Source organism: Pholis gunnellus (assembly GCF_910591455.1).
Source record: "Pholis gunnellus genome assembly, chromosome: 17".
In the NCBI taxonomy this organism is placed as follows: Eukaryota; Metazoa; Chordata; class Actinopteri; order Perciformes; family Pholidae; genus Pholis; species Pholis gunnellus.
In genome coordinates, this window is record NC_136544.1 from 15164944 (window position 1) to 15305581 (window position 140638).

General features: G+C 42.0%; 4 protein-coding genes and 2 gene segments (V, D, J or C); 1 reads left to right on the forward strand and 5 right to left on the reverse strand.

Moving 5' to 3' along the window:
• Window positions 1-6368: 6368 nt before the first annotated feature.
• On the forward strand, window positions 6369-75553 carry cacna1aa (calcium channel, voltage-dependent, P/Q type, alpha 1A subunit, a; the record flags this gene model as incomplete). The annotated part of the gene is made up of 50 exons (XM_079176766.1): window positions 6369-6713; window positions 22621-22716; window positions 23169-23308; window positions 29901-29992; window positions 30656-30808; window positions 31340-31527; window positions 32998-33101; window positions 33256-33371; window positions 34001-34045; window positions 34170-34253; window positions 34936-35142; window positions 35672-35784; window positions 35945-36057; window positions 36153-36284; window positions 36566-36638; window positions 37065-37182; window positions 37469-37536; window positions 37699-37805; window positions 40354-40404; window positions 41249-41414; window positions 41604-42229; window positions 42373-42716; window positions 42828-42963; window positions 43280-43409; window positions 43697-43756; window positions 43914-44020; window positions 47975-47986; window positions 49718-49817; window positions 50001-50161; window positions 50382-50522; window positions 50611-50812; window positions 50964-51128; window positions 51323-51433; window positions 53076-53159; window positions 55851-55967; window positions 56160-56225; window positions 56424-56521; window positions 56714-56864; window positions 57345-57472; window positions 59019-59115; window positions 63531-63645; window positions 64182-64289; window positions 65302-65405; window positions 67171-67286; window positions 67394-67514; window positions 69345-69458; window positions 71076-71114; window positions 72706-72919; window positions 73010-73377; window positions 74720-75553. 50 exons carry the CDS (start codon window positions 6369-6371, stop codon window positions 75551-75553), a joined length of 7680 nt encoding a protein of 2559 aa, XP_079032892.1.
• Window positions 75554-81046: 5493 nt separating this feature from the next.
• On the reverse strand, window positions 81047-82136 carry ier2a (immediate early response 2a). The gene has a single exon (XM_079177853.1). It carries the CDS (start codon window positions 82058-82060, stop codon window positions 81491-81493), a length of 570 nt encoding a protein of 189 aa, XP_079033979.1. The 5' UTR covers window positions 82061-82136; the 3' UTR covers window positions 81047-81490.
• Window positions 82137-85935: 3799 nt separating this feature from the next.
• On the reverse strand, window positions 85936-99063 carry nacc1a (nucleus accumbens associated 1, BEN and BTB (POZ) domain containing a). Of its 3 annotated transcripts, none has more exons than XM_079177081.1 (8): window positions 98908-99063; window positions 95054-95207; window positions 93903-94172; window positions 92274-92904; window positions 91879-92049; window positions 91016-91121; window positions 90749-90846; window positions 85936-90023 (listed from the first exon to the last, which is right to left on the reverse strand). In XM_079177081.1, exons 2-8 carry the CDS (start codon window positions 95177-95179, stop codon window positions 89713-89715), a joined length of 1713 nt encoding a protein of 570 aa, XP_079033207.1. In that variant the 5' UTR covers window positions 95180-95207; window positions 98908-99063; the 3' UTR covers window positions 85936-89712. The 3 variants fall into 3 exon arrangements, with proteins under 3 accessions (XP_079033207.1, XP_079033206.1, XP_079033205.1); XM_079177080.1 differs by having other exon boundaries at window positions 91879-92046; window positions 98908-99024; XM_079177079.1 differs by lacking the exon at window positions 98908-99063 and adding an exon at window positions 98269-98372.
• Window positions 99064-104729: 5666 nt separating this feature from the next.
• LOC306709533 (uncharacterized protein) lies at window positions 104730-110514 on the reverse strand. Its single transcript, XM_079177717.1, has 12 exons — window positions 109663-110514; window positions 109241-109525; window positions 108834-109145; window positions 108429-108713; window positions 107987-108280; window positions 107580-107891; window positions 107178-107459; window positions 106718-107044; window positions 106165-106482; window positions 105491-105778; window positions 105185-105333; window positions 104730-104995 (listed from the first exon to the last, which is right to left on the reverse strand). The coding sequence occupies exons 1-12, from the start codon at window positions 109748-109750 to the stop codon at window positions 104987-104989; spliced, it is 2949 nt and encodes a 982-aa protein (XP_079033843.1). The 5' UTR covers window positions 109751-110514; the 3' UTR covers window positions 104730-104986.
• Window positions 110515-112818: 2304 nt separating this feature from the next.
• LOC306709534 (Ig mu chain C region membrane-bound form-like) lies at window positions 112819-117250 on the reverse strand. The segment is given in 5 exons: window positions 117199-117250; window positions 115680-115988; window positions 113923-114252; window positions 113500-113820; window positions 112819-113337 (listed from the first exon to the last, which is right to left on the reverse strand).
• Window positions 117251-128700: 11450 nt separating this feature from the next.
• LOC306709535 (immunoglobulin heavy constant gamma 3-like) lies at window positions 128701-133451 on the reverse strand. The segment is given in 6 exons: window positions 133407-133451; window positions 131922-132215; window positions 131391-131735; window positions 130923-131264; window positions 130296-130438; window positions 128701-129488 (listed from the first exon to the last, which is right to left on the reverse strand).
• Window positions 133452-140638: the final 7187 nt, after the last annotated feature.

A 140638-nucleotide genomic window follows, 5' to 3' on the forward strand; every position in this document is an offset into this window, starting at 1 on the left:
AAGTGAAAGAAATACACAAATGAATGATAGTGGAATTTAATAACACAATGACATGGAGAAATGATTAAAGAATTAAAAAAATTAAGGGTTCCAGCTCACTAGGAGGAAGGCTGAGTCCTTACCTCAGGGGCCAGGCTTTGAATCCAACCCATGTCCATTTACTGCGTGTGGTCCCCTCCCCCTTTCCTGATCATCTGTATTTTCCAACAGCAAAAAGCTCCGACAAAAAATAATCTTATAAAAAGGGGGAAATAGAAACCATGAATTACAGAATGAAATAAAAACAATCTTCTTTCTGTCCCTTGGCCCACAAACTCAAGGATGGGGAACCTATTTGAAACATTAGAATGGTTGAAAAAGAAATGGAGTATGAAAAGAAGCGCAAGAGAAGAGAGCTCCGAGAGTAGATAAAGTGGTGACTTCATCCTCACAAGAGAGTCCCTCTAAAAAAAAAACACTGGCCTATTTACCACTAAGGACAGGTTACCTCTCTCTCGCTCTCTCTCTCTCTCTCTCTCTCTTTGTTTGTTTGTTAGTTAAATATCAGCATACAAGGAAAGTGGGACATCTCCTTTTACCCTCACAGGAGATCTGTGGACATTAAAGCTGATGCTTACATTCTGTATCGGCTCAGATGAGCCCGGAGGAGACGGAGAAACAGATGGAGGAAAAAGCTGCGTTAACCACTTATGAGTATAGGTGAATCATTCTAGATGGTTAAAAATGAAACCAGTTTGGTCACCATATTAACACACACACACATGGATACATGTTGTTTTGATACATGTGAGCATGAGCCTACATGTCGCATGCACATCCACTCCATATACACAAGGATTATTAGTGCTCCTTCTGTGAGCCTGCTGTTGGTCTCGGTCAGTGAGCATCCACAATAAAACTAACTCCCCCCCCCCCCCCCTCATCCTTCTACACACACACACACACACATACAAATGATGTGATGCCCATTTCATTGTTGGATGCCATGTTGCTGCCCCCAGCATCACATTCATCCAGCCATGATGAGTGTTTTGGGTTCACGTTCTCATTCCCAGTTGGTGCACTCGTTTAAAGCTCCTACGACTCGCTGCATTAGTGTCGGTCAGCTTGCCCACAGAGGCATCATTATGTGCATTCTGTTGACTCACGCAATTAAACAGAAAAATACATTGCAATGGTCAGTTTGGAAGGTGCGTGTGTGGAAACCGTCTGCAGTTACTGCGCAGTGATAAGCGCCAAGAGGTCAGAATGTCACCGGATAATCTAAAGATCTGCATGCGTCATAAAATCATGAAAAGTGAATGAAGCAGGGCAGAGTGGTTGTTATTGCAGCACTTTGGTAGGAAGGTGCAGATACCGCAACACCCGCTGTAGACAATATTCAACATAAAGAATGACAATTTATTAGTAAGGGAAACGGTGTGAGATTAAAGGAACTTAAAGGGGAACCCCCTACATTGTACCCATCAATGTTTGCCTGTTTATAGGTTTAGGGGGAGTAGTGCTGCAAAGAAGTTGCCTTTTGTGGCTCCAGAAGGAACTGCGTGAAATCTGGTATATTGCCTCGACTTCTGTTAACTGTCCAACAGTCGATCAATGGTATAGGAGTGAAATGCTAAGTCAGGAGAGAACTCTCTGAGGTGAAGTGAGGTGGACCTTAAAGCAGTGAGAGGGGGAGGGCAGAGAAACTCTCCTCTCCGATGCTGGCTAGTTGTGAGTCTGACCAGTGTGTCCTCCTTGTCTGTCTCCATCCATGGACCCCCTTATCCTATAAGGCTTGTATCATTTTTTCTAGTGTCGTGCCAGAACCCATCTGTTACACGGCCTCTTTACCAGTTCGATTAAGCTTCAGTTAAGTTAAACTAAATACAGCATGTGACCTAATTTAGTTTGAACACTTGAATCTTCCCCCATACCTTACTTTTCCCTCTGGTTATGTAAAGATGTGTTATGGCAATGGCAAAATAGCATTTTTGACCCACTGTAATATACCATTGACCGATGTTGACCTCAATATGTTGTGTATGATGAAGACAACTCTTGCAGAGGTTTTCGTGTAAGTCGGCATCGGGTCTGTGGAGGACCAGGTTCAGCAGGGGCGGAGTGCTCTACATGCATCCAACCATTGAATTATTCAGCCTTATGAATCATTGAGTCACGACACTCCTTTTTAGGCCCTCGCCTCAGAGCGCCAGCTCCCAGCTACCCACCATTTGAACATCTGACAGAGAACGAAACACAACAGAGAACATTCATCCGAAGTTGAATGACTTTCTTATTACCGTTATTTTAGGAGAGGCCATTGTTGCCGCAACTCCTCACAGATTTCAGCTTTCAAACTGAATGTGAAACAATACCTGAAGTTAATCACGTGCATGCTAAATGTGATAACCGTCTACATACTGTGAGCTCTATTGCAAAGCACGAGCATTGTCATATTTTCTTTACTTTCATTGTATTACAAAGAGGATTTGTATACCCCTTTCTTTCAGAAAGTGTGTGGTTTCAGTGCTTTTTTTAAAAAGCAGGCTCACAAAAGCACCGCCGTAGAACAAAGACGATCATGTTGCATTATTTTCCTCAGTCATATGCTATAAATACACCGAGATTACCACGTATCTCTATCTTTCCTATAGAGACAGTGTATGTGCTCTTGTGAGGCAACAATGTTTTATGCAGGGGTGGCCTGGGAGCTGTTGCTCTTCAGTGCTTCTCGTGCTGGCTGTGTGGAGTAACAGGGTTGGACAGAAGGCTGCTGCTCCTCAAAGGCTCCGGCTCTGAAGGGCAATAGATCATTTCACAGATCATCACACCCAAGTGTAAACACACACATTTGTGAACACACACACATACACAAGATATAGCTGACTGTAAAATTGGAGGACATTTTCTGTTATGAAATACATCTCAAACTTAGCATTTTGACACACCCATTGTGTGCAACATCATTAAAATTGGAAGCAGTCATAGAGATGAAAATGTAAGACATCCCATACATACACAGACAACGCCTTGCACATTTCTATGCAAACTTCTCTTAATTATGTTCTAGATGTGTCAATGTTTTTTGGGGTTTGTTTAACTTTCATAGTGATGCAATAAAGGGCTTTAGGATGGATCCCACATCCGTCACGTGGGTGTGTGTGTGTGTGTGGACGGTAGGGCCGTCACTGCAATTACTGACGACAAGCATGTGCCAGACGCTTTCAAGAGGCAAAGAGACCACGAGAGTCCAGGTTGGGCATCTCTAATCCAGCAACTGTGTGCAAGTGACAAGTCGCCGCATGAGAGTCACACCCCTCCCCAACCCACAATCCTTTACACTGAGCGGCGGTGATGATGTGGTCATTATTTTGGCACCGGCTATGTTAATGGTGTTATCCTCGTTTTTTTCTTCTTGTATGTTATTCAAGATGCTGATATGACTTGTGGAGGCGCTCTCCGTGGTCCTGACACGTCCACCGCATGAGAGCGTTATTAAGTGCTGATTTTGTGACGCTGTCCATGGTAGCACTCTTCCATGCTGTCAGAAGCAAGTTTCTCTGGTGTCAAATCTGTGTATCTATGCTATTACAATGTCTGTCTGTCTACATCTCTCTCTCTCTCTCTCTCTTTCTCTCTCTCTCTCTGCGCCCCTGTGGTGGGGTCAGTCTGGCTCTCACGGCTGGAAGTGGACACAAAGCAGAACGATCCCTTCGGATGGAAGTTTAAGGTCGCGCTGTTATCGATTGGCGCACGCACCTGCAATGTTTCTCTCCTGATTCAACATCTTGGGGGAGGAGTATTCATTCTCCCGGTCACCCTTAAATCTGTATGTGATCATTTCTCATTCGCGGAGGCGGCTATTTCTGGAGTTAATCAATTAGGTCACACGATAGATTAAAAGCATGTTGTTCTGCTCCTCTCTCGGGCTTGACGTAACGTGGCGCCAGTGGCTCACGGTGTATTTGTGAGTGATTCGTGACATTCATTAAATAGCCACTCTGCCATCACTCTCCGTGACCAGAAAATCCAATAACAAAAATCATCCTTTAGATGGAAATACAATCAGTATTCAGACTGAAACGGCATCCTTGGAGATTTTAATTTGAAACTGAAGATGTTTAGAATGACAGATCTGAGCACACATTGTGTAGAAATGTTAACACAAGAAGAAGAAAATACTGCGGTTCTTGTTACCTCTCGGCATTCCATTCACGTTGACTTTGTTTTTGCTCTGTGTTATCATTGAACATCTTTGTTGTGCCTGGGCTTTAGTGCAAAGCATATATGGTCGCACCTTGAACAGGCACCAGTGTTTTGGTGGAGCTTGTGGAAAAGCCTCGAGGAGAGGAGAGGTAACCAGGGAAGAAGATCCTCGACTCTGTTTCGGGAAGGGAGGGGGGGTGGGGGGGGGGGGGGGGGGGGGGGAGAGCTCTCTTCGTCCATTAATTTCCAAATGTGTGTTGCTAAGAATAGCCTCCCCCCTCCACCTTCCCTAACAAACACAGGCAGACTCGCGCGTGCACTTTGACGCGCATGTACTCTACTTACTCACGCGCCCGTGTGCGCGCCGTCATTGTCAGTTGGGGTTGCAGCTGTATCTTTGCTCAAGCTGCATGATGCCGACACCCCGCCTCACCGCCAAACACACGCGCGCCATCTGTCTATAATAAGCATAGTTATTAGGTCTTTATGAAACATGCAAATGTCGAAGGAAATGAGAAACACAGTCACACAGTTGCCGATGCCACCTCATCCTCCACGCCAATAGGCTCTTTTACGCATTATTTGAAATTGATTTGGAGTTGGGCGTCTTGAGAGGTCCAGTCCAACTGGGCAGGGCTATTGCCCGAAGCACCTTCAAATAAACAGGCTATGTCGATGCCTCCGTCCGTGCCACACGCCTGGAAGTTGGACAAGCTGCGTGCGTCATGCGCTGCGGCTGCAGAACCGATCAGGCGCTCATGATGGTTCACACAAACTGAAAGACAGCGATTTTGCGCGCGGCGCGAGTTATTTAATTTGTAGGAAGACTCCGGCCTGAATTCCAAAGAAACAGCCGGTCCCCTCCCTTTCGGTTGTGTCTTCATCCATTCACGGATCCATACAGCCGTCCGTCCGTCTGTCCCGCTCCTCCTCCCCTTGGGGCCGCTGGACGAAGAGAGAGGAGGCCGTGAGGAGCGCTCTACCCTTCTCCAATGAGAGAGAGAGAAAGGACGCTCTGCCAGGACATTTGGGCTTAGCAGTGCGGACGGAGGTAGACTTTTCGGGGCGGGGATGGTAAGGGGCTTTCTCGGCACTGCTGCATCTCGAACAGCTAAACCAAGAACATGAGAGGGTGTAAGACGGCGGAGAAGCGGCCGTCATACCCTTGTCTTTGACGACGCCGTCCGTGTGTCCCTTTCTCAGCTTCTGGATGGCCGCGCAGGTGACTGAGAGAAGATGATGGTTGCAACGAAGGAGGATGTTATTGAATTCGTTTGAGATAATTATTTAATCACCGGCGCTCGACAACAATGAGAACGACATTTCAAAAGAAAACGGTATTTCTTCTTCTTTTCCCTAATCGAGATTGTGCACTCTGAAAAAAAAAAAGACGCATTAATAACAGATGTCACAATTTTCCTGGTCTCAAGGCTTGACGGAGCGCACTGGTAAAACAGATATAAGGTGGCGGGAGCCACATTATTGCCACACACTGTGCCAAACATTGCGGATGTTTAAAAAATAAATAAATGATAAAAGCTTTTCCCTTTTCAATGCCTTTTAAAAGTCAAGTTGAACGTCACTGACGGGCATTGCTAAAGGCTGATAATTATTGGCAGATTTATTTTCGACTGTCTGATTTATTGAGGCCTGTGTGATTATTCGAGGCGTTTAGATAGTCAATATATGCTGTCATAAGAGTAAAGAAGAATTATTGCTCCTGAGAGGTGCAGGAGGCTGCGGTGCGCTCTGATACAGGCATGAACCATGGAGAATATGAAACATTCATGTTAACGCGCTGCAGTCTCCCCATGATTTCATGTTGAGGGCGAATTCTGCTTTATGCTGACATAAGAACCGACTAAGACGGAGACACCCCACAGTACTACCCTACAGTGCAACCAGCCAGCCAGCCGACCACACATTTTATTTCCTCACACCCACAGTTGGCTGTTGGCAGAGACGTACAGAGAAGGAGACAGTACATGGGCGTCCTCGTCTGCTAAAACCAGCATATAACTGCTCGCCGGGTGCAGGTGTTCAGCTTAAGCTCACAAGACAACCCGTTTGGCATATGAGACGTTCTGATCCAGATGGGATGTAATGTTGTGTGGCTGCACAGCTGAGCATTGGTCTCCTTCTCCGCTGCTTCGTGAAGATTGGCTTTCGGTGTCCAGAGAATGGCGCGGTTCGGAGATGAGGTACCGGCCAGGTATGGCGGTGGGCCCGGCGGAGGGGGCCCGGGCGGCCGAGGTGGGAGCAGACAAGGAGGACCCCACGGACACGGTCACGGACACGGGCATGGCCACGGCCATGGACACGGTCCACCCGGAGGGCCCGGTACCCAGAGAGTGTACAAGCAGTCTATGGCGCAGAGAGCCCGGACCATGGCCCTCTATAACCCCATTCCCGTGCGCCAGAACTGTTTCACTGTCAACCGCTCGCTGTTCATTTTCAGTGAGGATAACTTCGTCAGAAAATACGCCAAAAAGATCACCGAATGGCCATATCCTTTACCTGCCATTGTGTAGTGAGTATAAGCTGCTACTGTAGGCTTTGCCCGAGGATCAGGTAACGTGCAGATGTGTGTGGTTGAATGGTTCACATGTTTTCTCAGGCTTTACGTTATAATAACAAAGGTGTAACAAGCAGATGCATCTGTGTAAGTCCACGTGCGGTATATATGCTTCTGGAGGTGACGGAAGAAAAGCCGGACATGCAATTTATAGTTAATTAAGAGGAGGAGGAATGGACCAGCCACCCTTTTTATGAGGCTGTTCATCACCATCAATCACATTTGTTAGTAATTCCATGTCACTGTCGCGAGGGACCTGCTTGATATACGTCTCCTGTGTGTGATGTGTGTTTGAGTGTGTGTTGGTGGTGGTAGTGGTTTGGGGGGGGAGAAGGGGGGTAGCATGTGCAGTAAAGGCCCAGCGCCTCGCGCGGCTGTAGAGAAACAGGAGAGAGAGTAGGGGGAGGGGAGGAAAGGTGGGAGAGACCTGGAGCGGGGGAGAGATGAAAATAAGCTATAGTTTGTGTGTTTGTGTGTATCCTTGCAGTGATGCACACACAAGCTCCCATATCAGCATGATGCAGGTGTCTTTCTAGATATGGAGGGAGAGAGAGAGTGAGAGAGAGAGAGAATGTAAGTGTGAATATAGGCTTTTAACTTGTGCATTGACACATTATTTAATTTCTTCCCCCCCATGTTAATCAGACAAGCTGCAGGTGTCACGGAATGATTGTGCCACCATCAAAAACGGTGTGTGTTTGTGTGTGTGCGCCTGTAAAACAACCACTAAGTCTGCGAGGGTTAAATTTCCAGCAATTCCCTGCATTTTCATCTTTCATGAAACCAGCACGTATTGCACCATTCAGGGGAGCAATAGCAAGTGATTTGAGCATTTTCATTTGCAGGATTGGTGTATGTGTGTGTGTGTGTGAACGCAGGCACATGTGGAAGTAAGTTTCTGCGTGAGTGTTAATGACAAGAGGGGAAATTGGAGTAATGATTGTATTGATCCATGCTGATGCTTGAGCCGTGACATAACTACACACACTAATTGGGCTGCTCTAGTGAAATGCAGGAGCTACTTGTAGTGCCTCTGAATCATGTCTATTCACCATCTAAATAACAGTCGTGTGTGTTGGTGAGAGAAGGAGCGCGAGTGTGTGCAGGAAATGTGATGTTGTATGTTCGATTTCCTTTCCAAAATACCGTACGGCGATGCAATGACTCTAAAACTCTAAGATTGCCACGCAGTCTTGAAGCAGTACATTTATTTTAAATGAAACTAGTCATTGGAACACTGTTTTCAAATGGTGGATTTCCTACTTTTGAACAATGCGTTTTGGAGTTGGGGTGACATTTTGGTTATTAGTCATGTATGGATCAGTCCAGTTAGTAAAAATGCAGCTTGTGTTCACATGCTGTTCTGAGAGATTAGAAAAATAAAATGAATGTAAAACTAACTAATGACTAAGAGAAAAAATAGTTGTTGCACTGATTTCAACTTTGGCGGTGCTAATAACAACATGGAGAAAGAATAACAATACTGGCAAGAAAAAAGGGGCCAATGGCAGGGGCCTCCTGGACGATCTCATCCGGGGAATCCAACCTGTAAGGCAGTTGGAAACGCACCGGAATCTATAGCTTTACTTTGTACTGGCATTTGAAATAAAAGCTTTTTAAAGTGGCTAAAGCGGGACCTGGTTAGATTAAAGTTCAAACAACTTTCCTGTAAGTGGTAAGTTGCGATAGATCTTTTTTAAAGAGGACATTTTGACTTGTCACAGTAGGAAAAGCAAATGTGTAAATAATCCGATTAAAGATGGCTGAATTCCATTCTGCTGCTTCAGTTTCAGGGTCTTGTTAATGTGCAGGCTGACTCGCTGTCACATTGTCGTGGCTTACCGTGACTCATGAATAAAACGGAGCTGTTGTTAATGTTATTAGTAACACCTGTGGTTTTCCCACAAGTACTCTGTGCAGTGGGACGTGAGCGGTTTTTTTTTCACAGCAAACTGTCATACAGCTGATCCCAGATGGCTTTAAAAGTCTTTAAGTACACAACATTTTTTTCTCATTACATAAAACATTTTTCCTTCTCTTCCTAACAGCATATTTGGCAGCATTTACTGACGTATATGGAAATGAAGTGTCTTCTTTGTGTGACGAATAGTTGTAAACATTTACAGAAGTAGTACAATGTGTGTTGTATGAATGAGTTAAGAGGCGTTGTTCTGGATAACATTATCAGGTTAATCTAATCTTTGATAGTAGAACTTGTAGCCCACACAAGTAGAACCTCATGACTGGTCTCTGATGGCCTAGAAAGCAGCTGTTGAGGAGGGTTTTAATATCATCTATATCTATCTATTTGGGATATTTCAGGTCTTTCAGGTACACAGTCCAACACCATCAGAGTTTGATACAATAACATGAACACTAGTACGATCTAATGTAATCCAGCACAACCGCTCTGCAATAACTCTTTGTGAAATGTTCAATATTTGCTGAGACTATCTCAGGGTATTGATTCAATTTATCAGTAATTTCTGAAGTTGTGCTTTGTGGCGTCGTTGTTTATTGAATTGTAATACATGCGAGGTGTAGCTAGTACAGCATTTCATCCACTTTCACGTTATACGGTCCAATCTTGAGTACGTTTGAGATACAGATGATGTCATTGTGTGGCTCAATGTGGGAGAACTAACCAAGCTGAGGCTTAATGGAACAAAATGGGTTTCATAATGAAATGCTATTTTTGAGGTTTTTATAACCACCTTCAGTCGATATTTCTAAAATCCGCAGAATCTTTTGAAAGCCTTTCCAGTAAAAGTCTCATTCATAGGGTATGATGTCACCCGTTTTTTGTTTTTGTTTTCTTTGTTTTTGTCAATTGTCCTTTGAATGGATTAGGTCCTGCTGAATGACTTAATGTGCTAAAGCTTGAGACAGCTGAGGTAGTCCTCACTCTGCAGGAAGTGGTGGTGACAATGCCCATATATCAGCCATCAGGTCATCTCAGGTAACTCCAGACTGAGGAAACTGTGGTGTCAACGTGTTCAAGTGTCTCATCGGTTTATGTGCTCTCACGCAACTGGTTCTAACATTTCTAGAACTTTGGGATCCAAATAATTGACAGAAAATTGATATTTGATCGAGTGAAGGTCGACTTTAATTGATTATCATTGGCAATGGTAATTCCAAACATAATCTAAATATTGTATCTATTTGAACACAATTGTGCTCTAAATGTATCATGTGTGATGTAGCTGTGTAACTGTACCATAATAATAATAATAATAATAGAGTAGCACCACATTTCAGGATATCCTTTCTGACAGACAGAAAACTGCATTTGAATCTCCATCCTTTTTTCATGCTGAGAGTGAAACCGCTTTTTTGATTCACCAGATGTATGCGTCTACACTATTCAGCAGAATTATGACCTGCAGCTTTATTTAGTTGTGAACTGACTGGACCCATGGGAGTACCATATAAATAACTGTTCTCTCACATCCACATTTAGATACAGTAGACGGATATTTGGTTGTTTAATTAGAATTAGCATTGCAGAGTTCAGAGTGTTACTGTGCCATTCTCTTATTTGGAACAAGTGGTAGGCAAACAGTGCCTTGTTAAATACAATATGTACCAGCATTCATCTTTCACACTGAGTTTAATTAACTTACTGAACCTTAGACACACAGAGCATAGTGTTCAGGCCTATCTCAGAATTTCATTTTTGTATCATGCATTAGCCTACTGAACAGGCAGGCCTACTTCAACATTATTCACATTACAACTCTATTGTCCAACACTGCCTGAAAACTAATTGTGAACTAATTTAGCAAAAACGAGCAGTCAAGCGCCAACGTTAGCATCCAGAGCTATCGTTGCTCCCAAAGTACACTAGAGTCTAACGTCTAACTGGGGCCTTGTGGTTTTAATCCGCTACAAGGACAAGTGCCCACTGCTGAAAAAACAGTCAAACTTCAGAAGCACGACACTGACGAGGTCCTGTTAAATCAGCAACGCTTGACAAATACAATCCACCTAAAGAACATAGGAGAACATAAAGAAGAAGACATAGGCCAACATGCCCCATAAGTACTGCACAGGGCATATACTGTATAGAACTTATTAAGAAATAACATATCATGTAACATGTTGGGGGAAAGTTGAAACTAAATGGGTCATCCTTTAGGACCCACCGACCTTTGACCCTAGATGCCCATTTGACCTTGTCGCATCCATATCAGGAGTTCATGTAAACCATGCAACCCTGAAAATGGATTTTCATGTGTTCAGTTGTAGATATGGTGCCCGGCAATGTGCACATCTGCAGGACACTCATTTTAGCACCCGCAAGCATGAACACACAAACAAACACACATGTATTCACCCCCCATATACACACACACACACTACACACACAGCATACACTTTAAGTGTGTATTTCTGTACTGTAAATGGAGAGGAAGTCAATATATGTCCCAGCTATCTATAGTGACCAGCTCAATAGGAAATATAATACAAGTAATGTGTTTTGTAAACTAACCTCGCTTTCATAATCATAAGATAGGAAGTTAGAAAATTCTTCAGAGTAATTCTGTGGACTAAAGAAACGATGTTAATTCAGCAAAATATAACGCATGCTGTCAGTTTGTGCTTCACTGTAGATGCCATGCGCTTTGTGCTGTGTGTGCTTGTGAGTGAGCAGTAGTGCCTGAATCTCCTCGTTCCATATCTGATCCTGTAAGACCTCGAATCAATGACCGATCAAATGACCATTGGAGACCAGGTTTAATCTCTTGGCCCAGCTGTTTCACTGAGCCTATACCTCCATTTTTTGTTTCCAATATACTGTAAAAGAAGATGTGTCACTCATTTTCTTTCTAAAAATGCAGGTTGATGGAAAGTGTGTTGTATGTGTTACTTCCTGATTGTGTCAGCAAATTGCCGAGGGAAGCACTCTAATATTTTCTGGTGCGTGAGTGTGTCTGAGTCTGTAGCAGTTTTTTCTTTTTTGTTCCCCAATGGTGTACCTGATCAGGCCACCACCAAGAAAAGTCTCTCACTTCCTTTGCAATAATGTGAGTCGAGACCAGAGACACGCATAGCGAAGGTACATATAAGTGATTAAGAGAGACAGACGAGGAGAAAGTGAGACGTAACCAGGAACAGAGAGAGAGAGAGAGAGAGAGAGAGAGAGAGAGAGAGAGAGAGAGAGAGAGAGAGAGAGAGAGAGAGGGAGAGAGAGAGAGGGACCTGGGTGTTTTTGGGTGGATGTGGAGAGTCAGTGATCTACGTTCACTGCAGAATCTAAATTATTTATTGGCCTTTCTCCAGCTTGCAACTGTCAGCTGCTAACTACACAGACTTAACATCAGCTTAGTTTTTTATTGTTTGTGCGTGGAGAGATTTGTTTTTGTTTCGAATGCACATGTTCTTACGGATTTGTCGATGAAAGTCTGTGGTCCAGTCGTTCTTATGCTTTTTTCATTAAAAACACAACACACATGCACTCTTTCAGTACACGCTGCTGATCTCCTCAATCGGGTCATATCCATGAGTAACTGTGCAGTAACTGAGCAGTTTTCAGTAGCGTTATGATTCCCCCCCTTCCCTCCACCCTCTTTCCTCTTGTGTTCTAGTTGACATAAAGAAAGTTTACAGCATTATCATGGCGTGTATATGTGTTTGTGATTCTATAGCGTTGCCACATTATTAACACAAGTTAATAGTAAGTATTGGGGTAGTTCTCTGTGGGATAAAATGAGCTTTTCTAAAGCAGAGGAGGGAAGGAGAGAGTGGAGGAGACGAGGTACAAAGCTGTTCCTGCTCTGCTTCTAATATGCAGCTGGAGTCGAGAGACAGAACAGTGAGATGGACTATGGAGTGACGAAGTCAGGAAGACAGAGACATTATAGAGAGGGGTAGACTAATGCGAAACAATGGAGAGAGAGAGAGAGAATCAAACTGCCTGTCTGCATATAAATCATTTAACACAAAGCGGTGAAGAGTCAAACACTCAGCTACACTGCAGCCAGAGCACACACACACACACACACACACACACACACACACACACACACACACACACACACACAACCTTGTTTTTGTCACTGAGACAGACTTTGCTTTGGCTTACATTCATTTGGTAGAGACTTCCCTACATGCCTAGCCTCGATCATAACCCAAAACCTAAGCAAAAAAACACGACATTACATGGTTTTACCAGATTGGAGGTGAGTTCCCATAAAAACCTAAGCAAAAAAACACGACATTACATGGTTTTACCAGATTGGAGGTGAGTTCCCATAATGTGACTGAACAGATTTGTCTCTCTCTCTCTCTCTCTCTCTTTCTCTCTCTCTCTCTCTCTCTCTCTCTCTCTCTCTCTCTCTCTCTCTCTCTCTCTCTCTCTCTCTCTCTCTCTCTCTCTCTCTTTGACTGATAGGAAGTGAAGATTTGGCATCTCCTCTCACGTTTCACGACCTGTACTTTTTATCTTTCACTCAAAGCCAGTCCATCATTCTTTTCTCTCTCTCTCCTCCCCTCCACTGCAGCTTGGCCTCGCTCTAATTGGCTGCTTCCGCCTTTTTGCGATGCTAATTTAAAGCATTTCTAGTTTAGTTTGCTCATAATTGTTGGCAATAAGAAGTGCGTCTGTTTGTATGTGTGTTGTGATTCCTGTGTGTGTGTGTGTGTGTGTGTGTGTGTGTGTGTGTGTGTGTGTGTGTGTGTGTGTGTGTGTGTGTGTGTGTGTGTGTGTGTGTGTGTGTGTGTGTGTGTGTGTGTGTGTGTGTGTGTGTTTGCCCTCCGGGCTCAATCTGCCTACCTCATACCTTTGACTGTCTGGTAATAAATGTGTGAATTGATCTGTATCCTGAGTCCTTATGGGCACTGGGGTTTGCATGAGCATACACACACTCACACACACAAACACACACACACACACACACACGCGCACATATACACGCTCACAAGAACTAGAAACAAAATTGAACTTATAGACTAATCTATTTAGATTGTTTATCTGTGTTTTTTTTCACACTTGGACATTACATTTTATTTTTCTCATTATGTGTCGTATGTATTTTTCATCTGTAGCGTTGTCTTCCGAAAAAAAAGTAACCTGATGAATCAGTCTCATGAAAAAAAATAAAATCAGGTCATTTAAAAGACTTACCCACTTCCAGCAACATCTTTATAGCTTCACTTGATGTGATATTGCTCATTGGCAGAGCACTGGTTTACTTTTGCCTTGTCTGTGTGTGTGTGTGTGTGTGTGTGTGTGTGTGTGTGTGTGTGTGTGTGTGTGTGTGTGTATGTGTGTGCTTGTGCATGTGTGTGTTTTACTGAAATATATCTGTGTCCTCCCACAGTACTCTTAGAGGTGGAGTAACACGGAGGTCATTCTAGGTAGTAAGGAATCTACATTTCCCCAGTTCTCTTCCTGTTGACTCGTGAAGTGAATTGATCTTTTATTCACATTTTTCAAAATTGCACAGAATGTATTTTTTTACCACAGGCAAGCAGAAAGTCTGTGAGATAATCTTACATCCACATATACTTGTATTATTCCACTGGCTCCTCATGTGTATTAGCTAACATCCTACCAAATGAATACATGTAAATATGTAGTGCCATGAAGTGCTGAGGAGGAACGGTTCACCAACAGAAACTAAAGAAATTACGACCAACAATGTTCTCAGATTGTAAATTGATCCTCGAAACTCTGACGAATGCATCGTGTCAGCTGCTTCTTTGATGTACTGCAGATAGCTGCCCTTGTAACATGTATGGCAATTGAGAAATGGAAGCAAAATCAATATGGAAACACGCTGCCGTGCAACCAGGACATAAATCACAATAGAAATGTTGGTTTCAATAGCTGAATCAACTTTGTTAGTCTTTAATGGTCAAATGACATTTAGGATTTATTAGAAAATCTGATAGATAAGTATCAGAGACTTGAGGGGTTTTATATTTTTTATGATGTACAATCATGTGTAGATATATTTCTGTTTTTATTGTTAGTGTAAATTCGGATGCTGTTAAACTCAAAGTCCTTTAGTTCTTGAATTGTTGGCAGCAGACTAGTGTGCGTCTGTCCGTCCATGTTACACATGTCTGCGTTGCACATTGAATAGAAGATCTTTCCTTCTTTTCTTTGTTTCTCTCTCTCTCTCTCTCTCTCTCTCCTCCCTCTCTGCGTTTTTCTCCTTCCCCTTCCTCTTAGCTGTGCATTCTGGCTCTGTTGAATAATTCAGTTGAGTTGCTGGCTAGTTCGGACGTGTGTGTCTGTGTTTGTGTTAGGTGTGTGTCTTTGAGAATGCATATGTCTGCGTGTGTGTGTGTGTGTGTGTGTGTGTGTGTGAGGGGTGCAGTGACGTGGGGCATGGCTATTTTGGGGATTCTGATACGTGGAGAGAGAGAAAAATAGAGTCTGTGATGGATTGATTTTTTTTGGATTTCTCTTTTTTTTGTATGCCTGTGTTCTTTAGTCACGTGCTGCGGCTTTTTCAAGACAAACCCTGCTGGAAACCTGCACTCTACCTGCAGGGCGTGCTGGCACACACACACACACACACACACACACACACACACACACACACACACACACACACACACACACACACACACACACACACACACACACACACACACACACACACACACACACACTCTTTGGCTGCTAAGTTCACACTGTTGACTCAGCAGGTACTGTCAGGTCTACAGACGCACGTTCATACTAACACACCTGCACCGCCACCTGAACATACAGCTCATGTAAAATAAATGTCATATGCTACACTGATATTCTACACACAGCCCACAGTGCACACACACACACACACACACACACACACGCACATAAACCACCGTCAGCATCTTGTACAAAGTGACAACTCGGCTGTATGTGGGAGAGGCGGTGGCAGGGGTGAGATAGAGACACAGCATATGGTGTGTGGATAAACAGGCAGCAGTAGTGGGCGACTGTAAAGACTCTACACACTGATTGATGCTAAATCCGACTGAGAGAGGCCAAGCAGGGCTAAACTGGCCTTCGAGCACTCCTATTTGTTTGGCAACGCAGTGAAACGTGGTGCCCAAGTGGGATATGTAGAATCGTTCTTTATTTTATTTTTTTTACCACTGAGGCATGGGTTTGGTTTGGGTTTCATGTCAGACAGTCTTTGTTACCTGTTCTTTTTATGCTTTTGGTCACAGTATTGAATGCAAAAGTAAAAAATCCTGTTTGGTTTTTGGATCAATATTGTCCCGCGTGACAACGCCTCTCTGCGGAGGCCATTTTATTGCGGTGGATGTCCTCCACTGCCGAGTGGGTATACTGTAGGGCGACACAAGCAAAGTGGATCACTGCATTATCCTCATTGTGGAACGAATATATGTGAACTCATATAGTCAGAATGTCGACTCCATATTAAGTATTGTGGACTTTAATAATCCTGGCTAAAGCTTGGAAAACAATTAATTATATCCATTCATTTTACAAAAAAAACGCGTTGCTGGATGTGAAAATGCAATATTTGAAATATGTAGAGGAACTTTTCGGCGAGTCTATTAAAAATGTATGACGCGGGAATAAAATGAGGCGCTTCGACCGTGTCTCTTATCTTTTTATGGTTTGCTGATTATCAAAATAATTTGGCTAGATAGGTCTCAAACACAGTGCTTAATCCTATTCATTTTTTATCAAATCAGTGCTTCTGAGGGGAAAATGACAAGGAAATGAAGAAATCATTTGAGCTGTCCTGCCAGTGCTGCACTGCATAATGCAACAGGACAGAGAGGGAGAGGGGGGTGAGGAAGGGAGAGAGGGCGAGGGAGGGAGGGGAAAGTATCGAGGGCCATATAGAAACTGACAGTTTGCAAAATGTTGACTTCTTTTTTTTCTTCTTCTTCAAAACATTCACATGCAACACGACCAAAGTGCATTCATAAATGATATTGGATGTTTGTGGACAATCATTTTTTTAAGTACGTCCTTCATACCACACACAAACACATAGAGACAGATGTATATAGAGAGAAAGATAGAATACTAGTAGCCAAGGTGATTATTTGGCTCCATTAGTTTTCATATTTGCAAAGCCAGACTAAAAGATTAGGATAATGAAATTAGCCTTTTCTTTTCAGGATAAACATTTCAAGTGAATGTATTACAGTTAACAAACTATCGCGTGTACTATTACGCTTGGTTTTATTAATCGGGGAGGCTGGCACCTTCCTAAAGGGGAGCAGCTGGTCTGGACTCTACTGGCAGACCAGTGGAGTGAAGGGAAGTCCAGTGTGGGTCTGTGTGTGCGTATACAGCACATGTATGAAAATGTGTGCTTGAACGACAACATGACACACGCATGGATGGGGTGGAGAGCGGCGGGGCCGTGTGGAGGCCTGTGTGAGGGGTGGACATTTTGACAAGAGTGTTCTGCGACAGTTGTGTGTCTGATTATGTGTGTGTGTAAGCGTTTGTGTGTCTTCATACATGCATACTTGCCACGTTGCAGATTTAGTGGATCTCCAATTGTGAGACATGTGAGATATATGAAAGAAAAAGGAGCACGTAGGCTTATGTGGTGGTGCAGAAATGTGTGTTTCAAGATATGGAAGCATGCTGCAGTGGTTTTATACAGTGCTGTGTGTCGTATGTGAAAGTATGATGTATAGTCTTCCACCCACTCTTCCTCTCCCTCTCTCTCTCTCTATACACATGTATTTATATGTATACATATATGTGTGTGTGTGTTGCCACTAACCTACTTTCGACAGCATACACACCGCTCAAAAGAGGAAAATGCCGCAATACTCTCACCCCTCTGTCATTCTCTCGCTTTATCCCTCATTCAGCACTCCTATGCTCTTCGTCTCTGTCCTCCTCTCCTCCTCACTGTTGTTTTCCTCCCTCTGCTCGGTCCTCCGCCCTTCTCTTGCTTTTATTCCTCACCACTCACTCTTTTCAGTCATGTCTGTGCCCACAGGACAGTTTCTCTCTCTCTCTCTCTCTCTCTCTCTCTCTCCCTTTCCTGCTGTCCTATCTCTTTCATCTAGCCCTCTATATATTTCCCTCCTATCCAACCTTTTTTGTTATTTTCTTCATCCCCCTCTCACACTCCATCTCTTGCCGTCGGTGTCCTCGTGCGTTTGCTGACGCGCCATCCCACTCGATATACTGAACGGAGACGGCGTGATAGAAGTAGGGAGGATTGATGGGAGGACTCGGTGAGAGATGCAAGAAAGTGGGAGAGAGACAGAGCAGCAATGGGGAGAAGAGCAGAGAGGAAGAGATCGAGGAATGTAAGAGGAGAGAGGTACTGTATGGGAGAAAGAGAGAGGAGGCTTAACAGGCAGGTGGAGAGAGAAAGATATCAGCGAGAAACAGGCAGGAGCTTTGCTGAGGAGAGAAGTTAGGAGAGAGAGTGACCATGAAGACTGTACGGAGCGGTGATGGACAAGGTGAAGGAAAGGCCAGCAGACGTGTGCGTGCTTCATTTGGCTCCATTACAGCGTTTACACACATAGAGACGCACACCTGATAAAGAAAAGAAAATAAATGTAGAAACGCACGGGAGGAAAAAGAGAGAGAGAGAGAGAGAGCGAGACTGAGGACAAAGAAAATATTAGAAAGATGAAGGGTGGGAGAGCAACACAACTCTCTCTCTCTCTCTCCCAGTTCTTCCCTCTAACTCCGTCACATTGCTATATATATATATAGTCATTGAGGAACATAAATGAAATGTAATGCAGGGACAAAATGTGCCAAATGATCATCTCACACACACACACACACACACACACACACACATTTCTAATACACGACGTCCACACCTTTGTCCCTTTGTCCCTGTGTTTCTATATCAGTCTCTCTCCTCCTCTCTGTGTCTCCTTGCTCCTCTCTTTGTCTCTCTTTCCCTTTTTTCAGGCAACTACACCCTGCCTTCTCACAGCCCAACACACACACACACACACACACACATGCATATGCATATATACATGTACACACACATTCATACACACTCATTGCTGGGGGGCAGGGAGGCTAATTGAGTGGTGCCCTGGGTGTTCTGGTAAATGCGTGCATGAGTGAAAAGCGGTCACACACACACACACACACACACACGCAAATACACATTGTGTGTGTGGACCAGGCTAGAGACGCTTTTTAGACACAGAGGCATGTAACAGACGTGTTTCACACATGATGTATGTTTCCATAAATAGCCTCCGTTTAGTTTCTCCCTTCCTCCCTACTACCTTGGGACAGACGGCTCCCAAAGGAAGCAATCAAGTAGGAAAAAGGTGAAGAAGAGGAGAACGACGAGGATACAGAGTAGAGTACAGTAGAATAGAAAAGGGAAAGAGTGGATTTGTTTGTCCAGTCAAAATGTGTATTTCTACCTTATATGTTGGTGATATGTACACATAATAACCTTATTATTAATGAATGGAAGTCAAACTCATGTTTTTTCTCCTTGCCTTTTTTTCTTCCTCTCTACGTTCCTCCTCCCTTTCTCTTGCTCACTCATTCGTCTCCTTCACATACTTGCTCTGACACTCTCTCTCTCGGCCACTCTCACTGTCTCCACTCGCTCTCTCTTCTCTTTTAAATGTAACTATTCATCTTGTGACCTTAACGAGACATGGAGATTGATTTAAGAAGACCACCAGTGTGTGTGTGTGTGTGTGTGTGTGTGTGTTAGAGAAAGAGAGAGAGAGAAACACAATTAGATTTACAATGACAGATGCCCTCTGTTCTTTTTTTGTCTCTCTCTTTCTCCCTCCCTCCCTCCCTGAACTAGCCCTTAGATGTTGTGTACATAGAGATAAACGGTGATGTCACAATAAATCTCGCCCAGCGTCCAGGCAAGCTATTACACACACAGTAAAATCGACAGTGTCAATGCAACACTTAAAGAGTAAATTTTAACACTGATTCAGTGAACATATGGTCCCTATCTACAGAGTGTTAAAGTAACACTGGACATAGTGTTACATTTTTAGAGTCAATTTAACACTGGTTAGAGTTAATATTTTACACTACACTACACTGAGAAGTGTTACTCAAATTTGACACTATGATGTAAATAACACTCTTAGTGTTATTGCAATTTGACACTAGGTCTTTTTGAGTGTTAATCAAAATTAACTCTAAATAAGTTACTCTTCATGAGTGTTAAACCTACTTGACACTAAGTGTTGATTAAGAAATTACTCCAAATACAGTGTTGATTTATAACTGACTCCTGCCAGTGTTAAAACATATTTCCTCTTGTATTTACTCCCTTAGCGTAATTCTTACCCAACACCTTATTTTCAATTTACTCTGTTTTAACTCTTCAACAGAACACTTTTAAGAGTTTTACATTTTCTACTTGACCATGTCCAGCTAACACTTCAAACAATAAAACAAAAAATGTTTGCAGCAGAAAAAACAACAAACACCATTATATCATATCTTAATAACAATTTATTAAAAATAAAAACATTTAGATTGCATACAATTTTTCATTAACAGTTTAGAGATGCAAGTGTAACTCCCATTTGTGCTACATTGTGCAACAATTAATTAAACCTCACTTTCAGTTTCAAAGATGGAAAAAAAACATTGTTCTTAAAAGACACGGTATATTTAGAATAGTACAATCTTAACAATGTCTGTAAACATTGAAATATGTGTGTTTACAGTGCATTTAGAGGATATACACAGAGAACAATTCAAGCCATTTTCACCCTATAGAACAAACTTCGCTATCATCTGCAATCTACCAGCAGGTGTTCGAATTACATTTTTAAAGGAAAGATTCACAGATTTCTACCTTTTATTTCAATTTCTCTGCTCATGGTGTGAAAAACAGTGTGTAAATCTAACTGCACTCAAATTTGGTATTAAAACATATAGTTACAGATACAATATTTTAAAGTGACAGCCCTCATGGCTCTATTGTAAAGGTCTTGGTTGGAATCTATTGGTATCTTGGCAGATGATAGAAAGATGTCTATAAGTTGAATAACAATAACTATTTTAACCACAGTAAATGCAGACAAATCATCCTTCGGAAAATACAAATGACTCAAGTCTTGCTGGCAAAAATTGTACAAACAAACAATTCTTTGTATTGAACAGCCAAATCCAATTTGACAGACAACGTTCTGAGTTGAGTACAGCCCTAAAATAAATATGTATATATTTTTCCCACAAGCATAGAAGAACAGATGTGCATGAAGAAGAGACATCTAAATTACCTCAGAGTTTCAGTCACCTTTCGTCCGTCCGGTTGTGTTCCTTGACAATATCGTCTCCACCAGGTTTCTTGGCCAACGCAGATTTTTCCAACTGTGAAACGATGATTTTTGTTTTAATCACATGGCATCTGTAAAAACAGAAAAAGTGAAATGGCATTATGACCCACATCACAATTCATTCTGAGACAACACTGAAGTTAAATTTAACACTAATTAGCTTTTGTCAAACACATTAAAAACGACTGAATGTAATTAGACAGCAATAGACAGAAAATAAACTATTAATTTAATCTAATTGGCTTTAAAGTGAATCCTTGTAGGAGTGCCCATGCACTCAAAAGGGAAGGTTTGTCACGGATAATATCACAACTCCCCACACACGCAGTATTTGCTATTTACTGTCATCTATGGACATTGAAAACAATACAACACTGTCAATCCTTCACATTGACCTCTCTTGCCCACATTGTGGAGTTTGATGTTAGCTAGTTAGCCTAGCTAACTTAATGTGCGAGCACATTTGAGCTAACGTTAGCTTTCAACTCGGTCAGGTTAGCCCTCTGCTATTCGATATTTCAAGACACAAAAACAACTGGAGTCTATGTTGAACAACAATATTAAGTTATTCTAATTATTCTTTTTTGCTGAAATGCCAAAATTTGGTTTCTTAAGTGATTTAGAGAAACTTACCACAGTCTGTCGAGAAGTGCAAAATGGCGGGGCGAAGCTCATGATCCGTTTGAAAGGAGAAGGAGGTGGGAGGAGCTTTCCAGAGTTCAGAGTTCTTTCCAGAGTACACTACAGCAGTGAACAATGACATCAACACTGGGGAGCGATTTACTCTTGCTGTTGTTGTAATAACTCTGAAATAGTCAATGTACATTGACACTGTATATTTGACACTGAAAAGTTTAACTCTGATTATTTTCACCAACACTGGCCGATAAATTGGTAGTAATTACTCTTGCCATTGTTGTAATAACTCTGAAAGAGTCAATGTACTATGACACTGCATATTTGACACTGGGGAATTTGCTGTGCACCAACACTTTAATGTAGCCTGTGTGAGTGTGTGTGTGTGTGTGTGTGTGTGTGTGTGTGTGTGTGTATTTGTTTGTCTGTGTGGGTGGTGTCTTACCAAAACATACACTTAGCATATTTAACTGACTCACAATGATGACATACATGTGTGTGTGTGTGTGTGTGTGTGTGTGTGTAAATATAAACAGGCGGCAATAGCACTGAGAGGCCATTGGTCCATTTGAGCTCCAGGCCTGCTGTCTGAATCGCTTACCTTCTTTGTATTCACATGGCATACATTTGACCTTACATCCTTTGCCACCATGGCACATGTTATGCGGGATTTATGTTTCCATCATTGTAAAAACATATTTCAATTAGATTTTTGTGGTATTTTAACGTTTTTTTAATCAATGAAATTCTTTCTCAGATTGACAAAACTGAAGTGACTCGATGTTTTGTTGGAAAGTTATGAGGATGAGGCACTTTATGCCTTGACAATATACAAAAAAATCACCGATCATGTCAAGCTGTATTTTTTAAAACTAGTAATATTGGCATAGAAACTGTTTGGATTCATATTTTCAAAAGTGTTTGTTCCTTGACTGACCTCCCTCACTCCATTTGAGTGGATGATTCTAGCCACCATCATTGCCAACTGCATCGTCTTGGCTCTGGAACAACATTTGCCTGATGGGGACAAGACGCCGCTGTCCGAGCGCCTGGTGAGTTAAACGGGCATGACGCAGCATGTTAGCCACATGTAAGCACGATTAAATCCAGGTGACAGTTCTGACTCCTCATTGATTTTACTTCAGTGGAGATGCATGCGCCTACTCTACTGAAAGCAGTGGCAGTTAAAGCGAGATGTTTTGATCCAGATGCTCTGTGCTCTACCGCAACACATTATTAAAATACTAAAATAAGTAAGACAAAGATTCACAAGGGTATATGCTGATGTTATGTCAAATGTAAAGTTTTTACTATCTCTACATAGCCACACTGAAGATGACACATATTTATGAAAATGCTTCTTTTGAACACAATCCCTTCTAGCTACAGATAGGTGTTTCACTTTCTCTCTCTCTCTCTCTCTCTCTCTCTCTCTCTCTCTCTCTCTCTCTCTCTCTCTCTCTCTCTCTCTCTCTCTCTCTCTCTCTCTCTCTCTCTCCCTCAGGATGATACAGAGCCGTACTTCATCGGGATCTTCTGTTTTGAGTCTGGAATAAAGATCCTGGCACTTGGCTTCGCCTTCCACAAGAACTCCTACCTGAGGAACGGATGGAACGTCATGGACTTTGTGGTGGTGCTCACAGGGTGAGTGGCAAGCAATTGACGGGCAGAACACACACCTATTTCAACAGTGTACCACGCGCATAGAAAACCTTGGAAAACACTGGGCCAATTTTCCAGTCATTGAAAAAAAAAGTCAAATGTCCTGGAAAATCATTTTCCTTAAGCTAACAATGAACGATAGGCTATCTATCAGAGCTCCCCAACACATGCATGGCTAATTAGCATGTTGCTAAAGTAGACGTGTCATTTCTAAGCACGCAAGAGGTGATTTCATCGATAAGTTACAGCCGTTGACTGCGTCTCTTCTTAAATCAAACTCGCACAGACAGGAACATATTAGCTTATGGCTCAATCACTGTCTGTTGTACCTGCTGGATCATCGCTGCAAATGTCTTGGAAACGTTCTGCAAAAATATCGCTAGAAAAGAGTGTGAACCCTGTGCAAATCACATGCTGTAGTGTGTGTGGTGTACATGTTTGTGTTTGTGTGTGTACATGTGTGTATTTGTGTGCGTGTGTACATGTGTGTGTGTGTGTGTTTGTGAGTGTTCTGTCCCTGCTCCTTTGCCCTAATGAATGGCCCCATTCTGGGCAAGGCAGCAGTCAGATCACAGAGCGGAACTGCAGGCAGCCAGCAGCCTGGGTAGAGAACAAATGTCACCACAATACACACGGAGACACAGGAGGGGGAGGGGAGGGGAGGGGAGGGGGGGCGCAGAGGGAAGAGGCATTGGACAGAAGGTATGAAGGGAGGATGTACAAAAATTCACAAGGTGTCGGCAGCTAAGGGAGAGAAGACAGAGAAGCAATGAAAAAACGATTGGAAACAGACAAATGAAGAGTGCAGGAAGTGATGGAGAACCAGCAAGGGAGGGAAAACTCTCCTCTCCAAAGAAAGCAGTAAAATAACTCCAACATAAAAGAGGACTCCAGTTGTGATCTGGACACCTCAACATGCAGCAGTGGGACCATGTATAAGGACCAACACTGAAAATGTGTGTGCTTTAGATGCCGAGAAAAAATGTTTTTAAAGAGCTAAATAGTTATCTCAATGAGCAAAGTTTTGCATAGGCCAATCCTGATATTTGATACAAACACTCAATAAGTAATAATAACCGAAATAAAGCAGTTGCGTGCACATGCATACAAACAGCTTTATGTTTCAGTTACACAAGGTACACTGATCCATCTATCCGTGTGACCAAATGACAGTACATCTACACAACAAAGACACTTTCCTTCTCATTTAAGTATTGCAGGCCGTGTCACATACTGGTGGATGGGTGCAGTGTTTGTAACTCAGCCACAAAACTTAGCTTTTAATCTATTCATCTAAAGATTTTCACAAAGCTTCAGAATTGTTTTTTGATGCCAGTTTCAGATTTGAACAACATACCTGAAGCCTGGTTCTCTTGTTTCATGTGTTTTTCCTCCCAACTTTGCACGTTTGACATTAGACTGTTTCTGTCCATTAAAACAGCAAAGCATAGAGTAAATCACTACATTTTAACAGTAATAATACTGTTATTCCTGTGCCATTCACTCATTAGCCAAGTCGTGGGGTGTCACTACCGGCTACTGTGTCCAATGAAGTGATTGTGTGGGAGTGCTGGCACAGATTAATATGTTGAGGTCATCGCATGTTTGTGTGTGCATGCATGTGGTGATTTGGAGAGCTTCTTGGGTTACATAAACCTTGTCAGCATCTTTGCTGACAATGCACCCGGGAAACTGGAGATTGCAACCCCCCCCCCCCCCCCCCCCCCCCCCCCCCCCGCCCCCCCTCTCCCCACCTCTCCCTCACACACACACACACACACACACTGAGTGAGTGAGTGAGTGAGCAGTATCTGTCCGGCAGTGTGTCCTCGTGCTTTAATAAGAGCAATCGTGAAGCCAAGCTCGTCTCAGCGTGGCACAACAGAGTGACTGTAAGAGAGAAGAGGAGTGTGAAGAGGAGTGGCAGTGAGACAGCAGGAAGTAGCGAGAGGCAGAGAGGAAAGAGAGGTAGAGCAGTGAGGCAGTCCTTAAAACTTCCAGTAAATGGCCGGTCTCACATAATCCCAGTGAAACCATCTGAGCAAGCATGACACAGCAGTTAAATAGTCAGTATCTCCAGCACAGGCATTGCTGGTGTCGTGGTGGAGAAGTTGATCCAACATGCAAGCGACACATTTTCTCATATTTAATGTCCAGATGAGAGTAAAGCATGCGTCTGTAATGACGTTCTAACATTCCTCTGAATAATAGATGAGATGTTCCGAGAAGTGACAAATCACTCTGGGCACCCATGAAAAGTCAATGGAAATGACACTCTTGTCTTAATTTGTGAAAATATATCATGAGACACTATTTTACAAGTTAAGATTTAGAGTAAAGAAAGTGAAGCAAGCTGTAAAAAAAAAAAAGAGCGACAAATAAAGAAAAAGCAAACAATGTAGGCGACAGTCATACAACACAACCAGTGGCCTTCATCTGTGTGTCCACCAGCTGTGCTGTTAACATTTCGCAGCAAAGCAGGAAGCTGCAGCAAGCTGTACAGAGAATATGCTGCAGCACTTACAGCTCACATACTGTACATTCCCATGATGCATTATGTACACTGACTGAAGTCAATACGTTTTACACACACACACACACACCTACACACACACACACACACACACACACACACACACACACACACACACACACACACACACACACATGCTTTGTTGTGCTCTCTCTTTATGAATGGGGGTTGTGTTTTTAGCAGTGCTGCTCTTTGAAGATGAAAGGCTACTTGGCCTTTCCATCCACCCCTGGACAAAACCTTTGATAACACACTGACCAATGCACACACACACACACACACACACACACACACACACACACACACACACACACACATGCATTTCCACTTCAAACATTCTTTTCCATTTCCTACTCAATCCTAGTGCGCTTGCTTGCATGACACATACGAAGACAAACACACAAATGGCACTTAGCATGTCTGAATAGATTAGCTATTCAATCCCCAACCTGGTTGGGTGTCAGCGGATTTGTGTGCACCCTTGTTTCTGTGCCCAAGTGTGTGTGTGTGTGTATGTGTGTGTGTGTATTGTTACCCTATCTGTTGTAGTAAATTGCCTGAGTGATTTGGCCCTGGGAATAAGCTAGTTGTTTTTATGCCCACTATTGATTATTAGTCCAATTAACCGTAGTTTACAGCCAGCCTCGCCTTGCATCCTTCCCTCTGTTCCTCCTTCTTATGCCCTGGTTCAGGTTCTTTTCATTAGACGCCACTGGTATGAGGGGGAGAAAGAACGGAAGCCAGGAGGATCATTTCAGTGACTTTGTAATCAACTGAAATTTGATAAATCTATGTTTGATAAATCTATGTAAGAATAATGACTTATTTTTTACCTAAAATACGTCTCCGTCACCCTCCTTTGTCATTTTAGATGGATTGTGAAATCATGCTCTCTTGAAGTTTAAAATGTGTTTTGAGGAGATTGTGAAGAACAGCAGTCACATTCAGATCATTTAACACCGTATATGACAGTATTGAGGCTCTACCTTGAAGCTGAGTGTGTGACATTTTCTTCACCTTACATTTTCTTCGATGTTTCGTGATATTAAATGGAATGTGATTAGAATTAATCGTGGGATATTGATACTCTGAATATGTACAAAATAGTTGCATCGCGGCAATATAGGAAAAGCAGGGAGACAAGAAAATTGAGAGATGGAGAATAGATGAAGCAACTTGGTCACTGATGTGGACAGATATAATTGGCCACATTTTAGCTGAAGTCAGCAGGAAAGCAGGGCGGAGAGAGCGGGGCAAAAAAAGATGGTGTTTGTATAATGTGTCGGTGTCCCATGAGAACGGATCAGTGGGGAGATTGTGTAATAGCAATATGGCTTAATGTGACTGTGTTCCTCTGCGTACAGTGCAGGTGTGTTTACCTGTGTGTGTGTGTATTTAGTTGAAGTTTATAATATGCATATAATATATATGTGTCTAGGTATAGCGTCCATGTCCCTGTTAAGAAATAAATATTTTCCCACTGGTTATTCCCAATGACCTACTTTCTAGTGTGCATATGTGAATAACATTATGCTCACTCAATACGTTTGATCTCCAACCAGCGCCTGTGTGTCGTGCAGATGTGTGTGTGTGCTTTTGTCATCGATGTGTCTATTTCTGCATGCGTGTGTGTGTGTGTGTGTTTGTTTGTTTGTGTGAGTTGCATTTACATTATAGAGAGAAGAGAGGCAGGGGGGGAAAAAAAATAAAAAATCAATCAGGCTCCTCCCTTGGCCCTGTTACCAAGGTGATACAGAGATTCTATCAATGAGCCGAGGTCCCTGTTGCCATGGAAACACTTATGAATGAGAAAGGGCCCAGTAACCGTGGAGACGGTGTGAATGAGGAACTGCCTCATCGGCCTGACACCGTTTTGTGACGGCGTAAACTGAACTCCGTATTATTATCGTCATTGTCCTCCTCGTCATTATCAGTGCTTTTGATATCACCACCGTGATGGAGATTACAAGAAAATGTGTAATTGCGTCGAAATCATGTTTCTCAGATGGCTTCTGTCTTGCATTCCCAATAATGCAGATGTACACGACACGAAACGTGTGTGTGTGTGTGTGTGTGTGTGTGTGTGTGTGTGTGTGTGTGTGTGTGTGTGTGTGTGTGTGTGTGTGTGTGTGTGTGTGTGTGTGTGTGTGTGTGTGTGTGTGTCTGCACACAGTGAGATGCTTCCCCTCTGTCAGCAGCATTAAAGTCTTCCTCCACACATACACCTCCATACAGAGTGTAACATGACGCTTTAGGCTTAATACTGTCGCCACATTTTGAACATCAAGGCTTACTCGCCATCATATTAATTATCATTCCCCACGGATCTCCCTGTCTAAACAGATTGTTACTCTATCATTACTCCTTTCTATTTGTTGCATCTTCTCTCCCCTTGTGCAATACTCGGCGTGTCTCTCCTGCCTCTCCCCCTTCTATTGCCATGCTCTATTGCATTGGTGCAGTGTTCCGTGTTGCAAGCGTCTTCGAGGCTAATATGTCCTCTTGAGCAAAACACTAAATCCTTACCTGCTTTGTGGGTGATGTTGTGTAGCTGAGCCCGCACTCTGACCCCCCCTCCCTAAAAAAATACAACAATGTGTAACTCAAAGAACCTCAAAATGGCAGTACAGGCAAAGTATTTTGCATAGCATTATGTGAATCACTTAAACAATTGATTGTGTATATATACTACACTATATTTAACTTTTTTGTAATGGAGACACTGTTCCTAGATTATCTCAAACATATATTTGCCATATTTTAATAACTCATTGGCTCCTATATACCTTACACATGTACATGTGAGTTGCCAAAGGCCAGGTTTGCCATCACTTATTGACCACACACACACACACACACACACACACACACACACACACACACACACACACACACACACACACACACACACACACAGCTGAAGCACAGTTTAGCCTCGTGACCAAACCAGGGACCTCTCAGTTACAAGTCAGCCTCTGATGAGGCATTTGATACCACACAATGTCATTACAAGGACCCCAGCCTACAGGGCTGGGGGTTGGGGGGGGGCTTCCTGGTAATTCAATACAGCATTCACCCATAGATCCTGGGTCGGTGATACTTTCCCCTTCTTGCCATTTTTATAGGTTTCCAAGCAAAGCAGGCTGTGATTAAGGCTCTGCTGTGTCACTGGGCCTCTTAGTGAAACAGAGGGAAGTGGAAATGTGTCAGAGAGACCGAAAGAGAGAGAGAGAGAGAGAAGTAGGAAGAAGGATGATTCACAGTGTGCGTCAGACGAGGGAACTGACTGGAAGTCTGGCGGCACAAAGGAACATCTTAACCATTTGAAGAACACACACACACACACACACACACATGCTGTTTACAAGTCTGTATCCAGACGATGAGCGGTGATACAGGAGCTGTAACACACATCGCATCACGTTGACTCTGTAGTCTGGCGACGGCTCGGAGAGAGACATTTTAAACGCACCAAGAATAAAAAGAGGTCGAAATGAGCGAGTCAGCATCTCTGCTTTTCACCATCTGCCAGTGCTCCCGCTCCCTCTTTGCCTCCCTCTCTCTCTCTCTCTCTCTCTCTCTCTCTCTCTCTCTCTCTCTCTCTCTCTCTCTCTCTCTCTCTCTCTCTCGCTCGCTCGCTCGCTCGCTCTGTCTCCCCATGTCTCTGACTTTCTCTCTCTTCTAACCTCCCTCTTTGTCCCCCCCACCTTCCCTCTCCTCCCCCATCACTTCATCTCTCCTTTTTTCATTTTATATTTGCCGTCCCGTCCGGTTACAAAACACTGTCCCTTCAGCCCATCCCTCGTCCTGATACACTTCTCTGTCCGACTTCACTTGTCAGCTCTATTGATCAGCTCAGCTCTTAGAGGATTTAACTACAGTGCTCACCCAGTAGCTTGTAATGACCTGGCATGGGGGCTGTTGAAGTGTGTGTGTGTGTTTCTAAAAGCGTATGTGGCTGACTGACAGTGACAAGCTTGACTCGCTTAAATATTGATTGCCCTTTGCAGACTTTTGTGCTTTTATTCTCTCTCCCTTTAGGATCCTGTCCACTGTGGGTTCAGATTTCGACTTGCGGACCCTCAGGGCTGTGCGAGTATTGAGGCCCCTCAAACTGGTGTCCGGTATTCCCAGTAAGTCAAAACGTAGTTTATTAAATTACATTTCTTTCTATGCAGACACCTTTCAGATTTGATTGGAGGATGAAAATAGCACGGAGAAGCGTCTTGTGTCAAGGTGTTATGCAGCTTCTGTGTTGTTGCTGCATAATGCACCCAAAGTGTTCCAACAAAAGTGGTTCTTCTCCGCTCCTTTTTTAAACGTTATAGCGGCAGTCGTGTTCCAGCACCACTGCAGTGTTATTAATAGCCTGGACTCCACTACAAGGCTGAACAGGCAAACCCAGGCTTACTCATCATAAGAGTCGCCGAGCTTCCTGTGAAAACCAAATTAGAGTTCCATTCCAACATGTGATGTGATATATATATATATATACCTTTTACAAAGTGTGATGGGTTTCCACACAACTACAGTTCACATGAAACTAAACGTGTTGCATTTGAGACCCTTTGTTTGTTGGAAAACTCAGGTGTAGTGTTGATTTTACCTCAACTCAATTTGTAGCATATGCTAACTATATTGTGTGATCACAGGTTTAACTGCTAAATACAAAGATGGAGGAAGGAGCAAGTGGCACTTCTCTGCCTTTCAGATCTCTGCAAATGATTCTAATTGTTCAAAAAAAAAGCATTGAAATTGATGATGGATAATAATGTTCTGAACACGGTGTCCTCCAGGCTTACAGGTGGTGCTCAAATCCATCATGAAGGCCATGATTCCTCTGCTGCAGATTGGCCTGCTGCTTTTCTTTGCCATCCTCATGTTCGCCATCATCGGCCTGGAGTTCTACATGGGCAAATTCCACACAACCTGCTTTGACAATCACACAGGTAAACGAGTGTGTTTGTGTGTGTGTGTGTGTAGTGCTAGCTGTACTTCTCCAGCTGTTTGCCACAATGAAGACCTGCTCCAGTTGAGGCAGACTTTGAATACTCACTGTGCAAAAGTTAGAAGAAATTTACCTCAACAAAACAGTCTTTGGCGTTAAATTGTGACGGAAAAGGCACTTTCAAGAGATGTAGTCTAATTCATTGGTCATTTCTGCAAGCTTTGCTCCTTTACCCTGTATGGAGTTTAGATAATAAACGGTTGAAAACGTGTTGTTTGTTGGTCTATGGAGCAATAATGATGAATCTCAAATGTGATTCTAGCAGGTTAGCCTATTTTATTGTGTCATGACTATTTTAGGTCCCCTCTAACTTTTTTTGTTGCCCGTTCCTTCACATATTCCAGAAAGTAAGGGGCAAAATCCTATTTTGAGCCCGATGGAGAGTACTCACTATTCTCGCAAAACTACCGGTATATTTGCATACGCCCCGCCCATTGTTCTGAAACACCTCCCCACTTTCATCCGTGTTCAGGTGAGATCCGAGAAGAGTTTCCATGCGGGACGGAGCCTCCGTCCCGGCTGTGTCCAGAGGGCACCATGTGCAGACAGTACTGGCTGGGACCAAACTACGGCATCACACAGTTTGACAACATCCTGTTTGCTATCCTCACCGTCTTCCAGTGTATCACCATGGAGGGCTGGACCGACCTGCTCTACTATGTATGTACTGCTGACACGATATCTGAAAAACATGGATATCAAAAACACTAAATTCAAGTGTTAAAACGTCCTGTGATTTCCACCCGTACGCACTGAGTCTGCCCGTACAATGGGTACCAGGTCTTGAACAGTGTCATCACTCATACCCACAACTGAATAGTTTCCCGCTGTCAGTGGCAACGGTTGCTAGGAGACCAGAGGGAGATTAGGGTCTTTGAGTGTACTGTAGTCGTCTCTCTCCCCATCTCCTCTACCTATCTTATTCTTCCCGCTTCGTTTCTCTTTCTCTCAGCTCTATTTCCTCCCTCCGTTCCCTTCCTTCCTCTCTTCCCCTCTCACTCTGTGGTCTCTCTCCCTGTGTCCCTCCTTCCCGTTGCTGCTCTATATTTAAAAAGGCCTGTTCAGCCCAAGTTATTCTTGCAGCTGCTGGGGAGGGGAGCGATAAAAGTTTAATGGTAGAAAAAAGGGTCGGCGGTTCATCGGGTACACAGCAGCAATGCCGGCTTACACGCAGGAAGAAGGAAAGATGGGGGGGGGGGAGACAGGGGGACGTTAGACAGGGGAGGCTTTGAGAAGTAGAGCGCAAAGTGGGAAAGAGAAGAGGGGGTCTGGAGGGGGGAAAGGTTCAAATAAAAAAAAACAGTGTAAGGTGAGAAAGGATGGAAATATTGCACCAAAAATGGAAGGAATCAAGGTAAAGAGGAATGAAGGAAATAATGAACGAACATCAAAATGTATGAAAGAAGGAGGGGAAAGCAGGAGAAATGGCTCCCAAAGAAGGACGCAAAAAGGAGAAAACAATAAAGAGTGAATAAAGAAAATGGAGTCTGGACAGCGGGATGGAAGAGACGGAGAGGGAGGGACCAAAGCGTTTGGTATACATTATTTACTCTGCACTGAGCAGCTAAATAGAGTGGCAGATATGCATTTACTTATTGAGATGACTTAAAGCAAAATCATGTCAGCCCTGCTGTTGTTTATATTTCCAACAGCGGTGGACAGCACTTTTGAGTGCACTGACCTCCATTTATTTTAATAGCTGCGCTGTCTGGACATTTAATGATGACTTTGAGGCAATTTTCTAACCTGTTCACTCAGATGTTTTTTTTATTATTACAGTATTGCTTTGAAAGTAAGATGCATACCATGTGTGCAGTACCCTGATGCTAATAAATGCACTTTAATTTGACCAGCAGGCATAATAAATGGCACTTGTAATTTATTTTGTGCACGGCTGCCGAGACGGCTAACAAACCTTTAACTTTCAGCACAAAACGGACCGAAATATAAATATATATATATATATATTGATGCAGCTGTACCCGTTCTACCTGCGCCAAAGAATGTCTAATGTCCCGGTCGATCAAATGTTGGGTCATTATGAGTTGTGAATAATTTCCCAGAGCAAAACATTTATTGCTTTGTCTGATTATCGTGCATGTGTGTGTGTGTGTGTGTGTGTGTTTCCAGAGCAACGATGCCTCAGGGAGTGCATGGAACTGGATGTACTTCATCCCCCTCATCATCATTGGCTCCTTCTTCATGCTCAACCTGGTGCTGGGTGTATTGTCAGGGTAAGTGTGTGTGTGTGTGTGTGTGTTGTGTGTGTGTGTGAGAGAGAGGGTGTTTGTACTTGATTGCATATATGTCACACTAAAAATGCAAGGTAGCTACATGTATCTAAATGTGTGTGTGTGTGTGTGTGTGTGTGTGTGTGTGTCCCTGCAGGGAGTTTGCCAAAGAGAGAGAGCGTGTGGAGAACAGAAGTGAGTTCCTGAAGCTCAGAAGACAGCAGCAGATTGAGAGGGAACTCAATGGTTATTTGGAGTGGATCTGCAAAGCTGGTATGTACAATATACTGCATGTGTGGTTCACTTTTCACACAGACATATACAACAATAACATGTGAGCTTTGTAGTGCAGTACTGCAGTTTGAACACATTGGCGCCTTATATCACGATCAAACAATTAAATAATGAAGCAGGCAAGTTTATAATATAGGTTTAGCTCTCTTCACAATGTAATATAAACTTGAATTACAGCCAATACCTTAGTTGAATATAAGACTTTATTTGAGTTACATTGCTGTGGCAAGGATTAAAGACACTTGTTTGACGCTCGCATAGAGAAGGCTCACTGTTGTCCGTAGTTCTCTTTATCTCTCTTTTCTTTTTATTCTGACTCATCTGCTGAGGGCAGCTAAGATGTAGAGACGATAATGTTGGAAGGAGCAGACAAAGGGGCAGATAAAAAGCACAGACCTTTGATCTTCTTAAAAAAAGACAATCTACATAAAAACCAGGAAGCTGAAATACAAAAGAGGGAGGGATGAGTAGCAAGCACAGGTGCAGGCCAGACACTTTGTTTCCAGTTCAAAATAAAACGAGAAATGGTAATTGAAGATAAGTAAAGATTGATAGATAGTTATTAAATGTGGCATATTAACATTTCCTTTTTCATATGTGTTTTGTAGAAGAGGTCATCTTGGCGGATGATGACAATGAAAATGAATATGATGGTATGAATCTTTTGTTTGTGAATACGTGATGGTGATTTCTAAAAATGATATTAATACATTTAACATATCAGCACTGTGTTCTCGATTAAACGCATGTTTGTTTTTTGTTTTTTCCTATTAACAGGCTCCCGTAGAAGAGCCACAAAGAACCATAAGAGTAAAGCTGAGCTTCTAAACCCAGAGGAAGGGGAGGGAGATCTGGCAGTAGGTAAGATACATACCCTCTGTCTCTCTCTCACACACACGCACACACACACACACACACTCAAAGGCAAACCACAGGTACGTACAGATGCTATCTTATCTTGCATATCAGCATTACCTGACCCTCCTCTCCTCTCCTCTCCTCTCCTCTCCTCTGCTGCTCTGCATTTCTCTTCTCGTGTTATCCTTTCCCCCTTTACGCAACCTCCCCCCTCATCCCTCCATCTCGATAATAACTGTACTCAACCGTATATACAGTATATAAAGGGGGATATTCCAACAAGCAAAAAGGTTATTATTTTGGGAGAGATTTCTTCAATAGCTGCGAGGAGTTTATTGGAAGTGATGTTATACTCACCTGCTCTTCTCATGAGCAGACTGATCAGGTGAATCCAGGTTGAAGCTGTTATTCCTAAATTACATTCACCCTGTTTATTCCCCATACTCTTCTACTTATTACGAAACCACCGGGTCGTAATTACTGAATGTGCTCAAGTAGAGTCTGTTGTGTAATTCATTGTACCTCTTACTGTGTCTAAGTCACAAATCAGGGAAGCAGATTGATTTGTACACTGTGTACATTTTTGATTTTCCAAGAGGCTAATGCTACATAATTATGCCACCACACCAGTAATCACTTCACTGTTCAGCTAGCATTGAACCATTTGCCTTGTTTATCCTTTCAGGGTCACCGTTTGCCCGTGCCAGCTTGAAGAGCTCCAAGCTCGAAGGATCAGATTTCAAGCGGCGGGAGCGACGGCTACGCTTCCTTATCCGACACGTTGTTAAGTCCCAGGCCTTCTACTGGACCGTGCTGTGTTTGGTGGGCCTGAACACCATGTGTGTGGCTGTGGTGCACTACGACCAGCCAGACCCGCTGTCCGATTTTCTATGTGAGTAGGAGGGAGGGGGATACATGCAGCGATTATCTGCACAAATACTCTCATCACAGATTACTGGAAGGGAGTGGGTGAGCAAATTCTGAAGTAAATGTGACTAAATCCGTGAAAGAGCTGACCCAAGCAGTTAACGCAAGCACATCCAAACACACACTGTCTTCCCCAAGCACATATTCTGGCTGTTTCTCTCTCGTTTATTTTTTTTAAATACAAAGGCCTACATTATATGTACACAAACAGACACACGCAAATGGGAATAACATAATTGAAATTTCAAAAAATGCAAATAAGCCAATTAAAAAAACGTGGAAACAAGAAGATGCATTGAAATAAATAAATAAATATATTTTATACAAGCATCATATACCCATAGTTACTTCACCTAAATGGTGTAGCGTAGGCAACAAAACAAAAACTGTTTTATATTTGAAATGTATGCTTAAACAAAACACTGCCCTTCTTCCTCTTCCTCCTCTTCTTTCTCCTCCTCCTCCTCTTTTCTTGGCTTCTTCCCTTCATGTAGATTTTGCTGAATTAATCTTCCTGGGGATATTCTTGACAGAGATGATGGTGAAGATGTACGGCCTGGGCAAACAGGCCTACCTCACCTCCTCCTTCAACTGCTTCGACTGCATCGTGAGTCCCACACAAATATGCACATAAAGCACACATAAGCACAAACTCGTGAGCAGGTGCACACATGTGCACACACTAAACACCGTGTTGATCTGCTGATGTTTGCACGGCTCATTGTGATGAATAAGCACATTGTTGCATATGCTTGTATTTGTGTTAGGTGATATGTGGTAGCATATTTGAAGTGCTGTGGTCCATCATCCAGCCGGGCACGTCGTTTGGCATCAGTGTGCTACGAGCTCTCAGGTTATTGAGGATTTTCAAAGTCACCAAGTGAGTCAACTGTATTATAGTTTATATAGTATTTCATATAATGGACATAAGGTTTCTCTCAATTAAGCACACACTTTCTGTCTATTTTCTTCCAGGTACTGGGCATCTTTGCGTAACCTCGTCGTCTCTCTGCTCAACTCCATGAAGTCCATCATCAGCTTGCTCTTCCTGCTCTTCCTCTTCATAGTTGTCTTTGCCCTGCTGGGCATGCAGCTCTTCGGAGGACAGTCAGTGCTGTTTTCCTTTCACCTTGCCTTCTCTCTCTCTCTCTCTCTCTCTCTCTCTCTCTCTCTCTCTCTACTCCTCTCCTTCCTTTTTGATAGTTTACGTTTGATATTTAATATAAGACATTGGTGTCTGTTATTTGCTAGTTTGGTTAATTCATTTTTGGAGTACTTTTTAAGTAAAAAACATTTGTTCTGCTCGTACGATGCTTCTGTTTTTCTTTGCCCTCACACTGTTGTTTTTCATCTCTCTCACCCATTTGATTTTTTTTCCCCCCTGCTAGGTTTAATTTTGAAACTGGCACTCCTCCAACCAACTTCGATACCTTCCCCGCAGCAATAATGACAGTGTTCCAGGTGAGCAGAGGAGACGATGTAAAGGGGGGGAAGGGAGGGAGATGCTGGTGGAGGGAGGGAGGGGGAGCGCAGTGGTAGGAGAAGACGGGGGTTGGATTAGGACCAAACGGTTTAATGACTAAAGAGGATTTACACACGAGGAAGTGAGATAAAATTATAGCATGCTACTTTAGAATTCTTAAATGTGATTAGTCAAAAACCTAATTGTGCTAAAGCTTGCCTACGTGGTAAAGGTGTGTATGTGTCTGAGGGTGACTGTGTGTTTTGACTGCAGCATTTTAGATGAATGAATATTGTGTGTGTGTTCTAACCCTAATCATAAAATGAAGTAACTACATGTCCTTGGAGTGAATATGGCCTCGTCTGACTACTCATATGTGTGTGTTTTTGTGCCTGTGTGTGTGTGTGTGTGTGTGTGTGTGCTAGATCCTGACTGGCGAGGACTGGAACATGGTGATGTACGATGGCATCAAGTCTCAGGGCGGAGTCAACAAGGGCATGGCCTTCAGTGTCTTCTTCATTGTCCTCACACTTTTTGGCAACTGTATCCCTTAACCGTGAAAATGCAAAAAAAAAGCATTCAACGCATTCACACATATATATGTATGAAGACAATTGCAGTTATGCTTTACATTATTGTTCAGTCACTGACTTTAGACTGAATACACATCAATGCAAATTCAGGTGCATATGTATTTACACAGATATTGATACTTTTCTGTACTTTTTCTTTAAAAAAAAGCTCATTCTGTAATCCAAATAATTGCATGATGCATAAACATGCACGAGCAAACTCCTACATGCTGGATTCCCTTTAACTCTGTGATCAGACACTCTGCTGAATGTGTTCTTGGCCATCGCTGTGGATAATTTAGCCAACGCACAGGAACTGACCAAGGTACACTCCAGTCCAATTGTATTTAAAATCTCTGTACCATGTATTTTCTGAAGGCTAAGAATCAATGGAGTTATGCTCCTCTCCTCCACAAATTATTTCTGCGTCCTTCACACCCACCTCATTCATCTCTTGCTTTTGATTTTCTTCCTAATCTGTCTGCAGGATGAACAGGAGGAAGAGGAGGCTGCCAGTAAGAAGGTCGCCCTGCAGAAAGCCAAGGAGGTGGCTGAAGTCAGCCCGCTGTCTGCTGCCAACCTTTCCATTGCAGCGTGAGTTGCTGTCTCTATTACTGTCACACTCTCCTTTTTTGTGTCCATTTTAAGACACTTTCACGTCAGGCAGGAAATTTAGGGCGTAACATTTGCACATCTTTAAAGCAACTCATTCAGCAACTACAAGTCAAGCACGTATGCAAGATTCAGCATTTTTTTTGGAGAAAGGCACAGTGTACTGCGCTAACGCAAAGACCTTTTGGAATGAGGAGAAGGATTATAAACCTCAGTCTCAAAGTGTATGTACAGTAAGCCACATAGAATTTGGCCCACTTCAAATACCGACCAAAAGCACACTTCTTGATGTCGCTTACAAGGATTGTGTTGTCACTGCTGCAAATAGTTGACTAAATTACCCTCATCCAAAAAGATTCTTTTTTTTCTATTTTTGTTTAAAATGGAACAAACATTTTTCATCAGAACAGGAACAATTATTTTATTTAAAATGTGTTAAAATGCTTTCAATCGAGGATCTTTCAGTTTCTTCCATCCGTAGTTAAACATGAACAGTTGGAGCAATGTTTTGAATCTGACAACAGCACATTTTGTGATAAACTAAAACATGCATGCCCCCTTCTTACGCCCTCTTTCTGTCAAGTTCTCCCTATCTTTTCTTCTTTTTTTTTCTTTTACTCTGTCTCACTCTTTTGTGCATACTAAAACACAAACACACACACACACACACACACACACACACCCCACACACACTAGCCAGTGTTGGATTGATCCGGGCCAGCCCTCCTCTGGTCAGGAGAGTCAGAGTCTTTGATCTCTTTTCTCTGTATACACAGGGGTCTTTCCTTTCTCTACTGGTAAAGTTCACACACTCACACTCACAGAGACACACACACACTCACACACACACACACACCACTCTGTGGTCTGTCCTGAAAAAAGCACAACAGGGGAGCCCACGTCTGCTTAGAAATACCACACGCACAACACGTACGCACGGTTCTGACCTTTACAGCTTTGATACAGCAGCCTTTGCCCACTTCATATCACACACATATTATTACACCCAGATGCAATAAGCAGACATGCCCAGGAGTTAAACATAGTCATAACGTGTTCATCATTGCGTTAATCACACTGTTTCTTGTTCCTGTATGTATTGTACGTCACTGTGCTGTGAGCATTTGTGTCTGTGTAGCAGTAAACGTTACCTGGGAGTCCTACTGAGGTTAAATATCTACCTGTCAATACAATGCACATGTATATGCGTGTGTGTGTGTGTCTGTGTGTAAGAGCGAGAAAGTGTGTGTGTGGGATTAGTTTGAAAACCAACTGAATCAGAATCCAGCAGCTTACTAAGGTTGTTTCAATCATTTTGTTCTTTAAAAGCTAAGATGCTAGAATAGAGTCGATAGAGTCTTAAATTAGATTTTGGCTAACTGTTCAAATGTGTGTGTTATCACAGTCCTAGCGATGTAGGGATGCAGAGTGCATTCCATTTTCCTGTATCAGTGTGAATCCAATTCCCTCATTCATGAAATATAAAAAAGGAAAGACATTCCAGTGGAGAAAGTCCTTGTTTTTCCAAGCAGGATTTTGAACATGGGGACATCAGTGGGGCATGAATAATCTCTTAAGAAGATATTCTATGGTAGATGCAGGAGGAGGCTGCCACACAAGCTACTTAAAACCCTCGGAAAACAGTTGTAAGGCAACATAAGTCGAACAAGTACTCTCAGAATGACAGCACAGTGCACCATTAAACATCCATACAATCTAAACAGATTGCAGGAATACAGTAACAGTTACTTTTTATCACGTTACTGATTTGAGTCTAAAAGGCTGGAAGGAGTTTATGCACTGCAGCTTGAGATAACAGTCTTAAAATTATGCTAAACTAGCTTTTCCATTTAGAATAGTTTTTTGATTTAGCAAAGCATAACAATGTTCTCGTTAGTTAACTTTGTGTAACCCTTTGAAGGGTTTATTATCATCAGCAAAGGCTACCGGTATGAGTACATTGCACCACAGTGACTGGACATGAACTGGAAAAACAAAGAAACATTCAGATATAGATTTCAACATTAAAGGTATTGTGCAGACAAATAGGAACATCAGAGATAATGCTAGGAGTTCAGATAGATATGGTAAAAGACGGAAAGACTGATCAGGACAGAGCGGCAGTTGGCATGCAGGATAAGTGAATGATGCAAGAGAAATGCAATTTTGAAGATTGAAGAAAGGAAGACAGCGAACAAAAACAAATGGGATTGTTCTAGATTCACAGTTGAAACAAACTGCAGAGGTGAGTGTGTGTGTGTGTGTGTGTGTGTGTGTGTGAATGTCTGTGTGCATGTGTTTTGCCTGTGTATGTTTGTGTGTGAAGGGTTGCATTCCAAAATGCTCAATATCTCAGAAATATAGCGAACTTATTTTAGTTGTAATTCAGTTTTTAAAGCACATTTTATTAGAATAGCACGCTGGGGTGAGCCGGCTGTTTTATAAATGATAGATGGATAGCCCATTTTGGAATGAAATCCTCCTTCTGTTCTTTCGTGTCATCTCACTCACCAGCTGTTTCCCTCCTCAGCAACAAAGTACACAGTGAGTGTCACAACGCTACCGACCCCTTTCTGGACTGGTATTTATTTATTTGTTTATTCATTTCTGAATCCTTTCTGTTTATTGACTTTAAAACCATCCCCTGCTTTCTTTTGTGTTTTAGAAAAAAAGCCTCCTTTCCTTGTCCCCTTTGTCCCCCAACTTTTCTATGAAGTACATACCTGACTTTCTTTAGTTGTTATTTGTGTTGGCTTATTTTTAAAAGTACATTTTCTGTTGCCTTCACCTCGCAGTGCGCCTGTTGCTTTACTGTGGTTGACTTTGGGTCTTGACAGAAAAGGAAGTTATTTACTGGCAGACGTTTTGGAGGGTAAGGAACGTGGTCACTGACAGTTTTCTGGTGTTTCTCTATCAAGTAGATCTAAACACGACGTAGTCCCTGGAACCAATAACAGGTTCTCGTGATCATTGTGACTTTGCCATCTATTCAATTTAGCTTGGTGGGGATTTTGGGGTGCATAAAACCGGTTGATTAAACTGTTTCTACTTTAGTTTGTGTAGGTTAGTTGTAGATTATTACAACATATTCTGACCTTGCCTCAGTGTTATCTTCTATTGTGTGTCCATACATGGTTTACCAAAGTAGGGCTGCCCTGCCCGGTGCTTTGGCAAACTGTGTAGACACCCAACACTTAGTTTTGTTGAGCTGCCTCGTTCTATCCAGCCAAATGACCCTTTAAATGTCTGTGGCCCCCCCAGTGTGTTTTCATGTCCTGGCTATTTTATGTACTTATATTTTGGTGTTAGTTTTCACATCACTCTCATGTCTTTGTGTGTGTATTCTCAGTGCAGTACATGTCTTTAAACAGGCCTTTGATTCTGTCAATCACTTCCTCCCCGTCCACCCTGCTTCATTTTTGCAGCAAGGAGCAGCAGAAGAACAACAAGGGGATCAACAAGTCGGTGTGGGAACAACGCACCAAGGAGCTGAGGAGGCAGACGCTGGTGTCCAGCCGCGAGGCCCTCTATAACGAGCTGGACGCTGACGAACGCTGGAAGGCAAGGACAGGGAGGGAGGAGCAAAACAATGTAAAGGACAAGGCCAACAAAGCCCCCTAGACTTGTGCTATCAGTGTACACAAGTGACGGGAATGATGATGATGATGACTTCTGTTAACATGTTGCTTGCCTGGTGGTCTCTAGGACATTATTTGTTGATGGTAGATTAAAATGACTTGTCTTTAATCTCCGCCTCTCTACCCTTCCCTCTCCTTGCAGGTGAACTACTCGCGTCAGATCCGTCCAGACATGAAGACCCACCTCGATCGACCGTTGGTGGTTGACCCCCACGAGAACCGCAACAACAACACCAACAAGACCACCGCAAACAACTCGGACCTCTGCTTCAGCCAGCACCATCCCGCCGATGAGCTCCACAGACAGACGCGCCTCCACGAGCACAGCGGCCAAGGTGGTGGCGGAGGAGGCTCGGCTCCGGCCCGGCCTCCCTTGGACCGGGGCGAGTCCACAGAGAGCAGGCGGAGTCGCAAAGGCGAGCACCACCACCACAGCTCTCACGTCCGATTGGACGCCACGGTGATTCCCGGGCCCGGCTCGGAGGAGAGGCCCTCCAGGCGGCATCACCACACCTGCAGTGGCAGTCGAGGGGGCGGGCAGTCGGAGCACAGGAAGCCCAGATCGCACCGAAAAAGTGCCGAAGACGGCGAGGATGGCGGGGGAGGAGCCGGAAAAACAGGGAGACACAAGAACAAAGGAGTTGACGGAGGGGGAGAAGGAGGAGAGCAGGAGGGCGCTGGGGATGGCAGTGAGAGGAGGCCGAGAAGAAATCGCCATGGCAACCAAACTGAGGGCGAGGGGAGGAGGATGTGCCAGCACAGAAGGAAGTATGTCCACTGCACACGTCTGTAGATAATTGTAACAATGTCACACCTTTCTCTGGATATAATCTCTACCTTTCCCTTCTTTTTTCTCCTTGCTCCATCTTAACTTTCTTTTTGTTGGCTTTCTCTTTGCTCCCTATTTCTAGGGATTGCAGTGCCCCGAATCTCTCTACTACACGGCCCATTCAAAAGAGCCTCTCCAGGCAGGACAGCCAGTACAGTGAGGATATGGACAACCTCATGAATACCAAACTGGTCTCTGGCTCACCCGGCGACGGTCCCCCTAATCCAGTTGCCCACCACATTGTGGCCCCGGGCTTCGGGTCTGCCCTCCATCTCGCCAACAGTGGCACTCATGGGAGTTTGGTCACATTAGATAGCTACGGGAGCATTGCCCATCACCGTACCAACAGCGTCATCAGGCTGCCCCACCCTGACTACACAGCTTTAGACATGCCAATCTTTCCATCCACCAATGCCATACTGCAGAGTAAGTGCAACGTTAATGTGTAGTTTTCCTTCTATTATCTTGTATTCCCCTCTTTCACAATTTACTCATCTCATCTTCGCTCCTTTTTTTCTCTCTCCCTCTTTGATCCAGTCAATAAGAATGCCAACACAGAGCCTTTGCCAGCAAAGGAGGATAAGGACGACGACGATGACGAGAAGGGAGGTGAAGGCGGACCCAGGCCCATGCCTCCCTTCAGCTCCATGTTCATCCTGTCCACAACCAACCCGTAAGTTGGATTGTTACGAATAGCTTGCACCCACACTCACCTACACTATATTAATCAACACAGGCTGACACACAGGAATGAATTCTTGAGGTATTCACCCAACATTTTTTTGTTTTTTTTGTGGATGAAAAATCAATCTACTATTGAGTCACAGCTGCAGCACAGCTTGCATGTGCACACACCCAAACACCAGCATACATATGCAGAGTACTCTTACAGTTAAAAAGCAAATACATGATACTCACAAAGATATAATGGTCTGCACAGCACTGATGCAAGAGAAGAAGAAACAATCTGTCTTTGTGTTCTCCTATAGGTTTCGGCGGGCGTGTCACTACATCTGCACCCTGCGATATTTTGAGATGTGTATCCTGTTGGTCATTGCCATGAGCAGTATTGCCCTGGCAGCTGAAGACCCGGTCTGGCCCGAATCCCCTCGCAACAACGTAAGAACGTGAACACACGTTTACGTACCGATGACTTTGTTCAACATGCTGCTATTATTTTTATTTAACATGCTGTTTGTCTTTGTAGTGTCACTCCAGCCATGTGTGAAGCTGGATCAAAAGTGTCACATAAGACTAAAATACCATCAACACTTAAAATATATCACACTTTAATGTCACATTTTTGGTCAGCAACTGAAATCATCATGTTGTTGCATATCCACCCTGTCAATCTTTTCCACTAGCTGGGTGCAGCAGCAAATCATTCCTTCTGTCTCTTTGTCCAGGTTCTACGTTATTTCGACTATGTCTTCACGGGAGTATTCACGTTTGAGATGCTGATAAAGGTAAGGCAATGTGCACGATCAACGACTTCCTCCAGAGGTATTGAGAAGCCCAGCCCGAATGATGATTGGACGCTTTTCATTGCTCTTCGAGGCGCAATTGCACATCCACACCCAGGGGTTCACATCTCATAATCAGGTTCTCTTCTTGCTCCTTTAGATGGTGGATCTGGGGCTCGTCTTGCACCAGGGCTCTTATTTCCGGGACTTATGGAACATCCTTGACTTTATAGTGGTTAGTGGTGCTCTGGTGGCCTTCGCCTTCACGTAAGTCTCCCTCCTGCTGTCCTCCTCTCTTCCCTCCTTGCTCCACCTTCCCTTCTGCCTATCTACTGCCTCACTGGCACCTTGGAGTACAGCCTCACCTCTTATTCTTTATTCATCCATCATTTCTGTTCTTTCTTTCATACTCTCTCGCACGTTTTCTCTCTTTCTCTCAGTATTTCTATATTCTCTTGTCTCCTGTCCCCTCCTCTACTAGACTTTTTCTTACCTATGCTTACAAATGGCCAATCCTCTATAGTTGGCCATTTTATTCTGCTTTTTATCTCTCATTCAACTCTACAGTCATGCCATTTCTAAGCCCCTCCACCAACCCCATACGCCCCAAACATGTTAAAAAAAAAAATAGTATCCCAGCATCCCCTTCCTATCCGCCTCTTCTACCCCCGTGAGAGGTGAGGACCACCCTTTGCACCTGTAACCCTTTAGTGCCCAGGGAGTTCTTGAGTTAAAAGCCCTATGTGAAGGCTGGCCAGGTCATGCTGAGCTGGCTCTCAAAAATCTCCGCACCTTTCTCCACGGCCAAGCAGGTACTTTAAACCCTAATTAATCTGCATGACTGTGAGGATAACAATGCAGTTCAATTTGCATATCTGGGGTACGTTAGGGCTTACTTCATGAGCACGATACTGGGTACAAAGCATGAATTGTGGGTTCTAGAATTTGCTGTCATGCATCGGTGGGGAGAATATGAAGGGGGAGCAGACCTTTAGGACTGCAGTCAACGTTAAATGTAATGTGATATTGCTGTAGTTTGAAGACATTTGGTGTGATAAGTTGACAATGATAATGCTGACCTCCGACACAAATACTCACAGGTCATCTGCAGAAATATAAGGTTGTGATTCTTTTTCTTTCTGAAAAGAGAAAAAGGAGAAAAAGATTTGCTAGTTGCGTTGATCCTTCCACATGTTCGATGTGCAAGTAAGTGACCATGTGTACTTCCCTCTTATGGATGCATTGGTGATGCGGAGCTGAAAATAGTAAATGTTAAAGTTACCCCAAGGAGTTTTTGACTGGTCATGAAACAGTCTCAATGTTATACCGATACCTCTATATGATCTACATACTTGTGTGTATTTTATTTATGAAATACATTGCGAGACATGGTATTACATCAATATATGAATTTATGTTGGTGGCTAAAACAAAGCTAGCTAACTCTTTGGCTAACATTAGTTGAACGTAGCTACGGTTAGCTGCGTTTGTCGAGCAAAGCAAAAGCCTTCTGTGACTATGAGCATGATACCCAACATGCACCAGGCAGACGACAGTAGTTTGTCGTTGAGCTGTGTTTGAAAATGAAAAAAATAGTGTTAGAATGAAGTTGCTTCTTTATTCAAGATCAAGACTTAAGGCGGTGGCGCTCATGGGAAATGCAGTTTTAATTTTGTGAAAACACTACTGCTTTTATCCACAGAGGCCACCAAAATCAACACAAAATGAATGTTTCTTGTAGTTGAATGTTAATGGCTACAGTAAATTATCATGACTGTGAATCCAGTTAGACCGGTTGCTCTGTCGGCATTCATATCATATGGCATCAAACCTCCTCTTGTGTTGGGTGACTGAAGTTAATGGATTTGGATGGGGGGACAGAAATGTCATCATCGGGATGATGCATTTGCTAAATTTGAGATACTTGAGGCCATATGACTGTTTTCATTAATCCAACTATATATTGTCAAATTTTAGTGGAAGTGAATTGAAATGATGATGATCTGCATCCATAAAAACGCAAGGTCTCCATATCCATGTGTATCAAAATGAACTGATGAATGATTTTTCTCGGCATGATATGCTCCAACATTGTCCCCTCAGTGCTCCTGTTTTTCCATCGGTCTGGAGTTTGGTCCAGATCACTCAGCTTTCAAATCACCTTAAATATGTGGACGCCGAACTGCAGTAAAGCCTTAAGTTCTTCCTCACAGCCAAAGAAGACTTGAGCAGAATACCTGGCCGTCCCTGTTTATAATTATCTCCCCGTCCTCCTTTGCTCTTTGTCCATCCTTTCACCTCTTTCACGATTCATACCAACATCCAACATACTTTCAGGTCAACAAGGAATATTAGGAAGGAAAGATCCCACAGACTTATGAAGTTGGGAAAATGTATCTTTTGATCTCATTTTTATCAGGCAAAATTCAGTGTTACAGCTCCCCACTGGGTATTCAGGGAAACAAACAATGGCTCTCTGCACTGTAGCTTGCGGCAAGCAGTATCCATTACATAATTATACATTAAGTCCTATAATATTCTGCTTTGTCATTGGATTTTATTTGTATGTATTCCATGTCCTATGGAATCCATGCACAATGGTTTTGCAGCTAATTGTGGGGATACGGAGTAGCCTACACACTTTGAAGATTTTAATGTGTCTTCAGCTGAAGAAACGAACATTTGAACAAATACTTTGCCTTTGCGCAGTAGTACTATGGTAGTGATTGCAGGCCAGCATGGACATGACAACTTGTTTGTCCTTTTTAGAGAAATATGAACTTGGCAGGTGCTCCAGGGTTCTAATGGTGGTGCCCCATCTGTAAGACTGGCTTTTGCTCCAGCCTTTCTCTCTGAATCACTTTTGTGTGTTTGTTAACTCTCTTCCCCCTAATTTCTAGTTGTGTATGTGTTTCTGTTTTTTCTATATATATGTATATATATCTGTGTGCTTCTGTCCTTAACTCCGTGTTGTCTAACCTCTGTCTGCTACATATTTATGTGTGGGTCTATATTTCCTCTCTCTCTCTGACTAAGTCTATACTTCCTAGGGAAATGTTAACTATGGACTAATAAATAGATGTATGCAGTGATACAATGAAATGTGTTTCGAATCAACAGAAAAATTCAGCATGTTCAAATAGCACAGCAGCTAAACATATATATTTAAAGTGATTATAACATGAATTTAAAAAACAGAAAATTGTAAATATAGAGGGAAAGGGGTACATACTGTATATTAAAATAAAGACAAACTCACAAAACAATCAATTAAGCCAGTTGAGCCAATGAAGTCTGATTTAACTACGATAGGGGTTTACGACACTGATGGCTGATGGGGAGATCCGAACCAGTCAGAACGGACTCATACACATCCAGATAGTGCCTTAATTCAATCGCTGGAAATCAAACAGCACTCCAGAAAGGCTCAGCAGTCTCAATGGAGATGATTATCGCTCCTTTAATCCAATTAGTCTGGTCTGAGGGCTGCTGGTGTTTTGCACCGCTTGTGCTGATGTCCTGCACATTTCTGCAGCAGGACCAGAGCTTAATGTCCAGACCGGCTCCCGATGCAGAGGCACCGGCCTGATAACTGACCAAGTTTGGTTTGCTTAAAGGGATGCCTTGACATTTTGCGGTATTGTTTTTCACCAGGCAATGTTTGTTCGAGTAGGCAGAATGTGCTTAAAATTAGTTTATTTGCGGGCATGTTGATGCATTTCTAACAGTCATTTGAAAGGAACCGCTAATTTACAGATGTTAAAAGTTTAAATGAAATCAAAAGAAATACCAATGAAATACGCTAGACTTGGAAGATTACCAGTAATGAAGCAGCATCTGGCCTGTAAACTCCTCACTAATGAAATGTCAGAGACGAAGGCAGTAGTTTGGTGCTGTGTTCTAGTCACACCTTTTCTCTACTTTTTGAGTGTACATGTTCATGTGCATGTGTGTTAGATTTGGTAGTCTAAGGCTGGGAGGGTTGATGTAAAAAGAAGGCCCTGTGTTCTCTTTTTCTCTCTCTCTGTCTCTCATATTGATGTTTTCCCTCGAAATCCCTCCTTTCTCTGTGTCCCATTCTGTTCTTTTCTCCCACCCTTTGTCTTTTTATCTCTCTCTCTCTCTCTCTCTCTCTCTCTCTCTCTCTCTCTCTCTCTCTCTCTCTCTCTCTCTCTTATTCTCACTGTCTCTCACCCCTCATCTCTCCGTTTGGACCAGCAGCAGCGGCGGCGGGTAAAGTTCTCTGTCTTTTTCCTCCTCATTTTCTCCCTCTGCACTCTCAGCGCCTGATCTTCTGATCACACATCTCTTTCCTATTCATCCATCACGGTTGACTTCTGTACTAGTCTGTTCTTCCCCTTTGTCCATTGTTCACCATGGAACAGCTCTGACTCAAACACAACTAAACCTCAAGTTAACCTGCATCAGGTCCTCAACTCAATCACACAGATACCATTTGAACAATAGCATTAGTACAATAAAAGCAAAGGGACCAAAGACAGGTGAACATGTGACCAAACAAATGCACACAGACACAACTAACTGCACCAAAGAAAAGCCCAGAAAAAACAATACAAAACCTAGGAAGGGTTCACATACATGCACACACCCATACACATGTGTGCTTGCTTGCACGCACAAAGTCTAAACACACACAACTACCAGCAGTCTACCATCTCCCCTAAGGACAACTGTCAGTGACTTTTGACCTTAAACTTGTCACCCTGATATGTGAGAAATTTAGAATAATCTGGGAAAGGAGTAAAAACTGCCATTAAGTTTTCCATGATGCTAGTGAGCCATTTATCTTAGTAAACAGCTTGTGATCTTTACATTTAAGCCCTTTGTTAGCATCAGCTAACTGTATTGTTTCTTGTACTTAAGTGCATTGTCAGTTAACTGGCAGGCTCACTTATAGTACTTACATTTTTACAACAAAAGTTGTTTTCTTTTTTCTTTACACATGTACCTAGAAAAGCCCAAGTTACAAAGTGCTTAAAAGGAAGAGGTTTGGCTCAGCATTTCTATCAAGAAATGCTTGCTAAAATATCTTTGTCTTTGCCAAAAACGGCCTACAAGACAAGATTCCATGCTGTTTGAACAATGCTGTGAAACCTGCTTATCCTAGTTGTAGTTTAATGTGGATAGAAATGAACTGGATGAGCATCAAAAGAGAGAGTTTGGCTGTTCGTTCAGGTTTATAACACTTTGTTGACATTTTGACTTTAAAGTTGAAAGAGTTGGTTTTTATCTTGTTTAAATATACAATGGGGAGCATTTGTAAGCTGTCATTATGTTAACAGGAGGGCATTTTACTGTAAGTCACCACTCTAACACGGCTCCCGGTAGTCAGCCGCTAACAAGGCTCTCAAACTCTCTCTGTAAATGTCTCTGTGTAGAATAGAGTTCACCATCACTCAACCTGCTGCTTAAAAGAAGAACTATTGCAGCATGGAAAGCAAGGTTTCAATGCAGCATGAATATATTTCACCGTTAGCTGGGCATGTGCAAGGCGAGGCTTTAGCCGTCTTTGTAAAGCATTGAAATACCTTGCAAAGTATTAAGCAAGTGTAGCTACTAGTTAGCATTCAGACAGGAATGACACCAGTTGTTCCCGGAGCATGATGTACTGTAGTCGTAAATTACCACCTTACTCTAGCATGTAGCTACAACGCTAACCTCACACTTAGAAGTAAGCGTAATATGATAGCAATGCTGCATGTGTTGCTATGTATTTAACCCAGACGCAGTTACTCATGTTGAGTTAACTCGGACACAAATACCATCAAGGAATGGCTGCCCACTGCCATTTTGGAATTGAGAAGACTGAGCCTGTGATATCCGCCTGAACCTGCTGACTCTATTTTTCTGTTTGTGTGCGTGTGCGTGTGTGTGTGTGTGTGTGTGTGTGCGTACGTACGTATCTGTTTCTGTGTGGTGGTGTGCGTGTGTGCACACATATAGGGGGAGCAGTAAGGGAAAAGACATCAGCACTATCAAGTCTCTGAGGGTACTGAGAGTGTTGCGACCTCTGAAGACCATTAAACGTCTTCCTAAACTCAAGGTACGCTTACATAGAAAATATTTGACCTCAGATCAGAGTTACAGTATAAATTGGGCCATAATGTACCATCTTAACTTTTTAATGGCACCCAATCCCACAATTTAAGACCAAAAACACAAATAATTGTAATCCAATGTGTTTCTTTCATACAAGAACCAACATGCCTCCTTCTGTCTTCCTCAGGCTGTGTTTGACTGTGTGGTGAACTCTCTGAAGAATGTGCTCAACATCCTGATTGTCTACTTACTCTTCATGTTCATCTTTGCTGTGGTGGCTGTGCAGCTATTCAAGGGACGCTTCTTTTACTGCACGGATGAATCCAAAGAATTTGAGCGCGACTGCAGGTCAGGAAATACGCACCTGTGTTTATCCTGAGAGGTTTCAAATGTTCCGGTCACCTTCTTAACATTGAGTTGAGCCCCTTCGTGCATCGTGCTTGCCTCATGTGATTTTACATGAGTCTCTTCCCTTTTCACGATGCATCTTCAGTATCTACTCAGAAACCAAAATATAGAAATGTGGACGCAAACTCCTTCCGCTGATGATGTGGTTTGTGTATTTCAGGGGCGAGTATCTGGTGTATGAACGTGATAACGAAGTGAAGGCGCAGAAGCGGGAGTGGAAGAAGTACGATTTCCACTACGACAACGTGGCTTGGGCCCTCCTCACCCTCTTCACCGTTTCTACCGGAGAGGGGTGGCCGCAGTGAGTGCACTGGAACATGCGCATGTCACATGCAGCACACATGCTTTCCAATTCTAACCCTCCACTGTTCCCTTCTCTTTCTCTGCAGGGTACTGAAGCATTCAGTGGATGCGACTTATGAGAACCAGGGCCCGAGCCCGGGGTACCGGATGGAAATGTCCATCTTTTACGTGGTGTACTTCGTGGTCTTCCCCTTCTTCTTCGTCAACATCTTCGTGGCTCTCATCATCATCACCTTCCAAGAGCAAGGAGACAAGATGATGGAGGACTATAGTTTAGAAAAGAATGAGGTGAGGAAGGACCAAGAGAGTGAAATAAGGTAGAGATACGAGTTTTGGGAAGGTGACCCTAAGGCAGGGAGAAGGGTTGGATAGAGGAAAAGAGGCAACACACAGAACCAAACGGGATAAGGACAATGACTTTTTGGTTTGTGTTTTGCAGAGAGCCTGTATAGACTTTGCCATCAACGCCAGGCCCCTGACTCGCCACATGCCTAAGAACAAGCTGAGCTTCCAATACCGAATGTGGGAGTTTGTGGTTTCGCCGCCATTTGAGTATACTATCATGGCAATGATCGCGCTCAACACAGTCGTGCTGATGATGAAGGTAAACGTTTGTATATTAAAAACATTAAAGCAATTATGCACACTTAACATAGACACAGAACATTTGAATGAATATGTCTGACTCTCCGTTGGGATTGCTGAACTGTGTGTCTCTTTATACTCGCCCTCCTTTCTGTCCCTGGCGGGGTGTGTGTGTGTGTCTGTGTGTGTTTGTGTGTGTGTGTTTGTTTGTAGTATGACGGAGCTTCTGATACCTATGAAGCTGTGTTAGCCAAGCTGAACATAGTGTTTACCTCCCTCTTCTCAATGGAGTGTGTTCTGAAGATCATCGCCTTTGGAGTTCTGGTGAGTGGATGTGTGTGTGGTGAGGATGTACTGCTCTACTCTGTCTTTGTAGAAAGTGCTGAAAATCAGTTTTTATTACATGGTGTCACAAAAAATTAAATCAGTGCTTGACCAACAACTGATGACAGCAACACCTAAAAATCCATTGTACTCTGCCTGAAATCCTCTCGTGCCTCATAGCACAGGAAAAATGTTCTATGTTGTGTTTTTGAGTAATTATAATTAATAATCTTAAGAGAGAGTACTTAAAACTAGTCCAAGCAATTATTGGTGAGAACAGTAAGGCTCAATATGCCTGCATGCCTGATAACCAAAACAATGGCCTTAAGATGTAGAAAACAATGGCCTCAGCAAATTCAATGACGCTCTGTTTCATGTCGTGGAGGCAGCCCCATCCATTATGTAGTTAAATTGGGACACATTTTCTGGCGTGCTTTATTTCTAACATTTCTAAGGAGAAACTGTGGGGAAATAATGAGCTATTAAAGGCCAAAAAAAAAAAGCAAATATGCAATGAAATAGCAAACTACCAGAAGTCAGCAGTAAAGTGTGCAGTCATCGGAGCCGCAGAGGAAAGGGAGGGAGGCGGACGGGGGTGAAATGGATAGAAGAGATACTTTAGGGACGAATGTTGGGAGGAGATACAGGACAGGGGGGGAAACTGTCATATAGTAATCAGAGGAATGAGAGTGAATGACAGATAGGCAGTAAAAAGTGAAGCAAAGATTACAGAGAGGGTGGAGATTAAGAAGGGTAGGATTTGAATCTGGGAGAGTGCGCTCAAACACACACACAAAAAGAGACGTCCGTGTGTGTTTGTCAAGGTGGTTTACTTTAATAGCCGCCTTCTCCATGTCCCTCCACTTGTCTAATGCACAGTTTGGCTGCAGGCAATATTGTAGGAGAGCAAAAGAAGCAGACCTCGCTGGTCAGTGTTGGCCATCCCTCTTTCTCTCCGAGTCGCTGTACTTTTAAAGCGAAAATCTCAAAATCCATCGTCGCGTATATCTGTGGATAAATGGGTTTTGTATGAATTATTGCATGCAGGAGAGGGATGTGACATTTTTTTATGAATGTTCTAAAACTGGAAGGAATTCAGCACGACTCTGTGTTGTTATTTGTTTATGAGGTAGAGGGATATTACAGTACGTGATGTTTGATGGCCGGTGTCGTGTTCTGATGCAGCACAAGTTGTCCCAGGCTTGTCTGCTGGCATCCGTCCAACATGCCGTCACTGATGGTCCATTTGTCTTATCTGATTTCTTTCCTGTTCCTGTCGGACACTGACCTGACTTTTTATTTTCCTTCACTTTCTTGTTCTCTTTCTGTTTGACTTTTATTCCCTCTCCGTGTCACTCTTTATTTCTCTCATTGTCTCACTCTTTCTACATCTTGCTTTTCATTTTAATATTGCTGCATTCCTGCCATATCATTTCCCTTGTTATTTCAATGTGATCTGTCTATTGCTTCCTCGCCTTGCATCGCCCATTTCTCTGTCAATAATCTTTTCGTTTTCCCATCTATCCCTGCCATATCCGTGTTTTCCTACATTTTACTGTCTCACTTCGTCACGTCACCCTCTCACCTTCCCTCTTCCTTCTCTTTTGTCTCTCTCTCTCTCTCTCTCTTGTCCTGTTCACAGAATTATTTCAAAGATGCCTGGAATATTTTTGACTGTGTGACAGTTCTGGGCAGCATTACTGACATCCTGGTTACGGAGCTTGGGGTAAGTAGCAGGATCCGATACATCTTCTGTGTAGACGTGAGATATGTGTACTGAGGAGTCAACACTGTAAACAGACAGACATGCTATTGTATTAGAAATGTTTAAGTGTGTGTGACTATTTGTTAGGTGAGCTTTAGCATGTGTCTTATGGAATTGTACATCTGTCACATTGTCTACAACACATACAGTAGAAGAGACAAGACAAGTTAGGGAAGAGCAGGAGTTAGAGGCCACTGTTGAGTCTTGCATTGCTCAGCCATGGATGAACATCTCCTGAAAGCCTTATATAATTGTCCCAGTTGGTGGGGTGAGAAGAGACCAGACTCCAGCTAGCCAGCACTGAGCCTCTGACAGCAAGGCAGGAAGCATGCCGGTGCTCTGTAGCGAGTCAGTGCACAGCTCCTGCAAGCAAACTAATAGCCAATCTAATTATCAGATTGCATCTCAGGTTGTCCAATAGAGGCTTTACAGTTGCATCAGACATCTTGTTAGTAACTACAGCTGAGGAAAAAAACCTGAACATCATAGCTTAAAGTAAGTGGTCTGATTAACTAGAATAGTGTTAGTTACATTATTGCTGCAGAGCGCACTAATTTGCTTTGAGTCAGTGATGCCATGATGGCTAGGCAGTTCAGTTAAGCAACAACACATTCTGTCTACACATTATTCGACCACATTATCCGGCTTTGTTAGATATATAGGGAAAATTAACACACAAACAAGGTAGCACATGGCCACGGAACTGTTTAGTTCCGTGGCCATGTGCTACAGGAAGATGCATCCATGCGAGTTGAAAATATTTAAACTTGAACAAAACGATTCAGACTTATTCTGTGACTTTATGAGTCTACTTCATAACCTGCTTCTGTGTTAACTTGTGTCTGTAATGACTGTTCATTTCTTTCTTGTTTTTATCTTTTTACATGCTTTCTTTAAATCGTCCACAAACTTAACGACGATCTACTGTAAACTACTTCGCCCCACCCCCCTTCTCCCCCAACACCTACTACTTCCTGCGATTCCATCCAATCAAAATGCACTATGAATCCTCTGTGTCCACCCATGACTACCGGCTTGGTCAATCTCTCTGGTTGTTCTTCGAACCAACCAAAAATCCAAAAATTTGCTGCTATAAACCATATGTCTGCAACATCCACATGTAGATGGTTTGTAATTTTTTTGGAGATCTTATTTTACTGCATCTGTTTGAACTGCATCCCAGCAAATGTTATAGCTGTGAAATGTGCATGTTTTGCTTGACCCCCCCCCCCCCAGCACACAGAACCCCTCAACCTCGAGTGAGCTCTAAATTTGTACAATTTTCATTTGTAACCCCTCTACCAGTCACTGTATCAATTCATATATTTTATACAGCTGTAAATCCTACCCACACCGTACATCCTTTACTGAGAACTCCTGTTCAGTTTGTAAAGGATTGGATTGTATAAATTGGAATTGATTGCAACACATATCCGTTGAGATTATCCATTCATTGTATGTGCATACATAGACACGTACACACCCACACATATGACAGTGACTGGGAGAGTGTTTCCTGTAGCGACGGAGTGAATCCAAAGCTTTGCCCGTGGCAGAGAGAACAAGTGATGCATGCTGCCCTTTGCATATCTCTGGAAGGAACCTTTTATTTTCACAACACACACACACACACACACACACACACACACTCCGAGCAATGTAATACACGCTGTATTGTAGATGGAACCTGCATGTGCCTGCTGCCAGTCCCTTCTGAGCACTTCATGTCTCACTTAAACTCACATCAATTGCATATATTTTGTTCTTTACTGTGATACATGGTTGGAGAACTCTGTATTACAAGTTTCACATGAATTGATAATAATGTGTGATTGATTTTTTTTAAATAAAATGGATAAAAATATCAAGTTTATTGCCACATAGAAACATGGTATAATGATATAATGACCTTGGTGCTTCAACCACCCTGGTGCTCTTATTCGTCTGTGGCATCACATCAGAATGTCACAGGACTCTGGCAGCCAATCCTATTGGACGGTGCGTCGGCTGCCATTAGCTTTACCAGGTCGCCTTGTGTTCGTGTACTCCTGCATGCTGTGGGCTTGCTTCATTTTTTTAATATTGCATATTTTGCCTTGAGAGAATTAGTGCATTTGGTTGTCTTTCCAAGGAAATGCCCTGACGTCCCTGCACTGTTAACTAATCACCATTCCTACCACAATTATTATTATGTAACCCAATTGGATGAAACTAGTTAGATTTGGATGATTTCCCTTCCCCCTGTGTTGTTTGGTTTGGTTTTGTCTAACTTAATGGATATGAAAAGCTTGTTGGAGCCTTGCTGATTTGAGTTTGGTTTGCTTTGACTTGTTTGGCTCCTGATCCTTTTTTTTTTGGATTGAGTTTGAATCTCCCTCAGTTTGAGTTTGACTGTCCTTTTTTTACATTTTTTATGTTTGGGTTGTCTAAGTAAAATTGTTTGCACACTGTGCATTACAACTAACTACTCTTTCCCTGTATTCCAACCCCAAATCCCTCTGTCCTCTTTCGCCTTTCTCTATTGTATTCTTTCCCATTTTCATTACTTTCCTATCTTCAACTTTCAATCTCAATCCTCTTTACACCCCTCCTCTCTCTGTCGCTCTCTCTCTCTCTCTCTCTCTCTGTGGTTATGTCGTGGCGGTAATGTAGAATAATTTCATCAACCTAAGTTTCCTGAGGCTGTTCAGGGCAGCTCGTCTCATCAAGCTGCTAAGGCAGGGAGAAACCATCCGTATCTTGCTCTGGACCTTCGTTCAGTCCTTCAAGGTTTCCACCCAATTATACAGTATAACACACACACACACATGTGCATTCACATTTGTAGATTTTAATGAAATACCCATATCCAATATTGTGTCTATATTCATAGACAATGCCCGGGTGCAGTCTTGTACACCGTGCACAGTGCACTCGTATGTATCAAACCTAATACCAAGCGATTAATCTGTCTCTCCTCAGGCGCTGCCGTATGTCTGCCTCCTCATTGCCATGCTGTTCTTCATTTACGCCATCATTGGCATGCAGGTGGGTGAAAGCCTCAACCTAAAAATTGCTCGAGTGCTTTAAGGATACATTACATATATATTTTTGGGATAATGACGTTTGGTGCATAATGGGAGGGGGGATTCTGGAAGTGGCACGTGTGCAGTAAAGGATTCAGTGTTCAGGTTTTAGGCCCTGCTTCTCAAATAAACAGGTATTGATTGTGATTGCATTCAACAGCTGTTTGGGAATATCGCTATTGAAGAAGACGGAGAGAGTGCCATCAACCACCACAACAACTTCAGGACCTTCGTAATGGCTCTCATGCTGCTCTTCAGGTGCTTGTGTGTGTGTGTGTGTTCGTGAATGCGTGTGAATCTATATATATATCTACAGTGTTTATTTGCTTTGTTTGCAATTCATTGTTATCGTCTAAACAAATGATGGGATTCTTGAATAAACATCCGAAACCTGACAGACTTAATACTCCAAATGTGTCAAAAAATCAAGTCCGTTTTTGTGTGTCGTAGGAGTGCAACAGGAGAGGCGTGGCATGACATAATGCTTTCGTGTCTGGGGAGCAAGGGGTGTGACCCTCTGTCATTGAATCCGGAGCCAGAGTGTGGCAGCCAGTTTGCATACCTCTACTTTGTCTCCTTCATCTTCTTCTGTTCATTCTTGGTGAGTCTGCATATTACGTGATGCAACACCCTCGGCTGCACCCTAACCCTATTTTTATGATCCAGTAGCTTGAACTATGGAGTAAGATGCCCGTGGATCAGTTTCTATAGAAAGATATATATACAGTAAAAAAATGTGTTTTATGAGAACACCTTGTTATGTCAGTGCAACTTCATCTGGCAGCGTATTAGAGTCCAGATGGGAAAGACTCATTCAGTCTTTAATCTAAACAAAGAAATAACCAGAGATGCCGTTCCTCAGTGTCTCAAGTTGTTCTACAGCTGTTATTTACGCCTCGGAAAGGAAGTCAGTAATTCACCAATTGACTGGCAACTCCACATGTTTCTGGTGCTATTCCATAAAAAAACACGACTTACTATTAATTATTACACTGATGATTTTATGAAATCAGTTTTGAGTGGCTCCGTTTGTCAGATCGGATGTTGACCGTTTCTACTTTTTGTGTGTTTTCATGCGTAGATGCTGAATCTGTTCGTAGCCGTCATCATGGATAACTTTGAGTACCTGACCAGAGATTCGTCCATACTGGGACCTCACCACCTGGATGAGTATGTCAGGATATGGGCCGAGTATGATCCTGCTGCCTGGTGAGTGGTCATGTGCATGCACTCATGGTGCACATGCACATACACATACACATACGTACACCCAGCAGTAATTTAACAGGCCTTAACACTGACATGATGCACCCTTTATAATTACTTAATAACCCGGTGAAAGCAAAAGGGTATCACATTTCTGGTTGTGTTTGCACCAGTAGTCCACATACAACAACACACACAACATTCCTTAAGACCTGTCTATTGCTTGTGCTAGTTTTAATATGCTTGCTACTACAGAGCAAGGCCCAAGCTATGGAATCTGTAACTTCTCAACAATACTGTAAATGTGTGTGAGTTTTAAACTGTGCACAACATCAGCACAAGTTTTTTAGGATGGTCCGGAAATAGACATAAGACCAACAAAGCACCGGTGTCAACTGGTTAAAAGAACAGACTTTTCTAGTGAAAGAGCTGCAAGGGGGCTGTAACGGATCGGAGCATAACCTCATCAGGCATCTGGTTATCTCTCTTACACCGTACAACCCCTCCCTCCTCCTGCTCCTCCTCCTCCTCCTCCTCTTCTCTGTAAAGTGTCCTGGAATACCCCTCACTCCTTCCCCAAACCTTTTCACTCCTCTGGAATCTGCATACTGTTAAAAAAAAACAACTTAAAGTGGCAACGTCTACACGCTCCCTTGTTCAACTCTGTAGTCTAAATGTCTAGTGTAGACATGCTATGTTTCTTGGTATCTGTATTCCAGTGCCTGTGTGTTGCCCTCATGCTGTCCTGTAGACTGCACATAGACTGCTCTAAACAGGGAAAGTGTGAAAGGAAGAAGAAATAAGAATGAAGGAAAAAAATGAAGGAGAGGTTCAAATAGTTGATTGCAGGTTGTCAAAGGCTAAACTACATGGTTTATATGGCTTAGCAATCAATAGACATTATTTAAAAATGTATAAAATGTGAGAATGTTCCCTTCCTTGAAAACTAACATGCTATTTTCAACCCGACCGTACTATGAAATGGACACCACTGCACAGGAGCCAGAAGACAGGGAGCAGAGACACTTGGCTGACATTGAACACATATTTAAGAGGGAGGGGATCTGCACATCACAAGCGGCTATTATTAAAGCATTTAGCTGTTTACCAAGCACATGCTTTTCTACTCAGTTTGCAATTCCTTAATCACATTGTGCACACATCCAGTTAGGGGTTGGACTGGAGAGTGGAAGGAAAGGCCTGAGGACGAAGAGTAGGAGAAGGAAAAAACAACAGAAAAAAAGAGGAAGATTTTGGATAAATGCCGTGTATTGGCAGTGCTAAGGACCACATGTACTCATGTGTGGCATGCAGTGTAGTGCGTAGAGTGCGTGTAGAGTAGAGTTTGCAGGTTCATTCAGGTGCAGATGTGTCGACAGAGTGCTATTTACAGCAAACATGTTGGAAAGTATTTTTTCAGATACTGTGTTCTTGTCAATCTTGTGCTCTTCCTCCCAATGTTCTCTCTTCTCTCTGGATGTGTGTGTGTGTTTTTTTCCTGTGTGTCTGTGTGTGTGTGTTTCTTAACTCCCCTGTATTCTTCTTGCAGCGGGCGCATTCATTATAAGGACATGTACAGTTTATTACGAGTTATCGACCCGCCTCTCGGCTTAGGCAAGAAATGCCCACATAGGGTGGCCTGCAAGGTTTGACTTCCATTCAAACAAAATCTCTCAACCACACTTGCTAGCCACAGCATCCAGGAATGGAGTGAATGCCGCTTTATTTGATTTGTTTTTCATTTCAATTTTACAACTTCTTTTCCACCATTTTCGACTTGCATTCTAAACTGCTGTGAGAATGTGCGGGACAATGCAGACACCCAGGGGAAGCATGTGAAATGCACTAAGTGAACTGTGGGGGGGGGGGGGAACAAATCCACATTAAGAAGTTTTTCCACTTTGTAAATTTTGTTTTTAAGATATGGAATTTTTTTTTCTCTCTTGAATATTCTTTTCTTTTGCTTGGAGCTATGGCTATAATGAAGCAAGCTACGGTTGCTCACTGTAGTGTTGCATTGTTCTTGGTTTTTTGGGGGTTGGGGGAAAGACAGAAACTGCATTGACACCCCTTCCTCCTCCTCCTCCTCCTCCTCCTCCTCCCCTCTCCTCGTCCGAGCAGCAGCAGCTTGGTGCTTGCTGTCAAGCTCTGCCTTGCTCTTCTGTGCAAACACACACACACACCTACACACACACACACACACACGCACACACACACATAAGAGAACATTTAATTCTCAAATTCCAATCCACGTGTTGTCTCCCCTCCCTCTGTCATTTACTCCCTCTCTTTTTTGACTTGACAAACTGTTAGAGTACTGTAGCTCATAGAGAAGCCACACGGCCAAATCAGCCCAATAACCTTGTCTTTCTGTTGTTTTGTTCTTCTACTTTGTTTTGGTCTTTTTCGCTCTTTTTCTCTCTCAATCTCTGACACTGTGATCCTCTTCTCTCTTTTCAATTCTACCCTCGAATCAATCGTCTCCTCAATCTCTCTCTCACTGCATCTTTTTTTTCTCCCAATTCCTCCCCTCTTGTCTCTCTCCCTCTCTCTCAATATCTCCATCTCTCCCTTTTTTTTGTGCTGTTGTTAACGGGGTGATGGCACTGGCTGATGATGCAGTGGCAGGATCAGTTGCAGGGAAATGTATGACATGCTGAGGCACATGTGTCCTCCACTAGGCCTCGGGAAGAGGTGTCCAGCACGGGTGGCCTACAAGGTCAGAAAGGACCTCATCTTCACCCGAGTCTCCTATGGGTGTCGGGGAAGGGGGGGGGGGTTTGGGGGGCCAGGAGGGAGGGGCCAGGGATTTAAGCGCTCAACGTGGTGTAAAATTTAGTGTCGTTGTTTCTTTAGTTCTGTTTCTGTTTCTTTTCGTGGAAAGTGGGGGTGGTCTGGTCGGTGTTGTGGCGTTGTGTGGTGGTGTGGGACTGGTGGGGTGGGGGGTAGCAAGACAATTAGGGTGAAGGGTTAGGCGGGGTAGCGTATCCACAGGAGGGGACGAAAAGAGGGACCTTCTCAGCTCGTTTGCGCCGTGTACGACGGACACACAAGCTCACTTACACAAACATGACGAAAGCCAATGCACATTCCAATCCACAGTGTCATTTTTAAGAGTGTACACCAACGCAGTTATTCAAACACCTATAGGTACAACAAGCATTAGATATATGAATTAATGAGGCAAACATTTCACTCATGTAGACACACGTACTCCTACACAGAAACATGCGTGTGCAGCAGGGCTTGGAAGGTCCGCTAGACTTACGTCCTCTGACTCGTTCCGTCCTGTGGATGGGGGCAGACACACACACACACACACACACACACACACACACACACACACATACAGACACAGAATTAAGTCTACCTACACATAGATATTTTCTGTTATTTCTAATGGTAGAGAGAGCAGAGGGGCTTGTCTCAGTGCTGTGTTTTCCTCAGAGAGCCTTTGGTTGCCATACAGAAGCAGTTCTTTTTCTGTCACCCTTCATGTAGCAGCTCCAAGCCCCCAAGCAGCCTTTTTCTATCTGCAAGTCCAATCTTCTCTTTGTCCTTTGGTTCTGTCGTCAATGCAGTTCTATTCTGTTTCCAGCCCCCCCCCCCCCCTCATCTCTGCATATTGCTCCCCTCCCCACACATATACACCCCCTCACCTGCCTTCTGCATGGCCGATAACCACCACCACCACCAACCCCATGCACAGAGCCCTGTCTGTCAAATAGTCTGCACAGACACAATAATCTCAGACATATTGTTATCCGAATAGAAACATACAGAATGATAACAACTTAACCTCTATGTTGCCACATGTTCCCGTAACTCCTCTTGTGAACGACGTGACAGTCTCATGAAACATCATTGGCAGATCACTGTGAGCCTCAGGGGGCAGCCGGCCAAACAGCCTGTAGGCGCAGGAGATCACTCCCATCGCTACCCATTGCTTTATTCCAACTCCCCTCTTCTCCTCCAGCAGACCTGGGGCAAATAGTGCCGACATTTTATGCTATTTATGGTTCCATATGGATCAGGCTTAAATACAAGTGCAATTCAAGGAAGGTATACCACCTTCTAAGGTTATTTTCTTCTAAAAACAAGTTTCCATTTATGATGTCCACTTAGTTACACTAATAGAAAAAGTAGTTGTTTCCTGTGAGCACTAGAATGTATTATTTGACCCAGGTCACCTTTTTTCTCCCAGCCTTACATTTGATGCTTTCCTTTTCTCCTCATCCTTTGGTTTTACCCTCAAACATCTTTCCTAAAAGCTTCCTCCCTGAAAAGCTAGACACTCTATCCCCCTGCCCAACAACCTAACATGCTTTACATGCATGGTTTTGGCTTCCCTAACACCTCAATCGGAACCCTTTTTATAATTACCACTGGAAGAATTTTCCAGAAGGCCGCCATCTCTGTGTTTATGCCTTACCCTCCCGTACCACTTCCCCTCAGCCCCTTGCCAATGAGAGGAATCCAAACGTTACCTTTGACCTCCCAACCAGTCCACAGAACAATGACCCATCTAGCTCCACTGCTTTTAACCTTCCGTCTTCTCTGTCCTGAAGAGAGACAGCAGAGCCTTCAGGCAGGACCGCTTTCTTACAGACACCGACAACTAAGTCTGGTGATGTTCCTTTCTTTTTTTTCTTAACTTTTTCTTTTGTTTGTCTATTTTTGGTCACATTTTCTCTTTACACGCTCCAGCTCATAACCTATTAACCTATAGATTTGTATTTCTCTATCATCTCTGTCCCTTAGGCTTTCCCTATCAGCTCTTATTATATATATATTTTTCTGGCAGAACAGATATTTCTTTTCACCTCATACTTTCCACATAGCCCTGGATTATTTTCGCCCGAACAATCATTTTGCATCGTAGCACCAAAACAGTACTTCCATGGTGGCCATTTTTTTGTTTCCTCTTCTTTCTTTTTCCACAGAATGCTGCTCTCTCTCACCTATTAACCCTCCAAGTCTGTGCCCATTTTTCACAAATTAGACATCAGAAAATTAGCGATTGAGCTAGATGCTCTATTTATTTCCGCCAAGCCCCATCTTCTACAAATTTTCTTATTCCCTTTCGATAACAGCCACGTTTATAACAACTCACAAACTCATTTTAATGTCGCCAACAGAGGATGCTTTCTGTGTACGGCTGTGCAGCTGCTTGTCCTGAGAGGCATATTGCGTGTGCATCGCATGCTGCATGAGGGTGGGAGGTGCAAGAATGGTTTGGGGGAATAGAGATTTCAAGAAGGTTTTGATGGATGGATTAAAGGAGAGGCATTTAATCGGGATATGGGGGGGGAGGCATGATATGCTGCATGTTTGGGTTGTCGCCGTCTTCTGTCACCAAACACACACGAATGTCACTCTGTCATCTGTGAGTTGGTGTGTGTCTTAGTACTGTCTGTTTCAATTATAAACCAACAAGACCTATAAAGGATCAAACCAATAAACAAAAAGCACAGTGTTCCCCTTCCTTATGTCGGTCCCTTGGTTGTTTTTTGATTATTGGTTTATCGTCTGGTCTCTGTTGTGTTCACTGTGAACCTCCAAACCCCCAGGGGGAGCTCTGGATCGTAGTAGCGGCCACTCGGCCTGTTTCTTTGTTGAAGGCTCAAGATCGCACGTTTAACCAACCTGTGAGGTCTTTTGGATTTCAACAAACATGCATAGATAACATTACGGCTTTAAGATCAATTAATGTATAAGTTGAGGGAAGAATCTGAAAAGTCTTAATTTAATACCGTAGCACTCACAGGTTCTTTCATATGACAAAACAGATTCAAATCTGGGAATCCCTGAAAATTGTTGTCACCGCGGCGCTTTATATAAAATGTGCCTAATTTAACAGGGGCTGAGTCTGAGCCATTTGTTAAAGGTAGACAGACAGAGTGAGAGCCTGCTACAGATTCTATGCAAAGCTCCTTTAACCTCCTTTACCCAAACCCCTCCCTTCTCCCAACTCCCCTCTGTCACCTGGAGGTTCCACATACATACCACTCCACTTGCTTCCCCATTTTCTCACCACTCACCCTGATTGGCTCTCCCACAGAGACTGCTCCGTATGGATCTGCCTGTGGCCGATGACAACACGGTCCACTTCAACTCCACCCTCATGGCCTTGATCCGCACAGCACTGGACATCAAGATCGCCAAGGGTGCGGAAGGTTTGGAATCCCTCTTTCCTCCTTTACTCCAATGTTCACATGCTGTCTTCTCCTCTTCTCTTATTTCCCCCCTGTAGTGCAGTGCCGTCTGCTATTTCTGTGCTGAACCCAGAAACCTTCAGCTCTTCCTGATGCTTCTCTTACAGTAGCTTAAGTACAGCGTGGTTTCTATGGCAGTAGATCCTGCGTGTAGCCTGTTCTGTGTGAGGCTGAGATCCGTTGGAATCGGGGTTCTTCCAAGTCCACAACTGAATCACTTGTGTACATTTTTTAGTGCAGTTATGATTTGCTGATAGCAATTATCATAAGCCTACTAATGAAAATCTTGTGTTTGTTTGTCTGTCTTTGTCTTCATGTTTGTATGTCCTCTCTTATACCTTTTTTTATCAATCTGAATGGGTATGAATGGTTTGTATCTATGACTAAACTGCTTCTTATGTACATTCCTGTTTGTGCCTGAATTTGTGTCCATGTTGGGCATGAACGTCCGTGTATCTATATATATGTGCATGCACGTGATGGATGAATCTGCTTAGGTGGTGTTGACAAGCACCAGATGGACGCAGAGCTGAGGAAAGAGATGATGGCGATCTGGCCCAACCTCTCCCAGAAGACTCTGGATTTGCTGGTTACGCCGCACAAGTGTAAGTTGCAGAGTGTTGTGCAGGCGCAGCAATGTGGCTTGGATGCAGCCACCCTGTGTGCCGCCCAGTGCTCCAACGTTGTTTCTCTTCACGCCACCTGAGGACCGCTTCTCTCAGCCAGTCTCTCTCTTACTGCTGCACCCTCTGATACAGCTGGCACATTAGCTCGCACATCCACATATATATATATATATATACACCTCAGATCTACGAAGACATGAACAGAAGCACTGAGAAAGCACCGGGCTGCATGGTAGACACAGAACAACTAGACACACAATAGCCTAACTCCTGTCCTTTCATTTAGCCACGGACACCACACTCGCCAGAATACACCCACCAACCGTCTCAACCTCTCTGTGCCTCAGATCAGAGGGTGCCTCACTATAGATCAACCCTCTATAGACGTCTTTTCACTTCAGGGGCAGTCAGCTGTGTGCCCTAGGCTGGCTGCGCGCGATAGAATATAGTGTCTATTTCTAGTCATTAATACACTGAGAACAAATGCACAGGTGCTAATGCACTAGTTGCATGATGTCATAGTTGCTTTAGTTTGTGAAATGCATGGGGTTTGCTCTCCGAATGTATTGTGCATTTAGCATCACATTTGCAAACAAGTCCAAAGAAGTCAAGATATCACAGATTTTATTTTTTCTATTTATTTTCATTTTTGTTGACGACTTGGTTAAATTTACGTCGATTCTTGCGATCACATGATTGCAGATTCCTGGAGCGACTGAGTTTTGCATGATCTATATCACAATGAGATGCTTTGATTACAAGGTTTTACCTGTGACAAATATAAATGCTATATCAAATCAAACTAAAGTAAGATACAGTAAAAAAAGAAAAAAAAAAAAAAAACATCTGTCTGTGAAAAGACTATTTGCTCAATGTTGTGTGTGAGATGTTTCTCTGTTTGTGTGCATGCCTCACCCCTTTCTACCATTTCTCGCGCTCAGGGTCCATACCAATAGGTCTAATCTTGCAGGGTAACTTGTCATTCTCTCAGCAGCCACAGACTTGACAGTGGGGAAAATCTACGCCGCTATGATGATCATGGAGTACTACCGGCAGAGCAAGATCAAGCGCTCGCAGGCTCTTCGTGATGAGCAGGTACTGCTGTCTCAAGGGGAATGAATAGCGCTCCACTCTACCTGCATCCGACCCTTTAAAGTCAAAGGCAGACTGACTGCACTGAAATCAAGGCTGCAGGGCTGTACTCCCATTCACATAAGCCCGGGCTGTGACAACCTCTGAAAAATGGACTGACATAAGGATGTGGACAGTCACCTAAAAGGGGCTTAGAGGAAGCAAACACTCATTCTCTAACAGCCAAAACAGTGCTGCCATCTGCTGGGCAAAGCGTATTACTCTTTGCTTTGACAGCCATTCTTAGTGTTGGCAGAAAACAAATGCAAACAATTCATGATTCAAGTTTTAAAATGCTAATTGACTAGGTGATTTATAGGAAAGTGTAGCAGTTATTTAGCACTTTGGATTCAAGCAGGCTGAAGTGTTGTCAGAGCCCTTAAGGTGCCCACGCCTCAACAACATAGGAGCCCACGTAAGGGCTTCTTTTGCTGAGCTCGATTCTTCGAGTGTGGACTGCTTTAAATTAAAGATACTGCACCTCCTCACTCCCCATCACACATGCTCGTAAACCTGACCTAAAGATTTGCATTTTGACATTGCTGCACCCTATACCCGTCAGGTCAGTGACAGAGGTGACCACCCTCCACATTCATTTTGCCGTCTTTCATCTCCGCGATTCAGACGATGAGATTATATCAGAACTGAAATGGAATGGTCCTTAACAGGTTCATGCAGCCAGCATGGACTATTTCAAGAGCTGCATGCTTCTGAGGACACTCCCCAACCTGATATTTCATTGCACGTGTAAAGATACCGCCAGTGTCTCTCAAACATCAGCAAACTTCCGGGAACTCTCTTTTTGCTTTCTCATGCACTCTTTCTCCTCCTCCTTCCTTCACAGTCCTCTGGCCACACACAGTGCTCCACACTCAACCTTTTACTTAACCCCCCCCCCACACACACACACACACACACACACACACCTCCTGTCCAAACATTCTGTTCATCATCTCCTCTCCCCAGTACACCTGCTGCATTGTAGGCTGCTGCCTGTCTTGACCGCAGCAGCAGTACCGGCCTACCATATGTTGTAGCAACGCCCAGTGAGAGACCTCTGCAGTGTTTCATGATCCAAAAAAATGTCATTAGTGCCGATATCATGACACAACAAAATAAGTGTTATGTGTGTTTTACATGTTGTACGTTATATTATATTTAGTGCTTGCACTCATTGACGGGAGGTTTGCCACAGTTTGGATTTGAGTAAAGGTAGAGGGAACTAAAGAAAGACACGTTTTACGATCACAAAGCTCAAATATTGAAAAATCTGAATGCGAACGATAACATTTGACATGCACTGGAGTTTAACTGTTTTCATCTAACTTACATGTATAAGTGGTGGTCATTAGGTAGTACTGTTGAGACTTTTTCAGGAGATGACTCGTAAATGAATGACAATGAACGTAGCATCGTCCCCACATGCATTTCACCTGCTGTATGGTCCTGGAGCCCTCAAAGGGTCGGCAGGTCCCAGAATGCCCTTTTTTAGTCCATCCATCCCTCTCTCCTGCTAGCTGCTGGGCATCAGTTGCTCAAGACTCCCTCCCCTCGCATTTATTCCACTTTTACCTCATTACTTCTTTTGCCTGACCTCGCTTCAGCCGACAAGCCCCTTCTCTACTTGCCCTCTGTTCCCTGCTCTGTTCCCTGCTCTGCCCCCTCTCCCTCCATTTCCCTGTCAGTCTGCCTGATAGCTGGCGACGGCCATGTTGTATATCTCACACAGAATCGAACGCCATTACTGTTTCAGCGCGTGGAGCCTCCTTCCCCCACCCAGGATGGGGGTCCGGGACTTAACAACGCCCTCCCTCTACCTGAGACAACGGAGACTGTCAACAGCCTGTGAGTTGGGTCCGGTTGTCTTGTTTCACTTGACAGGAGGTGGTTTGTGGAAAGCAGAACAATTAAGCAAGGTGTGTGTTGGGACGGTGTGTTTGTGTGTGTCATAGGCCGGTGGAGGGGGGGGTCCCGGAGAGCCAATCATGGGTTACGGCTCGTGCTCAGGAGATGTCCCAGAAGGTCGGCAGCTGGAGCCCTGAGGATGGCCTGGGACGCATGAGCAACTCTCAGGTAGAAAGCGCACACATGCGCACAGCCAGGACCGCATCTAACAGCACACTCACACACGACACAAATAAAATACATCTTTGTCGTACGCCAAGTTGGTGTGGACAAGTACTCAGTCGACCCATTCAACATTTGTGTTTTACTTTCATATCATTGCTACCAAATGAACCCCCCAAAGAAACATTGAGGACACTTGAATGGTAAAATGAACTATACGATCGTCATGTAGTTACAGATTGCAAATCCATCTCCATTGAAAGACGTGTCCCCTTTATTCATAACCTCTGTGTGTGTCACATGAGTTAGATGACGACATAAGGACATCGGGTTTGTATTTCCTTTCATTATAACTGAGGTTAAAGAAGAAATACAGCTTCCTCTTTCATGTCCATTCTAGTCAAATCAGTATCAGCAATATGAACTTATGCTAATGTTCCAACAACATTCTACTGCAGTAGCTTACTGCTCATATTGTCCCATCTTTGCTGCCTTGTTGCCTTTATTGTTTCTACTCAGTAGGTCATTTCCATGTCCTACGATCTCTCCTATCTTGGTTTTTCAGTTAGCATTGACATGGCATTAAACCTTTCTTTGACTAGCTCCATCTGTCAAACCTGTCCTCTTCACACGATGTTTTATCTTACCGAATTTTCCTTCACCGTACATTTCCACATTTCATTCAGAGTCTATCTGGCCTCTGTCTTCAGAGTGGTTCATGTCTCTGTCATCACAAACCTCTCTGCCTGTAGACCTCCTGGAGGGCCTGACCGGTCTCTGTACCAGCCAGCCCTTTATAACGACGTAGCCACTTCTCCATATCAATCCATAGAGGTCTGGAGAAGTTCACACTCAGGAGTTGGATAGAAGAGAGTGGCTGTCGGCTTCATTCAAACTAGTTTGAATGATAACCTACAGTTAGATAAGGCAAATGAAATGATAAAGCACAAACAACAACATGAGATATTAGACAACAAATGCCTTTACAGGAAAAACACCACCCAACACTAAAATGTAATGAGATGACAGACAATGAGCAGCCAGCACATGCTGCAGGTGGTTTTGCATTTTTAGTTTTTTATTTTATTATTTGTAATGATTTATATAGTCTTTTTTTTTTATTATTAATGAAATTGCTGGCAATCCATCTCTACTAATGATAAATGCTCAACTTAAACAACAACAAAAAAGTGCCACACCTCTGTTCTAAACAGCACCAGCTGCCCGACTCAGCTCGTCAAGGTATACTCCAAACAAAATAGAATTTTGGTTATCTGCGCTGGGGAATTGGCTTGGTATTAGCTGGGGAAAAAATGCTGGATTTAGACTTGATAAAAGTAGTTTTTACCCGTGTACCGCCTACATTGCATCAGCGCTTGCACCTGGCCAACACTGTCATGTGATCACTTTTGTTTTTCACATGTCCTTTGGGCTGCAAATGGGTTTCCCTTCAAATCCATTCCTGCTCTGACTCACAAGCTCCTCCGTCTGGCATCGATGCCATTAAACAAAGAATCTCTGCATTTGCTTTACGCTCCATTTTTGACAGCAGCCTTCGCAAACGAGGAAATTGTATTTAATTTGGAGTATACTCATGAACTTAAGACTAAAAATATCGATTCCTTTTTTCATTCATTGCACAAATTAAAACAAAAACAAAAGTCCCTCCTCACACTCACCAAATTCTCCCACTGACTACTTTTACCTCTCTGAGACCCTCAATTCTCTGCTTTCTTTGGATAACAAACTTTCCCCACCTACCCCCCCCCCCCCTACTCCCTGTCAGTGTTCATGGCAGCCGTCACACCATCTCCTGCTCTCCTGCTCTGTTTTCAGACGGTAGAGATGAGAGAGTTGGGGCAGGATGGTTACTCGGATACTGAGCACTTTCCACCAATGGAAGGCCATGGCAGGGCCGCTTCCATGCCCCGCCTCCCAGGCGACAACCAAGTGAGCAGCATTCTCACCTTTCCACTCTCTTTCTATTCCCCCCCCCCCCCCCCCATTGTCTCTGTTCCTCATCTCCTTTTGTTTGAAAAGATCATATTCTCAGAGGTCTGACTTGTTGCTCAAAGTTGTATTGCTGTGGTTACTCGAATCCATGTTGGAGAAAGTTTGGCACAGGGTCAAAAAGGGTTAACGGCAAATTCCTATTACTCCTGGTTCTGAGCAAAGATTATTTTATTTTTTAAGCCAAAGATCCACCAATCATGCGACTTAACATTAAACAAGATATGCTATTGTTGCAATATTTCTGGCTAAAACATGGAAATGTTTTGCTGAAATGTTGACCTCCAGTCTTGAATTCAAAAGGACCACAGCAAGGCAAAGTGAGACCTTCTGCTCTTATCTCTTCTTCTGCTGTTGTCGTCATCTCCTCCTCTCATCCTGCCTCCTGCATGGAGACCTTTTTATCCGTGGGTGTCCCGTTTCCATCTAACACACTCATCCATTTTATCTTGTTTCATACTTCGGTGAGTGCTCTGGTTGTCATATGCACACAACATATTTAAATACAATGTGCACACACACACACACACACTATACATACATACACACTTCTCTGACCGACATTGTTTCCTCTTCTTTTGTCAAGACCCTGGTTTACTTATCTTTTCTTGATGTTTTTGGTACTAAACTGTCTTTTCCTTCCTGTCAAAGGTTTTGCCTGTGCTGAACTCTTTGAATTTTGGGGGCTTTTGTTGTCTTTTGGTTTTCAACAAGGACTGGAACCAGCATGATATTGCGTGTTACATATGTGTGTGTGTGTGTGTGTGTGTGTGTGTGTGTGTGTGTGTGTGTGTGTGTGTGTGTGTGTGTAGGTGTGTGTGTGTGTGTGTGTGTGTGTGTGTGTGTGTGTGTGTGTGTGTGTGTGTTCCGCAGTTCTTTCTGTGCCCTGAAACTCACTCTGTTGTCTGCCGTTTGAGTTAAGTGTAATTGTGTGTGTGTGTGTGTGTGTGTGTGTGTGTGTGTGTGTGTGTGTGTGTGTGTGTGTGTGTGTGTGTGTGTGTGTGTGTGTGTGTGTGTGTGTGTGTGTGTGTGTGTGTGTGTGTGTGTGTGTGTGTGTGTGTGTGTGTGTGTATGTTTGTGTGTGTCTGTGTGTATGGATGTCCATTTTTACGTGTACTTTGCTGATTGTCGTCATTGCTGTTGTGACCGTAGTGCTGTTGTTTGAGCATTTTCATGGTGACCTTGTCTATATAACCTAGTTTTGGCTCCAAACACCCCCAGTCTCTGTGGTAAGTGTTTCTCTTCCACCTTCACTGCTGCTTGGTGTCTAATCAGACTCTCTTTCTCTGTCCCTCCTTCTCTCTCTGTCTTTCACTTTCCTCTCTCCGCTGTGGCACCCCATCTCTTTTTGGGTTGAACCTCCACCTAACACTTTGGTTTTTAATTGGACTCCACTGAACCCCATTTCTCTTCCATTGTGGATCAATCCACCCCCCCGTCTCCCTTACTCCTCTTCCTCCCTTCTTGGTTTTGTGTGTATGCTCCATGTGTGACCACACCTTTGGTGTATTTGTGGCTCTTTGTGTGTATGTGTGTGTCTTCTCTGTGCTCATACAGCAGCGGAGGAAAGGGAGACAACGTGGCAGTAACCTCAGTGTATGTACCCTGTCTTCCCTGTCTTGTCTCTCTCCTCTTTTTTTTCTCTACCTTTCACTCTCTGTGAACTTCTTTTTTCCTCATTTATCATTTCTCCATGTTGTCTCTTTATTATGGCAGGGGTTTTCTTTCCGATTGATTCGGACAACCTTCTTTTGGCATGACCAAATCTGATGCCAGCTCTCTCTCTCTCTCTCTCTCTCTCTCTCTCTCTCTCTCTCTCTCTCTCTCTCTCTCTCTCTCTCTCTCTCAGCTGCTGCTAGTGCTCTGTTGCTCTCTGTCCTCGTGCCTGTGTGCTCGTCTATAATGATGTTGTCAATGTTTCCCCCGCCTGTGTCCGAGTCTCCATTCACACCTGCATGCAAGAAAATTATCGAAATGCGTTTTAAGTGGGAGCGTATTTATGTGTAAGTGTGTGTGAGATGAGAGACAGAAAGAGGAATGATTTGGGTATATGTGCGTGTTGTGTTGTTGGGATTCTCAGTGCTACTCCTATGAGGCCAGATAAACTGCTGTTAAATATACATCGGCCAACCGGTCACCTGTCAGTTGATTTGTCTCACACACACAATAACTGGAAAACTCAGCCACCTAAAGGATCCAGCACTGAAGAAACCTGATATGGTTTCCATGCCCAGGTCAGCAGCTTGTAGGCTTTTGTCCTGCTGTCCCACCTCAGAGTACAAAGCCTCTGCACTGCAGAGGATGCTCTCGTGTGGGTAAAGGACTCAGGACAACCCCTATGTACCTGCATGGCTGGAGGAAAGTAGAGGAAATGTGTCATGTTCTGGGGTTTATGGGTGGTGAGGATGGAGTGCTGTTGCAAGTCGTACTGACATTTCTATCTCCTTTATTATTTTACAAAGCAAGTTACCGAAGCATGGAAGGCATGGCCGTTTGCCATCATCTCTTTTATTTTATTTCTTGTTGTTCTTTTTTTGATCCTCTGTATCAGGGGTCGGCAATGACTACAGTTTCAGCCCTGAGACCGTTTTTCTTAACACTTTGGTGGCTACCACAGCTGCAATGGAGACTGGCTGTGATGTGAATGCTTAAAATATATATTACTATATAATAGTTTCATATAAAAAAATGTTTTTTATTAGTTATTACTCTGTGAATTTCATTAGACTTTATTTCAGCGACAGGAGCTCTTCACATTAAATCCTGTACAGTAGCCTGGTGCAGAGTGACGGATAGTTTTAAATATTAGATGGATAATTAAGATCTTATGCTGATATTTTTTGTAGGAGACAAATAATTCTGCTGGAGTACCAAATCTGGCCCATGGGCTGCTTTTTGCCGACCCCTGCCCTATAATCTGTATACATTTTTGAAGTAGCATGACTGGAGAAATATTACTAATGTGGGAGTGTATGATTTGGGATGTGGGAGAACAACGGGTAGGCTTTCATTTGGGTTGAAGAAACAGATGCCATTCACACACATACATCTACACACATACACACAATGTCTCTTAACCCTCGCAGACAGCAACAACTCAACAATCAAAGGAAACATCTCTCCCTTCATCCCTCTCTCCCTCTCTCTCCCTCCCTTCCTCGGTGGGTTCTCGCTTTCTCTCTCTCAGACCATCAATGACAGCAGTCTCATGAAGCGCTCAGCCTCGTCGCTGGGCCACAGCAGGTCTGGGCGGGGCCACCGGGACAAAGGAGGTGCAGACGACTACAACATGGAGTCCGTACCTGAGGAGGGGAGAACTTCCAGACATGGACACCGGCGAAAAGACCGGAGTCATCGTGCATCTGAGAGGTCCCTCTGTCGCTACACGGAGGGTGACACAGGTGGGAAAGATCACATGGTATCTAATGTCATAGCAATCTTTAGTGTTTTCCCCACACACCAATAATAACTTCATTAAACTCCACCATCAGGCCTGGGCACAGACCTGAGCACCACCACCCAGTCGGGCGACCTCACGTTCAAAGACAAGGACCGTGACAGAGATCGCGGCCGGTCCAAAGACCGGAAGCACCACCACCACCATCACCACCACCACGGCTCCGTGGACAAGGAGCGCTATGTAGCAGAGCGAGGGGGCGAGTTCGGACACAGGAACTCCCGTGACAGAGAGCACGACAGAGAACACGACAGAGAGCACGACAGAGAGCACGACAGAGAGCACGACAGAGAACACGACAGGGAGCACGACAGAGAACACGACAGGGAGCGGGAGCGAGAAAGGGACCGGCGCTGGTCACGATCGCCCAGCGAGGGTCGCGAGTGCATGACGCACAGACAGGTGGGCTTCTGGGTACTTGTGTGCATGCGGGTGTCTAGTTTGAAGCCACGAAAAAAGCAGTGATATGACCACATTTTCAGTGTTTTGATGAAAAATACCAAACAAGGGCCTCTAGTCTGATGGTGGTTAACTGGTGCAATCAACCTAAAAGGCCTTGATGGTATTTTCTGGCGATAAAGGAGCACTGTACTTTAGTGTCACGTTTCCGATGTGGTTTTATTATGAAAGTTATCTGGGGGGCCCTCTGGATAAGGTAAAGAAGTATTAACAAGGACTATAAACTATATAGTTATTATAGGACTAGTTGATCTTACCTGCTGCCCTCAAATTAGAGGCCAAGACGTGTTGTTGTCCTTAACAACACAAAGTTGAGTTCAAGCTGGTAAAGATAGTATGGGCCCTTTATGTACATTTATATATACATATATGTTTGACTACATGCACCCAAACATATTCATTATTGTGGGTATAATCATGTGAATACAAGTAAATGTCTGTTAAATGAAGTCACTGCTATCAAATCACTGTTCCAACAACCAAACAAATATGCATACAAATGTATATTTGAGTACCTGACTGCTGTCCTTATCTGCCCTTCCTTAATGTTTTTTAACTGCCAATGTTCTCTCATGTTCCCTCCACTACCTTTCCTTTTATGGCATCCTCTCCAAACACATCATCTAAAAACATTTCCTATTAAAATAGGAAACCAAAAGATGATCTACGTTTGCTGAGAAATGTCCGTGATGCACACCGTTCAGCCTTATTTATTGATTCTTTTGAGTTATAACTTGTTTTACAAAAGCTAATTGGGAAAGGATTGTTTCCCCCCCAATTAACTTTTGCCTTAGTGTTGTAAAAAATGACTTTCTAGAACTTGATGGATTCATGTCCTACAGCTAAGTCAAAGCCAAACCCATTTTAAGTATGTTTAGTCATCATAATTACCCTGTACCTCATCTGTTGCTCCGGAAATCAACCCTTTACCCTTCTTTTCTCCTGTTGTCTTTTATTTCCTTTCCTCTGCGTGACATGTTGCTTCTCTGTGTATGGTGCTGTTTGGAATCTCATCTTTTTTTGTCCACATCCTCTGGTCATTTCTGTCTTTTTTTCTCCTCCACTCCACACGCCTTATGACTGGTGCTTTTGTTCTTGTTCTTCCTGTGGGTCTTGTTCTTGTCTTGCTTTATTGCTTTCTCTCTGCCTCTCTATCTTGCATTCTTTATATTTCCCTCTGTGTTTGTTTCACACTCTATCTTTCCCATGCTCTTTTATTCTACATGTTCTGTCGTTGAATTTGTGGTTCGTTCTTTTTATTTGCTTTATTTCACTTTTTGTGTAGGGCAGTAGTTCGGTCAGCGGAAGTCCCGTCCCCTCCACCTCGGGGACCAGTACACCGCGACGAGGCCGTCGACAGTTGCCTCAGACCCCGGCAACACCCCGGCCGCATGTTACCTACTCCCCCGTGGTCCGCAAGGCCATGCCCACACCACCTGTGGGGCCACAGGGCCGACCCCCAGCCCCAGCCCCCCGCCACTTTTCTCCTGAGCCTGCCCAAGGCCAGGGTCCTCCTCCCGCTGGCCCCCCAACGGCTCACCATGGCACCTCCCGCCAAGGTCATCATCCCCCATCTCGCTGGGGAGACACAGGTGGAGGAGGCGGCTCCGTGGAAGGGGACGGCTGCTTCTACAATCAGGACTATGAGCCCCATCATGAACCACCTGCCTATGAGCAGAGCCCCATGCAAGGGGGCAACCCCCACCCCCATTCTCTGGCCAACCACCCACTGCCGCCTCCCCCGCAACCACAGCCACAGCCACACAACCCCCATCCCCTCCCTCCACCCCAGCCACACCCTGTAAACAACCCCCACCCTGTAAACAACCCCCACCCTCATCCGCCGCCCCACCCACAGCCCAGTCGCACCTCACCTAGGACTGCCGGCCACGCGCCCCCTCCCACCACCGCCCTGACTGGGCCTGTACAGGGCCAGATGCAGCCTGCCGCCCAGCGCCGCTTGCCCAACGGCTACCGCTCCTCATCGCCATCCACACATCCCCATGGACCCCCACACACTGGGCCTCACAAGATCCCCCCTCCAGCTGGGCACCCTAGAGGTCCCCGCAAGGGCCTGCATGAACCCTACAGCGAGACGGAGGACGACGACTGGTGCTAGCCTCTGGGGACGGGGGAGGGGTGTAAGGAGGAAAAGGAAGAGATAGATGGACCACGAGATGAAGATGGGAGGCTCTTAGCCGGAGCTCTGATTGCCAAGGGAAACCATGAATTTTTCTTTCTTGCCTGTTCAGTGTTTTCCTCCCCCCTCCCCCACACTGCTTGGCATGTCCTAGCAATGGCGGGATAGATGAAGGGATAGGTGTCAGGATGAAGGGGGTGGAACAAGAATGCTGAGGCAGGATCTGGAGAAACAATTGGAGTAAGGGGGAAACCGCCTCCATGTTCTGCTCGCATTGTTGTTGCATTCTTGATGCCAAATAAGACCAACTCAAACTGCAGTGTCTCAGGATGCAAGCAGGACACTAGTCGTTGTGTGTCTTAAATTACGCCTCTGGCAACGAGCTACAGCCACTTACAAGATGTCAAGAGTTGCGACTCGACAAAAGACACTTTACAAGCAGAGACAAAAAGAAAGACCACTTGTTTTCTTTCTTTTCTTTGCATCTCAAAGCTAACTTCAGTTGAGTTAGCCGCAAAAAGAATCAAATCCAACCCTCCCAGCCACCAGTTGAATATTGATGAGTTTTATCATCTGTGTTTTTAAATAAGAACAAAAGTGACGATGAGCCCTCCACCTGTATGAGGTGAGGAGGCTTCGTGGGCGAGAGAGTTGGGGAGTGTTGCACGGGCGTGACGAGTCCCTCGGTCAAAATCTAGAGGACGGGATGGGTGTGTTTGGGATGTTTAACGTTCACGGAGAACACCCTGCTCCCCGGAACAAACAATGCAACCAACCTCAACCCGTGATCTGCGAGAGAAGAAAAACTAAAACGTGGAGATGGCTTTCAGAAACAAAAAAAACAAACCAACAACTGTTTTCTGCAGTATTTCTTCTTCTATTCCTGCCTCTTCCTCCTCCTTCTCTATTACTTCTTCAAAACATTGAAGCTTGAATCTTCTGTTGCACCCCACACAGCTTCGTTTTTTAGACTTGCGGAGTTGTACACCCTGTGGAATCCTGCATGAATGATACAAAAAATAATAATAATAATAGCATCAATGAGAATCTACTGTATGTGGGGGGATATTTTATTGGTCCTTTCTGTTGTGGTCTGCAGGGTTTCTCTCTTTTTGAGGTAAAAAAAAAAGCCTTTCTGTTTCTCTCTCTCTCTCTCTCTCTCTGACATTCCTCTCATTGTACCTTCATTAACACTAAAATCAAGTGACAGAAGGCTATAGGGAGATTGGTTAATTACTATATATGTACCTCTATGGAACAAAATGATTACTTTTTGCTTGCTTATCTGTATTTTCTGCGCGAGATGCCTGCCACTGATACAGCTGGAATTGCACATATTTTTTGTGGAGTCAACTTTTTGTAATTAAAGTGGAACAACGGTATACCGGGAAGCAGGGTAAAGTGGATAAAAGATGTGGTGAACAGGTCCGACTAATCATTAACCTCTCAAAGTCTTCCAGGGTTTGGGGTTAAAACAGACACATCTGAGAGAAAGAGACCAATAGAAAGGAGAGAAACTCTTCATCGTTGTTTTCTTTGTTATTGACCGTAATGATGGATAAACCGATAATATAATAACTTCTAAATGATCACGATGATCTTGATAATGGGACCGATTCTCCATATTTGGTTTGATATTCTGTTCCGTATGTTTGTTTCCTTTTTGAGCTCAGCTAATCATTTTTCCAACCCGGAGGTGGAGCTCAAGCCCACAGTTGCATTGTGGGAGAATGAGTTGGCGGGAGGTCAAGCACGAGTCAAGAGATTATCCATAGCAGCCGATGGGCCCGTCTTTCTTCTCACTCCGATATAGAATTTCGACCGTTGGGGGAATTTTAATCGAGTCCCCCTTTAAAAAATGTGTGAAACGCAGAAGTTTCCCGACGGGTTTCTGCATTTGAATGGATGCATCTTCTCTCCTGCAGATGCCAAAGCAGAGTTCCACCACCGCTTGTGACCTTCCAGAGGCGCTGTATGACAAACAGTACCCCTCTAGTTTTTGTACCCTCTCTCCTTTTACTTCACTCGTGATTCCGCGTTGTTCTACAGTAGCAGCACACAGAGAATACGGGCGTAGCTCATTCTCTCACTTGTAGACCACCTCGTCTGTGCTCACCTCGTGTAAACACACAGGCACAGTTCAGATGGGTTGGAGAAAAGATGTCTGGGCCTCGTCATGGTCCTGGAAAACACCTCTGTTCTGTGTGTATCACTCCTGTATATCTTGTATTTATTTCTGTGTGTTTCTCTGTGTGCCTCAATCTAACACTTGTCACTAACGCACACCACTGTCAGCCCCAACATTATTGTTGTCATTGTTTTTATTTATTTGGCCGACCGTTTTACCCGGAGGCCTATCACATGTTGACCAGAGAATGCACCGAAAAAATAAGAAAAGAAAAAAAACTGCCTATTAGTGTCTTTCCAACCTCAGTGGAATGTCACAGACAAGTATTTTTTCAAATCAGAAAGCACACTAAGTATGTAGCTCCTGGTTGTGGTGTGTGTGTGTTAGTGGGGGTTTTGCATATGCGTGTGTGTGTGTGTGTGTACATGGGTAAGTGTGTTTCAGATACATTTTTGGTGTTTTGTTTTTGTGCTTAATTTGTTTTCTATTTTTTTGTCTCCAGAAATCCTTTTTGAAATCTTAAAAATGTTTTAGTCAAATCATTGTAACAATCTTTGATTCTGTGTGTGTGTGTGTGTGTGTGTGTGTGTGTGTGTGTGTGTGTGTGTGTGTGTGTGTGTGTGTGATGTCAGTAACCCCCTGAATGAAACATGCAAAGCCCCAAACATTCACCATCCATCTTTGTGTCTATGCTGCAGTGAAAACCACTCACACGCTGATTAACCACACAAAGTCTTCAAAAAGCAATGTAAAGCCGCTACTGAGAAGAGAAAAAAAAAAGTTTTTTTTAAGTACAAAAGATTTAAAAAAACAAGGAAAAAATATCTAGTTCCAGAAATGCATGTGCTATGTGCATGCCACACCGTGGGTTAACAGTCATCTTCAGGACATAAAAGAAAAAGCAGATTAATGAATTCAGAGGAATTAAAAAAAAAAAAAAAAGATATATAGGTAGATAGATGTTTTTAAAAAGCAACGTTTCCTTTTTTTTCTTCTATTTTTGAGAACAAAAAAGGTTAAAAATGACCAAAAAAAATGTCTAAAGAATAAAAACACAGAAGAGACTTTGGTGAGAGTTTGTTTTCTTCTGTTACATGGGGTTGAGGCACAACACGGCCATGTGCGGGACACCACACAAAGAACTGTTTAAAAAAAAGTATATACATACAAAGAAAAGTAAGTACAGTTCAGATGGTGTATTCTTCCTTCTACTTTTTGTGAGGGTCAGGGGGTTTCAGGAGCTTAGCCAGTTCTGATGACGCACTCATTACAACTGGCTGTGGAACCTTTGATCTCTCACTCACTCCCTCTCTCTTTTTTCTCTCTCTCTCTAACTCTGTCTCTCTCACACTCTTATCTTATCTGTCGCACTCTCAAGCTGTCTCACCGCTATTTCTACCAGTGCATTTTGTAATTCCAAACAGAACTCTTCCTAAAGAATAAAATCCAGAGAGAATGCAAACCGTTTTGCCTCATTTCTTGTCCACAATTATTGCTTACGTCTTTTTTAACTGTGACGACGTGTGTTGTGTGTGTGTGTGTGTGCGTGTGACTCAAATGTGTGGTTTAAAGGTGTCCTGTGGGGTTTTCTTGTAAACAAACAAAAGTGATGTTCACACACACTGCTGCTCACCAAAATGCAGTCTTTTTAAACGAGCATTGTTTACGTCTATGTTAACGCGCTTGCAGTCGTCTTCTCTGTCTTTGCATTTCTGTTGTCACTTCTCAGTGCATTGCAGCCACCTGTTGGCAGGAATCTGTATTGCACACGGCAAACCGTGGGAGGTCCCACTCATAAAATAACTCCAGAGTACCTTTAGAGCGGCATTGATTTGTTCTTGTGGCCACTTGAGGGCAGCAGAACAAGCTGTAAATATCACAGTGACATATTACCTTTTTTAAAGTTGTGTTGAAAGTCCAATAGGCACTCTTTTTTTAGCTCTGTTTGGCCTTTCACTAGCTCCAGATGGAAATATGATGCTTTTTTGGGCTGCTATATGCTCCACATATGTTCACCAGCTAGTTGATTATTTTGTCTATCTGCTGTTTGGCGTTGGGCAGGTAGCGTATTTTACAGAATGCTTTTTAGCTGAAAACACCTGCCTGTTAGAAACAGGCTTGATGAGAGTAAGACAGTAGTGTAGAGGGCTTTAAAACCAAAAGAATGAAGTGTAAGATGACGTGAGAGGAACTGCAGAGCTGGGTTATAATTTGCCGTGAATCCACTGTTAGTATAAAAGCATTCATTAGCTCAGCGTCTAGAAAAATGACCACCATAAGCAGCATAGGCTTAGTTATGCAGAAGGCATAAATGTGGCAGCATATTCCTTCACAGTGAGCTTACGTGTGAGAAAAAAAGCAGGAGGGAAGGGTAAGGGAGTAAAAGAAAGAGTGCGAGTGTTCAGAGCGGTCTAAATGTGAGAAGGCACACAAGTGAGTGTGTTTTCACAGACGTGTCCAGACGGTTCCGGCCCTGTGTACATAGACAGGGCGCTCTGGTTTCAGCCGGAAGAATAAGCAGCTCAGTTGGGGCCTCGTGGGGCTCACACAGGCACTTCCCCCCACATTCCTTCTTCTGTTTTCCTGGACTAACCCCCCCGACCCACCCCAAACAACGGGAATCCCTGTTGTGCCCACTCTTTAAGTCTGCAGAGGGTGTTGCATCCCAAAAGTCACAGCCTGCTTTCATATGGAAATATGTAAAAGCTTTATTTTGATAGATGCGGACATATCTAAAATATGTATATACCATAATTACTAATCAATGAATTTGAATGATGTGACCCTCTTCAGCTAGTTCAGTGCAGAACGAGTCCCGCTTTAGATTGCACAGCTCTCGGTAGACTTCAGGACTCCTTTATCTGACATGTTCAGTTTGTTTTAATGGTTTACTAATTATTACCCACACTTCGCCTTTTATCAGCTCCCCAAATAATTGAATATTTTACCTAACCGTTTGAACCCTTAACCAACGACTACCATTACAGTATTTGGGCCCAAACACTTCTTGAAGAGCCACGGAACCCCAATTGTCCTCAAGTATACGCCTGGACAATGGCTTTACGAGCTCCCCCTCACTCGTTGGACCGCAATCTCCTGAATTGTCCCTTCTTTTGTTCTGCAAATCAGTGTGGGGGATGTGAATTTGTGGGAAAGGGAAGCAAACTTCTTTACACCCCAGCCAGTTTCCTGTCACACACACCCACACACAAATCTCCACCTAATCTAACAGCAGCATTTTTTTTAAAATACCATGACTGACATTATACACGTCTCCCTCATTACTGCCCTCCTATCTCTCGTAGGTTTCTGTTACATACCACACATCACTCCAAATTCAGATTTGAGTACAAAAATGTTTAATAAATACTGAGGTAGTTGTCATTGAATATTTTACATTGGAATTCTTCAACACATTTCCAGTCTTCATTCAGCACTGGTCCACACACTCACAAAATGTTCACATTTGTTGAGCTGTAAATGTTCATTAAAGCGGCTCAAGGCCTCATCCAGATGAACCGTGTTCCCTCCCAGCTGCAGCCGGTTGTAGTGAGCTGTGTGGCCATGTAATTAGGCCAAAAGTCACCGGGGCTACTACACACACCACTGGGGCTGCTTCGGTGTTTCCTGGAACATGCCCCGGCTTGTTCACAGTCATGCTCGGGACTCTCTGAACACACTGCCCCGGGCGTTCATCCACACAACCCTTGAAGAGGCCCCCTCTGTGGGCGCGTTCACGCGCCGAGGCCGCCTCGTTAAAGTTCAATGCCTTTAATCTGCGCCGGGTTTCAACACGCTGCAATGGCTCTCTGTAGAGGGATGGGGGATGGGGCTGCTCCCATGTTACTGCTGCAGTTCACATAGTCCAGTAAAACTGAACTCACGCTGAGCTGTTGAGGGCACACTGCCTGCTCGAGTTTTGCTTTCTTGCACGGCAGGAAGTCCGGCTCCATGGCCGCTTTGCCCCGTCTTTTCCTAGAGTGCTGTGCCGGGCCAGTCGGGCACATATTCTCCTTGTTTTCTGCGTTACGGCGGAGCTCGGTGGGGGGGGTTACGACCTCCTCTCGGGGTGAAGTCCGAGGCTTTCCGGTGGCAGGCGAAGCGGTAACCAGGAGCTCACTGTGAGCACCAGCGGGCTCCGTGGTCCCCTCGGCCGTGGACTGTTGTTGTTGTTCGTATCCTGCTGCAACACTCTCCACCGTCGCCTGAGCCGCATGGTACATGTCCCGGGCGGATTTCATTACCATCGTCAGGAGGAGGCTCCGGTGGAGACGGAGACCCCCTCTCTGGGTGCGCGAGCTGTACAGTTTCCCCAAAGCCACGACCATGATCCTCTTGGCCTCTGCGCTGACCTCCATGTCACAGCTTGTTTTGAAATTAGTCCAGGACAAACAATCACAAGTTAATGTTTGTGAGTTCAGTCTCCACCCGCTGACTTCACACACAGACACAATACAGACTGTGTGGAGGACAACTACTTATCACCTCGTCGACGTCACTCCCTCTGCGTCACAAGAAAGAGCCCCGCCCTCCGGCCTCATACCGGTCTGCTATTTCTAACAGCCCGGAATGCAACAACTGGCGAGGCAGCTGTGGCTATTTTAATCTATCAAGATATGCACACATAGCTGTTCAAGTACAAACATAAAGCATGCGGAAACTTAGATGTGATGAGAAAACCGCACATGTACAAATGAACCCATCTAGTGATGTAACAGCAAACCCCCTAAATAATCTCAACACTGCAGACCACAAAGACTAGAAACAGGAGGGAAAACTTACAATAAACCTCACAACTTCAAAGCTGTCTTATTTAGATAATCACTACACAAACGCATGGAGATATAGAGTAGATTGCGGTAGTTTATTTCTTGGCAACAGCTGCTGGAGACGTATACAATGAATCACAGGCTACACCTAAGAGCTGTGCATTATGACAATGTATGGTTTATCTATTTGGGTTTTTTTTATCAGCTAATTTCTTCATGAATCTTCAACCTGCCCGTTAAACTAATCTCTATCGTACTAATCTCTAGTTTAGGCCAAACATGCACCTCTGTGCACTGCATATAGGCTGCAGATCCAATCAGTCCTGAGTTTTGATGGCAAATGTATTGGTCTGTTGCTTTAATATCCAAAGCTCAATAGGCGTTGTAATTGCACTTATTGGCTCACAGAAACGGTGTTACATCGCTGAAACCTCACCAAAAATGAACCAAAAATCCCAAATTAATTTGGTTTCAGGCTGCTGTTTAATTAATCCAGATAGTACAAATACATGTCAGACAGTTCTGAATGTTTAAGGACAAATGTATTTGTTTGATTTGCAAAACCTGGAGCAGTAGAAGTCTAACCTGTGAAAAGCATCTATTTTTAGTCTTTCTCCCACCAGGGATGAATACCATTCCACTGCTCGTCTGGAACAGAGAAGAAAGCCTGCCTAGAACGGTCTCTGCGCTCTCCTCCACTCTCACCCATCCCCCAGTGTGTGTGTGTGTGGGCGTGTGTGTTACTTCCTTTTTAAGAGAAGATATGCCCATATTAAGCACATCCTGCTCCTGTGGCACATGCAGAGGAAAACCCATGACGTGCGTGGGAGCCCTTGTTTCCTGAAGCCATTTAAAGTAACAGTAGTGGCGATTGCGTCAGGGCTTGTTACTTCCCTGAGCCCATATTTGGGTAACGGAATCCATTCCTCCAGGTCTTGATCAGACACTGCAATGTGCTCTTAAACTTCATTTACAGTTCGAACTGGATCCAATGAATATGAAAACGACATGACAGCATATAACTATACGTTTTTACCACTGAGCAGATTTTAAGAGAAACAGAAAGAGGGGGGTCTTTTTTTTCCACGCTGCCCTGTACTTCCAGAGGAATTTGTGGTATGCGGGTGATTGTTTCTGGTGGGGCAGCAGGTCAACAAAACAGCTGCAGCGGATAACAGCCTGACCTTTGTTTTTTTTTTAAATTGTATTTGCTGAAGGCCTGACTGTCAGAAGAAATGTACTTTTCTCTGTTGTAAGAATTCATCAAAATAGAAGCGGCACGTGAGAGGAAGGAGAAGAAAAAAACCAGATAGAAATAACAAATAATTTATAACCAATCCTTACTTTATTTTTAGCTGATCAGTTGACACTCTTAAACAAACAATTTGATTGTGTTATAGTGACAATCGCCTCACCAAAGACCAACAGTTCCTCCTTACCTCTAACTGATATTTGGAAACTCAGCCCAGCTCATGGTTATGTTTCAAATCATAACCGTGATTATGATTTGGGAAGCTTGTTTTTGGACATTGCAGTGCAATCATAGATTGAAGAGTGCCCTCTTGTGGCCAATGGAATTGAAGCAAAATTGCGGAGACTGTAAGATTAAATAAATTATAACGGTTTTATTAATCCAATCTGAATAGTCTCTGTGTATCACACTACAGCCTGGGAGCATTTCAACTATATCATTGCCCGTCTGTCAGGGGGACCCCAGCTAAATTCTTAAAAAATATTCCTCAGATAACATCGACATCAGGATACATACAGGACAATTATGTAACAACTGCATTGAAATGTAATGAATTCCAGTACGCCTTAAAAATACAGTCATCAATGTAGGCCTATTTCCCCTAGTAAGCCGTAAAACACCACAACAGGATGACAGATACACAGCAACTACATCTCATTTCATATTTCATATCAGCTCTGTTGTGGTCTGCACAAACTCTATTTTCCAATGTGTCTGTGTGCCGTTTGTTACTGCACTGGAGTTTTTTTTTATGTGTACATGCCGATGCTGCGAGGTAAGCGTAACTGAAAACAGCTCAGATTCAACCATTTAAATGTGCACGCAATAAAAACTAAACGACAACTTAGCCATCACACAAATACAGAGGAATGCAGGTTTAAGGCACACAGTAAAAGTTCATCTCAAATGTCGCTTCCTTGGTTACAGTACAGTTCATTACACGGCAACATGGTAAACAGAGCTGAATAGTAAATATTTCAGTGAGTTGTGTCTCCTCTGCTGGAGAAACTCACAGTGCACGGCACAGCCTTGAGCACAATGGATGAATACGCGTGTCGTCACATTTTATCGTGTCCCCTTCAGTGCCGATCAAGCGAAACCAAGACAGGTTTAAGTTTGATCTGCCGAGCTGGAAAATCTGAAGTTGTTTGTGCAGTCTTATCCACTAGAGAGTTTGCAGTCACTTGTCTTGTCGGCCTTTCAACACTGGGTGGGGCACTACGAATGGAAATCAGAAAGACAAACTTGATTCTGCTCTGGGCCTTCCAGTGTTGGTTTGATGAGGTCATACATGCAAAGAAAAGGAGGAGAAGTGCCAATAGTTTAACACATACAGTGCGTCATTCAGAATTTGTTGATCTAGTGACATTTACATGAGAACTCATCTCATATAGACTGACCATGATCACCATAATCACCATAATCAAATCACTGTTAATGGCTCAAGTCATTACAATAGCCAAGCTGTTTTTAAGTGGTGCTAAAGTTAACAATTAGTTATTTATGCAAAACTGAGTTATTCAATGACACGTCTTTACTTTAGGGAAGGTAGAATCACTGTTTAGATACATAGCATAGTGCATTTTGAGTCAATATAAAGCTTTATTGCACAATCTTTACACAAAATTATTTCTCACTAGCGTTTGCTCTGTTACAGAGCAGAATATGAAACATGTCAGTGAATACTGGCCTCGGGAGACAGCTGTCTTTCCAGGTAAAGTACTGTCTATCAAGTGTGAAAGCAAAACTGTAGCCAAATGAAGGCAGGAACAACTGTGTGAGGTGATATGTTCACAAAGCATGACAGAAAGTGGCCACGCGTGGCAGCGTCCAGGTGTGAGGACTGAAGTGTGCACGAGGAGGAACATAAAACAACAAGCATGCATGTTTAAACTTGTATCTGTAGGTTTATGAAAAGTGCTTGCAGTAAACTGCATTTAGGCATTTCAGAAAAAGATTTCTCCACAGAAATATACATGAAAAACTGACTTCATTTAGATTTTCGCTGTGAATGTATTTTTCAACATGAACCTAAATCAACAATATTTTAAATGCATTTTTTAGGTTAAAAAGGGAATGCTCATGTTTTTCAAGACAGTCAACTTTATGATAAAATTCTAGATAAATAAAAAAAGTATTATAAACAATCAGACACCCAACAAGCAGCTGAACAGTAGAAACAAAAAGAGCCAAAGAGAAATTGTTACAAATCTTTTATTAAGATATCCATTATTTAATCCATTTTGACATTTTCTCTATGATTTGTATTTATTTATTTTACAGTCGTTAATGTGCAATTACCTTTGATAATGTCGGGTCACAGTTACAGGGCTTTCACAAAGTTATTGGCACTTGGAACACAGATAGAAATAGGATGAGCAGTACAGGATGTCCACTGGCGCTACAGGGTTACAGAGGGCAAGGAGCAGGGGCAAAGACATGGGCAGACCAATTACTGCACAGGTTGTGATGAAGCGCCGTTTCTGGGTAAATATATACCTCATGCTGCGAGTGCACAACAAACAATCTGACCTCTATGTGTGCGTCTATATATAATATACAGTATTTATCTATACATGTGTATAATCATATTTATATATGTACTGTTTAGTGACAAAAGGTTCCCCATGCCGTGCCACACCTCATCTATTCAAGTGTGTAGGTCTACATGTTTTGTAAACGCATATGTTGAAGATACAGAAATTGCAATGTGCTAAGAAAAACGTACTGAAAAAAAAAGAAGAAGCATGACATCATTCTATTCTCAAATGTACACAAAGTACAACGCTACCACACTCACACACCTATTGCAGATGAAGCGGTGTGCAGGAAGGTTGTGAGTGAGGTTACGTTTGAACATCAGAGAACGTAACATTGACGGGTACAATAACCGTTGTTCTTCTACTCTAGGCTCATTAGGCGCAATGTTATGACTGGGTCAATGCTAAGGAGTACAAGTCATTCAGAAGGTCACTGTGTAATATGGTTACTGTAAGAAGCTAGGGTTAGGTTGTTCCTTGCTTTAAAAGCTTCTTTACGTTTTGGATTTGTTGTTCCCTATGTGAGACGCGATGCTTTTCTAAGGGAATCAATGGCAATTGCACTCTGATTTCCCTCATGCCTCTTTAAAGGACACAATCAACAACAGCCCTGTGATATTGGAACTAAATTCAGACTTTTTATTTGGCTATTGTCATACATTTTTAGGCAGGAACATTGACAGATTTAGTAGCCATCATGCTAAATAAGATATGAAGAAGATAGAATTAAATTACATTTCTAGATTGAATGGGAATCTATTACAGTGGATTTATTTAGAAAACCTTTATTTTGACATATTTAAAGTCTGAAATGACAGGTTAATATATTGTATAACACCATGTCATACCCCAGCAATGTATGCTACTTTAAATGCACTAACTAAAGTCGTGTCATCATTTTTTTTTTAAATAATAGGGAAGAACGTGAAGATGTAATCTGAGCTGAACTGTAAACTTGGCCAAGTTAAAAAGCCACTAAGCCAATCAAATGTACACATTATAATCTCGATTTAACCACCTAAAACCACTGCTTTGCCTCTCTCTTGAAACACATGAATAAACATGTGGAAGTGAAACATGACACCAGCTGCATGAAGGACAGGAAGCACAACAGTCTTCAAAGACACTGGAGAGGTATGTGGGGGAGGGGTGCTCATGTGGCAGCAACAGTCAAATGTAGAGCTTGCTGAGGTTTTGTTGTCATTACCCTTTAGAGAATACTTACAAGGTACTGCATTTTTGTTTCTGTCCATATATCATTTCAGTAAACTCATCATAATTTGAATCAATAATGAAAATAGGCCGAGCTTCATCTATGATGTTATTTCTCCAATAAGATTGACTCAACCGCCTTAAATAAGACACATCAATTTCCTCCCGGCTTTCAGAAAATCGAACCTTGTTAGAAATGTCCCTCCAGAAGGAGAAAGTAATCAGTCGTCTGCGAGAGCACTTCACATTCCTAAGTCACACCCAGACCATTTCCACTTCTATCCATCTGCGCCAGGAATGATGAATCCCCTGTGCTAAAACTCTGAGGTCATTCAAGAAGCTTCGAGCAAACACTAACTTTCACATAAAAAAAAGAAAAAGAAAAAAGGTCAGTTTTTGACATTTCATAACCAGATGCATCCAGCAACAGAAAGGAAGAACACTTGGGATTTAACTCAACAGTCATCTTGATTATTTACAGTAGGAATTTGTGCCACTTCGAAACAAGAAACACACGCAGACATGGAAAAAAAAAGAAGAAGAAGAGAAATTCCACCTAAAGGGTTTCAATTGCTACACATCATTTCTCAAAAGGTGCAGGTTCATTAAGGTGCAGAAACCTCCACTCCCATGGAAGGTGCAAAATCATGTCAAACTCTTAAAATAAAACCGTCAGCCATTTCGAATTTCCTTAATAGACACATGAATAAATCGACATACTAAAAAGACACAGCCGCGCAAAAAAAAAGGCTCTCCTTCTTTCCCAAAGAACTGCTTCGCACACACACACGGGATCGTACCATTAAATCTATTTGCTTCGAGCAATATTGCCTCCTCGTGACATCACTGTACCCACCAGGCGTCTGCTTATTCAATCAAAAAGGCACACTCCAATATTCCAGAATTATTTCCTGTGGATTTTGCAGTTTATTTTCATTTTCAATAATTTCAGTACAAGGAAGAAAGTATCGGAGTTGTCATATCAATACAACCTTTAACCGGTAATCTTTGAAATCGTGGGCCAATGTTTTATTGAAGGAGGCAAACATTGCAGGTTCACAACCAAACAAGAAATAGTAACACAGACAACAGTCAAGCCAGCTGAATCAGTCTTATTATTCCTTCTATGCCAGTGAACAGAAGATGAAATGCTTCAAATTTAGCAGTTCAACTGCTCATTCCATCACTCTGCACTTTCAAATTAAGATAAAAATAAATGGCTATGGGTCTTGTGATAAGACTGCTTTATTAAACTCCTTTTTATGCAAAAATAGCACTTTTCCATATTTGACAAGACCTCTTTCAATAGAACATGAAGATCGAGATTTTAAAACAATCCCTTTCACTCTCTCGGCTCACACCGTTCTAGGCATGGGCACTTGTATAAATATAGTTTATCTTCTAAAAATATGACCATCTTTGATTACCTGTTGCCCTTTAAATGTTCTTTTACAATCAACTCAGTAAAAAGCTTTCCGCTTCACTCTGGATCACTTTTGTTTCAGTTCATAGACGGAGAAAACATGCTAAAAATTTAGAAAACAGAGAAAGATGAGACACATTTCTATAAGACACTGCACAGTGAAACACTCAGGTGCAAATCTCTGGTCTAGAGAGAGATGATGTGGTGACCAATACTTGCAGGGTGGTGAGTGGAAGATGCGAGGGGAGGAAGAACAGGTAGTGTTAATGTTTACTCTTGTATCTATTTTTAAATTGAGTTATTTTTCCTAGGCTGGATTACAAGTTGTCGGGGTTGCATAGAGAAACAAAATGCCACTGACACTTAAATTCAGTATACTCGCCACCTCAACTCTATCAAGCCAAACCTTCCTCCTCAGGCTACACTGGCAACTCACCCCATCACCTGCATTCAAGGGAATGTGTTTAATATGTAATAACAGTGGATGCACTTACACACATTAAAAAGACAAGGGGAGGCAGAGGGCAGTTAGGAGAAAACCCTCTCACTCTCTCCCTTTACTCGACTAACTCCATTGTACAGTCATAAAGCGAAAAATTTAAGTTTTCATGTCCTGGTTACATCAGGGTAACAACAACTGTTGACCCTAGCAGTGTAGTATAGATAGTCAGATGTGAGAGATCAGCGTGGACCAAAGAGTGTAGAGGCAAGCAGAACTGGGGAATACTGGTGTGTGTGTGTGTGTGTGCGTGTGTGTGTGTGTGCGTGTGTGTCTGTGTTTCACCAAACTTCAAACTTCCCCCGGACACAATGTTCAAAATAACGGTCCTCCGTCCCCGCCCACACCTGGTAGCGATTCACCTGAAGAGCCACCTGACTCCATGCCAGCACCGCCGGCGGCCTCCAGAGAGGCGGGGTCGAAGGCCGGATCCGCCCCCAGGGTGTCGTCCTCAATCTTGACGTGGTCGGGGAGGAAAGCGGTGTAGGCGTCGCTCTCCGCCATCAGTAGCTTCAGCTTGGGGATCCAGCTCTTACGGACCACGCGCCTGGCGTTGGTGCACATGTCGGCTGCGATGGCGTTCATCTCGCTCTCTTTGAAGGTGGTGGCAAAGTTCTGGCAATAAACTGCCGTGGCAAAGGAACACAAAAACAAAAAAAACGTTAGGCCGATTGCACCGTATGCTGGGAAGTACAACAAAGAACAACTAAGAACTAATGTCATGACGCAGACAGGAAGGTAAACAACAGAAACTGTGGTTAGGGGAAATGTTTTTAATGTTAAGTAAGTGGAACACACGTTACTTAATGAGTAATGTGCGGTATCGTACTCATTAATTCTGTCATTTCTTTTCAATGTTTTTTTTCCACTGGGCACAACCTCACCTGCTGCTGCCTCTCTCATGTCACTAACGAGATGTAGGGACATTTTTTTCATCTTCACGAAGTGAACCCAGACTTCACTGAGCTATCAAAAGGAGTTACACAAGTTATCCCTTTCCATACATGTCTGAGCACGTTGTGACGTATGCACACTCACACATAAGTGAACATAGGTGGGTGTTGCTACCTAGTGGTCACTGTGGGTTATTACCTAATGCTAATCGCAGGGTGCCACAGGGAGCAAATTAGCTCCCATTTGCACTTTTGTCCAAAAGTAGCCTAAAAACAGGCATGTTTTTGCTGTTAAATCAACTAAGACGTATAACAGCCAAACATTAAATTCAGTAACAACATGCTTTACAATATGCATGTATATGTTTATGTGAAATATTAATGCATGGAGAAAATGTGGAAGTTGTTTGCATGCTTGAGGGCAAACACCCACAGACAGAAAAAACATGTACGCTCACATTTGACCGCATGCAGAACTCTGTTGTCCAGGGGCTTGCGGCTCGGGTCATTGGTGGACGAGCGGATGCCTGTTCCACAGCTGTTGGCCAGAGTATTCCTGAAACATCAAAAATAAGAACGATTAGCACGGAACACAGAAACGTGTTTTTATATCCCCATAATAACAGCAGATAAAAAAAAATCCATTAACCTCTATATTAAAACGAAGCTCTCTCTTACTTTACATGAAACACTTGCAGACATAGACACGGGCAGAGGGAACAAACCTGTCGAAGAAGGCGGCCAGCAGCCTCCTGAGCAGCACCTTGTGTCTGGTCCCTGCGCTCACATGACAGTTCATTAGCTGGGCTCGCGATATATACACAGAAGTACCTGCAAAGAATGCACACGCAATGAAAACCAAACATCATCAGTACGTATCACTATGACCCATATATTGTCTCGCTTTTACAACAGGTTGATCTGTTCATTTTCAGATTTTATGGTTCGTAATGATAAAGATCTTCACTTTGATTTACTGGAATTGATCATCGGTTTATCTCGTGGCAAGTCGGATTCATATCAGGGAGTGAGGAGGCTGTTCTTGTGAGTTTTGCTTTTTCTCTTTGTTCTGTGAATTGCTCTCTCTCTCTCTCTCTCTCTCTCTCTCTCTCTACATATATACATCTGCATCACAGGTTTCAAAATGGGTATAATCTTAATATTATTATGTTATCAACAACACGTCTCTTTTCTTGTTGTTTTTTTTGCCTTAAACTACCCATCAATACTGGCTCCCTTTCTTTCTTTGTCCATGAATCTCTCATGCTCTCTCTAAGTCACACAATATATTGAGAGGAATGTGCCTGTAAGGTAACACAGACATTGCCATCGGAAAGTCCTTGACATAAACACACCAAGTCAAATGTGTAGTACTGCAACGTGATCTGAGGACAGCTTCCTCTAAATATGTGAATACATATCACTGTCATTGGCCTTGTTTAGATTCCTTGAACCAACTTGGCGTTGGTATATTGATGCATGTGTACTTCATACCTTAAGTGTATTTTTCTCTCACACGGATATACATAGATCTTCCATTTTGTCAAAGGCTTTGATTAACACTTAGAAAAGAACACACAAGGCATACCTGAGACTAACTCGAGTTTCTCAGCAGGGTCTCCTTCCTCGTACAGTTTGGGATGAGAGCGGTTGCCTATCTGAGCAATGAGTTCTACGGGGAGGCATGTGAGGTCTCTGCCTCGCATGCGACCCCGTGTCTCTGTGTGGTCTGGTAGAGCCTCAACACGTTCACCAGCTGCTGGAGAAAAACAAAGCTGCAGAATCAGAATAAAACCATATCGCTTTAACACACAGAGGAAATAGATTAAAGCAGTAAAGATAAAAACAGGGAAACTCAGCAGTGAAGGCAAAAAGTATCTTTCATCGAAGACATAAGTGGGTGTAAACCTCAGACCACATGACACACATGTTCTCTGTCTTTCAGGTGCAACTATAAACACTACTCTGTCTCATGTCCATTACCTGCGGCTCCCATGTTGAGCATGCTGTACATGGTATACATGTTGCAGATTTGCCTGTACTGCTCTTCAGCACATTCATCCGTCCCCTCTTCCTCTTCTTCGTCATCATGGTAGCTGATCGGTGAGTCACTGGCGTAGGTGCTCAGGGTGCCGGGGCTGGCGCCCTCCGACATGCCGAGGCCTGCGGCAGAGCTCCCGTTGGTGCCGGCGCTGCCACTAAGCCCGCCGCCGGCCACCATGCCCACCAGGCTGGTTACGTTGGCACCCATACCCATGGCCAGTCCGAGGGCTCCGGGGCTCTGAATGGCACTGCCCCGCACCGCCTCCTGGGAATAACGGGCGGCCTTCCTGGCCCCGCCTCCTCCCCCCGAGCCTGTCCCGCTTCCATCTCGGCTGCTGCCGCCCTCCCACAGCCGCTTGGCCACAGGAGTGCAGACCACCGAGTACGGAGTGGCTGCTTCCGGCTGGCCGGAGGGCTGCTCCGTCTTCACCCGTGACACCAGAGGGAGCGGCGTCAGGCATGAGGCAGGCCGCCCTGCGCCGTTACTGGTCTGCGTCACGGGGCTCTGGGGCTCCGAAGGCGGGGCCTCCTCAGCGTGAAGGCCCTGCGAGTCGCAGCTGGGAGAGGAGACCTAGAAATGAATGCATATCAACTTTGTGTCAGCATACATGAACCCATTGATGTACCGACAGACGTGTGTTTGCGTGTAGGGTTTTGCCCTGCTGGTGGCTCCAAAGGAGGGTCAGTCTGTTTGTAACAGCTAAGCATCTCAACAACCATTGGCCAGATTCCCTTCATATTCTGTGTGATTATTCGTGGTTTTCATCTAGAACCATCGTCCCACTATAACTTTACTTCCACCAGCAGTTCACTTGGGATGCACCAATCCATCTTTTTTTAGTCCTGGTACCTTTACCCGAGTACTGATCTGATACCAGTGTTTCATTATCAAGCTGCATTTCTCTGTGTGGCTCTTCCACTGGCATCGTTTCTTTTATGTGTAAGGAAACAATAAGCTGGACTTAAACATTGCTTTTGTAAAAAAATTTAAATAAATAAATGTACAGAACTGTTATTTATTGAAATAACGGTGTCCAATACCAGATTAGGCCATCGTCACCAATACCCACTCCAGCTATTTGAGTCGGGATCGGACCGTGAACTAATGTCAGTTGTGCATCTCTACTTTTCACAGATGAAAAGGTATTTCAACAGCTACAGGGCAGAGTGCTCTTAAATTCCTTTAGCTAATAAATCCCCCACTGCAGACGAACCTCGCTCATTTTTCACCTTTACAAACTCCTGAGCTAATATATTTTTCAGAATCGTTCCAACTGGAATACACACTTCATTTTAATCAGCCAAATCACATTAAAAATAAATTGCAATCAACACTAAACATGATTTTTTATAATATAGTTTTCTTTTGATTTGACCCATTTGGAATCTCTGCCACTGAGTATTCTGCTGCCGCCTAAATATAAATGACATTTGGTTTGTTTATTTGTGCTCAAAGCATTGAAAAACCTAAAAAGTTGAACACTCAAACGCTTCTTGTTCCTTTTTTTCGTCTCAGATACTGTGTTATTTGCTTTGAAAAGTTTCAACAGAAATCTATTTCAGCCTTACCTTGAGGAAGAACTCAGTGCCCTTCTCCATGATCTGTTGGATCTGCAGGAAGCCGGCGGTATACATGAGCAGAAACTGGTCCCCTACCGTCATGCTGAGACGGCCTGTGTAGCAGAAAGACAAAATCTGCTGGAAGCTCTGTGGCTGCACAGCCGACGGGAGCTCCACTACGGTCGGGCTCGTCTCATTGCTGCTACCACCTCCGCTATTGCTGTTGCTGAAAAGGTCCCGGAAATAAGAACTGCTAGCAGCCAGCACAGCTCGATGGGCCTGAGACAAAAACAGATGTATATGTATGTAAATCGTCCCATTAGAACTTAAAAGACAGTATTAAATGGCAGATTTGAGATCAGAGAGAGTTCCTTGCTATGAACACTTGATGGCAAGAGACTATTCCAAACTAATTTACTGAATTTGATGGATATCCTTCCTTCCCTAACTGAGTTTTGGTACCACAATAAAACTAGACTTTGCCTAAATAAAATGCAGTTTAAATACACTAGAGTATAAATCAAAAAGCCTAAGATATTAACCATTAAGCAAGCATTTGGTGCCAAGTATAGGTAAATGTAATCAGTATTTAAGTATGGCTGTTCTTCTTTATGTGACAGCTCTTTTAGTTTTAGGGTCTGCCAAGATAAGAGTGAGGAATGACATCCAGCAGAGACTCCGGGCAATTCAATTGGGGGCAATCTAACCCATTGTCTTTACAGACGAAGTAGGAAATGACATGCTATTAAAGCGCTCGTTGTCATTCCAAGTGAAGAGCGCCGCGGGTGATTTAACTTATCTCCAAACCTTCATCTGGACGGGAAGAGTTTAGGAAAGTCTCTCTCAAATCCGTACTGAGATGAAAAGCTGCTCTCTGTGAAAGTGTCTCATCATTGCAGGTTGGACTATCCAGTTAAAAAGTCACCAAAAAAAAGAGGAAAAAAGTTACCATGACCGCCCCCTGTTTTCAGACTATCCAAACAACACTTCTTTTGAAGTATCCTGGCATTCCATCCTCCACACAACCAGGCTGCCATGGAGCCACCGGACTAATCGTTTGCACCTAAGCCTTAGCTTCTCTAAATCTAGCCTGGACTTTCAATACAAGCATAACTTCCATTTAAAAAAAAAACGGTAATTACTCGCTGTCCCATCAGTACCTTGAAGGCATGGCCCTTAACCACCACGGAGACATCGCAGTAGAGGCCCTGCAGCCGCTGCTCATTCAGACACTCTAAGACATTGTTGCCAAAGTTTGGGATCGCCATCTGGAGGGTCTGGGCCATGGTGCGCCGACGCACACCACCAAAGGGTCTTGTTGGGGAAAGAAAGAAAAACAGAGAGAATTGAAAAGTGTGAGAAGGAAAGAGAGAATCGACACAATTACAGTAAGCGACACTGTAATATACATGTTATAAACCCTGGTTATTTAAACATAGGTTCAGCTTCACTTGGAAGTATCAGGCTGTTGCTGTTTTAGACGTCGAGTCAGCACATGCAGTGCCATATACACGTTACTGCGCAACAGGATTTTCATTTGAGTGTTTACACTGTTTTATGGTCACAAGCAGGGTCGTGTTTCCAGGTGGGATGAGCTGGGAATGCCCATTCACTACAATGACAAACACGGCTTTATCCCGCGCTGTGTCTTTTGTGTAAGAGGCAGGAGGCAATGCAAGGAGGAGGTGTAATGTAACATGGCTGTGTTAAAGAGAGAGAGAGAGAGAGAGCTCGGGGAGAACGGGCCTAAAACAAAATAGGTGAGGAATGTCAGACTCTTACATTAATGGACACAATAAAACGGCTGACAGTTTTTCACTAGGACAAAGTAAAGCCAAACATCCACTAAATCTAATGGAAGTCGACTTTTTATTACTACTAGGCCAAATTATTCACAATGAAAAAAAAGTCCCGAATAAGCATTCTATCCCTTGGCATATCCAATTGACGTAGACCACAAACATTTCTTCACACAGTCCCACTGAAGGATTCTAGCAGGCTGACAGGACGTTGGTATTTGAAACAAAGTTGTGTTGAAGCTTCTCGGGATAGTCTACGTTGCATTAATCCTATACGTCACTTTAGCCTTGCAGTGGTTGTTTTTGCCAGGAGCGGGCTCAGTAAAAGCCTTTTTATTTTCTGTTTTCAATGAGCTATAAAACCCTGTGTCCTCAGAGAACTGGGCCATGCTCTGTTATTCTATGTGCAAAAGTGTGTTGCCTAAACAAACAGCACATAGCATGTTTCCATCCACTTCTCTCAACAGTCAAAAGCAAACATACGCCGCTCACCCTGCACCCTCCCCGTAGATTCCTATATTATGAATGTCAATATTAAATTAAAGTGAACCAAACATTGCTCTGCTGAGGATATGAACGCCGTGCACAGGCCGTGTTACGGCTCGATTCTGTGAGACCGAGCTTTGTATTCGGTGTCAGGATATGTAAAGACACCGGATATTTTTCTTTTATCCTTTAGAATTTGTATACATGACCTCATTCTACACAATAGCGTGGGGAGGATTCTACTTTGCAGTTAAGGGATTCACATGTATAAGCATTATATGCCCTCTGTACCCACAACCACCACATTACCTCCACAATCACAGCTAGGACAACAGACCCATTGATAAGCCCACGTGGTGGCATTTTATTGGCCATAAACCTTTACTTAAAGCAGAATACCAGCCATAAGGGTTCTCACAGACACAGACGAGTGTACGGGCCGGAATAAAGCTGCTTTTCACACGGCTGCTTTACCACTTACAAGTGTTGCATGGGTACTAGCTGCATGCGCACACACGTGAAGATACATACCAAACAAAGGCAATCTCTGATACTGTGAGAACAAACCAATTGAAGCCCACCCTGTGAGAGGCATACAACCAACTTTGGTGCGACTGACTGATGAGGGCTGGAGTGAGCCGCCCCATCATATCCAAAGCCTTTCATTTGGGACCTCGCCAAGCTCCAGGGTAAAGAGAAATGCTCTCTTTGTCTCTGTCTCACTCAAGCTCCATCTCCCTCATACTAAAACACAGATGCGCACACACAAACTCAAACAAACCCACAAAAGGCACACTGAGTCACACACAGACATTAGACAATACTGCTTGTTTACAGTTTGGCGAGCCGCAGTAAGCACACATGCGTGCACATAAAGACACACAAACACGGGGCTGAGAGCAGGGTGTGTTTGCACAGTTTGCCCTGACAGTGAGAGAGAATGTGACTGTGTGTGTGTGTGTGTGTGTGTGCATGCATGCATGTGTGTATTTATGCACCAAGGAGGGGCAGTGAGGCCTGCCGAGATGAGAGGGATCAACTCAGGTCCTTATTCCATTAAATATATAGATCGCAGCCATGTGAACGAATGAAATTCACCCGAAGTCACCCTGTGGCTTCTACCAACCAGCCCGGTGGGGAAAGTAGGTCATTCATACTCACAACATACTTAAGATCTTAGACTTTTTATGGTAAGCCTTAAGAATGTTTTGCCCACATTCAAAGGGCTTATGTTATGTTATGATAGGACGGCTGTCAACATATTTCGGGAACTTATACCGTCTGACTACTTTCCAGTTTATCTAGTTGTACCTTTGAAAACAGCATGGGCTCTGACACTGCTGTGTGGACGATTACTGTGGAGTCATTGGTGCAGCTGGCACACAATGCATTCCCTCTATAGGCATTTCCTGGTTCTCATGTGCCCATGCCTGCAAAATCAAGACATATGCACAAGCCCGATTCGTGGTTATTCTTATATAACAGGGGGGGGGGGGGGGTCCTGAGTATAAAGCAGCACAGACATCGAAAGCTTTTAAACTTCTCAACTTCCGATGCTGTGCCTGTGGATACCTTATGAGTGTTCCCGACTAAAATGCTGGCTCTGTGCAGAAACGTGGACACGGGAGAGGATGCCGGGTAATGGGGGACCAGATAAGGAGCTCGTTAACGTGTGCCAGTCTACACGCCGGGAGTGCTCCACTGTCTGCTGGCACCGGAGCCGGGAGGCGACGGGAGGAGGCGACACATGATGGCAGCGAGCCTCGGTGATACCCGGTTGAGGGCGACGGTGTGTTCCCGTTTACGTGCCGTCAAATGACACTCAAGTATAATAATCTAAATCACCCCGAGCAGACTAAGCGGTCTCACGGAGTCCCCCTTCTCCACTGTGGCTGACAGCGTTCACATGTTTGATGCCATCTCCCATCCGCAGCAGGCCTATAGGAGGTGGCTAATGGCTAAGCTAACTGTTAAATATTTTTTTGGGTTCGCCCCGGCGCACCATCCACCTCATGCACGCTCAGCCCAGCTGCACAATGTCAAGCATTTCCGCCATAGTCCACACTCAAATACATAAACAAGACACTTACTGCCTGTGCGGGACGAGGTAGCTGTGCCGCGACGCCGGTTGTCAAGCCCAAAATGTTGCTTATTTAAATATTTTGGTGATGGGGGAAATCGCTCCCCCTGCCATTCTCCATTCTACCGACATCAACAGGTCATCCCAGGACACGCAGCAGCTGAGGGCGAGCCAGACGGAACCAGTGCGGCACGGAGCGGGGGGGGGGGGGGGGGGGGAGAGCACAACAAGGCACAATTCTTCACAAACGGCGCTCGCAAAGTGTTGCCGTGCCAACAACAAAAAAAAAAACTGACTACAATCGAATTTTTGCATATTTGAGAGAAGAGTTAGTTTACAGTAAATTAACAATTTAACTACACACATCGCCACTCTAAGTTGATACTAAGGTGCATTTCACTGTTTGAAAAGACTGAAGAAAGTTTTGGACTGTGCCGACCTGGACCCGTGCCCGAAGTGGCACAGCATATTTATCCCAAACTTTTATTGTCCCGTATCTACTGGACCGTTCAACCCCATATCCACGGCGCTATCTAAGGACACCGGCGGCACAGACCCCTCTCCCTTCCGCCCCCTCTTCTGCCGCCGCCGGTGATTCCTCAGACGACCCCGGCAGGTCGCCTCACACAACGGCAAAAAAGACACTCACCCCCACGCCGGGATGTTGGATGCAGACGCAGAGCGTTGGTTCAAGGCAGGAGACGCAGCGCTCTCTCTCCCCGCTGTTCCTTGCTCCGGGCAGCCATTCAGTGCGAGCGAAGCGCCGATTGCAGAGCCATCGAGGGCGGTACAGTATCCCAGGGGATTGCGGAACACCGAGCCACCGATCGCGCGGAACAGAAGACGAGGAAGACGAGCATGACGCGCTCGTCATTCAATCGCATGATCGCGTCGAGCGCTGCCTCAATTTAGGGAGACCTACCCCACGGCGTGGACTGTTTGCGCATTGGCACAGCAAAGCAGCAGCCAGGAAGGGGAAACCATCTCCCGCCTCTCTCTCTCTCTCCGCATATGAGCGATGGAATTGGAGAAAAGTAGGCCGTCCGTGTGCCCGTACTTATTTAACTTGAGTGAACTAGGCGTGCGCACATAAATAGTAGGATTACAGCCGCGCCCTTGTTGCCTGTAAATGAGAAACCTTATATGCAAACCACAGGGTGCTATGACACCTGGCAATTATACCTGCACGTACCTGTGTTCAACTGATATACCCTGTGGTTATATCTATAAGTATATCTAACCTCTGCTCCACCACACTATTCGAGAATAAGTAGCTTTCTATGCCTTATCCTGCTGGCACAACCATAATGTTTCATGTGTCAACAGTACACATAGAAATGTCCCATTATGGATTCATGAATAAATGTCTCCAACATAGCATGGCAGCAATGTCTGGAAGTTACCTGTGACTTTCTTTGAACAGAATGAACCAGAAATCAAACCTTGGTTACACTAAACAGTGTCATGTGCAAATGCATTTACCTTTCTGCGCTTATGTCAGAGAACCCAACATCTCAGATTGGAGTTGGAGTAAACATAAAGTCACTTGATTGTTTTGTCCTGTCCGTATGTCTCTATGCTTGTCTGTTGTACTGTGTATTCATTCAAGCAAAGGCTGATAAGAGGTCAGAATACTGGTGATTCAACTCACAAAACTCTTAATCTGGAGAAAATATACTTTATTGATCCACAGTGGTTTGTCCTCCTTTCAAATGATGCTAATTTAAAGTGTATGACCAACAACGGAGTAATTGAAGCGTCAAACTCATGGCGTCATCCATTGAAGTCACAAAATGTTCTGATTTTTGTATATATTGACTACATCTCATTTGTGTCTGGTACAGAAGGAAGCCCTGTTTGTGTAATTTATCAAATTAGTGATTGTCCCCAATCATGTTGTGTGATCAGTAGCTTTTAACTGTAGCATGGCCTTTTAAATGTCTTGCAGCGGTGTCTGTATACAGCATTAAATGTTGTGCAAATTCTTCCCTTTCGGCTATTATAAAATCCCAGTACTAGGATTTACGCTGATAAAAGCATGATGAAAGATAAACATCCTTTACCTTTTTAGTGTCACATCGAAGTTGTCACTGACGGAGCCAGTTGTTTTTTACAGGTCACAAGTTAAATGGAAACCACCTGAATAATCAAGTGTGAACAGGGATCCGATCGTGAAGGTCTAACTGCTATTCACTGTTTATTTCTTCACAGCAGACTTTTTGACTTATCATAGTAGGAAATGAACAGATGTTACTAACAATAATAGCAATGGCTCTGTTCTTTTGAAGCGCCCCAGTAAGTCATGCCATGACACTGAGCCTGCATGGACAATAGGACCCTCAAACTGAAGCCGCTAAATGGAACTCAGGCATCATTTATTTGATGTCAAAATATGCCTATTCGGCTGTAATCATAACCTTTCCTTATACTGCATTAAATACACATTTATTAAAAAGATCACAGAACACACAAGTTGTTGAGTGTGGTATGTTCAGCTTGGTCATAAGTGTTCATGTTAAGACAAAGTTTGTCCGGTATTACATAATATGCATTTTGAATACAGTGCTATTTCCTTTTCCATTATTAAGGATGGAATGGACAAACCAGCGTAGCATATTATCTTCCATAGACAATGATGTTTTTATCAGCTCATGAATAATAAGAACGTTAAAAAATGTTGTAAATGATGCTGTACTGGTCATTAAGCTGTATTTGGAACAGGGGAATTGCACAAAGCAAAACTGTAAAACATACAAACCAGTGCCATCTCCTGGTTGTGATTCTCTGTATTATGTTTTCAAGAAAAGCTGATGTCTGTAAAATACAAACTGATACCACAACTCGCTTCGCCTTTTACTCTCAAGTCCAATTTCACTTTTGCTTGATACACCCACCCAGAAATACTAGAAATACTCTTGTAACAAACATTTGCAAATATGTTGCTGCAGTATATTCACGTCTAAATTAATTAAGTTTGCATGCTATTTTCTGAGCTGAATCTGAGGGCTTTTCTGTGGTCAAAACATAGTTATAATTGCTCACTACCATCACGCAGCATGTCCCAGCAAGACTACATTTTACATTACAATTTGTAAATATTTTCTCTTTTAAAATATTTTGAATGCAGCAGAGAATACATTCCCCAATTTCCTCAGTCACTGCTAACAAACTCGATGCACCATTTGACCCTGACGTGACCATGTCCCTGTGACTTAAATGAAGATTCAGACATTTAAGTGCCACTTTAACCAGTAGAAATAGAAAAGAGTACACGGTAGAGAAATAGTTTCCAATCAAGTTTCTCAATCAACCTATCGATTAATTGACCTTCACTTTAGCTGTACTTGTATATACTGTTGGGTAGTTTAATTTATAACAAAACACAATATTGTATATTCTTTAAGTGCTTATTTAAAACTTATTTTGCATTTAAGAATCTGACTTTGAAAAGTAATGAAGCTGTCAGATAAATAGTGAGGAAAAAGTACATTTCCCTGTGAAATATAGTGGAGTAGAGGTAGAGATTGGCATGAAGAGAAAATAATCAAGTATAGTATACATACCTCCAATTCATATGTATGTAAATGTACTTATATTAGTTACATTCCACCAATGGAACAGGAAATCATTCTCGGCCCCGCCCCTTTCTGTCCTCTCCACAGTCCACGCAGGTGAATGACGTCCAACAGGTAACGGCTTGCCCGGGAGTTAACCGGTTGTGATCATTATTCATGGTGAATAGATGAGGTTAAAGTAGAGTTAAACAAGAGGCCACGCGGTGGTTTACAGTGATTTTAGAATAGCTAGAGGGGATCTTTGGAGATGTAGCCGTTTGGCGAAGATGTGGACTGAGTTCGCCTCTTCCGTCCCCCGTGTTCTACTCGCACCAAGACAGAAATGGTGAGTTTCTATTTCATATTGACGCTGCAGTTCTGTCCCAGTCGTCACTCTTACTTCTCGTTACGGTTGTTTTGTTTGTCTCTGTTCATGTGATGGTTTGCTTACGTGCCACTTTTTGGTGAGAGCTGCAACATTACGCACATATTGTTTGCAGTTGCTTGACTCTTTACTGGCTTAATTCATGATGCGAGTAAAATGATTGGTGTTACTAATAAGATTCATGACGACTCTGTTTTATTTCAGTGGCCCAGATGAGCCAGCATGCAGAATCAAATGCTAATCGGCCATCATTCATTTGATTATTTACACCTGTGCTTTCAACATGTGAACAAGGCCTATTGGTGACATCACAATAAAGGTCAATGGGGTTAGTAGAACATTGCCACCTGCTGGAGGTGTTTCATAACGAAGATGCACATGACTTGCAATATCATTTGAAATGTTGCTTTTGTTTTGTTACCACTGTGATCTCAATATTTATTGAGCAGCACCTACACCTGATATCTAAACAGGGCCTCATACGAACCACTCTCTGCTTGCTAGACAATGATGACACCGTACAAATTCAAACTACCAGGACAATGTTGTGTTTGTGTTGTGGTTTGCTGATTGAAACTGCCTGCCTGCATTTTGTATGTGGTGGAATGGCACAACACATATTGTATTGCCCTGCACACCGAATGGATGAGCTGAAACAACATGTCTGTGAAGTTTCATATCATGTTGGTCATACAACTCTTTACAGTCATGAAACTTTGCTCCAGAGGTCTTCTTTGTTACGTCTTTGGACTCGGGTGCAAAGGCAATGCCCATGTCACTGTCTTTTTTTTTGTGCCTTTGCATATTTGGTTGGCAGCAGGGTCTCTAGAAATGTTAGCATTCATTTGATTGCAGCTTATGTTATTATTATTGTCACAATTCACATAGTAGCATACTGTGGTGGGTATGGTGTTTAAGGCTTGACGTGCTTTGATTTACTGTCGTTCATCCTGTCTTTTTGTTTTGAAGCAATTGTAACAGTGAGAAAGTACTGAGATCAAGATGCTGCAAATTTGGTAATTTCATTAAAATATGCATTTTAGAACATATCTATATTCCTCAAGATATGGTGTATATTTTACAGATCATTTGTTTTAATTAATACCCCTCCTCCTGAATAAATTGCCTATTTATATGAAAAATAGAGATAAACGTTGGTAGAGTAACCTCAGTCTGATCAATATACGCCCACTGGGAACACTGTCTGCAACTAGGCGTGCGTGTGTGTGCTTTGAAGATGGCATTAAGATGATGCTGATCATGACATGATAATAATAACACTGGTCCCTTATCTTTAAGGGACCAGTGTTATTTTTAAATCTTTAAACTAATATGGTTTAAGTAAGTCCAGAAAGGTCTGGATGCTCAACAGACTGGTTCTCTCTTGATAAGGATAGGATAAGATATGAGGACATTTTCTTTAAGACGAAGATAAATAGTTCTATCCCAGGTAAAGCTGGCTGAGCATGTATTCACATTCAGCTCAACACGCTGGGAGCTGCTCAGTACAACCACAGCCGTCTTCTGTTGGCCACCGGGCAGTTTGTGGTTGTGTACCTCCCCCAGTGGCACTTCAGTAGTTGTGGAGAGCGAATAGTTCTCGTATATGTGTGAAGATGTTTGGTTGTTACTTGTCCCCGGTTTATATGGACACATCAAAGGGGTCAAGCAAGGACCCAGGGGGGAGGGAGGCTTGGCATAAGAGGATGGGAGGGTATGGGGGTGTCAGACAGGGAGACGCTCTCAGGCAGCCTGCTGGGCATGATGCCCTGCTCCTCTGTTGCTGGTGCCTTGGCACTTAGACTGGCAGCAGCATGCTGTGACTCCATCCCAGCAACAGCGTCACAGATTTGGGCTAGCTGCCAAAGGGTCCCCAGCCAATCAGGGCACACACAGTGCCAGATCACTCCAGAGGTATAGCCAATTGTAAGCCTGGGAGTGCTTAGTGTCGTCCCTCCCGGATGTGAATTCCTTTAAACCCACAAGGTACACAAATGCAGACACAAACATGCAGCTCTAACCCAAAGACAGTGTGCACACATTTACAGTGACCCTGTCTGTGTGTGTGTGTGTGTCTGTGTGTGTGTGTGTGTGTGTGTGTGTGTGTGTGTGTGTGTGTGTGTGTGTGTGTGTGTGTGTGTGTGGAAAAGAGAAGATATATAAACAGTCTCTATTTGGGCTTTCAGCTGAATGCACCTCTGTATTATACCGTTTACTAAGTCCAGTTAAGACCTGTCAGTATCTTCAAATTACGACACAACTAGGTGGCAAATCACCGCTGCTGTATGTGGAGCTTTGTCTCCCTCTAGTGGTCAGTCTTAGTAATACAGTGGTGTTGATATTGTGACATAGTATACTGTACCGTTAAGCCTTTTCCTGACGATAAATACTGTTGGTGTTTTCATTGTTTTTAATTGTAATCATATGCACATATTTTAATTTTGATTTAATGCGATAATGAGTCCAATGATGTAATGTGTGTGTATATATATGTTTATTACATAAGAATCACAATTTAAACTTTCATTTTTTAATTTCATTTCTTTATTGCTGTCATAATTTTTCCTCTTACACAAATGCACTACATACACGCCACGCCAAATGTAGAACTGAAACTTAAAAAGAAACAAACAGACCTAAAGTACAAACCAGTTCGCTAACATATAACAATATTTGTTTCTACATAAATGAATCCATCACACTTTAAAACTAGAAAAGCCAAATGCCATAAAAAAATCTTCAAAAGTCCACATTTGGATCATAAAACGGGATCCGTCCTGGGATCATCCTCATTTCGTCTAAAAGGAGAAAACAGAGGGAATGTGTCAGGATATGGTGACATTTTGGATTTGTGTGTGTGTGTGTGTGTGTGTAAGCTAAATTCAAAAAATATTTGAATTCCATAATAATAATAATATGGAACATAACAGAGATTACAATTGAGTTAGTGGAAGATTAGTTTAATATACCATACTGTTGTATCTTACCTTCACCAAGGTAGCCAAGACACCATAGATAATGGAGATGAGGAAGAAAATGAGGAAAGTCAAAGCCATATGCCAGCTATCCACAGCGGTGTCCTGGTTCAGTCCGGCATGCATGATGTCATCTAAGAAATCACAGTCCTTCAAGGAGTCTGTGAATGAATTAAAAACGTGTAGGATTTGTTAGTTAACTAGACTTTGTTACACTGGAAGGGGAGCTGGGAAGAGATATTCATAAAATAATCCATGGTGGTTAACATAGTATGTGCAATCTGTAAAGTGCAAGAACGGTTTGGATCAAACTAGCACCTAGTTTAGATATATCCACGGACAGGGTGATGTTTGCGTGCGTCACCCTGCAGGTGATGTTCGCCCCCGGTAACCACATGACTTGGGACAGACGCAGGTGGCTTTGAATGCTGAACTTTCCGTTTGGGCCTCTGTGGGGTTCACTAGTGTTGTAGTCCAACAGTTCCTCGGTGTCCTCCAGAAACCAAGTGACGTTAATGGATGCAGGGCTGAAGCCGAAGACCAGGCACACAAGTTCACCAGAGCCCTGGAGCAAGGTCGCTGAAGGCTCGCTGTGGGTCACTGAGGCTGGGGAAGACAGTCATGAAAAGGTTTTGTCAATGAATGTGTTTCGGGGAAGCTCATGGAGCAAGAAAAAAAAACAATGAACATTTCTATTTAAATGCGTTCATAAAGAATTTAAATCAATTTAATCAAGTGAGAGCAAATGTTTTAAAGGCGTTCTACTTCTTTTCTTCTTTAGCTTTGTGCTTACACTGCTGCTCTTGAGCTGCTAACATTGAGGGCAGGCTGAGGTGGATAAAACACATTATCGGATAGGATTCTGATTGTCTTTACTTTCACTGATGCAATCAAGCTCATAAATCTGTATTGGCCCTGATTCTATACTGATCCCTATCTAGGATGTAATAAACTACACCAGTAAACTGTAATTGACTTAATTGACAGCTCACCAAACACATCCTTTATAGTGCTTTCAAAGGGCGTTTCAGACGACTCGTGTCTGACAACGCAAGAATACGTAGACTCCTTGTCCTCCGTTTGTGATGCGTTTAGTCTGCTGCTCATTGAATATGTGCTGCTCCCTGTGTATTTCCATGTTGGACTGTTGGTGAAGTGAGTTGAAGGGAGTCTCTGGCCGTTCTCCTCCCAGTACACTATGATATTTGACGGGGAAAATCCAGAGACGAGGCACATAAGTGCGAGGCCGTCTGCGGTAGTGAGGTCATTGGCAGTTGGTTGTATTATCTTCACTGCTGGTGGATACAGCTCTTGAGAAAGACAAAAAGACAAAAGTAAATGAAGCTTTATATTTTCACCATTTCAATCAAATCATTTAGTCACTCACAACCTCCACAAACATCGTGGACAGTATATATATTGTTTGATGTAAAGTTTCTGATGCAATCTTGCCTTCTTAAACTATGTTGAACTCTCTACAAATTCAGAAACGGCTATAATCAATGGCAAGGGAAACAAATCCATAATCTTTCTGCAAAACACTACCTCTGCTTTTGGTTGTGTGGTCCTCATAGCCCTGGTTGGAACATCGGTGCTTGGCCTCACAAGACACTTGTTTAAATGTATGCCAATCCTCCGCTGACACTTTGAGGGAGCTCCGCAAAGTTTCTGTCCCGTTGCTGTGACTCACTGGAGGCTCCTTGTGGACATTCAGGGACTTGCTGTTCCCACCTACTTTCCAGGTGACGGAGAAGTCGTTAAGAGAAGGGCCGACCAGAAGACAGGTGATGGTCACTTGTCCCTTGTTCTGAAGCTCGTCGAGTGGCGGTCCCTGAACATGTACGCCAACTATCTGGGATGATGCAGGAGTTACTGAAAAAAGAATGTGACATTGAAGTGGCAGAAAATGCAACCCCCCCCATCAAGTAATGATTATGAGGAGAAAAAAAGGTCTCATGCTTAATGGATGATGAATGAATTTCTTCTCTACCATTTTTCTTTTTACCTGAGCAGAGGCTGATGTTCTTTGTCACAGTTTTCAGAGACTTGTCAGATACTTCACACGTGAAGACGGTCCCTGTTTTCCACTCTGTGAGAGGGACATGAAGTTGGCTGGTTACTGCCACACGTCCATCTTCACCCATGCTGATGTCATTGGTTGATGAAGGTCTGTGCTGGGACTCAGGAGACCATTTAATTTGGGGGTTGAAGCCCCAGGCAAAGCACAGGAGTCTCTGTGGTCCTGACTCTTCACTGGGGGCCAGAAGAAGTTCCATTGATGGGTCCACTAAATAAGAGATGAATCCGTGCATTAGTGAATCAATGATTGTGTCTATTACACATCAATTAATAAGTGTGAAACATGAAATCAACTGCCACTAAAGGAAAGAAGAGTTACTCCTCTCACCAAAGAAATTGCCGATGGAGTTTGATGTAATGCTGCTGGAGAATCCTTGGGTCACTTTGCAGGTGAAATTTGTGTTTTTCTTCAAATGGCTTGAAGGAACAGTTAAACTTCTTCTGATTGAACGGCGGCCTGGGGCTTCAGCAAGTTCAACATACTGTTTGTCAAAGATGTCGACACTGTTGGCTTGAAAGTTGATGTACAGGTCACGTGATGAGGGTGTTGTGACATCACACTCCAGCACAGCACTGTCTCCTTTCAGCAAGTCTTTGAGAGATCTCCTGATCTCAACCAGTGGAGCTGTAACTGCAGGTCCTGGATGAAACAGAAAGAAAACCAAGCAGAATTTATTCTTTTATGCACTTTGCTGTCACAAGACATCTGATTTTCATGGTGTATAGTTGTCTTACCTGCGATATTCACAGTGCTCTTGGTGGATAGGAAGCACTTATGGTCAGCTTTGCATGTTATCGACTTGAGTTTTTTCCATTCACTTGAAGAAACCGTCAGTTCACTGACTAAATGAGTTGTGTTTCTGTCCTCTCTCACTGTGCTACCCGGTGCGACTCTCTCATCCATCAGCCAGGTCACCTTGGCATCAAGAACAGTGCGGACAAAACATGTTGCTTTTACGGTGGATTCTGTCATTACTGTCTTGAAGCTGGGAATCGCCACATGGATGGAAGGAGGGTTCCTTGTATGATCTGCAGGAATAAAACATGAAAAAAGAATGTGACATTGAAGTGGCAGAAAATGCAACCCCCCCCCATCAAGTAATGGTTATGAGGAAAAAAAAGGTCTCATGCTTAATGGATGATGAATGAATTTCTTCTCTACCAATTTTCTTTTTACCTGAGCAGAGGCTGATGTCCTTTGTCACAGTTGTTTTCAGAGACTTGTCAGATACTTCACACGTGAAGACGGTCCCTGTTTTCCACTCTGTGAGAGGGACATGAAGTTGGCTGGTTACTGCCACACGTCCATCTTCACCCATGCTGATGTCATTGGTTGATGAAGGTCTGTGCTGGGACTCAGGAGACCATTTAATTTGGGGGTTGAAGCCCCAGGCAAAGCACAGGAGTCTCTGTGGTCCTGACTCTTCACTGGGGGCCAGAAGAAGTTCCATTGATGGGTCCACTAAATAAGAGATGAATCCGTGCATTAGTGAATCAATGATTGTGTCTATTACACATCAATTAATAAGTGTGAAACATGAAATCAACTGCCACTAAAGGAAAGAAGAGTTACTCCTCTCACCAAAGAAATTGCCGATGGAGTTTGACGTAATGCTGCTGGAGAATCCTTGGGTCACTTTGCAGGTGAAATTTGTGTTTTTCTTCAAATGGCTTGAAGGAACAGTTAAACTTCTTCTGATTGAATGGCGGCCTGGGGCTTCAGCAAGTTCAACATACTGTTTGTCAAAGATGTCAACACTGTTGGCTTGAAAGTCGATGTACAGGTCACGTGATGAGAGTGTTGTGACATCACACTCCAGCACAGCACTGTCTCCTTTCAGCAAGTCTTTGAGAGATCTCCTGATCGCAACCAGTGGAGCTGTAACTGCAGGTCCTGGATGATACAGAAAGAAAAGCAAGCAGAATTTATTCTTTTATGCACTTTGCTGTCACAAGACATCTGATTTTCATGGTGTTTAGTCATCTTACCTGCGATATTCACAGTGCTCTTGGTGGATAGGAAGCACTTATGGTCAGCTTTGCATGTTATCGACTTGAGTTTTTTCCATTCACTTGAAGAAACCGTCAGTTCACTGACTAAATGAGTTGTGTTTCTCACTGTGCTACCCGGTGCGACTCTCTCATCCATCAGCCAGGTCACCTTGGCATCAAGAACAGTGCGGACAAAACATGTTGCTTTTACGGTGGATTCTGTCATTACTGTCTTGAAGCTGGGAATCGCCACATGGATGGAAGGAGGGTTCCTTGTATGATCTGCAGGAATAAAACATGTTTGGTCCTAATTGTTCATTCAAACCATTCAAATAATGCATGCATTTTTGTCTTAAAACATTTATGATATGTCGACGATTTCCATATTGTGCCGTGAGACAGTAGACAGACATACTTACATTGACAAATACTTATTGTTTTTGTAAATTCCTGATTGTTGTGATTGGAGTTGCACGTAAAACTTGAGGCTTGTGCCCACTCAGTCATATTTGGCTCGATCTCACTGCTTAGACTGAAGGTTTTCTCCTCTTTCTCCACACTCTGCAGCTTCCTTTCGAGTGGCACAATATTTAGAGTTTGGTCATCCTGCTTCCAGTCCACACTCAGTTTGTCTGGAAAGAAACCTCCAATGGTGCAGATGAGTCTGATCGGTGAGGTCCCGAATTCACCCTCCCAAACTGGGTGTAGTGTGATGTTTGGCGAGGCAACCCGCTCTACTGTGATAAAGAGGAGATAGTTACGTCTTTACTTGCCTCATTGTAAATGTTAGATGTACACATTTTTTAAATATGCGCGGATTTCATCCCTTCAGTTATACATACCTTCAGATCTTGGTCAAGTAACCTCTGTTCTCTCAATTTTAAATATAATATCTTTGTATTTAGGCTAGATGGCAGAGTTGTACTGTTAGTGTCTGGTGTCTGATAGTCAGGTGAAGACGAGGCTGGGGGCTGTTGCACAGATGTCGCCGCATGGCAGGGCAGAGTGATCAGAGCTAGCAGCAAGCGGAAGCGTTGAGTAACACCCAGGTCCCAAAAAAGTACCAAAATACAGAAGTGAAACAATGCAAAGAGCAATGGTGCATCACGGACAGCAGGTGTGAGGTGTGGCTGTGTCAGTTAGAGAAACAGAGCGCACATTTAAATGTCTCGCATCACTTTACATGTTTTCAGAAAGATTTCACACGGCTTCTCGTGACATTGCAGGGTTTCAGTTCTCGACTCTGTTAATATTAGACCCGAGAACTTACCAACTGCAAATCTCCAAATGTTCAAATTAATTTGAACATGGGCTGATGATTCCAGGTGCTAGGGAGGTGCTGAACATAAGAACATAGTGCATAATAAAGTATTTCTTTCAAAGATAAAAATGCTGGAAAAAAAGAACTGAAGTGCTGTTGTGAGTATTATAAATGATAGTTTATAGGTGAAACTACAGGCAGTATGTACAATTTCAAAATAATGGAAATACAGGAGGAGCAACATCAATTATTCATTTAAAGATTTATTTTCAAAAAAGACATATAGCTCTTGTAATTAAAATGAAAATGGACAATTGTGATTACTTACATGATACTATTAAGTTTATAAGAAGACATTTATGATTTTTTTTTTTTTTTTCAAACTAAAGTTTCACCTTGTTTCATTTAACCTGAAAAGACAGAAAAAGGTATATGGATTAGTAATATTGTAAAAATAAACGTATCGACATATGGAATAAACAAAATGTTACAACTGCCTTCTGTTGCAATTTGTTGTTCTTATTTGGTCAATTAATTTAGCCTATTTAACCTATGACCCACAACTACAGCAATTGTAAAATATTATTCAGTTCACTATAAATAGCGCTGACATTTTAAATCATTTATTTTTGGCTCAACATTCTAACGACATGCTGTCGACTCGGTATACAGGTTACCAAAGCATTCAGCCCATCTCTCCTATAGTCTGTGAAACACTTTATGCTTTACAGAGGTGACTTTTATTTTAAGTTTATAATATTGCAAAGCAATAAATTGCACAAGCACTGCTGTGTTTGTGTGCACCCACTGAACGTGCATGTATCATTCAGTGATAGCTGAGCTTTTGTTGCAGACACTTTTAGAATTTATTATAAAAACGCATAAAAGATAGTCATTTTGTTATTGGTCAGAGTGTTAACGTGGCAATCCATAAGATTTCAGTCCCATGCTTTTGTTACATGAGCTTCAAGTTTTCAGAATTGTGTACTCCATTTGCTGTGTACATACAATGGAGAAAAATGTTGATGTAGCATTTCTGTCCAGGAACGGCGCCACCGACACCCAGTTTGTAATAAAGAAAAATATCGACATAAATAAATATTCCAATACTTTTCTCAGTGGGCCATAGGCTCAATCACCATTGTGTTTCCCCCTTCGGTGACTTGACAGACTTATTTAAATGAAAATCTTTGAGATTGCCACTTTAAATAAAGTAGTTACAGCAGCAATATGTGGTCAAACGTTATATACTGACGTAGATGAGTAATATCATCACGGCTATACCCTGTATGAACCTTTTGTCACTCTTCATGTTAGAGGAGTTTTCATAAACCTATTTACTCAGTTGTCTTTTTTCTGGTTGAATCCAAATCTGTGCAAATCTGTGCAACTCTAACACAAAACAACTCATCATTACCTTGAAAGCAGTGGTTCCGATGGTGAACAGCAGAGTGATGAGGAAGAGAAGGATGAAGGTGATGGCTGTGCTTCCCATGTTATCTTCTTCCTCCATTGCAATGTTCCATTGGAGCTCTGTATGTGCTGTACAGTAATGATTGAGTTAACACTTTGGACAAATGCAGCTTTGAACAGCAGCTCATGAGACAATGACCAAATTCTATCCACAACCAAATTCTATTAATCTTCCTGTAGTAGGGTCATTTATTTTATAATCTAGCAGGTCAGAGTGGATCTAATCACTAAATCAATCAGTTTAGTCAATCAATCCAAGTTTGAAATAGAGTATTACAAATTAAAAGAATAATATTGGCATATGTCTTGTTACTTATTACATTGTTATTAGTTAACCATAAAGCCTAATTGTTTAGAATGTCCTTATAAAATGTTGATTCTGTTGATTTAAGTTGACCTACAATGATCCTGAATTGCTTTTGAAAGTCCCCATTAATGTTGTGGCAGGCATGACTTGGCTTGTGAATTAAGATATTAATGTTTTTGATGGAAAGACCACAGAGCTGGAGTTAGACCTTAAACAAGCATCTTTCTTGTAAAGGGGGTGCAAGACCCAGCGGAGGAAACGCATACACAAAGACAAGTCACACAAACAATGCACCGTCTACAAATAACAATGAACAAATAGGTCATATTTAGTGAAATTGTTGCCTAAAGTTATGGTGTTATTCTAGTTGATACAATATGATGTGGTAAGTTTGATATATTTGTATCAAACATGGTGATGGCTACTCCTAATTTGTGTTGCATTAGGATAACACTGTGTCACTACACATACAATAAACATGTAGCTCAAAATATTTCTTAAATAAAGACATGAACAGCATGCGACATACATCAATAGAGTTGCAAAGAGCTTTTTTTTTATTATTTTGATTTTGATAAGCATTAAAAAAGACACATCACAATGTCATATCACAAGCAACAAACGTCAAACAACAAACAGCAGAAGACACAGCGACACAAAACGACGTCTACTGGGGCGGGCACTTTTCAGGGATGTTCATGTTGAGGTTGACCAGGTTGGTTCTTTCAAATGTTCTATGCCCAATGGACCTGACAATAGCTTTAGTTGTGTTTGCCACAGACTCGTGGTGAACTACACAGCTAAACACCTTGTCACTGTTTTTCCACTGCTCAAGGCTGACAGATAACTGGCCATAAGCAGAATAGGATTTATCTTTTCCTATAGGGTTTGTGGTATGGAACTCGTAGTTTGTTATCTCGTCATCAACAAGCCAAGACACAAACACCTCCTTAGGGAAGAAGTCTTTCACATAGCAAGTCAGGGTCACCATTTCTTGGCTAGTATGTTCTAGTGGAGGTAGCATAAACACTGAAGGTCGCCGAGTCTCTCCTCCTGCAAGTATGAGAGAACATTTAGAGCTCCTGCCAGAGATAAAAGTACCTGCAGTACTGTTAAAATACACTTAGAAATGACACTCGGATAACATGTATGATGGCATGACAAGAGGAATTAAACACAGGCTTTTAGTGCACAGTTGCTAGTTTGTTTTCTTACCATTACTCCTTTTATAGGTTTCCTTGCGTGGTAGAACCCAATTGTCATGTTCAACAATGCAGGTGTATGTCGTCCTCTTGCTCCATTCGTCATACGTAATTTCAAGTGGAACGCTTATTTTGCCTATTGTTCCTTTAGCGGGCTCTACAGAGGCTCCAAGTACTTTATCTCCAGCCTTGTCCTCCCAGAAAATCTCAGTGATGGATGGCTTCTTTACGTTGACATTACATGTTACAATTCCTTTGCCGTTCAAAAAAATGTCCTCCATTGTGGGGCCTTCAAACGTTACCTCCGCATCTGCATCAGGACATCCTCCCTCAGCTGCCAAGTAAGGAAGAATTATTGAATAGAAATAGCCGCAAAACAGAAAATGAAATTGCATTTGCATTTAATTTTTTGAAGAAAAAGTAGGAATTTACTCACCACTTGGGCCTGGAGGTTTGTAAGTCAACGATGCATTTGTGTATGTTGGACCTTTCCCCTTAAACTGGCATGTTAACTGAGGGTTACTATTCCAATCACTGGTTGGCATTGTGAGAAAACTTCCTGTACTGTACAGTGTAGTTCCATTCTCCTTTGTTCCCACAGGAGCAGGTGTTTTGACCTCATATTGTGAGTCAGGGATTTCCACGTCGTCTCTCAGCCATTTGAACTCATATTCTTTTGGTGAAAAATCTTTGGCAAAGCAGGAGAAGGAAACCTCGGTTCCCTCAACAGAGGAGGCCCACACTTTAAGAGTTGGCAACCTGGTAACTGAAAAACAAACATATACACAACTATATATATGTATGCAGAAGCAGGGAATCATTTATATATATATGCAGAAGCTATGTCGAAAAAATGTGGTAAAATGCTTGTGTAAGCTAGAATTACTATGAACTATGCTTTTTCTGTACTACTGTGTGCTACCTGCACACAGGCACATTGTGATTACGCTCCTCAGATTACCACTTACTGTAGCTTGTTACTAAATTGTGCAGAAAAAATTTAAATAAGATTTTCTCAGTAAATTAAATAATAGAACAGCAGAGCTTTAACGCTCGCTTCTGCATATACACTGACTGCTCGGGCAAGCAAACACAGATTTAATGTTAATAATCAACAGACAGTGGAAGTGGGGGCAGACTGACACCAAGAAGAACTAGGATTATGCAGATAGATGGAAAGAAGCAGAACACATCGCAGTAATCGGTTCTGAGACGGGTGCAGAGGACATAAACAAGCAAAGAATTAAATCAGCAGCAGCAGAGCTTCAGCCTTCTTGTTCCACCTCACTGTTTGGTTTGTCTGTTGGGCCTATTATGAAATTAAAAATATTTAATTTTGTAACATTTTATTTTAATGCTCTTTTGAAGTTCCTTTCAAATGACAGATTGGAGTGTATTTATATATATTTTTTCTTAAATATTGAAACCAATTATTCCTCTTTTACATTTATTTCACTCGTGTAAACACAACTCTTGCTCTAATAACATTTCTCAGGAAAACGCAGAAAACCAAATAGCAGAGATAAGCTTAGAGACTTAGACTTAGTAGACTTATTGAACTTGTAACGCTTTGATCAATAATTATTGTTAGTATAATATTTTTTATTTTAGTTTTTACTCATTTATTTCAGTTTCCTTTTTGTCTCTCTTGTGTCTTGCTACAAAAATCACTTTGTGCTGCATTCATTGCATGAATAGCATTATTTAAGTATGATTATTGTTAAATGATTATAACAACGAAAGGTTTTTATAACTAGAATTAGTTAATTGCTATTTGCAATAAAGTCATCAAATATTCCTGTATAACAATGAGCAGCATTTGGAGATTATATTCGTATCCTTGTCATAAGCAGAGGTGACTAGAAGTACCTTTTGTAGTACTTTGTTCTCTGCACTGTCAAATGTAAAACTTTCTTTGACTGAGGATATACTGCTTTATCAGTACTCTGCCTCAAATAACTGGCAATAGTCACCCAATTAAGTATATCATTTATCAGTAATTACCAAACAGTTTTTTGTAATTTATCAATGTAATAAAAAAAACCTTGCAATTATTAATTAATAGAATATGTTAATATCTCCACAATGTAAACTTACTAGATTTCAAATTATCTACAAAATGGCATATATATATATATATATATATATATATATATATATATATTATACAGTATGACGTAGGGTAAGTCTTACCTGGCGGGTCGGGCTTTGTGAAAGTGGCGTTTCCATTTCCCGCTGCATGTGTCACGGCACATCGGAAAGTATTCTTTGCGTCCCAGTCCTGTCCGCTCACTTTGATTTGACTGATCCCCGTGTAAAAGTTTCCCTTTTGTATTGGCGGGTACTGAATGAAGTCAGTCAAGGCATCGCCATTTACTTTGTTCCATGCAAAGGTCAGTGAGGAGGGTGTGAAGCCGGTGGCCATGCAGCCAAGAGTGACTGTGTTTCCAATCCCAGAACCACATTGCATCAGAGGAAACACAGTTGGTTTGGTTGAAGTGGCTAAAAAAAGGGAAAAAAACAAACGTGGAATTATAATTCAAAAATAAAATTCAAGATGACAGACATTTTCACCAAGTGTTAGTTATAACAGAGAGAAGACAATCGAGTTGATTGAGTCAGTAGCGTAACAAGGCACAGTATTGTTGCTATTTAACATGTTGAATGTCGAAATTTTAAACGCTCTCAATACACGGACCCCTGTTTCCCTATGTCATTTATTTAGATGTTTTTGTTGAACCAAGTTTAACCTCCCTCAATGATATTATTTGTGGTATTTATTTATATATATAAATGGGTAAATTACTTTAAATGCACAACTTTGACAATAATCATTAGTATATTCTTTTAAATTGAAGGAATGGAAGTGTGAAGACAGTTACCAGTTACCATCCATTATGATGACAATATTGATGACAGTCATATTGTTAAATGAACATATTACTTTATGTCAAATTCAGCAGTTATGCATCAAATGAAAGAGTATTCTTACCTGATGAAACCGTTACTGTTGTCCCCTTTCCCCAGTAGTCAAAAGCACCGTAGTAGCACAGTGCTGAATCTACTTGGCTCTCCGTATGAAAAGGCTAAATCTAAAAGTCTGCCTTTGTATTTAATTAATCCCACTATTTTCTAAAATCCACTTCTACACTAAAAACACCATTTAGAAAGATAAACAAAGCCAAATATATTAGCCGCAAATATCCACCATTCTGTCCTATACTGGAAATATCGCTGTCCGACTTTTTTACAGAGGATATACCGTATTAAAACACTTCACTTTTGAAGTGAGATTTGACATGCTGAGAGGTTAACTTAAAGATGACACTCAAACATACCCTGATGTTGTTTTTAAATGGAACAAATCTTACCTGATGACACTGTTACCATAGTGCCTTTCCCCCAGTAGTCGAAAGCCCAGTTGTCACAGTTAAGAGAGTCAACTCGCACTTCTCACAAAAACTCATCACCTTAATATCCCGTTACTTAATGTCATAAAAGTCTGGTTTTGGCAACAGTTCAAATCGAACTATAACATGCAGTTGTTGATAGAACAGTTTTAAGCCGTACACAAATTCATTGTCAGGCAACAAGATATTGTTCGCCGTCTTATCGCTGGCCATCAGTTGTGACTACACGACAATTATAATAAATATTTAAGTAATGTCATCAGGAATTTCATTCTCTCATCAGAAATATTAAGATTCCATACCTGAGCTGACGGTGACCATGGTGCCTTTTCCCCAGTAGTCAAAACGGTCGTCACAGTTCAACAAATTATTAACCGCTGCATACAAAAACCCGTTCCCAGATATCTACACATGGTTGGTTATCCCATGACAATCTACCCTCCGACATATTTACCTTGAATTTTGTAGACAAGGATTCAGAAGATGGGACTAAACATATACATGACAATTATAATAAATATTGAAGTAATGTCATCAGGAATTTCATTCTCTAATCAGAAATATTAAGATTCCATACCTGAGCTGACGGTGACCATGGTGCCTTTTCCCCAGTAGTCAAAACCGTAGTCACAGTTCAACAAATTATTAACCGCTGCATACAAAAACCCGTTCCCAGACATCTACACATCCCATGGTTGGTTATCCCATGACAATCTACCCTCCGACATATTTACCTTGAATTTTGTAGACAAGGATTCAGAAGATGGAACTAAACATGATTTTCACCACCACATTTGAAATTGATTCTACCAGTTCATACCACATTTAACATGCGGTACCCCTGAAATCAATGACCGGCACGGTGTCACAAAAAAAATACCAATACTGTTTATAAATCTAAATGTCTACGTTAGAGAAGGAAAAATAAGAGTAGCTTACCTGATGTGACTGTTACCATTGTGCCTTTCCCCCAGTAATCAAAAGCATAGTCACAGTGTAATAATGCAACACATCCAACATACAAAAACTAGCACTAAACATGGTCTATTACACAGTGCAATTACACCGTCGATATGAAGACAAAGCTTCTTTCACCTGTTTACCTGAGATGGTCGTCATTGTTCCTTTTCCCCAGAAGGCAAAGTAGTAGTTACAGCGATAGGTTTCAATAGCTCTTTAGTGCAAACATATTTAACAGCTTCTATCGTCTAATAAAGAATTGTACTTATTCAGTAAACTGGTGCATATACCTACCATTTACCCTGCTCGTTTGGCTATCCTATTTGCTGTTACTATTCGTTATGTCTATTACATCCTAGTTTAAGTGCAGTTGAAATCAACATGAATTTAACAATAAACCAGAAAAAATATTGAATTATCTTCACTCAAAATATATTTGATTATTACTTACCAGAAGTTACTGTGACTTGTGTTCCTTTCCCCCAGTAGTCAAAGTAGTAGTCACAGTGATATACTACAGCGTGCTTCTAATACAAATACTAACAATGTAATTTAAACCAGGAAAAACATACTTACTGGCAAAGCAGTTCCCACTGCTCTATTTATTAACCACATCCCCCGAGATGTACATTTCCTGTGGTCTAGGTTATATAACATGAAGTGTGAGTTGCCAACAGTTAGTGAACACTTCCTCTGTATCAGACCCCCTGTCAGCGCCAGTTCCTGCTGCATACTATTAAACCTATTGACTAGCCTACAAACCGTGTGTATATTTTAGTTCTGAACATTTCACATGTTTTAGGATTGATTCTGAAGTTTTAATCTTAAAAAACACAACTATGAAAGTTAACATTTTAAAGTGTGCTGGCATTAACTTATGCCTGGCTGCATGGAAGGTGAACATTTAATCTAAACAAATTTAAAAGATAAGGCCAATATTTTCTGAGGAAAGAAACAACCTGTTTGTGACAACTGCTGTTTTCACAATTTTCTGTTCAATCCAAAGCAATGACCGACAAACAGTCATTTCTGAGCTGTCAGCAGCTTGAGACCATCAAATCACTTTTATAAAGTTATTAAGTTGTACAGAAACTTAGAGACTAATTGGGGGTGTAATGATGAATTGCATCGATAAACAATTATAAATTGTCTATTCTAAATAGAATAAATTTGAATCAAACAACACATTCTCACTGCCATCTCTTCAAATACCGACAACTAGTCAGTGGCCCCTAAACTTCAAACTATCGTCCAAAACTGACGCTCTGGGTACCGCTATAGCATCAGTTAATGTGTCAGTGGTGTGCTGGTCAATATAAGTTACTTACATGCATTGTGTCAAAATAAACTTCTATCTTCTCAGGAAGTTAGGTTTCGGCAACAAAACCACTTAGTAAGGTGGTTGGCCTTAACTTTACTAAAGACTCGTATGACTAGCTATTGGTGGTGCAACGGATCATAAACATCACGGTTCGGATCAGCACAAAAGAAAATAAGGAGAAAATAAAAAAGATCCCTGATCACTTTTCTTTTGCCGCCGATACTAATTGCTGATCATTCATGATCCATATTGGCAGATAGAGATCCCTTTTATTGTTTAGTTTGATTATAGCAGCAGGTCTACAAGGCTCCAGACGATTTTTTTTACCACTGTCGCAAAAATCATTTAAACTGCTCTGAAGTCAGTAAACCATCAAAAATTCTAAATGTTATCTTTTTACTTTGTTATAGTATCTTATAGTGTTTTTCTTCATAAAAACACATAATTTAAATGATTAGGAAATAAAAGGTTGTATTTTTGTGGATTAAAACAAATCTTGTCAGTAGTTTCAATGATGTATTATTAGAGCTAATGTAAACCGGTCATAGTTCATCTCTAATATCTATTCATGTTGCTGTGAAAACATCTCCTTCAATCAACTATGTGTTGTTTTACCCCTTTTCCAATACTGACTTTCACTAAACAGAGCCTGAACGCATCATAATGTAACTGAACGGAACCTTCGTTTGTTGGCTGTTAGTGTTGTTTACAATGTAACATTATCAAAGATCAGCCACTAGAAAATCATGAAAGCCGATGTCCTGATCGCATATTTTAATTTGACTGAATATGACGGACAACGATCCTCAGTAAAACTTTTTTCACACTGTGGTGGTTAACGTTAAACTGTGTAATTAATCTGCGGTTCACATGCAAGCCGAACCGTGAGGGGGGGATCCGTACGGATCACGGATCGACATTGGTCCGTTACACCACTACTAACGAGTGACTAAAGGCTCACGTGACTAACGACTGTCGTGGCAAAATGTCGACATTGACTTTTAGTTTTGCACGGGACACCTTGCTCTTTATAGTAGGTCAGTTGCTCTGAGCGTGTAATAATGACGCGGGTGGGTTTACATTGGAGTTAGTTGAAAGTGCGGTGTGTCTGTATCAGACGCCGAGGGGCACTGACCAAGCGTCGGTATTTGACAAGTTGGGAGTGAGACCCAGTTGACAACCAATTCTTCAATAAAAATACATTTCAGCCAGTTAGTGCTTTCAACAAGAAGACAAATACAGATTTGGTATTTGTCACACCACCAAACCATGAGACGGAGCATTAAGAGCACTGCCTGTCTTAAAGTTCTAGTTACATGAGACACACATCACAAACCTACACAACTAGTGTTTGTTTGTGATTATATGGTTTGATCTGTTGTTTCATTTGTCCACCACATTGGTCATGAAATATCTTGTCAGCCATTGTCAAGATTGTCATTGAATTGTGTACAGACATTCAAGTTCCCAGAGGAATCCTACTGACTTTGGTGGTCTCCTGACTTTAACTTTAACGTCACCATGCGGTTATTTGTGGTTTTGAGTGAAATGTGTTACATGGATTTCCATTAAATTTGATACAGATTTTCGTGTTTATTTCAGGATGAATCCTACTGACTTTGGTGATCTCCCCCGTTTCTACTTTTCTTCTCTGAATACCTGCAACTGACTGCATTCCTGTTAGCCTCGGCTGTTTTTCGTGTCAACATAATCTGTAAAAATTGTACATGCTAAACATCGTACGACATGACATAAGATACACCCTCTTGGGGTCACACTCATGTGATTGATTGAAAATGAATGGGACATCTGATTGGCTACAGATAATTCTCTGTTGAAAAAAATGCATTTGTGAATTGGGCGACATCAGGGGAGTCTTAAAAAAAACCATCAACACATGTAGTGAAATTCTCACTTGACAAGCATTTTATAAATGCAGAAAACAAGAAAATATTTGTGTATGCAGCCAATCTTATTTCTTTTATATGTGGATTTTGTTCTAATTTACATATAATGATAACTATATTTTGTGTGGAGAGAGTCATTGATACTGTAGTTTATTCAAAACAAAAGTCATTTCAACACTCTCAGCTGCCATCAACCATCAAACGTGGTTGCAAAAAGATGGCAACGGACAAAAAACAAGATGGCGACTGTCAACATTTCAAACTCGAGGCTTAAAAACGGTAGTCCACCAACCAAAGTGAGAAGTCTCAGTGGCTCTGCACTATACAGTCGATGGCCGTGTTGCACCACGATTTTTCTACAGTAGTCCAGAACGGACAAACCAAACACAGACAAACCAAACGGCTCTAACGAGAGCCTTCGGCTATTTGACATTACCTGTGTAACACGCATCATAAAACAAAAGCTCAATTCAAGCTCTTCCGGTTACCTGATTGATAACCAGCATACTTTTAGTGCTTCTGATACTCATTTTAAATTATTACTCAATGGTATTGCTTCAGACTATGCAGTGGTCTGAACAAATGGTATCCGTTAGAATTTATCAATTATTTTCATTTTGAAAACAAACAAATCCTTTTTTTCGGCCTTATTTTGTGTAATTTGTTGTATTATCATGTAGGCTATCATCAGTGCTTGTGTCTGACCCTTAAGGCTCTCGGTCTAAAGTTTCAGTTTGTTAACTGGATGCGGAAGCACCTGTTGTGGTGAAGATTGTTTCCTCTGTTACATAAGTATTAACCAGTAAGGATGTTGATCACCACAAGTCAAAAACGTGCAGACATTTTCATTTCTCTTTTGATAGTATCTCAATTTCATTTTACAATAAGTGTGTTGGTATAGATGTACTCTTAACATTATGGGTAGCAAGTCCTTAACTTGTGACCAATAGCTCACATTTAAAACATACTTTAATAAGCCTGATATCAAAGTAGTCACAGATCTGGGTTTTTATGTTTGTTTGTCAGAATGAAGGGTAAAACGGATAAACATGCAGTTCCCCATTAATTTAATATTCCACTAGTCCACTTAACATTTATTTTCTTCAGAGTAGTGATTTTGGGGAAACTACCTCACACTAACACGAAAATAAAGAGCTTCACAGATAAGATAATGATTCAATGAAACAAACATATAACTATTGTTATTGCTATACATTCATTTTGCGGTAAAACTACGGACAAATGGCATCCACCTGATGTGAATGAGACACATTACTGTATGTTGTTTTGTCTGTATGTGGAATTAACTTTGCTTGAGCATAAGAAAGAAGGATAAAACTGAAAAACAAACATGTACCCTTCCACTGGTCCATTGGATATTATATTTCTTCAGTTTCTAATACGTTTGGAAGATGGCCTAGTTTTGTCCTTTTTTCTTTTGGCACAGTGACTTTGTGACTCCGTTCCGGACAGGTTTTTGTATTACCATATATCACTGTGGTGCCCCCCGTATACACAGTGCTAGATACTCTAACAAAAACCTTTGCCTGATATGGTTCATGGTCCGAATTTTGTACTCTCTGTACACTATATTTCAGTAACTTTCTACTGTAAAACTATGAAATCATGAAAGAACATCCCACTTTTGCTCCATTATATTTGTAATTTTACCAAATTTATTTTGAATTACCTAATTATCACTGATATTTTTTTAATATTAACCTGATCTCCTGTGGGAAATATACCACGTTTAAGCTCATGATATTACATTATTCTCAGTCTAAAAAGAGTCTTATCGGATACGTACAGGCAGCAGAAATCAGTCTCACTTTCTGACTTGTTTTCTGTATCCGCAGCATTTCCTTCTCAGTGGAAGGAGGTTTTTGTCACATGATGTATCACTGTGCCGCTGCTATATCCTGCACTGTGATAAAACTCCATACAAAAACTCCACCCTGCACACTGGCTGTCGCGACACACAAATGCTGTTACATTATCTATGTTTTTCATATTAGTTTAACAAGAAATGTTAAGTTTTATTCATTCGTTTAAAAAATAAAGAAAATCATAATAGTACCATTAATATTAATTATTGCTATTAATGTCTCCGCCAGGACAATTATGGGATCGCGTGTGTGTGTGTCTGTGAGTGACTGTGCACCGCTGTGTCTGTCCACAGCTAATCTCGCTGCTGCAGCAAACTGCATAATATTTAATGTGAAAGACCTCTCGTCGACCTCTATTTCATACTGACATTGACTGCCTGCTGATGCCTCACTCACTGCTCTTAACCGTCCCAAAACGGTTTTCATTTTTAGTGTGGTGGACAGTGTGTTTGGCTAACAGCTAGTGGAATGGAGGGCGTGTTTGGCTAACGGCTAACAGAAAGCGTAACTTTCAGCCACTTCTTTGCAGCCAGAGACACAGTGGAGGGAAAACAGCTGGCTCACTTTTACTGTTTTGTTTTGAACGTTGCAGCGTTGTACAACGGTGTGTGTACCGGTAGTTCTGTTAGCTGTAACTACTGCAACTTTGCCGCTGTTAAGCGGACAGTTTAGTTTAAATATTGTTTTTGGCAAGATTGGGTGAAGTGTATTGTTACATCATCTTTGAGCCAGTTGGTTGCATACATTGCTGCTTGTTTGGGCTTGAATGAAGTCTGTTTGACGACGCTTTATTGCCCAGGGTTGTATTCATTCAATCAAACGTGGTCGCTGCAGACACACTTGGTGGAGAGCGGCACTTATCAGCCTCATTCACAGCGTTTCCTTCTCAGGGGAAGGAGGTTTTTGTCACATGATGTATCACTGTGGTTGCTATATTGCACAGTGATATGACTCCAGACAAAAACTCCACCCTGCACACTGGCTGTCTTGACAAACTAATTTACCGTAGTGTTTTGTCATATTAGTTAATTTAATAGTTATTTATTTTTTATTTGTTGTCATGTTGTTACACACTCCTGAAAAGGGCGCCGCAATTACAATAGAATAGTGATATAACAAAACAAACTCATGTAAATATTGTTATTGATCTACATCGTGCAGTAAAATAATGGACATATAACGTCCCCCTAAATTTGAATGAGAAATATCTTCTGAAGCATAAAACAAGACTGTAGGCTGTGACAGGATGATTAATTGCTCCCAGTGTATTTTTTCAGGCATATCATCCGAAGTTTGGGTGACCCAACACAATAAGTTGTCATCTTTAGTTCAACACTGTATCTTAGTATAGAACCGCAACTTAAGAGTTAAAAAAAGATCATTAAACATCACATTAACTGTAAGTAGTCAGTGTTTCAGTATGTGCAAATATATTATGAGGCTAAAACTGAAAAAAATACAAAATGTCAAATGAAGGTCATTTATCCTTCCACCGGTCCATTGATTACCGTTCTTCATAGTCTAGTTATTGTGGAAATGATCTGATCTTCTCTTTTTCCTGAGACACAGTGACTTTGTGCATCAGTTCAGTTCAGACCAGGTTTTTGCATTGCCCTATATCACTGTGGCTGCCCCCATACACAGTGCCACATACTCATACAAAAACCGTTGCCTGATGGTGCTTTGCTAGTTTTTGTACTGTATGTACTCAGCAGGGGCGATCATGAAACATCCGTGGTCAGTATTATGTACTCCTTGAACAAGTATGCACTATATTTCAGTACCTTTCATGAAAAAACATTCTACTTTTGCACCATTGTATTTTGATTTATACCCTTTGACATCTAATAGTTGTTGATTTAGTTTTTTCTTAATGAATATACATGATCCCCTGTCTGCTAAGGAAACCTAACACAATCCTTTGTGTAAATTCACATTATTTTCAGTCTATAATCATTTTTGTTTTTCCTAGCGAGAGTTTATCTTCTGACTTGTTTATCAGCACCATGCAAAGCTTTTCCTTCTTAGCAGAAGGAGGTTTTTGTCACACGATGTATCACTGTGGCTGCCATAGCCGCTATATATACACTGTGCTATAACGCCATACAAAAACTCCAACCAGGACGCCTGCTGTCTTCACACGCTAATGCTGCTACTGTACTTTGAATATAGTGTTTTTCATATTAGTTTAACAAGTATTACGAATGTTTACTAATTTGAAAGGAATCTCCGGTGCAAAAGTTCCCAGAGGATGGTTTCTAAATTATTTACTTATGGATTTGATCATGTTAATGACACAATCATGCTAATAACATAGCCTAATAAAACATTTAAGATAATGGGTTAAGTCAACTTTTTCCAGATTGTTTTCTGTTGTTACAGGATAACACCAAAAAAAAAAGAAACAATTTGAATTTTCTTTTACCCTCCCACTAGTCCACTGAGTATACTTTTTCGTCAGGGTCTAATTATTTTTTGGGAAATTATCTGTTTTCTTTTTAGGCACAGTGACTTTGGGCTTCACTTCAGGACAGGTTTTTGTATGACCACATATCACTGTGGTTCCCACTCCATACACAGTGCCACATGCTCATACAAAAACCTGACGTGCAGTTTTAACTTTTTATATTGAAAGGTATTGCTTCTAAGCCCCTGTTGCCTGATACATCCATTTATGTAAGATCACATTATTGTCGATGTTTCTCTCTCTGCTTTTCATTTCTAAAGTTTTGTTGGACGATTGTGTCACCTACTTGTTTTCCGTATGAACACTACATCTCCTTCTCAGTGGAAGGAGGTTTTTGTTACATGATGTATCACTGTGGCCGTTATACTGCACTGTGATGTAACTCCATACAAAAACTCCACCCTCTTGTGGATACTCTCTTGTTTAAGGTAAAGGCATTTGTGTGCCATGACAGCCAGTGTGGCTGCAAATGCTTTTATCTTAAACAAGAGTTTTTGAAAAATAAATAATTTTGTAATGTTAAGATCTAATCATGTGGAAGGAATCAACTCTGCAAATGTTTCTTGATGATTGATTTAAATATGAATATTTTTAGGAGTGGTAGTTTCACAGGAATAAAACGAGTACATGTATACAGTTACATTGTGTGGTAAGACTGCAAACATGGACACATGACATCCATGTCATTTGAATGAGAAACAAAAGCATTGTAGCATAAAACAAAGAAAAAAGCCTCCGACATGATGATGCATATTTCATACCCAATATATTTTTTGTAGTTTGGGTGCTACAAGGGAGTACTGTATGAGTGGTATACAAACATTTATTAAGTCTCGAAAGTTCTGCACATTGAGAATTTCAGTTGCTTTGGCTCACTGGATTGTAATGAAGCCACAGCTTCCTATGAGTGTTTACATGCAGCTTTCATTGACAGTATGCAGACCTTTGCATCTCTTTAGAGGTTTTTGTAATGGTGTGAATCACTGTGGCCACCCCGGTACACAATGAAACATCACAATGCAAAAACCTGTGCCACAGTGTAGCTGTCATACCCTTCTCTGAAATACACAATACAACAGCTGTTTTCAAAATTGAATATTCAAGTAAAACAGCTTTTGTGGGATTATAATGACCATTTTACTTGTTTTCTGTTATTATGCAATAGCTTTGTTTGATGGCAGGACTAATTAGATGGATTTTTTTATACATGTGCTAATGATGAAAGTCTTTCAGTAACTTTAATGTGTGTGTGTGTGTGTGTGTGTGTGTGTGTGTGTGTGTGTGTGTGTGTGCTTCTTTGGAGGATCAGCAAAGACATCGTACGGTATTTATGGGGTTTTGTAATATTTTGTACGTTTGATGGCAGCCCACCTTTTCACTGTACTGATACTTTTCAGTTACAACTAAAATTACAAAGGAAATATTTAACTTAAATTTCATGGCTTTTAGTTAAAATATGCATGCACATGTACATTTAATATGGTCCCAGAATGTGAATGTGTAAAAAATGTTTAAAATATTTTCATTAAACTACCGAACAATTTCAAGAGATGGGGAAATAATATTTCATTATAAAATATATAAAATCTTACTTTCATAAATACATGCGGGGGACAGAGTATTGGAAACACTTCTCAGTGTAATGAAATGCAGCACCACGAATATTGCTTCGTAAATTACCACAGAGTTGAATCAGCAGTGTCACAGGGTCAACACACCTTTAACGTCATATTGCAGTTGTGTTGACTTGAATTAGATTCTATGACTGTGACATTGTATACGCTGACTCAGTTTGGTAAATGGAGGGATTAATGGGGTTAAGAAGACAGACGAGTCTCTGGCTTTTGTTACGGTGTGTCGCACTGTGCCATAACTCCAGCTAGCAGGAACCACAGTGACACAAGCACTTACCAAAATCTTACCACACATGCAAGAGGCCGCATGTTGTTTTTTTTACTTTGTCAGGAAAACAGAAAGTTTTGAATAGGTTTAGAGAGAGAGAGATTGTTTTACAAATAGAAGAGAACAATACTTTGTATTGTTTTTTTGGCAAAAATACCCCCTCTTTAGTACTTATATTTATCGTAACTTAGTAGAAGCACATTGAAATAGTGGAAAGGTTATGTGTTCCAAATCACCACCTTTCCATGTCTTTACAGAATCTCTCCACAAGGTGGCAGTCTTCACTCACTTTTCTGACTTTTCTGATAACCAGCTGGCTGCACACCGATGATGTCCCTCCAGCACATCAACATTTTTGAAAGTGTTCAGCTGGTAGCTATGACTCAAGTACTGAGTCTGAGGAACAGATAGTACACATGTTGAATCATTAACTGACAAATAACCTAATAAATAACTGTGAATAATGAATACATAGTTTAGAAGAAGTTGTAGTTCAAGCTGTGCAAAATATTGGCAGGTTATTAATGAATGTTTACAACGGCACAAAAAATAATACTTAAAAACAGATGTTGCCACATTTTTTCAATGTGCAATTCCTCTAAATGTTGTTACCACCCTGACACGCAGCAGCTTTTAATCCCGTCTTTGGTTAGCGTGTGCAACAAATCATACAGAAATAATGATTCACAGTCACCTTTGTGAGAATGAATTAGAGGGAAACACATACTAGCAGCACCGTCATCCATATTCTGGTTAGCTTGATCTGCCCGAGGATGCTGTAAATGCTCCTGGTGATGATTTTGAAGAGATTTACCATCAGGAATCATATTTTAACTGCCATATAAGTTCTTGGCCGACTCTGCATCTTCTTACAATATCCCAGTCAGTCAAGCTGTGGCAATGAGAGAGACGCTCTCAATACAAAACTAAAAAGAAGTTACAAGGCCACACTCATCACACAAGATCTCAAGCTTCCAGCTCCTTTTGCTGTGTGCTGCCATGATGTTCTAGATACCAAAAAAGAACACTATGAAATTATCCATCTCTATATCAAACATGAGCTTACAACTCTGCACCACTCAGCCAAACAACGTAACACAGAAATATACTGTATCTGCTATTTCATAGCCTGCATCTCCTGCAATTACTTTTATGTTTGAGTTTATAAAATTCTGTATTTGATATCTCTCAATTTATCCTGCTACTTCATGGTGTTTCACACATTTTTTCGCGTTGCCTTTGTCTGTGATGCATCTGCACTATGAATGTCAGCCACTTTATGGGAAGATACACAGTATGCCGATATGCAAATAAATACAGTGAAATATGGTTCTCTTGTTTCGAGGAAGTTTATTTGTAGCTCTGACCGTTTCCACAAAGTTTCACTACTACAGGTGTGGTCCCTGAGGTGCAGAAGAAGTGGGGAAGTGACTCTCTAAACATGATATGTTTAGAAATGCCAGGAAACGGACAGACCTTCAGAGCTCCACTGATAACAGACGTTGCTGGTATGCTGACTTGATGTGGTGTTATTTTTTTAAATGTTCTTACATTAGCTCAGTGTTTCGACAAAATCCTCAAAAGCCTTTCTTGTTTATCACAAGCACACTATCGCTCATATGCATACTCTCTTTAATATATTTAATCATGTGGCTGTCCGTATTATTATAAGTATTACATCTATTGAATTAAAGATGAAAGCAAATATGATCAACACGATGAACAAACATGAAAAGTTTAGATATATATTCAAACAATAAAATGAAAAACAACATACAGAATATATTTATCTTGACTACAGTGCAGTTTGATATTTATGTGTCTATAAAAGTTAATAATACTTTACCAACACATTTTATTGACACTAAAAGTCTTCAAGAAAAGTAATGAATAACGTTTCTATTCATAATACAACTACAATAGCCAATGCAGGAACATCTATTCATCTAAATGACTAAGAAATACATTTGTATCTTTATTTTTCTATAGGTAACAGAGAAATTCACTTTTAGTGACTTAGTTAATCAATATATATGACAATCATTTAATTTAGCACTCATGTAAATGTTTTTTAAACAATAAAAGTCAGAAAACAAATGAAGACCTGTAGTCCATGCTCTGCATCCATCTCATCTTATGGCTTCTTCATCTGGAAAAAACAAACAATACAAAAAAAAGAAATATATATATAACATTATATTGACTGCTCAAATACAGATTATTAAACGGTGGTAAAGTGTGATTGATTACTTCAATCTAGAGATTCATCCAGCTGGAGAATTGACGCTCAACCGATCTATTTGTCTTCACTACAGTAAAGCTTCGGCCATCAAACATTCTGCAGGACAAGTCTGCTCTGTAACAATTATAATATCTGTACTTAAAGATGGCTTCTGTGTGGTATCATGCGGCATTTAAAGATTGTCTGTGGCTGGTGAGGCTCTTCACTCTGCTGCTGCTAAATGCTGACCAGGCACTGGTGCTGGTTGGACGTGCAAATAAACTCTGTTCACTGAAAGTGATGCACTTTTACACCACTTCACTATGTAATTGTGTCTATCAAAATCCACACAACAAGCCTGTAATGTCACGGGTTTGTTATTGCCAGATGGAGCAATTCACCAGTCAGAAAGAATGATTTGGTGTCTATTAACAAATCAGATTTTGCTGATAATCAATTATATATATGTTTTGTCTCTTTTGTCTAATTTCATGAAGCCTAATGGATGACATTGCTATCGCACCCACAGATAAACTATTCAAAGATCAGTTGGTAAACATGTTCTTGCCTTTATGCGTAGCCTATTTTATTATTTACATGCCCAGGCTTTATTTTATAACTTGTAACATACTTGGTTAAACTCATTTTCAGTGAATGCATGAATCCCGTATTACATCTTAATCAGTCTTAAGTCCTTCGTGCAGCTGAAATGCAGAGAAAAGCCTGCATGTTTACCTTGACCAGGCTGAATATCATGCTATAAAGGAGAGAGGATATGAAGAGGAATATGAAGGAGGAGGTTGTGGACCACAGGCTGCTGTACTCATCCTCCTCAATGGCCTCATCTGTGCAGCTCATAGCAAGATGCAGATTTAAAGCTGGAATAGAATGTAAGAAGAGGAAGGTATAGGCGGGTTAGATGTGTGTGTCTGTGTGTATGTTAACGTTTTATTAAGATAACGCGTAGATGCCCTTTTCTGCTCATGAACTGGAATCAAGCATTATTATCATACGTCGTGTGGACGTTAATCCATCTGAACAGTGGAACAGTGCAGTATACTAGGTATCACCGAAAGCTACTCATACAGCGTTTGTTTTAAAATATTGAAGTCATGCGTGAACAGGCAGCAAAAGTTTCTTCATGCAACATTTATTTGAAACAGTCAGCACACGTATCACGTTGTTAGACAGTATGACAAACACAGATTAAAACACGACATGTTGACAAACACAAGTACATTGTCATATTGACTGTTATTTTTACAATCACAAAGACAGGTTCCCGTGACAGAGAGTACACACAGACATAACGGCACATTAGCACAAAATGCCACATTTAAAGCTGAATCTATTATTTCTTACATTCAGTGGAGCCACTTTGGGCCTTAGACACGTTTCTGGATTCAATAGAGCTTTCGTTGCCAGCAGGCCAGACGTTGCAGGAGAACATGTCGTACTTGTTCCACTTTTCCTTGGAGGTGCTGTAAACACTTGTAACTAAGAAGCCGTGTTTGGTCCGCTGAGGGGGGAAGTTGACGCCTTCATTATAGATGCTGACGCTTTGTATACTATATTCTAACCAGGCGATGTAGTAGTCCTGCTGCACAGGACTGGACACCAGACACACCAGAGTGACCTCAGCCGAGTCTCCTTTGATGTCTTCCTCTGGGAGGATGTGGACAGTTACTTTTGGCTCAGTCCCATCTGAAAGAGAGGTTCATATTTAAGCTTTGCTTTTGCTATATTTGGATAGTGACAGGATTGTGTGTGGTCTCCCCAGACTTACAGATTACTGCTCTACTACTCAGTCTCCATCACTTAGATACATACCTTTGATGATAGTCAGATCTTGAGTAACTGGTGTCATATTGTCACTAACGGCAGAACAGCTCACGCTGTTGACTCTCTGCCAATCAGAGCGACTACGAGTCAACGTGCTGATTCTGCTGCTTCCGGAGTTTTTTTGTTCAGAGATGTTGTCAGTCACAGTTTGTCCATCAATTTTCCAAATGATTTGAATGTTGTTTAGAGTGATCTGGTTCTGTCCAGTCATTTTACACTCCAACTTTGCCTGGTTGTCGTTGAAAATGTCGTAGGCACTTGGTGGTTTCAGTGTCACCGTGATATTAGGAGAAGAGGCCTCTAAGCATGTGGAGGAAGGAGGAGAAGAGGCCTCTATGCATGTGGAGGAAGGAGCAGAAATAAAGATCAGTCTGTAATAATTCATTTCAAATGTGAATGTAAAATACCAGACAGATTAGGTCAAACATGACAAACGGATGTTATTACAGAACAGTTTCTGAATAAAATAAGATTAACAAGATAATGTGTACTCATAGAAATACAGTAAGGGAACCATACTTTTTTCCAATATGACGCTTTTGGTGCCTTCTTGGTGAGTCACAGAACATGTAAAAGGACTCTTTGAATTCCAGTCAGACTGTGATACTTGGAGCAAACTGACTCCTGTATATTTGTTGCTTCTCCCAGTTGAAGGATACTGGGCAGAGGTCAGGGCGGTCCCACTGACATCGGTCCACTGGAAAGTAAGACTCTTTGGGTAGAAGTCGTGTGCAAGACAACCAACAGTGATTGGATCTGCATCCTTAGGTCGACACTGAACCAAAGGGAACAGAGTTGGTGCTGCGGCTGTGGCTGTGAAAGTGTCAAAACATATAAATACCAATATAAGTCAAATAAATATACACAGATAATCAACGGCGTGTCTAAAAGTGAATCTATAAAATGTTGCACATTGTTGAATGATGAGGCTGAAGACAGATAAATCTGCCCAAGTGTGTATTTTAATGAATCATACTTCTGGATAAAGAACGTCCTGTTGATTATTTTTGTATATCTGTTCAGCACATAGATGTAAACATACTGGATCTGAGTTTGTACAATGGAACTTATAAGTATTACTGCACTGTTTTGTGATATATTTGATCAATTTAAAACATGTTTGCCATGTCTTGCATTGGTCCGATACTCTTTGGGTAGAAGCCGTTCGCAACCCAACCATTTATCTTTAGTCCCAGAGTTACACCGGACAAAGGGAACCGAGTAGGCGAGACCCAAAGTGTTTGGTGTTAAAAGATGATGTGAAATTTATAATCATACAAATAACTAAATATGTTATATAACCACAGAGCTCTGTGAAATATTATGTCATACTTTTTACATTATTCAATTATTGCAACCTATTCTCATAATGACCTATTCATTTTTTTAATACTGAACAATTTGGGTATATCGTTGAAAATGCTTTTGGTTATCGTTATAACCATGTAAAGACTGTAACTTCAAAATCAGAAGATTATCAGTAAATAATCAAAATGCAGCTTATTGTTGATGGATTTGAGCATTTCACAAAACATTTTGAAGGAACAAAGTCAGGTTTATCTTATAGCTATGTATTTATATATATATATATATATATATATATATATATATATATATATATATATATATATATATATATATATATATATATACCATATTCCTATTTCAAAACTGTAAAACAGTATAATTAATTGTATAAAATGGTAATCGAAAATAAATTGGATGTCAATGTGAATACAATGAGGCAAGCATTCATCAGCCGCAATTACAATCCATCTGAATACATTCTAAGATCAGCTCAAACCCTCGCTTTCATTCAGTTAAAGCCAAATAATAACTTTTTAAAATGCTTTCTAAGAAACCGCTGCCTTAGAAACATCTGCCTGATCTCTCGTTTGTCCAACATCATCGTAAACCTGAATAAGACCATGAATTAAACTTCTCTACCACTAACATCAAATTAAAATAAATATAATAAAAACATAATGTTGAAATGTGACTTACCTGACGATACTGTGACTTCAGTCCCACTTCCCCAGTAGTCAAAAGCATCACAGTGTTGCATCTCCACTCACTGCTTGAACAAAAACCTAACGTACCAGAAAAACGCATTAAAACCTCATTAAGTGACTGAAATACACAGAAATCCTGCTCAGAATATTGCCATGATTGTATCCTGAGTTTGTTTTGTTTCTTTCGCTGATTCTCAATCAGTTGTACAAGTTATTTTACTGGACGATGACATTTACGTCTGTGAACAAACTGTGACTTTAATCTACTTTTTAACTAACTTTTCATTACTAATCTCCTTATTAAAGTGATAAACACAGTAATTACTTCTTATTCCAGTGAGATCTAGTCTGTCCTGTTCATTTATCATCATGAGAATGGGGGAGAGTGTGAAGTTTTTGCTCTTAGGTTTTTGTATGGATCTATATCGCAGTGCCTCCCACCGCCCACCCACCACGAACCATCACTGTGATAAACCGTACTACAAAAACCATCACTGTGATAAACCGTACTACAAAAACCATCACTGTGATAAACCGTACTACAAAAACCATCACTGTGATAAACCGTACTACAAAAACCAAAACCACAGTTTCCTGCACTGGAGACGTATTGTCAGCAGCGGGTAAGAATAAAACAAAACTTATATTCTAATCAACAAAACTATAGTGAAGGCTGTACAATTTCTAATTTGCATTTTACATATTTTTTAATCAGTTTGTCATTGATTTTAATCCAATTTTGTTTGTTAATTTACCATGACATGCTTACGTATATATTTCAATCTGAAAAACTTAAATTTTTTGAGAACTATGTTTTTGCAGATTGCAAACATTTCTTAATTTGAGTATAAAGTAAACATGCTGATATACACGGTCAAATGTTTCTCTTGCTTAAAGGAAGTTTGTTTGTAGTTCTGACAGTTTCTAAAAAGTTTCCGGTGTGATCCCAGAGGTGCAGAGAGAAAGCGTCTGGCTGAAGATGATATGTTTAGAATTACCAGGAAACTGAAGAAATGTTTGTTGGTCTCCAACAACAATATCTTCAGAAGCGTTTCTGTTTAACACAAGCACACAATAATGTTCACGATATCTCTACTCACTTGAATGATATAGAAAGCAGATATACAGTTGCATTATGTGAATAGTTAAAAATTGCTGTTGACAATTTCACTTCTAAACCCAATTTTGATTGTGTTGTTGTGTACTTTCATCCCTTTGTTTGTGGTCCCTTATCATTATCATCTCTCATTTACAATATCACTCAATATATTGTATCTATTCTTCTCACCAGTAATTCAATTAGCAATGAGGTATACATCAATTTTCATTAGATTTAAATGAATTGTATATTAAGATAATAAATATAAGATGGGCAAACATCATAGATAAATTGTAATGAATGGGGTATTTTAAAAATAGTTTTGTACAGTGGGGAGTCAGAATGCTTTCTATCAGTGACTGATAGAGTAGCATCTGCAGTAGTTTGTGTACAGCTCTGTGACTTCCTGTATCACTGTGGCGCTCGAGCGCAATAATAAACAGCAGAGTCTTCAGTCGTCAGACTGTTCATCTGCAGAGACACCTGGTCCACGTTGTTGTCTCTGGAAATGGTGAAGCGATTCTGGACTGACGTGGAATAAGCTTTAGTGCTTCCACTCGGAGCAGAAATGTAGGAAACCCACTCCAGCCCTTTTCCTTCAGCTTGTCTGATCCAGCTGATATGAGCATCGTCATCTGATATTCCTGCATATGTACAGGTCAGTCTGTGGGATTCTCCAGGGCGCTTTACCACCGATTCAGACTCAGTCAGAGTCTGACTGGAAACACCTGGAGAGAAAAGCAGTTTAATCAGAACAGAGCCAAACACACAAAGTTGACATATTTTTCTCACTAAATTAGAATTCATAGGACAGCAGTGACTATCTTCACCTGCCCAGCAGATAGTTAAGAGCAGCAGTCCTGTCCTATAGTCCATCATGTTAAACTGTGTGTCCACTGTTCTCTGTCCTCCTCTCTGCAGTCACATAAGTAGAGGAGGAAGACGTCTGAGTTTTGCATTGACTCCTCCTCACAGGGAGGATAGAACTAGAATGCACTTGGCGCTCAGTTTATTGTTTGGTGAAAGTGTAGAATCAGTTTCCGTAAAAGTCATAAAAGTCTTCTCCTCCCCACTGATGTGAAATCCAGTCCATCGGTTTTCCTTCACTCTGTCTGATCCAACCTGTTGCATAGCTGTCATCAGTCAAAGAATAACCAGAGACCTGACAGCTGATGGTCAAAGACCGTCCAGGCAACACACGAGGAGGCTGATTTACATACTGGTGATAGTAAATCAACTGAATGAAATTCATTCAAATGAATCAAAACGAAGATGAAACGATCAGGTGAAACTTGAATGTCTGACAAAGACCCTTTTAAGTTGTTGATGAAAACAACTTTTTAGTAGTTTGACTAATAAACATCATCATGTAGTTGGCTAAAGACAACCGACTCAGCCACTACTGCAGCTATGATTCATATAATATTGTGCGTAATTGTTTTGGAAATAATGACATCATGGAAGAAAAACTGACTTAAGGATTCATTTGTAGTTAGATCACAAGCTTTTAAAATTAAGTTTGGAGATGTATTTATTTACAGTGAGCTGGTGTTGAAATCACTAGTGGTCTGAGGGCTCCTCCTCTGGTGGCTTCATGTTACAAGTGTTCAGGCACTGAGAGGTTTTTGTTCAGGTCTACTGGTGGTTTGTGTTATTGTGGGCGTCTGGCACAGTAATACACTGCAGTGTCTTCAGGCTGCACATTCTGTCCGTTTAGAGTCACTGTTTTGCTGGAAGAGTCTATGTCGATACTGAACTTGTTCTTCAGTGAATCTTTGACGTCTGTGTCGCTACTCATCCACTCCAGTCCTTTTCCTGCAGGCTGTCTGATCCAAGCTGTGTAGTAGCTGTCAAGATCATAAGAGACCTGACAGGTGATGGTCAGACGTTGACCTGGCTGCACAGTCACAGAGGCTGGCTGTGTCAACTGTTCACACTTCACACCTGTTAAAAAAAGGAAATGTTTTGTTACAAAATATACTTCAAGCAGAATTGTTGATTTTGAGAAATCCAGAGAGACTCACATCCAGCTGCCAACAGCAGCAGCAGAGCTACAGAGAACATGGTTTATGTTGAAACTGAAGAGATTTGAACTTCACTAACAGCCTGATGTGATGTTTTTATAGCCAAGTAACAAGGGAGCTCACTGAGTTTGCATATAATCAAACATATGAAGCATCAACACTGGTCTCACTGCAGCCAATAGAAGAGTCTGTTCAGTGTTATTATATCTGTAGAGAGAAACTATAATTTCATGCCTGAAAATCAACTCTGCTTTACATTTGATATTTTAATTTCTTTACACACTAAATTGGACATTTTGAAAATGTCCCTGTATTTACAGAATCAAACAACCGTTAACTTTGCTTTTAACTACCTAATGATGTGTATTCTACGTATATAATTCTTGTATGATTTTAAACAATGATAAGATTCATGATTGACTTCAAACGTATGCGTTCAGCTTTTTTGTATTTAATTTTTCATTTATTTGCTCACTTTCTCTACTTACTGACTGTATTTACTGTAAACAGAAATACAGTGACAGCAGCCAGGATCATGTAAATAGTATGAAAAGTTAAGTCTGCTGGTTTGCAAGTTTGAATAAAAGACTTTTTGAGGTTTTGGTGTTTGCAGATGTTCAAAGACGCACACTTACAGAGAAACAAGGAGCCTTAGAAGGAAAACAGCTGTTCAGACACTGAAACCTGTGTGACAAAATACAAAAACGACAAACCCTTTAGCTTCGATTAAACTATGTTTGTAAAATCTTTTATGTCATGATCAAAATATTTAGCTTTCATGAATGTGGTTAAAATAACTATTATATTATTTCTATTATTGCCAAATAAAATACAAACGTTGGCAAACAAAAGAACATTTTTAAAAAGATCAGAAATAAAGACAGGTTTATTCCTGCCAATAGGCAGATTCAGTCATTTTTCTTTGTATTCAGATAACTTTATTCCATAAAACTATCATTATTCTCTTCTCATCTTATATGTTACCCTTCTAAAGATGAAAAAACTTTCTAAATTCAGTATTCATCTCCATATATGATTACTTAAGTTGCAAACAATAAAGTAAAATGCTGTCATCTTTCCACTTCTCCTCCACTTCATGGATCACTGCTGTCTGGTGTCAGAAATGGTTTTCATGAAACAGTTGAGTACAATATGTGATGAAAATAGTGAAATGTTTTACTTGTGTGATGCTGTCTTTGGCCCTTTTTATGAACACGTTATCTTTATTCTGTTTTTATGCATTTAATGTTTATTAATATTTTTCAGGAACAGTTTTTAGGAATGTGTATAATGCAAGGATATATGTAAAGTAAACTATATCATGTAAAACAAATATATAAATGAAGTATATAATATAAATACTATCAGAATATTTAATGCTTTTCCTCTATACCCTCCTAATAACAGTGAGTAGGATTGTAGGATTTTGTACAGCTGCTCAACCAGCTCCAGTCACTGTGGGTGTCGAGCACAATAATAAACAGCAGAATCTTCCGTCTTCAGACTGTTCATCTGCAGATACACCTGCTGTCTGCTGTTGTCTCTGGAGATGGTCCACCGGCCTTGAACTGACTGAGAGTAGAAGATATTGTCGCTGTCATATTCGATGCTCGCCATCCACTCCAGTCCTTTTCCAGGAGCCTGTCTGATCCAGGCCATCCAATAGCTGCTAATGTCAAGTCCAGAGGCTGTACAGGTCAACCTGTGAGATTCTCCAGGCCTTTTAATCACTGGTTCAGATTCTGTCAGAGTCTGACCATCAACACCTGTCAAGAGAATAGAAAATGTGAAATAAGGTGATGAAACAAAGAAAAGCCATCAAAGACAAAGATCAGAAAGAACGTAATAAATTCAAAAAAGTATAAAAAAAACAAATTAAAAACAGCTGGAAATATGTAATTGCATCTTCACCTGCCCAGCAGATAGTTAAGAGCAGCAGTCCTGTCCTATAGTCCATCATGTTAAACTGTGTGTCCACTGTTCTCTGTCCTCCTCTCTGCAGTCACATAAGTAGAGCTAGAAGATATCTGAGTTTTGCATTGACTCCTCCTCACAGTGTGGAACTGGATTTGACTTGGATCTCAGTAACAGTTTGATGAAACTAAAAATTGAATGTTTACTGAGTCCCTTTAGCATCGCTCGGTATGATTTGTGCAAAAGGTTGACAAACACAAAATGACAATTTGTTGCCCTTTGTTATTTACCACAGTCTGCATCACATGAAAACTTGGACAATACGTTTAACAATATCCCTAAAGTGAGAATGTATTTATATTTAAAAAATTAACAAATATTAACAAATGTTGTTCATTATGTTATACTGTTGATTTTCTCACGAAGTGTTCACATGTCATACCTTTCTCAATTTGATGAGTTTATTAATTAAGCTGTATTAAAGAAAGTTTGTTTGTAGTTCTGATCTTCAGAAGTTTTTCTGTTTAACACAAGCACACAATAATGTTCACGATATCTCTACTCACTTGAATGATATAGAAAGCAGATATGCAGTTGCATTATGTGAATAGTTAAAAATTGCTGTTGACAATTTCACTTCTAAACCCAATTTTGAATGTGTTGTGTACTTTCATCCCTCTGTTTTTGGTCCCTTATCATTATCATCTCTCATTTACAATATCACTCAATATATTGTATCTATTCTTCTCACCAGTAATTCAATTAGCAATGAGGTATACATCAATTTTCATTAGATTTAAATGAATTGTATATTAAGATAATAAATATAAGATGGGCAAACATCATAGATAAATTGTAATGAATGGGGTATTTTAAAAATAGTTTTGTACAGTGGGGAGTCAGAATGCTTTCTATCAGTGACTGATAGAGTAGCATCTGCAGTAGTTTGTGTACAGCTCTGTGACTTCCTGTATCACTGTGGCGCTCGAGCGCAATAATAAACAGCAGAGTCTTCAGTCGTCAGACTGTTCATCTGCAGAGACACCTGGTCCACGTTGTTGTCTCTGGAAATGGTGAAGCGATTCTGGACTGACGTGGAATAAGCTTTAGTGCTTCCACTCGGAGCAGAAATGAAGGAAACCCACTCCAGCCCTTTTCCTTCAGCTTGTCTGATCCAGCTGATATCAGCATCGTCATCTGATATTCCTGCATATGTACAGGTCAGTCTGTGGGATTCTCCAGGGCGCTTTACCACCGATTCAGACTCAGTCAGAGTCTGACTGGAAACACCTGGAGAGAAAAGCAGTTTAATCAGAACCGAGCCAAACACACAAAGTTGACATATTTTTCTCACTAAATTAGAATTCATAGAACAGCAGTGACTATCTTCACCTGCCCAGCAGATAGTTAAGAGCAGCAGTCCTGTCCTATAGTCCATCATGTTAAACTGTGTGTCCACTGTTCTCTGTCCTCCTCTCTGCAGTCACATAAGTAGAGGAGGAAGATATCTGAGTTTTGCATTGTCTCCTCCTCACAGGGAGGAGACAACTGGATTCTTTAATATAACTGGGGAATTAATTTCCAAGAGTCAGTCCTCCGAGTCAGCTGTTTTAATGTCTGTCTGACATGGTTTATCATCAGTAACACTACATCCATAATCATTGTAATCATCCGAAAATTTTAATTTTAGTTCAGAGATCTGCCACATTAACATACAAGGTTTATTTAAATGTGTTAATTTATCTTGTTATTAAGGTTTCTCAGTTGTCAATTTGAGCATAATGAGCAGCACATAAGAACTTTTACAATAATATTAATAATCTACAGTTTTATTCTGATCACCAACATCCACTGGCGTTTATGAAAATTGCTTCATTATCATCTCACTGTGATATACAATTTACCAATGTTTTGAACATATTTTGGTTTGTGGGCATTTAACTTTTCTAACTATGTTCTGATTCACTTTGTTTTCACAAATGAGAGAACTCCATTCTTCCTATAACTGTGAGTGCTGTAACATCATGAGGAGAATAAATATGTACTTATGAGCTTACAGTAAAATATGTATAGAGCTAAGAGCTCTAATGTGAATATATATCAGTTTGGCGAGAAGCAATGTCATTCAGTTCACTTTGCTGTTTGTTGTCAGTGGATGTTTTTGTGCAGCTGCTCCACTGTCTGCAG

Coding starts and splice junctions, on each gene's coding strand:
- ier2a (XM_079177853.1), bottom strand. CDS start 82,060: ATGGAGGTCAGCGCAGAGGCCAAGAGGATCATGGTCGTGGCTTTGGGG.
- nacc1a (XM_079177081.1), bottom strand. CDS start 95,179: ATGGCCCAGACCCTCCAGATGGCGATCCCAAACTTTGGCAACAATGTC. Junction 94,173..95,053: donor TTAAGGGCCATGCCTTCAAG/GTACTGATGGGA, acceptor TTTTTGTCTCAG/GCCCATCGAGCTGTGCTGGC. Junction 90,024..90,748: donor AGTTCTGCATGCGGTCAAAT/GTGAGCGTACAT, acceptor TTGCCACGGCAG/TTTATTGCCAGAACTTTGCC.
- LOC306709533 (XM_079177717.1), bottom strand. CDS start 109,750: ATGACTGAGTGGGCACAAGCCTCAAGTTTTACGTGCAACTCCAATCAC. Junction 105,779..106,164: donor CACTATAAAGGATGTGTTTG/GTGAGCTGTCAA, acceptor TGTCTTCCCCAG/CCTCAGTGACCCACAGCGAG. Junction 105,334..105,490: donor CGTGGATATATCTAAACTAG/GTGCTAGTTTGA, acceptor ATTCATTCACAG/ACTCCTTGAAGGACTGTGAT.